Genomic DNA, 144179 nt, shown 5'->3' on the forward strand with positions numbered 1-144179 from the left:
CAATCCATGTCTCAAGGCTTAAAAATCCATCTTTAACCCCTCAATCTACACTGATTGAAGTGGATTTAACAGGTGACATCAATTATGGATCAAAGCTTTCACTTGAATTCCCTTGATCAGTCTGTCATGGAAAGAGCAGGTGTTCCTAATGTTGTGTACACTCAGTGTATATCTTATGGAATCCTTATTGGACGGAACTAAACGTGGTATACCCTTCTTAATTGATGATTCAAGTCAATTCAGAAAATGCACTTGAGGCATTTGTGAATATATCCGATTTTAATAGTTCTGTTTCAAATGATGTACTCACAAACGGTCAGTCAAAAACATCAGATTTCTCCTTCACCAGCTACTTTACAGCTTCTCATCACATACACACTAGTCAGTTTTCACCACACACAGACCAAGTAAATCCACTCATCTCCAAGTAGTGAAAGTGTGAGCATGCTCACTGTGGAGCTGTTCCAGAGGGTTCTGATTCAATGACTCAAAAGTTTAAATATCCAATTAATTTTCCAAAGAGACTAGGTAAAACAGAATGGTGAAGTTGAGTTGGTCAGATTTTCTTCATACAAAAGACTTCATGATGTGTGCTACCTCTACAGTTAGTTTCCTATACAGATAAAGTATAGAACATACAGGTGGTTTGAAGCCTCTATGACAGGTGGCAGAGGTGCTTGACCAACTAAGAGGGGAGGAGAATGCAACAACCTGGCTGGGAGCCCAAGCAGCCCTGAGAGCAGAGCGCACACAGCAGAAACAACATCCAAACATCTGTGGCCCTCGCCCGCCTGCATGCCCAGAGTTAAAACTTCAATTACACTGCAAACAAACCTGGGAATACATAATGGAATTACTTTAAAGGGGCAAATAATTAGGGAAAGAAAAGGTATTGTATGTAGTAGTGAGGCGTATATTGCTCAGTTTACACAGGCAGCCCAATTCTGATCTATTTGGCAATATTTGGTATTTTGACGAATCAGATCTTTAGCCAATAATTGGGCAAAATATCAGAATTGGGCTGCCTGTGTAAATGTAGCCTTAGATGTTGTTCCAACCCTTTCTAATAACAAATAGCACACAGGCACCCCAACACACAAATACATGCACATGGGAGAGAGAGACCGGCTCCAAGAGACAGCAGAGATTGAGTACAACAACAACAAACAAGCCCAATGGGCACATCAAGAGCAAACGACAAACTAAACACATATGTGACATGGTGTGTTCCAAAACATTTAGTGTCTCTTACTAGCTGGGACATCTCATCCCTTTAAATTAAAAAGGAGGAAGTGTTTGTGAGAGAGAAACAGTGAAGACATTGAGGGGCGGGGGGGGGGGGGGGGTTGGGCTGAGGGTTGAGTGAAGTGACAGAACAGGAACACAGCAGGTGCTTCACAGCCCCAAGATATGGGGAAACAATGTGTCTGTACTGCCACATTTTAATTTGAAGCACCAAAAGGTATGCTGACAGAGATTTAACTGCTGATTACACACACTAAATATAGGTACTAATTTGCAGAGACGCGAGGTGAGATAATCGTGAAAAGAGAAGACATCAGGGGGGAGATATGGAGAAACAGTCACAAGGAACAAGAGTCCATCGCATCACAGTCTCCAACAGCATTGGATGAAAACCCTACCAGGTGTGCCCCAGATTAGAGGCTCATGGGAGAAGGTTGGACTGAATCAGATCAGCAGAGGCTGGACTGGAGTTAGGCCATCATGCAAGGGAGATCTGATAGGGTAGTGATCTCTCATTGAAGACCGACTAGACTTGGTGGGTTATGGGAAACACATTTACATTTACATTTAAGTCATTTAGCAGACGCTCTTATCCAGAGCGACTTACAAATTGGTGCATTCACCTTATGATATCTTATTCTTTTATCTTTGATTTCACATTCACACTCAAGCACTTACTGTAGAAAATGGTTAGCAATATCTTTCACGCAGAACAAGATTGACCCACCGTGTCAGGGTCCTCCAAATACTCGTCAATTTCAGAGTAGCTAAGAATGGTGTAGCCCTTACACACTCTCCACAGCATGCGCTCAAAGGCCTCTATCTTCACCCTCTGAATCAGCCCTGATATAAACACAACCCCAACCATGTTCAAGGTGAAGAAGACAAAGGCCATTCCCAACTATTGACGTGAGTGACAGGGTTGGTCTAGAGACTTCAGACTTGAATCAGATAAGGACTTGTAGAGTGGAGGGTTAGTGCTTGACAGACAGAACGGATAGAAACCAGAGTCCCCAGGGAGGCACACAGACAGACAGAGTTGGAGATTCTACAAGGAAAGGGTCTTTCAGAAGCCTGTATGTCAGGAGGAGAAGGGGGAGGAGAGGAGAGGGTCAGGAGGGTCGGGTCCAGGAGCTCCCTCCAGTCAGGGCCAGTCTCCAGACCTCAGGTTGCACCCCCTACTTCAGCCCTGTCAGGGGTTCAGTTGTTCAGCACTGCCTCGTAGCACTGGAACACACACTGGGACACCTCTGGTGCTCTGCACTTCAGAGAGATCTGAGGAGAGAAGAGACAGAGTTAGTTACTACATGGTCTGGCTGGGCAAGGAGATGGTAGTCCTCTGTTAGCAGGTGTTAGGTGTTGAGAGCACCTGGTTAATAAGAACACTAGTTCAGATGTTCAGCCAAAGCAAAACAGTTTCAAAAGCCAGCGTGACATGCTGGAGAACAAACGTCAGGTAGAAACTATTGTTTTAGAAAGACATGGACAGCTAGGTAAGCAGTCAACAATATACAGTACATTTCTATTTACTAACTAAAATCAACAAAACAGCTGTGTCATTTCATCATCAACAACAAATATAATCTCTCATGTGGAGTAGCTGCTGCCCTCGTCTTTATCTCAGGAGTCAAGCGCTATGAGAGATAAACTATAGTTCAGTGATCTCAAACAGAATCACACTTTTCCTGGTCATCATTTGACCGAACATCATTTAGAGAGAGAGAGCCTTTTCAGGGATGAGGAAGCTGTATGTACGGGATGTAGGCTAATTCGCCAGGCCACTTTTTCATACATTCAAGAAAAACTCCTTTCGATATGCTCGTCTAGTCAGTTAGTGCAATGCAAAAGTAATGGCAAGACTCTAAGCACCGTCTGTTTAATAAGCATGGTAATTATTTCAGCAGCTTCACTGACTCATGACTGAAAAGAAGAGTGAATAGCTCCCAACCTCCTCTATTCCCACCATTTCAGCAGGCATTTTGTTACATTTTATTTGCAGGGGAGAATTTATTAGCATTATAAATGCTGCCTTTTATTCAATCTTATTAGCTTGGAGCAAAAAAAAAAATCTAATTCCTTCTCTCCTTCCCCCCTTCTGCTTGTGAAGTTGAGTCTGTTGCTGCAGGAACTAATATAGCTCTTAGAGGCAGTTTCCTTCATTAGAGCTCATGCAGGAAAAGCTCAAATTCTGTGTGTAACCGTGTTTGCAGCAGTACTACTGTAGCATGATTGTGTGGCGATTTAGACAGTTCCGGCTGGCTCGTGCTTAGCAGTTCTAATAGCAATTGTCATAAACTGGCCAGAAGCATTTGAAGTCCCATTAGACAGAGGTTCACACCAGGTCCCTCTCTGGCCCATGGGACAGGAGATCACACTGCTGTACCATGGTGACAGAGTGTCCCCCAGCACTGCATTGGTACATTCCACAGTGCTGCGCTAGACGAGTGGGAACACTACACAACTCCTCCCTCCAGGGCTGCCGCTGCTCTGTGTACTGCTGGCTCTTTACTAATGCATAATGGTGCTGGCATGATTAGTCAGAAACACACAACCTAGGCCAAGTTGGAGAAAACGCAGCCTAGCTAGCTGTCATTTGGATCAGCTTATTAAACCAGGTTGTAGAAAAGCTCTGATCAACTAGGTTACATGGTGTGTGGGCATTCTGCTTAAGGCTTTGTAAAATGCTGCTGAATAATCTGCCTGTGAGTCAATATGAGGGTGGCGTGTGGAGGAGAGAGCGAGAGAATAAAGGACAGAGGAGAAAAATAACTAGCTGTAGAGAACAGTGACTGGTAGAATCAGTGCAGGTGGGTGGTGGAAGTGTTTTAGGAGTATGGAAGAAGATGTAGGAAGACAAAGCTGCTGAGATTTCTGCACCATATAAGGGTACCGGAGATTGAGCCATGAGTGGAGGAAGAAGGAGAGATGAAAGTTGAGTAAATAGAAGGTGTGTATGGTGGCACGGTCGTGGCGCTGGCTGTACCAGAGCACCATTCTCCCACAAACCCCTGCAATTAGCCACTCTTGGAGAGGGGGGAGTGAACCAGCCCTTGCCATTGGTCACACTGTTGCCATGGGGACGGGAGGTGAGGGCCCAGTGCTCCACTTCAAAAGGTATAGCTAAGAAGCAGAGCATCATGGGATAACTGGGACCAAATAGGTGGGGTGATGGAGGAGCATTGGTGTTAGCAATGTTACGTTAGAGTAGTCCCAGTTAGTATAGAAGGTTTGGTTGTTTAGCAACCAAACCGACCTGTGCTCAACTGAGGCAAAACAGACACGGTTGGCTTAGATTGTTGACATGTAAACTACATTAGTTAGTGTACAATGTTTATTGAAAACAAATACATTTGCACAATGAGCACTTCTCTCAAATAGATTATTACAGTTGTTGGTTAGCTAGCGAATTTTGCCATATTAGCATAGACATGACATCAGTCAAGACACCTCAAAATGGTATCAAGAACAAGACAAAACTAGCTGAAACGAGCCACTTACGACTCACCACATGGCAGCTTCTTGGCATTATTGTTAGCTATCTGTCCATCCAGAATCACAACACGCAGACTTTTGCCCCACTGAATCACGCGCATCGCTTGTGACGTTGTCAGCTAGCCAATCTATAGAGTTAGGATGGCATAATTTCTTAACCGATGTCAGCTTGACTGCCTTTCTACAGAGAGCTGTGGAATCTTCCCACAGGCTGAGTACGATCCACAGTGTTCTTTTCTCATGCTAAAAATAACTGCTCAACACAAGCATGTGTCAGGTTGACTTTCACGTGTTGTACTGAGAGAGCATCAGATCCATGCAGCAGCACAGAGAGGTGAGAGTGCATGCTGCACATGTGAAAAATGTTAGCATCTTCAGTGAGGATCCAGATCTTCTGATGGTTGTCATCTGTAGGGAGGAAGAGAGCCTTAAGGGGTAGTAGGAATAGGAGAAAGCAACAGAAAGAGGGCGTATCCTGACAGTTCAGGCTGAGAGATATAAATATGAAAAGAAATCAAAAACCTAGACAAATTAAGAACAGCACAAGTGGAGACAGAAAAACAAGGACAAAAGCACATCAACTACAAAAATGACTACAGACATACTAACAGAACAAGACAAACAGTCCAGGGCTGATCAAACACCTCAGTTGAGTCATTTCACAGACTGAAAACCCTCATTTATCTCCTGAAAGAAAATACCAATAGACCAACAAATACAGAGGCTTCAACCACTGACAGATGAGTCAAGCTGAATGCACAATGAACTGTGGAGGAATTCAATTTAAAATGCTAAATTTGAGAGAGATGGACTAAAACAGATTGACTGACCGAAATGGACTCATCTGGGCTGGGGAAAGAAGACAGTAAATGCCTGTATAATGAATAAAAACATGATCCTAAAGCACATTGATTAACGAGATGGGCTGAGGAGTCATGTCAAGGTCACTGTTCTGAAAGTCATGCACAATGTCCTGGGCTACTGCTAATAACCAAGTAAGCAGACAACAGTACACTGACACACAATGCGTCACAAATTAAACAATACACACACAGACACCCCCCCCCTCAGGTGAAATATTCTTAGCCAGCAGGGTTGGTGGTGATGACTCAAACTCACCCATACGCACTCCATATCATCCATTCATCCCCACACGCCAGATCATCTCTATCTCTATTCATCCCCACTCCATCCCTACACGCCAGATCATCTCTATCTCTATTCATCCCCACTCCATCCCTACACGCCAGATGATCCCTATCTCTATTCACCCCTACTCCATATCATCCCTATCTCTATTCACCCCCACTCCATCCCTACACGCCAGATCATCCCCACTCCATCCCTACACGCCAGATCATCCCTCTCTATTCATCCCCACACGCCAGATCATCCCTCTCTATTCATCCCCACACGCCAGATCATCCCTCTCTATTCATCCCCACACGCCAGATCATCCCTCTCTATTCATCCCCACACGCCAGATCATCCCTCTCTATTCATCCCCACACGCCAGATCATCCCTCTCTATTCATCCCCACACGCCAGATCATCCCTCTCTATTCATCCCCACACGCCAGATCATCCCTCTCTATTCATCCCCACACGCCAGATCATCCCTCTCTATTCATCCCCACTCCAACCCACACGCCAGATCATCCCTATCTCTATTCATCCCTTCACGCCAGATCATCCCCATTGATCCCCACTCCATCCCTACACGCCAGATCATCCCTATTCATCCCTACACGCCAGATCATCCCCATTCATCCCCACTCCATCCCTACACGCCAGATCATCTCTATCTCTATTCATCCCCACTCCATCCCTACACGCCAGATCATCTCTATTCATCCCCACTCCATCCCTACACGCCAGATGATCCCTATCTCTATTCACCCCTACTCCATATCATCCCTATCTCTATTCATCCCCACTCCACCCCCACACGCCAGATCATCCCTCTCTAGTCACCCCCACTCCATCCCTACACGCCAGATCATCCCTCTCTATTCATCCCTACACGCCAGATCATCCCTCTCTAGTCACCCCCACTCCATCCCTACACGCCAGATCATCCCCACTCCATCCCCACACGCCAGATCATCCCTCTCTATTCATCCCCACACGCCAGATCATCCCTCTCTATTCATCCCCACACGCCAGATCATCCCTCTCTATTCATCCCCACACGCCAGATCATCCCTCTCTATTCATCCCCACACGCCAGATCATCCCTCTCTATTCATCCCCACACGCCAGATCATCCCTCTCTATTCATCCCCACACGCCAGATCATCCCTCTCTATTCATCCCCACACGCCAGATCATCCCTCTCTATTCATCCCCACACGCCAGATCATCCCTCTCTATTCATCCCCACACGCCAGATCATCCCTCTCTATTCATCCCCACTCCAACCCACACGCCAGATCATCCCTATCTCTATTCATCCCTTCACGCCAGATCATCCCCATTCATCCCCACTCCATCCCCACACGCCAGATCATCCCTATTCACCCCCACTCCATCCCCACACGCCAGATCATCCCTCTCTATTCATCCCCACACGCCAGATCATCCCTATCTCTATTCACCCCCACACGCCAGATCATCCCTCTCTCTATTCACCCCCACTCCATCCCCACACACCAGATCATCCCTATCTCTATTCACCCCCACTCCATCCCTACACTCCGCTCTGCTGTCAATGAAGTGATTCTTATCCACCCCCTTTCCTAGATGTCTCTCTCCTTTAATAAAAAGTTGTTCTCCGTCCCTCCCCTGTGCTCACCGTGTAGTTGGGGTTTCCAGCCTGCACCCTCAGTTCAGCCAGCACCCAGATGCCATTGGACAGTTTGATGGACATGTAAAGCATGTCCTGGCCCTCCACAGTGCGCTTGGCTATGGTGAAGATGTTACTGCCCTGCAGCTTGCTGCTGGCTGCATCTGTTTAGGGGGATAAGAGAATAACCCTCAAACACAATCTGTGTCACTTCTTAAACTTGAAATACACAGTTCATATTTTAAAACATATTGTCAGTGACTTCAGAAAGGTCAAACCCCTCAACTTTTTCCACATTTTGTTACTATACAGCCTTATTCTAAAATGTATTAAATATATATTTTTTGCAATCTACACAAAATACCCATAATGACAAAGAAAAAACAGGCTTAGAAATGTGTGCACATTTATTAGAAATAAAAACTGAAATACCTTATTTACATAAGTATTCAGACCCTTTGCTATGAGACTCGAAATTGAGCTTAAGGTGCATCTGTTTCCATTGATCATCCTTGAGATGTATCTACAACTTGGGAGTTCACCTGTGGTAAATTCAATTGACTGGAATTTTTTTATTTTACCTTTATTTAACCAGGTAAGCCAGTTGAGAACAAGTTCTCATTTACAACTGCGACCTGGCCAAGATACAGCAAAGCAGTGCGACACAAACAACAGAGTTACACATGGAAAAAACAAACATACAGTCAATAACACAATAGAAAAATCTATATACAGTGTGTGCAAATGTAGTAAGATTAGGGAGGTAAGGCCATAAATATTCCATAGTGGCGAAATAATTACAATTTTGCAATTAAACACTGGAGTAATAGATGTGCAGAAGATGAATGTGCAAGTAGAAATATTGGGATGCAAAGGAGAAAAAATAAAATAATATATGGGGATGAGGTAGTTGGGTGGGCTATTTACAGATGGGCTATTTACAGGTGCAATGATCGGTAAGCTGCTCTGACAGCTGATGCTTAAAGTTAGTGAGGGAGATACAAGACTCCAGCTTCAGTGATTTCTGCAATTCATTCCTGTCATTGGCAGCAGAAAACTGGAAGGAAAGGCAGCCAAAGCAGGAGTTGCATTTAGTTTGACTTGCATTTAAGAGCAGTTGGAGGCCACTGAAGGAGTGTTGTATGGCATTGAAGCTGGTCTGGAGGTTAGTTAACACAGTGTCCAAAGAAGGGCCAGATGTATACAGAACGGTTTCGTCTGCGTAGAGGTGGATCAGAGAATCACCAGCAGCAAAAACGACATCATTTATGTATACAGAGAAAAGAGTTGGCCCGGGAATTGAACCCTGTGGCACCCCCATAGAGACTGCCAGAGGTCCGGACAACAGGCCCTCCAATTTGACACACTGAACTCTGTGTGAGAAGTAGTTGGTGAACCAGGCTAGGCAATCATTTGAGAAACCAAGGCTGTTGAGTCTGCCGATAAGAATGCAGGGATTGACAGAGTCGAAAGCCTTGGCCAGGTCGATGAAGACGGCTGCACAGTACTTTTATCGATGGCGGTTATGATATCGTTTAGGACCTTGAGCAGGACTGAGGTGCACCCATGACCAGCTCGGAAACCAGATTGCATAGCGGAGAAGGTACGGTGAGATTCGAAATAGTCGGTGATCTGTTTGTAAACTTGGCTTTCGAAGACCTTAGAAAGGCAGGGTAGGATAGATATAGGTCTGTAATAGTTTGAGTCTAGAGTGTCTCCGATGACCACAGAAGCTTTCCAATCTTTAGGGATCTCAGACGATACGAAAGAGAGGTTGAACAGGCTAGTAATAGGGGTTGCAACAATTGCAGTGGATAATTTTAGAAAAAGAGGGTCCAGATTGTCTAGCCCTGCTGATTTGTAGGGGCCCAGATTTTGCAGCTCTTTCAGAGCATCAGCTATCTGGATTTGGGTGAAGGAGAAATGGGGGAGGCTTGGGCAAGTTGCTGTGGGGGGTGCAGGGCTGTTGACCGGGTTAGGGGTGGCCAGGTGGAAAGCATGGCCAGCCGTAGAAAAATGCTTATTGAAATTCTCAATTATCGTAGATTTATCGGTGGTGACAGTGTTTCCTAGCCTCAGTGCAGAAGGCAGCTGGGATGAGGTGCTCTTATTCTCCATAGACTTTAGTGTCCCAGAACATTGGAGTTTGTGCTACAGGATGCAAATTTCTGTTTGAAAAAGCTAGCCTTTGCTTTCCTAACTGCCTGTGTATATTGGTTCCAAACTCCCTGAAAAGTTGCATATCGCCGGGGCCATTCGATGCGAATGCACAGTATGTTTTTGTGCTGGTCAAGGGCAGTCCGGTCTGGAGTGAACCAAGGGCTATATCTGTTTATAGTTCTACATTTTTTTGAATGGGGCATGCTAATTTAAGATGGTGAGGAAAGCACTTTAAGAATAACCAGGCATCCTCTAATGACGGAATGAGGTCAATATCCTTCCAAGATACCCGGGCCAGGTCGATTAGAAAGGCCTGCTCGCTGAAGTGTTTTAGGGAGCGTTTGACAGTGATGAGGGTTGGTGGTTTGACCGCGGACCCATTACGGACGCAGGCAATGATCGCCGAGATCCTGATTGAAGACAGTAGAGGTGTATTTAGGGGGCAGGTTGGTCAGGATGATATCTAAGAGGGTGCCCATGGTTACGGATTTAAGGTTGTACCTGGTAGGTTCCGTGATAATTTGTGTGAGATTGAGGGCATCTAGCTTAGATTGTAGGACGGCAGGGGTGTTAAGCATATCCCAGTTTAGGTCACCTAACATTACAAACTGAAGATAAAATGGGGGGCAATTAATTCACATGTGGTGTCAAGGGCACAGCTGGGGGGGGGGGGGGGGGGGGGTCTATAACAAGCGGCAATCGTGAGAGACATATTTCTGGAAAAGTGTATTTTTAAAAGTAGAAGCTCAAACTGTTTGGGAACAGACCTGGATAGCATGACAGAACTCTACAGGCTAACCACCCTCTTTGGCAGTTCTAACTTGGCAGAAAATGTTGTAGTTGGGTGATGAAAATTTCAGAATTTTTGGTGGCCTTCCTAAGCCAGGATTCAGACTGGACATCAGGGTTGGCAGAGTGTGCTAAAGCAGTGAATAAAACAAACTTAGGGAGGAGGCTTCTGATGTTAACATGGAAAGCTTTTACGGTTACAGAAGTCAACAAAAGATAGCGCCTGGGGAATAGGAGTGGAACTGGGGGACTACAGGGCCTGGGTTAACCTCTACATCACCAGAGGAACAGAGGAGGAGTAGGATAAGGGTACGGCTAAAGGCTTTAAGAACTGGTCATCTAGTGCGTTGGGGACAGAGAATAAAAGGAACAGATTTCTGGGCGTGGTAGAATAGATTCAAGACGTAATGTACAGAGAAGGTTATGGTAGGATGTGAGTACAGCAGAGGTAAACCTAGGCGTCGAGTGACGATGAGAGACGTTTCGTCTCTGAGGCGCCAGTTAAGCCAGGTGAGGTCTCCGCATGTGTGTGGGGTGGGACAAAAGAGCTATCTAAGGCATTTTGAGCTGGACTGAGAGTTCTACAGTGAAATACAACATTAAGAACTAGCCAAGACAGCAGTAGACAAGGCATATTGACAGAGAGAGGCATAAAGCAATCACAGGTGTTGATCAGGAGAGCCAAGACAACAACGGGTAAATGGCGATGAATGGGCGGGTCAGTTAGGTACATAGAGGACCGGAGTTTGAGGCTTGGGCCGACAGGTAAACATGAGGTACCGTGTTATTGAAACAGTCCAGGGGGCATCAGCTGTGTAGCCGAGTGATCATTGGGTCAAAAGAGAAGCAATAGTTTGTAAAGGAACACACCCATCAATAAAAAAAAAAAAAGGTCCCACAGTTGACTGTACATGTCAGAGCAAAAACCAAGCCCTGAGATCGAAGGAATTGTCCGTAGAGCTCCGAGACAGGATTGTGTCAAGGCACAGATCTGGGGAAGGGTAACAAACCATTTCTGCAGCACTGAGGTTCCCCAAGAACACAGACGCATCCACCATTCTTAAATGGAAGAAGATTGGAACCACCAACACTTTTCAGAGAGCTGGCCGCCCGGCCAAACTGAGCAATCGGGGGAGAAGGGCCTTAGTCAGGGAGGTGACCAAGAACCTGATGATCACTCTGACAGAGCTCTAGAGTTCTTCTGTGTAGACGGGAGAACCTTCCAGAAATACAACCATCTCTGCAGCACTCCACCAATCAGTCATTTATGGTAGAGTGGCCAGACGGAAGCCACTCCTCAGTAAAAGGCACGACAGCCTGCTTGGAGTTTGCCAAAAGGCACCTTAAGACTCTCAGACCATGAGAAACAAGATTCTCTGGTCTGATGAAACCAAGATTGAACTCTTTGGGCTGAATGCCAAGCGTCACATCTGGAAGAAACCTGGCACCATCCCTACAGTGAAGCACAGTGGTGGTAGCATCATGCTGTGGGGATGTTTTACAGTGACTGGAAAACTAGTCAGGACCGAGGAAAAGATGAACAGAGCAAAGTACAGAGAGATACTTGATAAAAACCTGCTGCAGAGCGCTCAGGACCTGACTGGGGCGAATGTTCACCTTCCAACAGGACAATGACACTAAGCACACAGCCAAGACAACGCAGGAGTGGCTTCGGGACAAGTCTGAATGTCCTTGAGTGGCCCAGCCAGTGCCCGGAATTGAACCCGATCTAACGTCTCTGGAGAGACCTGAAAATAGCTGTGCAGCAACGCTCCCCATCCAACCTGAAAGAGCTTCAGAGGATCTGCAGAGAAGAATGTGAGAACCCCCCCCCCCCCCCAAATACAGGTGTGCCAAGCTTGTAGCGTCATACCCAAGAAGACTATGCTAAAATCGCTGCCAAAAGGTGCTTCAACAAAGTACTGAGTAAAGGGTCTGAATACTTATGTCAAATTTAAATATGAAGATTTTTTCTAAATTAGTACAATGTATAAAAAACTGTTTTTGCTTTGTCATTATGGGGTATTGGGTGTAGATTGATGAGGAAAAAGCTTACTTCTCTCAAATGTTGTGCACAAATTTGTTTACATCCCTGTTAGTGAGCATTTCTCCTTTGCCAAGATAATCCATCCACCTGACAGGTGTTGCATATCAAGAAGCTGATTAAACAGCATGATCATTAAACAGGTGAACCTTCTTCTGGGGACAGTTTTGTCACACAACACAATGCCACAGATGTCTCAAGTTGAGAGAGTGTGCAATTCGCTCCATAAGCCGCCTCTAAAATCATTTTAGAGAATTTGGCAGTACGGCCAACCGTCCTGGTAGGCCAACCACAGACCACGTGTATGGTGCCGTGTGGGAGAGTGGTTTGCTAATATCAACGGTGTGAGGGTTTCTTTATTTTCTACGTTGTAGAATAATAATGAAGACATTAAAACTATGACATATCAGATGTAGCAACCTAAAGTGTTAAACACTTATTTATATTTGAGATTCTTCAAATAGCCACCCTTTGCCTTGCACAATATTGGCATTCTCTCAACCAGCTTCACCTGGAATACTTTTCCAACTGAGAGTTCCCAGTTCCCATATGCAGAGCACTTGTTGGCTGCTTTTCATTCACTCTGCGCTCCAACTCATCCCAAACCATCTCAATTGGTTTGAGGTCAGGGATTGTGGTGCCAGGTCATCTGACGCAGCACTCCATCACTCTCCTTCTTGGTCAAATAGCCCTTACACAGCCTGGAGGTGTGTTTTGGGTCATTGTCCTGTTGAAAAACAAATGATATCCCATCTGGTTTGCACTTAGTGGGGCTGCCGTATTGCTGCAGAATGCTGTGGTAGCCATGCTGGTGAAGTGTGTCTAGAATTCTAAATAAATCACAGACAGTGTCAACAGCAAAACACAGACACCATCACACCTCCTCCATGCTTTACTGTGGGAAATACACATGCAGAGATAATCCGTTCACCCACACCGCATCTCACAAAGACACGGCAGTTGGAACCACAAATCTCAAATTTGGACTTGACCAAAATACACATTTCCACCGATCTAATGTCCATTTCTCGTGTTTCTTGGACCAAGCAAGTCTCTTCTTCTTATTGGTGTCATTTAGTAGTGGTTTCTTTGCAGCAATCCAACCATGAAGGCCTGATTCACACAGTCTCCTCAGAACAGTTGATGTGTCTGATACTTGAACTCTGAAGCATTTATTTGGGCTGCAATTTCCGAGACTGGTAACTCTAATGAACTTATCCTCTGCAGCAGAGGTAACTGGGTCTTCCATTCCTATGGCGGAGAGCCAGTTTCATCATAGCGCTTGATGGTTTTTGCGACTGCACTTGAAGAAACGTTCAAAGTTCTTGACATTTTCCTGATTGACTGATCTTCATGTCTTAAAGTAATGATGGATTGTCGTTTCTCTTTGCTTATTTGAGCTGTTCTTGCCATAATATGGACTTGGTCTTTTACCCAACAGGGCTATCTTCTGTATACCCCCCTACCTTGTCACAACACAACTGATTGGATCAAACGCATTAACGAAAGAAATTCCACAAATTTACTTTTAACAAGGCACACCTCTTAATTGAAATGCATCCCAGGTGACTACCTCATGAATCTGGTTGAGAGAATGAAAGAGTGTGCAAAGCTGTCATTAAGGCAAAGGGTGGCGATTTGAAGAAACTTAAATAAAATATATTTTGATTTGTTTAACACTTTTCTGGTTACTACATGATTCCATGCAAGTTATTTCATAGTTTTGATGGCATCACTATTATTCTATAATGTAGAAAATAGTAAAAATAAATTAAAACCTTTGAACAAGTAGGTGTTCTAAAACTTTTGACCGGTAGTGTATATGAACCAGTGTTTTCCTGGGAGAAAAATTGGAAAAAAATAAATATATACATTTTATTCAATAATTTTCTCCCAGGCAAACACTGGTTCATTGCCACATGTTCACTAAATAAAGCATTGATAAGTAGCCTCTGGGTGTTGTTAGGCTTGTGTTTCAGGTTGTCTACTATAAACTATCAAAATAAAGAAAGTTGCACACTCCATGTATAATCTCCCAGCAATGTAATGGGTATTTACCAACGTTTATGAACAAGTCTTATAAATTGAAAAAATATTTTTACAGCTTATTAGCGTACACCTAATATGTTCCCCCTGTTGATGATGCTCATTATATATTACGGTTGAACCAATATTACATGTAACAAAAATGAAATACGAGATTATTATGTGAAATACAATGAAACAATAATGTATGTTGATGCTAATGACGTACAATATTCCATTATGTTTCTATATGATAACAATAGCATAATATATTTAATATGTCATATACTATTTAACAGTTTCACTAATTAATCATTATGACACACCCCTCACTACTGTCCTTGGTTACACTAATTGCACTGTTTGTCTACATAACCTGGTTCAAGTATTCATGACATTACCCTGAGGAAGGCACAGTGATGCCAAAACGTTGGTAAATACCCATTACATTGCTGGGAGATTATACATGGAGTGTGCAACTTTCTTTATTTTGATAGTTTATTCGCTGTCAGTCAGCACCTCCACACAAACTATTATTTTAGGTGCGCACCAGCTCCTGTTTTTTGTTTTATCTACAGGTTATCTACTATAACAGAGAATCAGAATGAAGCAATATGATGGCTATCTAATAGGCATCCATGCAGAGGCCTGGACCTTCAGCTATTTTACTGTTCAACTTTAAATGTGAAGGGGTTTGGGGACAGCATTGCAATCAGGACCATAATGGAACCAGGCGGTTGTCCTTCATCATCTGCTCTGGAAAGGCAGGTAGTAGACCAAGCTCTGGGTCCTAGTGGAGCTTTCCCTTCTCAGTCCATAAACCATACTCTTTCAGTTCTTTGGCTAATATATACACACACATGACCGACTGCTCGTCAAACATTTCATCCCAAAAATCACGGGCATTAATAAGGAGTTGGTCCCCCTTTTGAGGCTATAACAGCCTCCACTCTTCTGGGAAGGCGTTCCACTAAATGTTGGAACATTCAGCCACAAGAGCATTAGTGAGGTCGGGCACTGATTTTGAGCAATTAGGCCTGGCTCGCAGTCGGCGTTCCAATTTATCCCAAAAGGTGTTCGATGGGGTTGAGGTCAGGGCTCTGTGCAGGCCAGTCAAGTTCTTCCACACCGATCTTGACAAACCATTTCTGTATTGACCTCACGTTTCTTTTCCACAGGGGCATTGTCATGCTGAAACAGGAAAGGGCCTTCCCCAAACTGTTGCCACAAAGTTGGAAGCTCAGAATAGTCTAGTATGTCATTGTATGCTGTAGCGTTAAGATCTCCCCTCACTTGAACTAAGGGGCCTAGCCCGAACCATGAAAAACTTGTTGGAAAGGTGGCATCCCTGAGCTCTTCAGTAAGGCCATTCTACTGCCAATGTTTGTCTATGGAGACTGCATGGCTGTGTGCTCGATTTTAAACGCCTGTCAGCAACGGGTGTGGCCGAAATGGCCGAATCCACTCATTTTAAGGGGTGTCCACATACTTTTGCATATATAGTGTATAACCAGCATAGCTCCATTTCTCTGAATTCTTTCTTTCTGAAACAAGTCTCTTTTCATGTCTGTGGCTTTATTCATCTGCAGAGCACTGATAAAACTCTGCCATAGTCTAACTAAGCTCTTGCTTTTTCATTCAAAAGCTAAACTAAATTTTCAATTACAGTCACTCTGTTTAAACTACCTGCATAGCAAAGATATACTCCTTAATTAACGTGCCCTTGTCTCTGTCACACTACAGGAAGGGCTAAACCATCAATTTTCACTCTAAAGGAAATTAAATCTATTCAGGAAAATATACTATAAGCTGGCATTAGTCATTTAGCTCAGACTCAACTGTTTTCATGCTTGTGTAAAATCTAATTATCACATGTAAATAAGGTCAGCAGGTTACCTGACGAAATAGTGCATTGGGGAAGTATTCAGACCCCTTGACTTTTTCTAAATGTTGTTATGTTGGAGCCTTATTCTAAAATGCATTGAATTGTTTCCCCCCCCCCCCCCCCCCCCTCACCAATCTACACACAATACCCCATAATGACAAAGTAAAAAACAGGTGTAGAAATTTTAGTAAATTTATAAAAAAATGAAATAAAAAAAATGAAATATCATATTTACATAAGTATTCAGACTCTTTACTCAGGACTTTGTTGAAGCACCTTTGGCAGCGTTTAGCCTCAGGTGTTCTTGGGTATGACGCTACAAGCTTGACACACCTGTATTTGGGGAGTTTGTCCCATTCTTCTCTGCAGATCTTCTCAAGATCTGTCAGGTTGGATGGGTAGCGTCACTGGACAGCTATTTTCAGGTCTCTCCAGAGATGTTCGATCGAGTTCAATTTCAGGTCTCTCCAGAGATGTTCGATCGAGTTCAAGTCCGGGCTCTGCCTGGGCCACTCAAGGACATTCAGAGACATGGCTTCGCTGTGTGCTTAGGGTCGTTGTCCTGTTGGAAGGTGAACCTTCGCCCCAGTCTGCGGTCCTGAGTGCTCTGGAGCAGATTCTTCAAGGATCTCTCTGTACTTTGCTCCCTTCATCTTTCCCCTCGATCCTGCAAAGTCTCACAGTCCTTGGTGCTGAAAAATATCCCCAAAGCATTATGCTGCCACCACCATGCTTCACCGTAGGGATGGTGCCAGGTTTCCTCCAGACTGAACTCTTTAGCCTGAATGCCAAGCGTCACATCTTGGTTTCATCAGACCAAAGAATCTTGTTTCTCATGATCTGAGAGTCTTTAGGTGCATTTTGGCAGGTTGAATACTGCAGAGATGGTTGTCCTTCTGGAAGGTTCTCCCATCTCCACAGAGGAACTCTGGAGCTCTGTCAGAGTGATCATTGGGTTCTTGGTCACCTACCTGATCAAGGCCCTTGCTCCGGTTGGCCGGAAGGCCAGCTCTAGAAAGAGTCTTGGTCACAAACTTCTTCCATTTAAGAATGATATATGCCACTGTGTTCTTGGGGACCTTCAAGACAATTTTTGGTACCCTTCCCCAGATCTGTGCCACGACACAATCCTGTCTCGGAGCTCTACGGACAATTCTTTCAACCTCATGGCTTGGTTTTCGCACTAACATGCACTGTCAACTGTGAGACCTTAAATAGACAGGTGTGCGCCTTCCCAAATCAAGTCCAATCAATTGAATTTACCACAGGTGGACTCCAATCAAGTTGTAGAAACATCTCAAGGATGATCAATGGAAACAGGATGCACCAGAGCTCAATTTCAAGTCTCATAGCAATGGGTCTGAATACTTATGTAAATAAGTTATTTCTGTTTTTCATTTAGAACAAATTTCCAACATTTCTAAAAACATGTTTTCGCTTTGTCATTATGGGGTATTGAGTGTAGATCAATGAGGAAATAAAACAATTTAATCAATTTTATACAAATGCTGTAACTTAACAAAATGTGGAAAAAGTCAAGGGGTCTAAATACTTTTGAAATGCACTGTATATCCATTAAATAGATAGACTGGAGCTCTGACCGGACATGATTCTGTTTCCACAGCCCAGGTTACATGTCAAGCTGTCTTAACACATAAAGCATGTAGAGGTACACATTCTCCTCCTCTCCCCTCTCCTTTTATCCCTCTAATCCCTTCTTCGTCTTAGTCTGTCTCACCTGAGTTGAGATGACAGTCTTTGATCTGGAACTGAGACTCGTTGTCATTAGGAATGTCTTTCCATGTTGCCAGGAACACCTGACGCTCTGGGGAGAGATACAAAGAAGAGTTAAGATGGTTGGAAGGAATGAGAAACAGAAATAAAGCAAAATACGAGGGAGACAGAGGACGAGAGAGCAAATGGAAATAAAAAACAAATGGAAGGTAAACAGTTTGTTGCTGTGCTGAACAGTGCGGTTCCTGCTGCGCTTTTAGGATCCGGAACATTAGCTCCCAGCAGCGTTCCTGCTGCTCCCCCATCTGCAGTCTCCACAGGGGGACAGACACCACCACATTCCCCCAGAACCAATCAACCACAGCGGGAAAAGAACAGGGAAAATTGGACCCAACGTCAGGATTGTGTGATCTGAGAGCAAATGCATGACAAGATACTTAGTGTGCACACACACAGCTTCTAGGTGATTGATGTAATGGAGCTGACCTTATCCTGGTTTGAGGCTATTGACAGGAGACCACTATATGTTCATGTTTTTAAATGCATGTCAATTGTAAAGTATTATGTCTGTAATGTATTTTTTGTTTTGTGTCGGACCCCAGTAAGACTAGCTGTCGTCATTGGCGTCAGCAAATGGGTATCCTAATAAATCAAAAAAACTCTAAAAATCAACAGTGACGCACTGATTCACTGAGTAGTTTATTCAGACACTCACCCATCTTTCCATCTTCCACAAACAGCATGCTGATGGGGTATTGGCAGCTGAAGTAGAAGACGTCAATGTTGTTCTTCACAGCCACCTGTGAGAGTGATTATACAGAGGGGAGGGGGAGAGAGAGAGAGAGGAGGGAAAGGACGGAGAGATGAAGAGGGCAATCTATGACTAATTGTTTTCAAGTGGTCTGAAAGGACAGAAACTGCAGGGCATGTGTGGGGTTATTGAACAAGAGGTTACTGTCCTGTGGAGACGACGACACTCACGATAGCATCCACTGCAGTCTGTATTCTACTACACAATGTGATCTCTCCATCCCTTTCTCTGTATTTGTGAGGCCTATTTGCTAAGGCAACATATTTTATTCCTCAACGTTTATCCATTCTGTTTTTCCTCTGACAACTGGAGAATAAAGATACCATGCTATAAAAAATTTAAAAAAATAATATTTGTCCATGGACCAGATGATGCATAAAAGGCCATTTGACTACATCTTCATTGAAGCTTGACATAGGATCCATCCCAAATGGCACCCTATTCCCTTTATAGTATACTACTTTTGACCAGGGCCCACACAATAGGGAAGAGGGAACAGTTGGGATTAAACCACAGTCTACTCTAAGAACTTTGTGGAGCCTGGAGCAGTCACCGTATTGATCAGTTTGCTCTATAGAAGAGTGATGAGGACAATGAGGTTGAGTTGAGGCTGTGGCAGGAAGGAGATGACAGGAGAAACTCTTGCATAATTCATAAGGGAGTATTGGTGCTGTGTGGACAGAGTGCCTCTGCCTGCCAGGCTGTCTATACTGCAGTGGGGCTATTCTGTATCCCTCGGTCGCCCTACGTCTCTCTCGAACCATCACACAACTGACTGGATAATAATGGAAACCCTTTAATTATCACTGCTGCTAAACTATTTGTTTTTATAGCCTACAGTACCATCATACAAGTCCTGGGCCTGTATGGATCAAATAGTTTAGCAGTGATGAGTAAAGCATTTCCATCAGCTGATATGAGAAAGTGACTGTTGGCTAAATAACTGTCAGCAGGTACAGTACAGAGGCCACAGCTTTTCCTCCTCCTGTAGGAATACAGCTGGCTGGGAGAAGCAGTGTTGGCGCCAAGGGAAACAGAGCAGAGCCGTGGTGTAGACTAATACCACAGAGTGGGGTGACCTCTAATGACTATCCCCCACCTCTCGCTCATTTCTCCTGGACCCTCTTATCTCCTCTCACCAGGTGCACAACGTTCCATCCTTCCACCCTTGTTCCAGCCTCTCGTCCCTCAAAGTCATCGGAGGACTGCTCTGATCCAAAGAGGCCCCGTCTCAGTTGTTTCTAAACTAAAAACTAGTTTGAGACTTTCTTAGGTCATATTTCATCCTTAGTTTCTGTAGCACAGGAATTTAAATAACCTGACATTATTTGAACATGATTTGAGGTGAAGCTATGACACAGCTAAGACTAGGGCTGGGCGATATGTCCAAAATATTATATCACAGCATTTAAAAAATAAAAAAAAGGATGCTAAGACTGTGTTTGATGGTATTTTTAGTTGTTGAATAAAAGTTATACATTTGCTTTAGGAGTAGAGTGATCCTAGGGTGGCAACACATACATTCTCAGTGATTTCAATGAGTCTTTCTCCATTCTGATTGTTTTATACTGTTCAATTCAACTTAAAGCAAAATACATTTCAGCACTTTTATCATTTCTGCATTTCCTGCACTCAATTGCAGTGGTGGAAAAAGTACCCAATTGTCATACTTGAGTAAAAGAAACATTAACAGAAAATTACTCACCTAAAAGTGAAAGTCACCCAGTAAAATACTACTTGAGTTAGTCTAAAAGTATTTGGTTTTAAATATACTTAAGTATCAAAAGTAATGTCACCATTATCTTTTTTTCTCCTTTATTTTTTATTTCTTAAATGGATAGCCAGGGGCACATTCCAACATAATTTACAAACAAAGCATTTGTGTTTAGTGAATCCTCCAGATCAGAGGCAGTAGATGACCAGGGATGTTCTCTTGACAAGTTCGTGAATTGGACCATTTTCCTGTCCTGCTAAGCATTCAAAATATAACGAGTACTTTTGGGTGTTAGGGAAAATGTATGGAGTAAAAAGTACAGTATTTTATTTAGGAATGTAGTGAAGTAAAAGTCATAAATCAAAATAGTAAAGTAAAGCACAGATACCAAAAAAAAAAAAAAAGTAAAAATACTTTCAAGTACTACTTAAGTACTTTACACCACTGCTCAATATGAAATTTCCACACTGCCACAAAGGGCTGCAGGATATGGGCTAATAATGTAGGACTTATATTTAACCAAATGTTGCAACTGCGATTTGACTTGCGAATAAGAGCAAAACTGTTGGAATCGTGGAAATAGAATGACTATTCTAATTTTATAGTTAGAATATAATATTGGGCACTTTGAATACAGTGTTGGTTGAGATGACAACTAATTAAAATGCCAGGGAGGAGTTATTGTGACAGGGTAGGAACTAAAGTGTTGATACGTGTTTCCTAGGCTACAGTGCATGTTCTCTTTTAGCTACTTCATGTAGCTAACATATTCTTGCTTTGCATATTCCTCTTTGATTTAGAAGATACTGTTGCACAAACATGCTGATTTAGGTCTACACCATCACTGGTATTATCAGGCTGTATTAGCTAGCTACGTTTGCTCTTACTCAGTACATTTATTAGCGGCTAACAATTAGCGTCACAAGATTTAGGGCAACTTGCCAATAAAATAAACTAGCTGTTTGCTGATGTAAGAAACAAACTAAGTGTCATTACTGAACGCTAGTGGATTTATATTAAGAAGCAAAGTGAAAACAGCATTGTTGTCGTCAACATTGACCATTCAGACTGAACACAAGTGTCTTGTGGTTGAGGAACATCAAATGCGCTCCTTGAGTGACAGGGGGCGTGGCTAGGTCTGTGTGGAAAGTGGCACCGAGAGAAAGAGATGACTCAAGTAGCGAAATAAACTATACACATTGATATTACACATGTCTTATACCATTTAACAAACTAAACATTCAAATATCGGTATAGAAGGTAAAGTAAAAACCCAAATCGGTCCGTGCATCAATACCGATATATTGTAAAATACGGTATACTGCCCAGGCCTAGCTAAGACAATGTGAAGCGAATAACATCAACTGGGGGCTGTACTGTATAATTAACAAGGCATACAGTTCCTTCAGAAAGTATTCATACACCTCGACTTATTAAACTTTTTTTTGTTGCAGCATGAATTCAAAATGGATTCAATAGATTTCTCACCCATCTACACACACACACACACACACACACACAATACCCCATAATGACAAGTAAAAACATGTTTTTAGAAATGTTTGCTAATTTATTGAAAATTAAATGCAGAAATTTTATTTACATAAGTAAAATGAGCTTTGGCAGCGATTACAGCTGTAAGTCTTTCTGGGTAAGTCTAAGAGCATTACACACCTGGATTGTACAATATTTGCACACTTTTTCAAATTCTTCAAGCTCTGTCAAGTTGGTTGTTGATCATTGCTAGACAGCCATTTAAGTCTTGCCATTGATTTTTCGAGACAATTTAAGTCCAAACAGTAACTAGGCCACTCCAGAACATTCGATGTTGTCTTGGTAAGCAACTCCTGTGTATATTTTGCCTTGTGTTTTTGGTTATTGTACTGCTGAAAGGTGAATTTGTCTCCCTGTGTCTGTTGGAAAGCAGACTGAACCAGGTTTTCTAGGATTTTGCCTGTGCTTAATGCGATTACATTTAGTTTTATCCTAAAAAAAAATACTCCCTAGTCCTTGCCGATGACAAGCAGTCCCATAACATGATGCAGCCACCACCATGCTTAAAGATATTAAGAGTGGTACTCCATCAAGTTAATTTCTTTGCCACATTTTTGCAGTTTTACTTTAGTGTCTTATTGGAAACAGGATGCATGTTTTGGGAATATTTTTATTCTGTACAGCACATATGTCAGAGTCAAGGCCCGCGGGCCACATCCGGCCCGCGAGAAGGTTTTTTACGGCCCCTGGGATGATCTTGATTTATTATTAGAACCGGCCCGCAGACCGCAGCAAGCCGGCAGCCCGCAGATCTTTTACACGCACCAATACTACATTTCCCACAATGCAACGGTGACGCACCGAGCAGTAGGCTGCTTCATTTCAATATTTATTGGCACAGCAGTCGTCAGCATCACAGTAAAATTAACTTTCAGATACCCATCAAAAATGGCAAAACGGAAGGTGGACACTGAGAACCGGGGGTTTCAAACAAGGTGGGAGTCGGAGTATATGTTCACGGAGGTAGCTGGAAAACCTGTGTGTCTTCTGTGTGGAGAAAGTGTGGCGGTACTGAAAGAGTATAATCTGAGACGACATTATGAAACGAAACACGCGGACAAAAACAAGAATATGGACATGGAACAAAGGCTACAAAAGGCAGAGGAATTAAAACGAGGCCTCAAATCTCGACAGGCTCTGTTCAAAAAAGCCAAATCACAAGGCCAGGCTGCTGTCAAGGCCAGTTTTATTTTGGCAGAAGAGATCGCTAAATCAGCCCGGCCATTTACGGAGGGGGATTTCATCAAAAACTGCATGATTAAAGTTTGTGACGAAGTTTGCCCAGAAAAAAGGCAACTCTTTTTAAATGTGAGTCTGAGCAGAAACACCATTGCCGAGAGAGTAGACCAGTTGTCCATCAATCTAAAAGAGCAGCTTGTGAAAAAGGGAAAAGATTTCATTGCATATTCCTTGGCTGTGGATGAGAGCACCGACATTTCTGACATTGCCCAGTTGTCAATTTTCATCCGCGGAGTGGACTCCAGCCTAAGCGTGACAGAGGAGTTTTTGGCTTTACGTCCTATGCATGGCACAACTACGGGGCATGATTTGTATGAAGAGGTGTCAAGATGTGTAAATGAGATGGAGCTGCCTTGGGAAAAACTCGTGGGTTTGACAACCGACGGAGCACCTGCGATGTGTGGACACAGGAGCGGACTGGTGGCGAAGATACGGGAAAAGATGCAAGAGGAAAACGCGACAGGTGAGCTGACAGCTTATCATTGTATCATACACCAGGAAGCGTTGTGCGGTAAAGCCTTGAAAATGGAGCATGTAATGAGCATCATCACGCGCACAGTTAACTTTATCAGAGCCAAAGGTTTGAATCACCGCCAGTTCAAGGCATTTCTGACGGAGTTAGAAACGGAGCATGGTGATTTGCCTTATCACACAGAGGTGCGATGGCTAAGCCAGGGAAAGGTGCTTCAAAGATGTTTCGAGCTTCGTGAGGAGATTTGTCTGTTCTTGGACAGCAAAGGGAAAGACACAACACAACTCCGAGACGAAATGTTTCTGTGTGAAATGGCTTTTCTGTGTGACATTACGAGTCATCTGAATGCAATGAACTTGCAGCTGCAGGGTCGGGATCATGTCATCTCTGATATGTACAGTACAGTGAAGGCATTTAAAACCAAACTGACTCTGTGGGAGACGCAGATGCGGAAAGAAAATTTGAGCCACTTTCCCAGCTGCCAGACCATGAAAGAGAAGCTCTCTACCAGTGCGTTCCCGAGCGCACAGTTGGCTGATAAAATAGGTATGCTTGCCGCTGACTTTCGACGCCGATTTGCTGACTTTGAAGCACAAAAAAGCAGGTTGGAACTGCTCGGTAACCCATTTGCTGTTGACGTGGAAAGCTCACCACCAAACCTCCAAATGGAGTTGATTGACCTCCAATGCAATGATGCACTGAGGGCAAAATATGCGGCAGTGGGTGCTGCGGAGTTCGCCCGTTTCCTCCCCGACACAATGCCCCAGCTGCGCATCCAGGCTGCTCAAACGTTGTCTATGTTTGGCAGCACATACCTGTGTGAACAACTGTTTTCTTTGATGAACCTGAACAAAACATCACACAGAAGTCGACTTACTGCTGAACACCTCCACTCAATTCTGAGGATTTCCTCAGCTCAGAGCCTTACCCCGAACATTGATGAACTTGTGGAAAAGATGGGACACCACCAAGTATCACCCTCAACCTCAAACAAGTGAACATTACTGTGCAATCACATATTTAGAGTTTTTACTCAGTTCAAGTTTAAAAGTTAAAGTTTAATATTTGTTTTCACTGCATGTTACTTCTCCTTAAACAAAGTGTTGTTTTTGATTAATAGATTTTTGCACTTTATTTTATTGTATTTCAATCCAATTATATTTTAAAAATATTTCAGTTGAGTGGATGATAGAAAATTGCTATTATTGTTTTTTTCTTTGAAGTAAATTTAGCCCACTTTTGCTAAAATAGAAAATATAGGCTACTGATGGTGCCTTGAATACCGGTTTCTTTCATTTAATGTTCATGTTATGGGGATTTTTATATAAAGGAAATTTGTCTTTTGTGTCTGTTGAAAATTAAAGATTACTGACAGAGCCATAAGAAAATATTGCTTTATTTATCTGATCATATTGGAATATATTTGTTAGGTTTTCAGTAGGTTCAATTAGGTTCACTAGACTATATGCGTCATTTAAAAAATTTTCAATGAACATTCGAACAGTCCGGCCCTCGGCTTGTAGCTAAATTTTTTATTTGGCCCTCCGTCCATTTGACTTTGACACCCCTGCTGTACAGGCTTTCTTCTTTTCACTCAGTCATAGGTTAGTATTGTGGAGTAACTACAATTTTGTTGATCCACCCTTAGTTCTCCTATTACAGCCATTAAACTTTATAACTGTTATAAAAAGTCACCATTGGCCTCAGTGAAATCCCTGAGCGGTTTCCTTCCTCTACAGCAACTGAGTTAAGGACGCCTGTATCTTTGTAGGGACTGAGTGTATTGATACACCATTCAAAGTGTTATTATTAACTTCACCATGCTCAAAAGGATTTAGAATGTCCTTTAAAAAAAACATGTACCAATAGGTGCCCTTCTTTGCGAGACATTCGAAAAGCTCCCTGGTCTCTATGGTTGAATTTCACTGCTCGACTGAGGGACCTTACAGATAAATGTATGTGTGGGGTACAGAGATAAGGTAGTCATTCATAAATCATGTTAAACACTATTATTGCACACAGAGTGAGTTATTAACTTATTATGTGGCTTGCCATAACAAAGGGGTTGAATTTTTATTGACTCAAGACATTTAAGCATTTCATTTAATTAATTTGTAAACATTACTAAAAACATAACTCCACTTTGACATTATGGGGTATTGCGTGTAGGCCAGTGACACAAAATCTCAATGTAACCCATTTAAATTCAGGCTGTAACAACAAAATGTGGAAAAAGTCAAGGGGTGTGAATACTTTGAAGCCACTGTATGTCAAGGCCAAAGCTGACATCACATGTGGTAACAATATGTCAAACTGACATTTAAAACAATTAACTCTTCAGCAGCCTAGTTTTCTGAAACATCCTGTACAATTAACGTTGTGGGAAGGTTACCTGCAGGTTGTTGAGAGGGTCCATCTTCATGACTGGCCCGACAGTGCTGAGGGGGAGGCTGACTTCAATTGTCTGGTTTGGGCCGAGAGGGGTAAGGACCTGGAGAGGGCCGGCAGGGGCCAGGCCAAAACTAGAGAAAGATGAGTCCAAGTCAGAACCAGAAACCACCCAAGAGGAAATCACATTCAGACCAGAGATGGATGGGTTCAATGACAATCATTCAGAATGTGAGCTCACATCAGTCACAGTATGGTCCTCTCACCTGTTCCTGTTGAACTGGATGGCGAAGTCAGTCATGATGCTCATGGCCTTGTTGGTGAGGATCAGCTCCATCTGGATGACTCCAGCACGCCGAGCGAAGGTCCCAGAAATCTCCAGACCTTTAGCCTTCATGGCCGGGAGCCACACCTGAAGACACAGGACGCCATCAGAACGCCTCTACAGCACTGCAGCAGTATCATATAGCAGCTATATCCATCTAACTGCTTGTTGCAGAGGACAAGGCCATCATATAAATACAAAACACTTATTCTATTCTGCATTCTAATCTGACACTGCAATAATATACTATCATACTAATACTGTACAGAGAGACTTACTATTTTGGGAGGAATATATGCTCCCATCGGCATGCCAACCCCACCTCCCAGGTCAAACAGGTCTCCTAGGCCACCCCCCACTGGGGCATTGAGCGAGGCTGGCATCACAGCAGGAGCCGCCCCAAAACCTGCCCCCATCTGTGGATGAGAGACGATGTTTAACATGTAAGACCTGAGCATCCAAAAACGCCACTGAAATATCAACCTTGAAAATGTGTATGTTTAAACAACCAGGCAAGTAGACTTACCGCAGGACTCCCACCAATATCTCCTCCAAGCTGAGGGGGGAGAGAGAGAGGTTCAGCTTTTAAATTACTACAATGTTACACCTTATTCCCAGCACGTTGAGAGGGAGATGCTAGAGGAAGACTGAAGGAGGGAGGGGGGGGGGGGGGGGGTGATGAGTGGTTGAGAGCAGAGACAATATAACAGTGTTCTATAACTGTGGATGAAAGGAGGGAGATTGAAGAGCGCAGAACGAGCATCATGTATTCAGGTTCATTCTGACATCCCTCTGAAACTAAACGCCAACTGTTTGCCAGCACAGCGGTCCGTTAGGTGGTTTCACAGAGAATTCAGTATTGAAATACATATTACTCCCAAACATTTCATGAAGAGAGCAGAGCAAAAGTCTAGAGTAGCATGTAAAAATCAACAAATGATAAATACAGCTATCTAGCTAAAGTAAGTAAGGGCTTTTGGAACAACAAACACAATAAGAACAGGACCTACAAGAGTTTCAGAGGCCTGAAAGAAACATGTTGAGACAAGAGGAAATAGACAGTGACACTGCTGCTAAAGACGGTGAGAGGTCACAGTGAAGCACAGGGTACCAGAGGGGGACTCTAGTCTAGATTGTTTAGCAGCCTCTACTGATGCCCCTCAACCAACCTCTGCAGGGGGGCTGTGCTCAGTAGGGCTGTGGTCAGGAGGACTGTCAGTGTGACTGTAGTCAGTGTTGGTGTAGTCAGTGTGGGTGTACACTGGCGACGGGGGCTGAGGTGACGGAGAGCGAGGAGTGTCCGTCCGCGGGGGAACGTGGGGCTGATGGCAGGATAATGTAGGGTTGTCAGATGTTTTCATTGACATGTAACAATCAGGATGCATGAAGCACAGAGAAAGAATATTGAAGAGGTGAATACAGCACACAGTATGATACGTATAGTATATATTTGTAGATACAGCAATAAAAGTGAGCTACTACATCTAACTAATGATGATATAATGTGATGTGTGACTATAGAGCTATGCCCTCTCCCTCCATGTAGTTACCGGTTCAGACTCATCCCCCATCTGCAGGTGTGGCATCAAATAAACAGAGGAAAACTCAGTCAAAAATAGAAAAGAGAAGAATTTGGGGGAAAAAGAGAGGGGGGGTATAATAACCGTAACCTCTGGCTATAATTACTGTTTGCAGAGACCATTTGACCCAGAAAGGGTTCACTGGTTGACCAGGGGTAGCAGCATAGGGGTCTACACTGTGTGAAATACCTACCAGGCTGTCCAGACCTCCACCCAGGAGGTCCATGCCCCCCATCTGCATGCCGGTGGTGGGGGGTGGGGGGCCGCTGGTGGTGGGGGGTGCCATGTCCAGGTTGAGAAGGTCCCCCAGGAGGTCTCCCTGGGAGGGGATGATAGAGGGAGCAGCCTCAGGGGCAGAGCTCCCAGCAGCAGTGCCCACGTCGGGGCTCTCCATACTCTCTCCTCTGGGGGATGGAGACACAAGGACAGAGGGAGTTAGAGAGAACTAAGATTCACACAATAAAAAAAAATGGGCATTTAAGAAGTTTTTTTTAACTTGTTTAACCTTGTTTGAATTCATAAATGCAGTGTTTTGTGCCAAAATGCATATAGGCCTAGTCCAAGCCAAGCTAAATTATCTGGAACTCTATTCAATAAACCAAACCTGCTTAAAATTGATCCTAAAGTAATTTTAGGGAACACCACCGGCACATCTTAAATCTAATGAAAATAACAATTAAAATGTCAGTAAACTTAATCTGCTCTGTGCAGTGGGCTGCACTTGATGTCTGCTTGGAACACAGCCTCATACGAGATCTATCTGACTGCTCTGGGTCACATCAAGTGGGCCCTAAGTGATCCGTGTGTATGAGACTCACGATCCAGTGCGGGCAGGGAGCCTCTTGTGCATCACACCGCGGCTGCCCTCCACGAAGGCGCTGGGGGGTTTATGGTAGACGGAAGCCAGTGTGCCGATGTGGCAGATGAGCTCCTCCAGCAGGGTGGGCTCAATCAGGTCGGTCTCCTCCGAGATCAGGGGCTTCTCGGCCAGTACCACCTCCTTGGCAGCCACGGGGTCAGTGGAGAGCAGGCGCCAGTAGATGTAGCCACGGTCTCGCAGGTCCGGATTGTCAGAGTCCTGCAGACAACAGATAGACAGGATGACTGATGTGGTGCATAATAAATACTAACTGCTGCTTCAGACTCTTCTCTCTGCTACTCAGTCTGTTCTTCTCACTCATGTCAAGTCAGATACTAAGCAAATAATCCAAGGGTCAGTTTAGGTTCGGTTCCCTGAGGGGTAGAGTTAGAATAATTTACCCAGTCTGTAAGTCAGTCAATAACAATAAGACAATCCTAGGGAACAGCATAAGAAAGTCTTAGAAGTAAGACATGAGGAACAAGGGCATAAAACTAGAACGTGGGGAAAATATTTAATATTTCTGGTCCTGGTAGCTTCCTGGCAGTGTTGAAACTAAACTCCAAAGTTAGACAGTCTGAGGAGTCTGTGGAGGGAGATTAACTACTCATAAAACACTCTGCAAAACAGAGAAACTAATAACACCCATATATAATAACTAATGTGCCCTTGTTGTCATGTTCAGTCAAGCACATCCCACAGTAACTAGACCAATGAAAGGCTACAAGTATTTAGATCACAGCCCACTTTTAAACTGGGTTGTTCCCAATGCCTTTGAGCAGAATACAATCAAACTCTTAATCCTTCTTATTTTTGACCTTCCCTTCTTCCTGTTGTGTTGCTTGGCTGATTGGCCTATTTAGGATAACACTTGGAGGTGTTCCACACTTTCTGGGAATGGGGTACCCTAGCTGTTGAAAGATTGGACTACACACGTCCCACCTCTCCAACTTAATTTGAGCAATTCTAAGACAAGACAATGATAACATGCTGGTTTCTGTTCTTCTATTGGGCGGTTGGAGTGACATCTGACACGGCCTGCAGGCCCTGGCATAAGGAGTGCTGTTGTGAGATTTGTTAATTAGATCCAAGCTGTTCACTGTCTTTGTATGTGTCCCGGGGCACTCACCTGTGTGGCCAGGCTGAGCACCTGCTGCACCAGCTCCTGGGTCTCAGTGGGTTTCTTCAGGAACAGCTTCACTATGGCTGTCAGCAGCTGCAGCTGCACCTGGGAACCCAGAGGAGACAAGACCAGGTTAAACTCACATCAACTCAGCTCATAGCTACATACAGTGGGGCAAAAAAGTATTTAGTCAGCCACCAATTGTGCAAGTTCTCCCACTTAAAAAGATGAAAGAGGCCTGTAATTTTCATCATAGGTACACTTCAACTATGACAGACAAAATGAGAAAAAAAATAATACAGTAAACCACATTGTAGGATTTTTAATTAATTTATTTGCAAATTATGGTGGAAAATAAGTATTTGGTCACCTACAAACAAGCAAGATTTCTGGCTCTCACAGACCTGTAACTTCTTCTTTAAGGGTCTCCTCTGTCTTCCACTCGTTACCTGTATTAATGGCACCTGTTTGAACTTGTTATCAGTATAAAAGACACCTGTCCACAACCTCAAACAGTCACACTCCAAACTCCACTATGGCCAAGACCAAAGAGCTGTCAAAGGACACCAGAAACAAAATTGTAGACCTGCACCAGGCTGGGAAGACTGAATCTGCAATAGGTAAGCAGCTTGGTTTGAAGAAATCAACTGAGGGAGCAATTATTAGGAAATGGAAGACACACTGATAATCTCCCTCGATCTGGGGCTCCACGCAAGACCTCACCCCGTGGGGTCAAAATGATCACAAGAACGGTGAGCAAAAATCCCAGAACCACACGGGGGGACCTAGGGAATGACCTGCAGAGAGCTGGGACCAAAGTAACAAAGCCTACCATCAGTAACACACTACGCCGCCAGGGACTCAAATCCTGCAGTGCCAGACGTGTCCCCCTGCTTAAGCCAGTACATGTCCAGGCCCATCTGAAGTTTGCTAGAGAGCATTTGGATGATCCAGAAGAAGATTGGGAGAATGTCATATGGTCAGATGAAACCAAAATAGAACTTTTTGGTAAAAACTCAACTCGTCGTGTTTGGAGGACAAAGAATGTTGAGTTGCATCCAAAGAACACCATACCTACTGTGAAGCATGGGGGTGGAAACATCATGCTTTGGGGCTGTTTTTCTGCAAAGGGACCAGGACGACTGATCCGTGTAAAGGAAAGAATGAATGGGGCCATGTATCGTGAGATTGAGTGAAAACCTCCTTCCATCAGCAAGGGCATTGAAGATGAAACGTGGCTGGGTCTTTCAGCATGACAATGATCCCAAACACACCGCCCGGGGAACGAAGGAGTGGCTTCGTAAGAAGCATTTCAAGGTCCTGGAGTGGCCTAGCCAGTCTCCAGATCTCAACCCCATAGAAAATCTTTGGATGGAGTTGAAAGTCCGTGTTGCCCAGCAACAGCCCCAAAACATCACTGCTCTAGAGGAGATCTGCATTGAGGAATGTGCCAAAATACCAGCAACAGTGTGTGAAAGACTTACAGAAAACTTTTGACCTCTGTTATATACCCTTTGTTGGCAATGACAAAGTATTGAGATAAACTTTTGTTATTGACCAAATACTTATTTTCCACCATAATTTGCAAATAAATTCATAAAAAATCTTACAATGTGATTTTATGGATTTTTTTCTCTCAGTTTGTCTGTCATGGTTGTAGTGTACCTATGATGAAAATTACAGGCCTCTCATCTTTTTAAGTGGGAGAACTTGCACAATTGGTTACTGACTAAATACTTTTTTGCCCCACTGTGCATACAGTACAAAAAAGCCCTATGTACAAAACATTTGCACACCTAACAAAGACTACTCTGTATACACAGAGCAACTGAGGAAAATATGTAAATGAATACCAACCGCTCGATACTTCAATTGTTACTGAAGTGCTCAAATTAAAGTGTTGTGTTTTTTACATCATCATCTGGACTCTGTTTAGATGATGACGTTTTTAGGAAACAACAACTAGGCATTTAAATGTCTCTCCAGAATTCTTCAGTTTTATTTTCCTCACAAACAGGTTGAATTCCTAAAGTAAATCAAATCAATGCTCTTTCACAAGCAGTGCCTTTCAGCGTTCCATAAACAGCCAGTCAGCATTTGCACAGACCTGCTGCTGTCTCTCGAGCCAAAACAGTTATCACATGAAAGAACAGAGTGGCCAGTCAAGTATAGGCCTACTCTCTGCATATCTGCGTATAGGCTGCTAAATGCAGACCCCCCCCCCCCAATCTCTTCCAGTGTACACAGAATGGTTCCATTGAATCCCTGTTTAGATAGTGAGAGGTAAATGGAATCTTGTCTGTGTCCCAAATTTCACCCTATTACCCATGTAGTGCACTACTTTTGGCATACAGGGAATAGGGTGCCCATACAGGGAATAGGGTGCCATTTGGGACAAAAGCCATGTGTGAGTGTCAGACCTGGGTGCTCTCGTCGTGGAAGCCCTCCAGAAAGCTCTCCAGCAGCTCATCAGCGTTGTCAATCCTCTCAGCATACTCTCCTACGATCCAGATCATGGCCGCCCGTGCCTCTGGCTCATCCAGAGAGTCCAGGTTCTCACACAGCGTCGCGATCACACTCTCATACCTGGGAACAGATACCACGGTCAGGAAATAACAGATAAAAAAACATTTTCAAAAGGGGACTACAAATAGTTGTAGTACTTCATTAGTCCCAAATGGGGAAATTGGTTAAATGCCAACATAGCATTTAAAACAGGATGTGCTGGAGCAGTAATGCGAGGGCAAGGAGGCGGCAGGTAGCCTAGCGCCAGTAAAAAAATAATAAAAAACATTCAAATGGCAACGCAACACAATCTGTTAGTGCTGTTGCGAAGACTAACAGAAACTTCACAGCTTCTGAACTGTCACTTCACTAAATTCTAGCATATTTGTATTGTGTGCCTGTGAATATTTACATGACTGCACATCATACAAAATATTTGTGGGCCCTCTTAACACAATTACCAAACTTTATGCTGGATGAACTGTGTTATTTTCTGAATTACATTTAGCTGACAAACTAAGAGAGGGAACGCAATGTCTTCAGAATAAATTTAAATGATTCCCTATTTAACAATTAAAAAGACGGCAAAGCAAAGAAAGACCAAATAGCATGCAATAATCCATTTCACCAGCTAATTGAGACGCGAATGAAGGTTCACTGAGTGACTCATGGCTGTAAAACCATGGTCAGGAAACAGCAGTACAGTAACTTAAGCACAGGGCAACGTGGACTGGGCTGCCTAAGGGTATACGTTTCTGACGGTCTGTTTGTCTGTGCAGCATATGGATCCAGTCTCCTGGGCCTAGATAGAGCCGGAGTCAAGCTGTGACTGCCTCAGCCTGTCCTCTTCTCTGACTGGGACTGCTTGGGAGTTATCTGGGGAAGGGTTTCAGTGCTACGCCATTCTCAAGGACCGACACCCTGCATGTGTGGGAGAGGTTAGAGGAGCGTTCACTCGCCTCAAAAGCTTATCTTCATACCTTTCACAATGAAAGTCAAGCAGAAAACCCTGTGTCATGGTAATGAGCTTTCTCCCTGCCTCTTCCAGACCAAGGAAATGTGATCTGGGGGCAGTGAGCTGGAACAGACAGTGCTCCAGGGTGTGTGGGTGCGAATATGTGTAAGTACGAATGCATTTGCTTGCGTTAACACAAACAGAGCATACTAAGTGACAACGGGAGAGCATAGGCCATTTTAACAAGCATGGCAAGCTCTGCTGATATGCAATACAGCCTCTATATGACTAATTGAATATCAATCTCCATCACAATCGTCCATGGTTGGTTTACTACAGCACTATATCCCTGATTGCCTTGAACACTACTGATATGGCTGTGAAATTTTGACAGACAATCCATTTTGATAGATGGAATGGTTTACCAGTAAACACCTCACCCACAGAAAAATAACAAGCCTATTTAGAACTGTACTGGCTTCCTGAGTAGACTCATTCACTGATTCATTAAAATTGTGATATATGCAGTGCCTCTTCCATCAAAGTCATTCACTTCTAAACCATTTGAAAATCCATTCATAGGAAAACAAAACACGAACTGGATTGCTAGGATTGCGCCTCATGTTCATCCCACAGGTTGACATTTTTGCAAATATAAAATTAAAAAAACAAATACCTTATTTACATAAGTATTCAGACCCTTTGATATGAGACTTGAAATTGAGCAACCCATTTCCATTGATCATCCTTGAGATGTTTCTACAACTTTATTTGTATTTATTAAGGATCCCCATTAGCTGCTGCCAAGACAGCTGCTACTCTTCCTGGGGTCCAGCAAAATTAAGGTAGCTATACAATTGAAAACATTAGAATACATTCACAACACATTAAGTGTGTGCCCTCAGGCCCCTACTCTACAACACAAAATGTGTACGTTTCTATGCATGTGTCTGTCCCAACAGTGGCAAGAAAAAGTATGTGAACCCTTTGAATTACCTGGATTTCTGCATAAATTGGTCCTGATCTTCATCTAGATCACAACAGTAGACAAACACAGACTGCTTAAAACTAATAACACAAACAATTATACATTTTCATGTCTTTATTGAACACACTGTGTAAACATTCACAGTGCAGGGTGGGAAAAGTATGTGAACCCTTGGATTTAATAACTGGTTGACCCTCCTTCGGCAACATTAACCTCAAACAAACGTTTTCTGTAGTTGCGGATAAGACCTTCACCACGGTCAGGAGGATTTTTGGACCATTCCTCTTAAAACCTGTTTCAGTTCAGTAATATTATTGGGATGTCTGGTGTGAACTGCTTGAGGTCATGCCACAGCATCTCAAATCGGGATGAGGTCAGGACTCTGACTGGGCCACTCCAGAAGGCGTATTTTCTTCTGTTGTTGATTTACTTTGTGTTGTTGTCCTGTTGCATCACCCAAAACTTCTGTTGAGCTTCAATTGGCGGACAGATAGCCTAACATTCTCCTGAAAAATGTCTTGATAAACTTAGGAATTCATTTTTCCGTCGATGATAGCAAGCTGTCCAGGCCCTGAGGCAGCCCCAAACCATGATGCTCCCTCCACCATACTTTACCGTTGGGATGAAGTTTTGATGTTGGTGTACTGTGCCTTTCTCCACACAGTGTTGTGTGTTCCTTTCAAACAACTCAACTTTTCCATTTGTCCACAGAATATTTGTCCAATAGCGCTATGGAACATCCAGGTGCCCTTTTGCAAACTTCAGACATGCAGCAATGTTTTATTTGTTTGGACAGCAGTGGCTTCTTCCGTGGTGTCCTCCCATGAACACCATTCTTGTTTAGTGTTTTACGTATCGTAGACTCGTCAACAGAGATGTTAGCATGTTCCAGAGATTTCTGTAAGTCTTTAGCTGACACTCTAGGATTCTTATTCACCTCATTGAGCATTATGTGCTGTGCTCTTGCAGTCATCTTTGCAGGACGGCCACTTCTAGGGAAAGTAGCAACAGTGCTGAACTTTCTCCATTGATGAACAATTTGTCTTACCGTGGACTGATGAACACCAAGGCTTTTAGAAATACTTTGGTAACCCTTTCCAGCTCTATGCAAGTCAACAACTCTTAATCTTGGGTCTCCTGAGTTCTCTTTTGTTCAAGGCATGGTTCACATCAGGCAACGCTTTGTGAATAGCAAAGTTTTTTTTAATTTTTTTTTTAATGTTTTATTTATTTTTTATATAGGGCAGGGCAGCTCTAACCATCTCCAATCTCGTCTCATTGATTGGACTCCAGGTTAGCTGACTCCAATTAGCTTTTGGAGAAGTCATTAGCCTAGGGGGATCACATACTTTCCCAAACTATGTATTCAATATAGACAAGAAAAGTACAATAATTTGTGTGTTATTAGTTTAAGCACACTGTCTATTGTTGTGACAGATGAAGATCAGATCAAATTTAATGCCCAATTTATGCAGAAACCCAGGTAATTCCAAAGGGTTCACATTATTTTTCTTCCCACTGCATGTTTGTGTTGCTTTTCAGTTGCCGCTGTTCCATAAGGTGTATTTTTTTACTTGATGTGGAATAGAGTTCCATGTAGTCATGGCTCTACAGCATGTAGTCTGTTCTGGACTTGGGGGACTGTGAAGAGACCTCTGGTGGCATGTCTTGTGGGGTGTTTATGGGTGCCCGAGTTGTGTGCCAGTAGTTCAAACAAACAGCTTGGTGCATTCAACATGTCAATACCTCTCACACATACAAGTAGTGATTAAGTTAATATGCCCTCCACTTTGGAGTCCACCTGTGGTAAATTAAATTGATTGGAAATCATTTGGAAAGGCACACACCTGTCTATAAGGTCCCACAGTTGACAGTACATGTCAGAGCAAAAACAAAGCCACGAGGTCAAAAGAATTGTCTGTAGAGCTCTGAGGCAGGATTGTGTTGAAACACAGATCTGGGGAAGGGTACCAAGAGATTTCTGCAGCATTGAAGGTCCCAAGAACACAGTGGCCTCCATCATTCTTAAATTCAAGACAGCTGGAACCAGCAAGGCTCTACCTAGAGTCCTGATGAAACCAAGATTGAACTATTTGGCCTGAATGCCAAGCGTCACATCTGGAGGAAACCTGGCACCATCATGCTGTGGGGATGTTTTTCAGCGGCAGGGACTGGGAGACTAGTCAGGATCGAGGGAAAGATGAACAGAGCAAAGTACAGAGAGATCCTTAATGAGACTGGGGCGCAGGTTCACCTTCCAACAGGACAACGACCCTAAGCACACAGCCAAGCCATGTCTCGGCATGTCCTTGAGTGGCCCAGTCAGAGCCCGGACTTGAACCCGGAGAGACCTGAAAATAGTTGTGCAGCGACGCTCCCCATCCAACCTGACAGAACTTGAGAGGATCTGCAGAAAAACTCCCCAAATACAGGTGTGCCAAGCTTGTAGCGTCATACCCAAGAAGACTCGAGGCTGTAATCACTGCCAAAGGTGCTTCAACAAAGTACTGAGTAAAGGGTCTGAATACTTCTGTAAATGTGTGACAAAAAAATATATAAAAAAATTGCAACATTCTATTACCCGTTTTTGCTTTGTCATTATGGGGTATTGTGTTTAGATTTGATGTGAAAACAACATCTAATCCAGTTTAAAATAAAGCTGTAACGTAACAAAATGTGGAAAAAGTCGGAATACTTTCCGAATGCACTGTAGTGTGCTACTTTTGACCAGAGCCCTATGCCACTGTGTTATAACCAGGCCTAGACCTGACATGGGGCCATCAACAGGTGACCTACTTGTTGGGGTACTTGCGGAAAATGTCCTTGATGACCACGATGGCCTCCTGCACCACATAGTTGACCTTGGTCTGGATTAGGTCCAGCAGGGTGCTCACACAGCGCTCTGCTGATTGCTGACAGATAGACAGAAGAGAGGCTGTCAGCCAAACACAGAGCAGTCAAGGGAGACACTACAGTAACAATTGGCATTATTCAGGCTTTTGTTACCAGATGCATGAAAAAGCCCCAACCTTTCATAGACATTTATACTACACATGCTGCAGTAAACTCATGACACAGTCATAAGGCTAGCAGTAAAAACACTACAGTTAGCTTGACAGTTTGTTGTACTCGACTTGAAACATTATACTACAGTATATGACCCGTGTACAGTATATCATGACAGCGTTCCATCATCTCCTCGCTCTCACCTCCACTTTGATGGCACAGCGGCCGATGGCTCGGACTGCCTTCCGCACAAAGTCCACATCCACCTCAGTGGCATACTCCTTCAGCTCTGCCAGCACCTATGAAACCCCCAGCATGAGGTCACTGATACTGACTTTTATGTTGTCTAGGAATCACACGTTACTGCTTGTCCATGTTACCTACCAAATGTTACTTACAATCAAACATCATGGCTTCCATTGGAAGAAATGTTCTAACTGTAATGAGATTGTGGTGTGTGTGTGGTTCACCTGGGCGATGTTGGCTTGAGACGCCAGGCGGATCATGATGTCCAGTTTCTCCAGCTTGACATAGATGGGGTCGTTGTACTTCACAAAGAACACCTTCATCTCATGCTTCAGGATCTCTGGGCTGCACAGAGAAACAGGTACAGTCGATATCAAAAGAAAAGTAACTAGCATTTTCAATAAATTAGTAGAATACAGCCAACACATTAAATACTTTGAATGTGCTGAGGAAGCACTGGTAGGGTCCCAAATGGCACCCTAATCCCTATAGAGTGCACTACTTTTGACCAGGGCCCAGGTAGCACACTATATACGGAATAGAGTGCCATTTGGACTGCACAAAATGAACAGCTGAAATTATCTGTGACTAATTTCTGTTATCCCCAGGCCTTCCTACCGTTTCTGTACGATGAGGTTGATGTTCCTCAGGGCCACATACTGCAGCTCAGGCTCTGCAGAAAGCAGGGTGACCAGAGGCGGGGCCAGCTTCTTCAGCAGGGTGCCATAGTAGTCCAGGTCCTTAGGAAGCATCTCCATGAACTTCATCAGCACCTTGACCGCCGACAGCACCACCGCAGAGTTGGCATGGGACAGACGGGGGGTCACCCGCTCACAGATACTACAGCGGGAGGGAGAAAAGGTCAGAAGTGAGACAAGGGATGAGTACAGATTATGGGGAAATTGATTTCCATTACACTTCATATACAGCAGATGATGTGGAAACTGACAGGGAGAATCAGTGCGTCATAGATAGTGTAATGAATGAGGTGGCATCCTGTGCTTTCTGACCTCTGGGACTCGCGGTCGTCACGGGGGGTGTAGTTGGCCAGGCAGTCCAGGATGAAGATCTGACCCCACTCTGTGCACTCGTTGAGGGCCGTCAGCAGCTTGTTGATGGACTGGGGGTTCAGGTCCAGCAGGTTGCTGTTGGGGTGGGACTCTGCAATCTCAGACAGGGCTGCCACGGCATTCGCTACCACCTGACAGAAGGAGAGGGTAAGTTAGACTGCAAGAACACATAACCTAGTAGGCAGCAATGAGATGACGGAAGGAATTCATTTCCAAACAGCGATACAAATCTGATACCGCAAGTACCCTTTTTTCTATACTGGGTTAAACCTCCCATTCGTGACAAATAGTACTACAGCCCTAGAGCCAGTAGTCTAGCCCAGGGGGAGGTAGTCTAGCAGTCTGGTCAGCCTGCCGTGGGAGTCTCACCATGGGGTTGGAGTCAGAGATGAGGTCCTTGAGGGTATCCAGGAAGCCCTGGTCCTCCACCAGCTGGGCGTTGATGTCATGGAGCTTGGCCACGCACACGGCTGCAGTCTTCCTCACGTAGGGGTCCTCGTCCTTCAGACACTTCCTCAGAGGCTCACACAGGTATTCAGTGATCTTGTCCACGCGGATGCAGCCCATAGTACGAACAGCCAGGGCCCGGATCAGGGGGTTAGCGTCCTCACAGTCCTGAAAGGGGAGGAGAGTCTCTCTATGTTAGTTTTACACACTGAAGAGTATTGAGATGTAGCTACCCCAGTTCTCTCACTTCACAGTGAGACAAATATTTTGTGCAATAGGTCAGTGCTGTCTGTCTGACCTGGTGTTGTGCTTTACCTTGACGAAGGTGTTGACAGCCATGATGGCCATGTCAGGCTGGCTCTTGGCATAGTTCATCAGGTACAGGTAGACCAGCTTCTTCAGCTCCAGGTTGTCAGTCTGCATGCAGTTCACCACATCTGGAAACAGGGCACTGGGGAGGACAGCAGCCACTCTAATGAAATATAGATTCCCTATGGAGGCAGCAGAGCCAGTATGGGCTAGAGGTCGACCGATTAATCGGAATGGTCGATTAATTAGGGCCGATTTCAAGTTTCAATTTTTGGACACCGATTTGGCCGTTTAAAAAAAAAAAAGTTTTTTTTTTTTTTTTTACACCTTTATTTAATCTTTATTTAACTAGGCAAGTCAGTTAATAACACATTCTTATTTTCAATGACTGCCTAGGAACGGTGGGTTAACTGCCTCGTTCAGGGGCAGAACGACAGATTTTTACCTTGTCAGCTCGGGGGATTCAATCTTGCAACCTTACAGTTAACTAGTCCAACGCTCTAACCACCTGATTACATTGCACTCCACGAGGAGCCTGCCTGTTACGCGAATGCAGTAGAAGCCAAGGTAAGTTGCTAGCTAGCATTAAACTTATCTTATAAAAAATAAATCAATCAATCATAATCACTAGTTAACTACACATGGTTGATGATATTACTAGTTTATCTAGTGTGTCCTGCGTTGCATATAATCGATGCGGTGCGTATCGTTGCTCCAATGTGTACCTAACCATAAACATCAATGCCTTTCTTAAAATTAATACACAGAAGTATATATTTTTAAACCTGAATATTTAGCTAAAAGAAATCCAGGTTAGCAGGCAATATTAAGCAGGTGAAATTGTGTCACTTCTCTTGCATTCATTGCACGCAGAGTCAGTGTATATGCCATAGTTTGGGCCACCTAATTTGCCAGGATTTTACGTAATTATGACATAACATTGAAGGTTGTGCAATGTAACAGGAATATTTAGACTTATGGATGCCACCCGTTAGATAAAATACAGACGGGTTCCGTATTTCACTGAAAGAATAAACGTCTTGTTTTCGACGTAATAGTTTCCGGATTCGACCATATTAATGACCTAAGGCTCGTATTTCTGTGTGTTATTATGTTATAACTAAGTCTATGATTTGATAGAGCAGTCTGACTGAGCGGTGGTAGGCAGCAGCAGGCTCGTAAGCATTCATTCAAACAGCACTTTCCTGCGTTTTGCCAGAAGCTCTTCGCTGTGCTTAAAGCCTGTCAACTCACGAGATTAGGCTGGTGTAACCGATGTGAAATGGCTAGCTAGTTAGCGGGGTGTGCGCTAATAGCGTTTCAAATGTCACTCGCTCTGAGACTTGGAGTAGTTATTCCCCTTGCTCTGCATGGGTAACGCTGCTTTGAGGGTGGCTGTTGTCGTTGTGTTCCTGGTTCGAGCGAGGAGAGGGAAGGAAGCTATACTGTTACACTGGCAATACTAAAGTGCCTATAAGAACATCCAATAGTCAAAGGTTAATGAAATACAAATGGTAGAGAGAGAAATAGTCCTATAATTCCTATAATAACTACAACCTAAAACTTCTTATCTGGGAATATTGAAGACTCATGTTAAAAGGAACCACCAGCTTTCATATGTTCTCATGTTCTGAGCAAGGAACTTAAACATTAGCTTTCTTACATGGCACATATTGCACTTTTACTTTCTTCTCCAACACTTAGTTTTAACATTATTTAAACCAAATTGAACATGTTTCGTTTTATATTTGAGGCTAAATTGATTTTATTGATATATTATATTAAGTTAAAATAAGTGTTAATTCAGTATTGTTGAAATTGTCATTATTACAAATACATATTTTTTTATTAATTAATTAATTTTAAAATCGGTCGTTTAATCGGTATTGGATTTTTTTGGTCCTCCAATAATCGGTATCGGTGTTGAAATATCATAATCGGTCGACCTCTAGTATGGGCCATGACTATCCATCGCATTGTCACATGTTCAGAGTTGAAACCCGAGCGCGGGTCTAACACAACTCACCTGACATCCTTCCCAACGGTCATGGAGGCAATGACCTTCTTCACAGCCTCCTTCTTCTTCTCCTTCTTATCGCTGTTAAGCTCAGCTTTCAGCTCAAAGATCTCTCCTACACAGATGGAAACAGAACATACCATTATAACAGATAGCAAAAGTGTGTGTACGTGGAGTAGTCATGCTTAATTCTTTAGATCAAGAACAGAGCGTGTATTATAAACAGTCAGTGAAGGGTGCACTGCACACACTACTGTTACTTTGATTACAATTCATGACAGGAACACGTGTATTGTTATAGAGATACGGTTGACCTAGAATTGCTTAAACACTGGACGAAGCTTGGTTAAACACTCCATAGAGGCTGGTCTATAGTGATAGGTGGGATGGACAAAGTGGTTGAGGGGTGGGATTAAAGAGCTCATGTTCAGTAATGTATTATTGCACATAAAAGTACCATGTATGTAAAATGTATGTATATGTAGCAGAAAAGCTGTAAAAACAAAAAAAAGATGTCCTCCGAAGAGGGGGGTGGTGGTGGATGGGTTAATAAAAAATGTATATTTATATATTTTTAAAGTTAAACAAACCATGTACATCTGCCGACTTGTTCTATTTGAAGGGCCTACTGTACATGTAGGCAGTGGGGTAAAGTACTTAAGTAGTACTTTAAAATATTTTTACTTAAGTCGTTTTTTGGGGGTATCTGTACTTGACTTTATATTTGACAACTTTTACTTTACTACATTACTAAAGAAAATGTACTTTTTACAAAATGTTTTGAAATGTATACTTTACTTTTGATACTTAAGTATATTTGCACCCAAATACTTTTAGACATTTACTCAAATAGTATTTTACTGGGTGACTTTTACTTGAGTAACTTTCATTAAGGTATCTATACTTTTACTCAAGTATGACAATTGGGTACTTTTTCCACCACTGCATGTGCAATAGGTGCAAAGACAAACACAGACAGAGCAGAGGCTGGACTTCAACCTCTCCGCAGTGCAGCCTGTCCTCAGGTAACACTACAGATCAGTTCAGCTTCTCTCTGGGCTTGGATAGGAGTGTTAACTCTCTAACAGCACTCTGTCTGAGGGCTTAACCTTGAGAACTTCCCCCCTGGTTCCAAGGATAGAAAACCCATTAATGAGCCTCCCTCACACCTACACACAGACAGTAGTGATGATCTGCCTGACGGACAATAAATCAAAGCGAAGGGATGCTTATACAGCACTTCTGACTCCAATGTATCATATAAGGCAAACAGACATGAAGAGACAAGTCTCCTTCATAAGAACTATATCAGTTTGAATGGTAGTGATTGGCTGGCTGTTTGGGGGCTGTTTTTGAAGAGGTGAGAGAGGATGCAGAGCGAGACAGAGAGCCAGGGAAAGCCAGAGGGACAGCAGGAGGGCTAACTTAAGGAGTGCTAAAGCCTGAGGCCCTAATCTTATTTAGAGGACAACCTCAGCTGTTCTATTCCTGCTTTCATCAGCCAAACACACATAGCCAGGCTGCTGCTGAGCCCTGTTTTCTACTCCTTTTGTTGCTCTCTCTTGGCTGCAAATACCCTGAACCTGACATGTATTTTTTGTGACAGTATGTTGTTGGGAGCAATTCATTTCTAGAACATTCTCTAAGTCAACCATTGTAACACATGGTGGCTCTTTCCATAAGTGGGGTCATGAAGCCTGTTACCATATTTTGATTAGGCCTACACACCATTTAGATTAGGACCTAAAATCAAGTCATGACTAATATGATAAGAGAAGCCTAAAAACAGCAACTCTGAATGAATTTTGATACTGTAAAAAAAATATATATATATTTAAAATTCACTTTTGAAAGTCAAAGTGGGCCAGACCTTTCTTGGTAGTGGTGAAATACTTAGAATCCGTCATCTTGGATCCAAATTGCCGGTTCTCCTGCAAGAAAGAGAGAGAGAAAGAGAGAGAGAAAGAGAGAAAGAAAGAAAGAGAGAAAGAAAGAAAGAGAGAGAGAAAGAAAGAGAGAGAGAGAGAAAGAGAGAGAGAGAGAAAGAGAGAGAGAGAAAGAAAGAGAGAGAGAGAAAGAGAGAGAGAGAAAGAGAGAGAGAAAGAGAGAGAGAGAGAAAGAAAGAGAGAGAGAGAAAGAGAGAGAGAGAGAGAAAGAAAGAGAAAGAGAAAGAGAAAGAGAAAGAGAAAGAGAGAGAGAGAGAGAGAGAGAGTGAAAGAATGAATGAAAAACAGGCACTAAGGTATATTTTTCCAAGAAGGAGAGGGATCTGCAAAGAAGACAGGAAACTGTAGAAGTGCAAGTGCAGGCAAAATAGGAGGAAGTCTTCATCACTTGGACACTTAGCTTTGATGTTTTTTTTAAATGCGATTAGACATTGTCCATTGTGTTAAAACACATTGGTCGACCACCCCTAAAAAAGTTAAAATCCTCCTAGTCAGCACATAGGCCTTCTTAATCATCCAGCCTCTGACTGGACCTGTCGTTTCTGGTCCCCGGAATCTCAGTCTGCAGCATTATCCCTTTCCTGTTGTTGAATACCACACTTGATCCACCACCTTCATGTGATGGATCTTCCCACTAAGAAACAAACTGACTGTTCTCTGCACTAAAAAAACAACACTGCAAAGTAGCAGGCCTTGAAAGTAACAAAGCTCCTGCAAAATTAAAAACATTTGTCTCTTATTTCACTGGATTAACACCCCCATTCCACACCCAACTTTAGCACTTCAGGATGAGATTGGGCAATGGGTCTCACATGTTGATATAATGCAATATAAATGATGCTGTAAGTGGTCAGGGCATTGACTCTTTACTATTTCATCCATCAACATTTACCCAATTCTAGTACTTACTTTTTTTCTGCATGAGGTAGTCTTATAGATATCAAAAGTATTAACAGTATGAAAAATCATTTAGACATACAAAACAACCAGAGTACTAGAAAAATGGCACAAATTACTACCATGTTATCACACCCTGCTCCCAAAGAGATAGTGCAGAAAGCACAATGCCTGTTGAGAGTCTGTCTGGTCGGGCATTGATAACAATGTTGCTGCCCTCCACACTGGCTGGACAAGTTTGTAAATTACAGTGTTGTGGTGGTTCATTTGACAGGACCCTCATCAAATTCCCTGGGACTAAACTCAATACTCTCTTCCCAATCTCATGCTCTCACCAGAAGAAAAAAAAAATCACAATGTTAGCCTCCTTGCTACTGGGAAGCTGTCATTGCTGACTAATTAGTCGCTAGCTTGGCTAGAACTCAGGCAAGAGCAGTGGTCAGTCAATCTGATTCAGAAGCTGGAGAAATATATTTAGGTTACACCTAAATAGTTATGCTAGTTAACATTTTATTGAATTGAGGCGCATGAATAAAACGTGTTGCCTACATCCAAAGTGTAGGTATAAACTGTAACTGTATCATGGCAAGCAGATCTGTAGCCCTTTGTGAAGAAATATCAACTAACAGTAAACCTACATTAATTTCTGTGTTATGGCAATAACTGGCAGGCAACGGCCATAATGCAAATGTAGCCTAAAACACTGACTGACTGCATTTAGCATGAAGTCAATACTTCCCCAAAGACACCATTTTCTGTAAATTAATCAATATTTTCAACAGTTACCTAGTTAGCAAATTTGTCAAGGTCTAGTAAATGAACTAAAATTGACAAACTGAGTGGTATCTCTAACAGCGAACAGAAGGCATTTGACAGCTGTCAAAAGCTATTGACAGATTGTTATTAGTTAGCAAACAGCTAGGTTACTAATAGTGTTCGCTAATTGGCTGGAAACTTAGTTACAACCGTTTCAAGTTTCAATGTCACGTGCAAGTACAGTGAAATGCATTTCTTGCAAGCTCTAGTTAAACCCAACAATGTACAGTAACGTTAGCTAACCTAGTACTAATCAATAGCAAATGCTAGTTTAACGCGGGGCCCCACTAAACTATTTGAATACCCTGTAACTTAGCTAGCTACTTAGCTATGACCTATGTGGATACGGTAGTGTTAAACCCTGGCAAACTATTGTTATCATAACTAACTAGTTACACATGTTCACACTTCCTCCTTGTCATTCCTAGCAAACAGTAATAGCCAACAACTGCTAGCTAACGTTAGTTAGCCAGAATGGTTAGCATTTCATCGGCTTTGCTCTCGTTCATCTTTAAAGCTAAAATTGTATCAAGCCAAATCGAATGGCACAAATCAGATTTAAAACGGCTCTTTCTAACTTCGACTGATTACTCACACATAATTGATTAGCCCACTCCATATTTGCTTGATGAATGAACCTGCTGCTCAACAACGACTGTTCAATTTGCTAGGTACTGTAGCTGATGCTATGCTGCTGTCTAAAGAAATTACCTTCTAAAGTAGAGGCTTAGGGAGCCTTTGCCGGGTTAGTAAAGCTCTTAATCTATCGACCTATTTTCAAATCCAACCCCACAGAATGAACGTGCCTACTGAAGTTAAAATTAGACACGACACAGAATAAAACAGAAAAGAAAATCGACAGCAGCTTACCGTTGCGAAGTGTGTGTTTAACTTGGCCTTCGTTCCCTCCCACTTGAATAGCTATCATCAATCATGGTGTTTTTTTTACTTCCGACTTCCGCAATAAGGTAATTTTAGGTGGATAATAATTATGAAAATTACTAATTTGGTGAGAAGATTATCATTAAATTGGTATCAGATCACATTTTTTTCACATCGTAAATAGACCAATCAAGCCTTTTTCTTGAATGTTCAGACAAAAATGTCAACTAGCTATATTATGCCAAAACTGAGATGGAGCTTGATCACAGTTTTATTTAAAAAGATGAAAACATTTATCTGAATACCAAAATGTCTCTCTCTCTCTGTGTCACACACAAACACGCAGACACGTGCATTAAACAAAAAAAATGTGTACGCTAAATAGAAACAATGTGCCATGTCAATAAGGTCAGCAATGTGAGATATAAGAATACTTCCGCTTCATCCTCTTCATCTTCCCTGGATTTTATGGTGCTCAGCACTGTGGAAAAGGTTTTTCATGACTTTTGGTTATAGGGCCTATAGCCCATGGACTTTCTAGTCTCATTTAAAAAGTTGCTTCAAAACCTAGTGCACAGACTAACCTCAGTCACCATTGGCATGATTAGAGGGCCTTTCACCATCATTTCACTAAAAGTTTCAACAATAAAACACAGTTGATAAGAGACAAATCAGAGGAACATATTTTATTACAAGAACAGCTTGACAGCAATTGATTTTTCAAGGAAGAGTGAGGTCTTGGTATTGCAGTATTGCTATTTAATACAGACAAATTCCACAAATGTAAAGTACTCGTCTTCAGTACATTTAATTGTCATTGTTTGATAGAAAATAACATCAGCAAAAGACGCTTCAACACAAAAATAAATTCAAATGGACATTCAAAATTGATGTGACGATCCGTTTCATTTCATTACTTTTTATTATACAATTTAGATAGAGATATCAGAGAGATAAAAGGGAGAACGAGCAAGAGAGAGAGAATTAGTTATTTTAAAAGCAGTGTTTGACAAACAAAAACCACAAGCAACGTTGCACCCTAAGGAGAAAGTTAAACTATAATTAATTTTTTGCAATTACAGTTGAATTGCCAAAGTCAATCAATAGACCATGGTTTTCAACATGTTTACTGGTAAAACCTCTGTCACTTGTTTACCCATATATTTCAAACCCATTTGATAATTGAACATTTTAATTGAAAATGTATCAAAAACAAATATATAAATTGTACTTGTTTTTAAAAGACAGCTACATGTAAAAGCAATACAATCAAATGGTATTCTTCACTGACCCTTCTCATTGGGTCAGTGAAGAGAGAAAATATATATTGGCTAATAATGCAAACAGAGCCTACTTATGCCAGTGGAGGGTAAAATAAAAATGCAACTGTATCTTTGAGCAGTTAAAAGAATAGGCAGTGTGTAGGTTGGCTCCTCCCTGTGTAGTTATCAACAAAACCTGTGACCCTCTTGGATTGGCTATATTCATTGCTGGAGTGTTCCCTTAATACAGCAAAAGCATAACAGCATCTGCTGTATTGTGACTATTTGGTTGATGTGTGGACATTAATTGGCATGATAAAACATGTTAAAAGCAAATATTTTAATAACCAAAATCCTCAAGTCAAAGACACAAAAATACATGAAAACATTCTCAGAAATAGTACAACACCACCTATGGCCTCAAGTGTCTGCAGAGAATTGATAAGGTCCCTGGAACCCTGTGCGTTACTGAACTATGGGCTCTGGCTAAAGCCATTAGGATAATGGAGAGCCACAGTTCTAACAACATTTTTTATTTTCCTTTTATGACTTATTCTGGGCCCTCACCTTCAGACTCTACATACATCATTGTTTTTCACTTCGAGCCATACCTGTAACTCGAGACCAATTCATAAATAAATAAATAAGACCAACAACATCCCTCCCTTCTTTTCATCAACAATGCTACCTACGTTCCCATTGACATCAGAACACCTGGTACATATTCCTATACAGTATGTACTCAGATTCAGATTGTTGGTGTGCACACACCACCTCTGCTTGTGCAATCCGATTACTGAAAACCCACTGCAGCAAAAGTTCCTGTCATTCCACTGTAAAACCATTCATAGTAGTTTTACAAGCTCTAAAGCCTTGTTAAAGTGTCAACCCCACAGTCAGATCCCTGGCCTGCTCTGTTATTGATAGTGCCAATAAGGCAAGAGTCCATAACAGGGGACAGACATAAGCATTACACTTTCAATTATTCATGTACATTCTCCACATAAAAGCACTCAAGAAAAACCTACACATATTCTTAAGCCATTTCAATACACCACAGAATACATCACGATGAACAATCATCTACGCCAAACCAATCCAGCAAAACATGCACATGATTCAAAACTCAATCTGTGAAGGACTTTCATCCAAATATGACACTTTGTACAACCACTAGATGTCACTGAAGACACTTTCATGAGAGATTGGTTTGTCTATGTATCTATTATACAAATAGATTATAATCCATCTCAAATAAAATGGTTCTTTTAATTTAGTGTCGTTGAACAATTCTACATTGAGAAACAAACTGATGGTGATGGCAATGACACTCACGTTGGATGGGTGTTGTTGTTGGGCACTAACATTCTCAAACCACACTCAAACACACATTTTAAGGCAAAGGTAATTGTCAAGGCATTTCCAACAGCAATATTGCATAGCTAAGGCAGCATATAACCCCATACAGCAAATATTTACACATTTCATAGTTATGTCTTGTTATATACACTATAACCACATCTGTATGCAAGTATACATATACATGTACAGTACCAGTCAAGAGTTTGGACACAGTTACTCATTCCAAGGTTTTTCTTTATTTTTACTATTTTCTACATTGTAGAATAATAGTGCTGACATCAAAACTATGAAATAACACATATGGAATCATGTAGTAACCAAAAAAGTTGGAAGCATATATTTTATATTTGAGATTCTTGAAAGTAGCCACCCTTTGCCTTGATGACAGCCATGCACACTCTTGGCATTCTCTCAACCAGCTTCATGAGGAATGTTTTCCCAACAGTCTTGAAGGAGTTCCCACATATGCTGAGCACTTGTTGGCTGCTTTTCCTTCACTCTGCAGTCCAACTCATCCCAAACCATCTCAATTGGATTGAGGTCGGGTGAATATGGAGGCCAGGTCATCTTATGCAGCACTTCATCACTCTCCTTGGTCAAATAGCCCTTACACAGACTGGAGGTGTGTTTTGGGTCATTGTCCTGTTGAAAAACAAATGATAGTTCCACTAAGCGCAAACCAGATGCGGTTGGCGTATGGCTGCAGAATGCTGTGGTAGCCATGCTGGTTAAGTGTACCTTGAATTCGAAATAAATCAACGACAGTGTCACCAGCAAAGCACCCCGACACCATCACACCTCCTCCTACATGCTTCACGGTGGGAACCACACATGCGGAGATCATCCGTTCACCTACTCTGCGTCTCACGAAGACACGGCGGCTGGAACCAAAAATCTCAAATTTGGACTCATCAGACCAAAGGACAGATTTCCACCGGTCTAATGTCCATTGCTCGTGTTTCTTGGCCCAAGCAACTATCTTCTTTTTATTGGTGTCCTTTAATAGTGGTTTCTTTGCAGCAATTCGACCATGAAGGCCTGATTCACACGGTCTTCTCTGAACAGTTGATGTTGAGATGTGTCTGTTACTTGAACTCTGAAGCATTTATTTGGGTTGCAATTTCTGAGGCTGATAACTCTACTGAACTTATCCTCTGCAGCAGAGGTAACTCTGGGTCTTCCTTTCCTGTGGCGGTTCTCATGAAAGCCAGTTTCATCATAGCACTGGATGGTTTTTGCGACTGCATTTGAAGAAACGTTCAAAGTTCTTGAAATTTCTGTATTGACTGACCTTCATGTCTTAAAGTAATGATGGACTGTTGTTTCTCTTTACTTATTTAAGCTGTTCTTGCCATAATATGGACTTGGTCTTTTACCAAATAGGGCTATCTTCTGTATACCCCCCTACCTTGTCACAACACAACGGATTGGCTCAAATGCATTTAGAAAAGAAATTCCACAAATTTACTTTTAACAAGGCACACCTCTTAAATGAAATGCATTCCAGGTGACTACCTCATGAAGCTGGTTGAGAGAAGAGTGTGCAAAGCTGTCATCAAGGCAAAAGGTGACTACTTCAAAGAATTTTCAATATAAAATATATTTTGATTTGTTCAACACTTTTTTGGTTACTACATGATTCCATATGTGTTATTTCATTGTTTTGATGTCTTCACTACTATTCTACAATGTAGAAAATAGTAAAAATAAAGACAACCCCTGGAATGAGTAAGTGTGTCCAAACTTTTAACTGGCACTGTATATACACATGTATATATATAAACACATTCATCCACTTAACGTAGTCTTTTGTACACATATTTTAGTGTTGATTTTCAAGTTGAGATAACTCTTGATCATTGGAAGTATGTTTCAGTGACAATGACATATGATCTTACTCTTGCTCCAGACTGCAGTTAACACATAGAACATAACGTGAAAAATACTACTTTGTATTTTTCCACAATGAAAGCTCAAAAACTAATCAGAAGACATCACTCAATCATGGCCATGTGGATTGGCAGTGAGAAAGTGGCATCATACATGTATGGCAATGAACAAGTCAGGATGCAGAGGGTTGGTGGGGGAAGGTGAGTAGAAGTGCACATATGGAATACGAAGTGTATATAAAGTCCAAAGGACTGTTAGATGTGAACATTGTACAGTAAATTATTGTAGAGTATTGTATTGATATATAAGTCCAATACAGATTAGATCTGTAAAGATGTCCACAGAAGGTAACTAGCAGAGGGTGAGTGGCAGCATGGAGAATGAGAGAAAGTATCACGCTCTCCACACCAGTATTGTGACAATCAAAGCAGACAGAGCTGCTGTGGCGTACACTGTCCACTAGAGGGAGTCGGTTCAGTTGACTTGATGATGATGCTAGTGATTCACTGCTCCTGCCTGGGGTACGTTCCTCCCCCTCAGCCCTGACACTTCTTCAGCGATGCATATAGCACAGGGCTTTCAAGACAGTGCCTGCTTTGTATTAGACACTTTATGATTGAACAAAGCATCACCATATAATGACAATAAAACCATTCAACTTAAACAATAGTATTCGATTCGGGATCGATCCTTTGGTAATAAATAATTCGGCTTAGAGTGCAAAGAATAGAATTGGATACTGAAACCCTGACTGTTATAGGTAGGAAAGGACCTGACTGCATGACAAAATGAGGGAGTGTGCGACATGCTCTATAAAAAAAATAGTCTGTAGCCCGGTCTCCAGTCTATTTTAGACAGTAGTCAGTTTCATTTGACAACAGACTCTTCTATATCAGCATCATCAGGATTACTTAGTTGTGTGTTACATCCAGGCCTCAGTGTCCAAGCCGCTCTCTGACTCCACAGAGTAGGAGCGGTCCCTGTTGCCCATGGCGGGGGAGCGTGACTGGGGGTGGATCAGGTCGGCAAAGGCCTGGTGCATGGCCTTTCGTGAGGGTGAATGGTCGTTGGAATGGGAGCTCTGAGGGGACTGTGGCGGGGTGGGGGTCTGGAGGGGACTATGATTGCCCCTGGCCTGAAGGTCTCTGTAGCTTACTGGGGTGGGGATACGTGACGGGCTGTTCCCTGGCCGGTTGTCTGTACGGGGTCTGATCCTGGGCCTCAGCTTGAGCTTGTAGATGGAGGGCACCCTGTCAACCTTCTTCCCTGCCCTCTTGGGCCGGAAGACTACACCCCCATCAACTGCATCCCCATTGGCCAGGGGAGGAGGTGGGGGAGAGTACTCTGAGCGTGATTCACTCAGGCTTGAGCACATGGAGGAGCTCTCACTGGAGGAGTCTTCCTGGAAGGAGCAGTCCTCCGAGGGGGGTAGGGGGATGGGTGAGGGACAAGACTCTGGGGGAGGGAGGTCATCGTTGGGGTCTCCATCCTCCAGGTCGTAGGGGAAGCTTGGTTGGTGATCCTCCAGAGGGACGTCTTCCTCAGGCCCTGAGCCCCAGCCCAGCTGACCCTGCTGGCTCTCCATCAGCACCTCTACTAGAGCACCACTGACATGCCCCCCCCCATTCATGCTCCTGCGGTGGAAAGGAAGTTGTGAGGGGGCATGGCTGAGAGATATGCCCAGCTCCGAGTCTCTCCGGCCGGGCAAGGAGGACAGGAGCTCCCCTTCCTCTATGGAACTGGAGATGGCAGGGAGCTTCCTGAGACCTCCACCTCGCCCGCCCCAGCGCTCTGGTTCTGCGTGCCCACCAATGGATAGTCCGCCACGGCTATGGCCATGCAGTGGGGCCAGGGTATCCTCCAGGCCTCCACAGGAACGTGGGTTAGTTCTTTTGGACTCCCGGAGGTCAGGCAGAACTCCTACCTTACCCCCCACGTTGATTGAGGAGTTGGAGGAGTTGGAGGAGGAGTAGGCCGAGTCAGTGACGTTAGGGTCAGCAGAGGCAGGCGTGGGCAGGGTTTGGGGCCCAACCCCCTGCTGTGGGTGTGAAGAGGCGGGAAGCTGAAAGGCCCCCCCCCCTGTGGGTCTACTAGGCCCCCCTCTGCACTGCCCTGTGTTAGCTAGGAACTCAGCCTCGAAGCTGCGGTACAGGTCCTGCTCTTTCTGGGGGTCCAGGTTGGGCAGGATCTGGAAGTTATAGCCTAGCCCCTCCTCCTCAGGTTCCTGTCGCTCAGAGCTGGCCCACCCCCTGTGGCCATGCCCATTGGAGCGAGTGCCGTGGGAGGTTCGAGGGGAGCGGGGTCCATGCTCATGGTGGTGAGGGGAGCGGGGGGAGGAGCAGTGAGGAGAGCGCCGGCCTGCCTGGGTGACTGTGGGCAGCAGCCTACTCCTCCCCACCGAGGGGGAGCGTGGAGCGGGGGGCCTGGGAGCCACTATAATCTTCTTACTGAGGCTGCTACTCTGAAGCCCTTTGATAGGTGAATTAGAGCAGGAGGACGATTGTCTCCTGGAGAAACCTCCATTGATTCTGGGGGAGGCGGGGGGCAGTTGTTTGGTCCTCAGCTCCTCTCGTCTGTCAGAGGATGGGGGCTGCGAGGACCCTTTACTTGGAGAGGGTCCAGGGCTGGCATCGCTGGTCCGACTCCGGCTGGGCATCTTCCCCTGGCTGTGGGAGCGCAGGGCCTGGAGCCTGCGAGGACTTTCGGGCCCGAGAGAGCGGCCCCTCTCCCCATGGCTGCTCCTGAGCCCGTCAGAGGGGCCCTGTGGGGGGCTGGGTTTGAGGATGGAGGCGGGGGCAGGGCGATCCCGGGAGTTGCTGCGTGTGCGGGGCATTGGGGGGCGCAGGGATGGGACCTGTCCGCCTTCTCCAGGCCTCTCGATTATATGCTTCCCCTCCTTCCTGTTAACCAGCAGCACCACCTCCTCTCCGGAGCGGCGGGTGCCCCCCAGAGAAAAGCGGCCTCCCCCTGTCCCTCCTCCTACTCCCTTAGAGGAGGCTGTAGAGGAGTCGCTGTCCCCTGATAGACGGCGGGTCACTGGCAACAATGACGAGTCCTTAGACCTGCAGAACACAGAGGAAGACAGACAAGGAGTTAATTATAGTTGCAGTATCTTTGATTTAGTTCTGGCCTGAAATTGTATCATTGAAATAAAATAAATATAACATTATATATATTTTTTTACATTCATACTAGTTTGAGAAAAACAACTTGCTCAGAGCCCATTCTCCAACCCAGCACACCATAGTGCCTATGCCTCACCCCACTCCCCTGGCTTAGAAAGGTTTATAGTAAACACCATCCACCTCCAGTTCATGATGGGATCTGTGACCCCCAGGGGTCATGAGGAACCTCCCTGCAGGCTTCTGCTGCTGCCTACCCTGACGGACACACGTAGGGCCGGGTGCTTCTCAGAACATTGGGCTGGATCAGGCTCAGGGATTACAGGGGAGATGATAGCAAGTGGGGGCAGGATTATAGGCCCTGTGGATTTACTGACCCCACACACAGCCGCAGAGAGCGCTGCCTGCCCTGCTTTCCCAGAGCTCACCACACCACTCCACTGACACGCACCGGTGGGGCCCCTCGGGACAACGTACCATCCAAGACAGGATACAACTAATGACTTACAGCAAGATAGAGCATAATCAGTAGAGCTCTGTATCAGTGGCCAAAACAACAACCTGATAGACATGTCTTTCAGAATCATGTGCTCTCTGGTAATATCCTGTAAGAAGAATTAACTATATCAGCTTTCTTTACTGACGTTCTTTATGTAACCACTTCTATAATGCTCTGTGAAACCAGAACAAACAACCAAGAAAAGATTATTGTACGTTATATAAACAGGGCAAAATAAATTAGTGACAAGGTTGAAATGTTAATCAAATATTGCCTTTTAAAATAATGACGTAGGCAAACCAATATTGACTTAGGATGACTGCACTCTGACGGCTTGACATAACGAAGCACATGGTGTTTTCTTTCCCAGGTTAGCCCACCTGTGATCTACTTCCTAGTGGTGCAACAGTTGTCAGTCAGATTAACCCTTATCTAGTCTGGTGCACTTGGAGGTGCCAACCTTGAAGGGGTTAACCTGTCCCGAGGCCTGTTGCCGTGACGCCAGGCCTGAGCCATCACTCACTCCGGATATTGAGCCCCTCATTGGCCGGGAGCCAAAGTAAACGAGGCCACAGCCCTTAATTGTGTTGAACAATGGCGTCTCCACACACTGGCGTATGAGGGAGGTATGTGAGACCAACTCAACGGGACCTTATGTGGAGAGCTGAGGGAATGCATTCTCTTTACTATCCAGATAGTAAAGAGAATGCAATAGTTTTATAGCCAATGAAATCCAGTACTCTGACTGTCATGCCACTTCAGTGAGAGACAGCAGAAAAAAGGAGAGACATGTTTTCCCTCTAGTATAGTCGACATGGAGCCTAATTCTATCCATCAGCTCTGGGCCTTGGAGAGAGAACAGAAACATCACCAACAGCAACACTGTTGGATGTTGAATCCCATCCGAATTCAGACAGTCATTAGTGTAATTAACAGAACCAAAGGAGAGGAAGGAGGACAGGGGGAAGAGGGGGAGGGGAAGGGAGAGTGAGGGGGAGGGAAGGAGGACAGGGGAAGAGAGGGAGTGAGGCGACAGCAGCAATCAAGGTGTGTGCCCAGTCTAGCCACCAGGAGGCAGAGTGGAACGGCCGGGACGGCAGGACAGTGTCAGCGCAACGTCTCATTGGAATGTCACCTGAGATTAGGAAAATCTCCCTCTTCCTTGTATAATCTGTCGCTTTCCAGTTTTGTGCGCTGTGCTGTGCGCTGTGTGTGTGTGCATGTGTGTGTGTGTGCGTGCGTGTGTGTGTGTGTGTGTGTGTGGTGAAAAGTGGATGAGTGCTGGTGATGCAGACAAAGTGTTATTAGCACGACACACACAGTCACTCACTCACCTGACAGGGTTGAAGTGGCGGGGTTCTGAGCGTTCCCGCGGTGGCCGTGGTAACAGGGGGGTGCGTCCTGCGTTTGAGTCGAGCTCTGTGGGAAGGGAGGGGTGGTGGGAGCGGCCAGGCCGGGTGGAGGAGGATGGGGTACATGATGGAGGCTCCAGGCCCTGGGTGCGTCTGTCAGGGGGCTTATATGGGGCAATGCCCTCGTTACGCCAGTGTGGGCCTGGACTGGTGGAGCGGGAGGAGTGGGCACTGGAAGACTTGCTGTGGGCACCCTGCCCGCTGGCTTTGGCCTGGTGGTACCGGTGAGCTGCAGGGAACAAGCACAGGAAACCACAATATTAGTAGAGGCATAGGTTATATACCATGGAGAATCAGAACAACTGTGCAGATGACTCTGGCATCAAACAGACAACAGTCAGTGTAGAAATAGAATAGTTCCAGGGTTGATCCAAGGATCAACATAGCAGAGCACACATTGCAACAGCCCCTCACAACTGGTGGCAGTCACAGCGCATTTGCATGTCTTATGACTGCAAGAGATGAAGCGACTGATGCAATCAGATGAATGATTGAAGGCATAATCTTGACTTTGGTGTAGGGTAGGCCTACAGCTCATAAAAACCTGGAGACCTGTAAAAACCCTTTCATATGAGTTCCTGGGTTAGAAATGCAACACCAAGCATTAATTCAGCCCCAGTCAGTTGTCCAGACACAAGGCCACTGACATCATTGGTCTGGCAGCAGTGTGGACTCATGGAGAGGGAAGAGCTCTTCTACCCACAGCACAGAGTAACACCAGCCCCAGGCCTGGCTATCACACACGAGGGTAAACATTAACTGATATGAATGGTTATGGCAGCCGTCATGTCATGTTTATGACAGCGTGATGAGGGCTTTATGAGTGAAGTGTAGTGTTGTCTGAAAGGCCATTGATGATGTTGAATGAGGTAGCACTATGGTTGCACTGTGGTAACACTATGGTAACACTATGATAGCATTATGGTAGGACTATGATAACACTGTGATAGCACTTTGGTTGCATTGTGTAAGCACTGTGGTACCACTATGGTAACACTATTATAGCATTATGGTAGCAATATGATAACACTGTGGTAGCACTGTGATAGCATTGTGGAAGCACTGTGGTGCCACTATGGTAACACTATTATAGCATTATGGTAGCAATATGATAACACTGTGGTAGCACTGTGATAGCATTGTGGAAGCACTGTGGTACCACTATGGTAACACTATTATAGCATTATGGTAGCAATATGATAACACTGTGGTAGCACTGTGATAGCACTGTGGAAGCACTTTTTTTATTTTATTTTTTCACCTATATTTTACCAGGTAGGCCAGTTGAGAACAAGTTCTCATTTACAACTGCGACCTGGCCAAGATAAAGCAAAGCAGTGCGACATAAATAACAACACAGAGTTACACATGGAAAAAACAAAACATACAGTCAATAACACAATAGAAAAAAAGTCTATATACAGTGTGTGCAAATTAGGTAAGATAAGGGAGGTATGGTGGCGAAATAATTACAATTTAGCAATTAAACACTGGAGTGATAGATGTGCAGAAGATGAATGTGCAAGTAGAGATACTGGGGTGAAAAGGAGCAAAAAATATATATATACAATAACAGTATGGGGATGAGGTAGTTGGATTGGCTATTTACAGATGGGCTATGTACAGGTGAAGTGATCTGTGAGCTGCTCTGACAGCTGGTGCTTAAAGTTAGTGAAGGAGATATGAGTCTCCAGCTTCAGTGATTTTTGCAATTCGTTCCAGTCATTGGCAGCAAAGAACTGGAAGGATAGGCGGCCAAAGGAGGAATTGGCTTTGGGGGTGACCAGTGAAATATACCTGCTGGAGCGCGTGCTATGGGTGAGTGCTGCTATGGTGACCAGTGAGCTGAGATAAGGCGGGGCTTTACCTAGCAAAGACTTATAGATGACCTGGAGCCAGTGGGTTTGGCGACGAATATGAAGCGAGGGCCAGCCAACGAGAGCATACAGGTGGCAGTGGTGGGTAGTATATGGGGCTTTGGTGACGAAACGGATGGCACTGTGATAGACTGCATCCAATTTGCTGAGTAGAGTGTCGCCGAAGGATAGTCAGTTTTACGAGGGTATGTTTGGCAGCATGAGTGAAGGATGCTTCGTTCCAAACTAGACTTAATTTTGGATTGGAGATGTTTAATGTGAGTCTGGAAGGAGAGTTTACAGTCTATCCAGACACCTAGGTATTTGTAGATGTCCACATATTCTAATTCAGAACCGTCCAGAGTAGTAATGCTGGACGGGCGGGCAGGTGCTGGCAGCAATCGGTTGAAGAGCATGCATTTAGTTTAACTTGCATTTAAGAGCAGTTGGAGGCCACGGAAGGAGAGCTGTATGGCATTGAAGCTTGTCTGGAGGTTAGTTAACAGTGTCCAAAGAAGGGCCAGAAGTATACAGAAGGGTGTCGTCTGCGTAGAGGTGGATCAGAGAATCACCACCAGCAAGAGTGCCATCATTGACGTATGCAGAGAAAAGAGTCGGCCCGAGAATTGAACACTGTGGCATCCCCATAGAGACTGCCAGAGGTCTAGACAACAGGCCCTCCGATTTGACACACTGAACTCTGTCAGAGAAGTAGTTGGTGAACCAGGCGAGGCAGTCATTTGAGAAACCAAGGCTGTTGAGTCTGCCGATAAGAATGTGGTGATTGACAGTCGAAAGCCTTGGCCAGGTCGATGAATACAGCTGCACAGTATTGTCTCTTATCGATGGAGGTTATGATATCGTTTAGGACCTTGAGCGTGACTGAGGTGCACCCATGACCAGCTCGGAAAGTAGATTGCATAGCGGAGAAGGTACGGTGGGATTCGAACTGGTCGGTGATCTGTTTGTTAACTTGGCTTCGAAGACCTTCGAAAGGCAGGGTAGGATAGATATAGGTCTGTAGCAGTTTGGGTCTAGAGTGTCTTCCCCCTTTGAACAGGAGGATGACCGCAGCAGCTTTCCCATCTTTGGGGATCTCAGACGATATGAAAGAGAGGTTGAACAGCCTAGTAATAGGAGTTGCAACAATTTCGGTGGATAATTTTAGAAAGAGAGGGTCCAGATTCTGCAGCTCTTTCAGAACATCAGCTATCTGGATTTGGGTGAAGGGGAAATGGGGGAGGCTTGGGCAAGTTGCTGTGGGGGGTGCAGGGCTGTTGACCGGGGTAGGGGTGGCCAGGTGGAAAGCATGGCCAGCCGTAGAAAAATGCTTATTGAAATTCTCTATTATCGTAGATTTATCGGTGGTGACAGTGTTTCCTAGCCTCAGTGCAGTGGTCAGCTGGGAGGAGGTGCTCTTATTCTCCATAGACTTTACAGTGTCCCAGAACATTTTGGAGTTTGTGCTGCAGGATGCAAATTTCTGTTTGAAAAAGCTAGCCTTTGCTTTCCTAACTGCCTGTGTATATTGGTTCCTAACTTCCGTGAAAAGTTGTATATCGCGAGGGCTATTCAATTCTAATGCAGATCGCCACAGAATGTTTTTGTGCTGGTCAAAGGCAGTCAGGTCTGGGGTGAACCAGGGGCTATATCTGTTCCTGGTTCAACATTTTTTGAATGGGACATGCTTATTTAAGATGGTGAGGAAAGCACTTTTAAAGAATAACCAGGCATCTTCTACTGACGGTATGAGGTCAATATCCTTCCAGGATACCCGGGCAAGGTCGATTAGAAAAGCCTGCTCGCTGAAGTGTTTTAGGGAGCATTTGACAGTGATGAGGGGCGGTCGTTTGACCTCAGACCCATTACGGACGCAAGCAATGAGGCAGTGATCGCTGAGATAGAGGTGTATTTAGAGGGCAGGTTGGTTAGGATGATATCTATGAGGGTGCCTGTGTTTACGGATTTGGGGTTGTACCTGTGGTAGCACTAGTTTGGTTACAAGCTTTGGTTACTAGCTAGCTACCTTTTGAGTTTGGATCCCGTGATGCGGTTGGCATCAGTTGCTGGGACCGCTGCTATTTGTCTAGGGTTCCTGCCGACCAAGGGTCTGGTGAGCTGCTTGGCGTAGCAGCTAGCCTAGCTGCCACTGTTAGCTGCCTTACAAGCTAGCAGGGTTTCCTTGAGGGCTTGAACGCAGCCCGTGACACAGTTAGCCTTTGTGGCTGGGACCGCGGATTGTCCCGGGGTTGTTTCTGTCTAGATCCCTGCTGTTTGTTTCTGTTTCCATCTTCCCTGCGACCTGCCCTGTCTGGAACTGCAAGGTGTAACAGCGTAGCCTACATTGCTACCATGACAAAGACCAAGGCTGGTGGGAGTACCGTTGAGGACAACAGGTGAAGGATCATTTAAATGAACAGAAATAGTTCTACAAGCAGCTGTTATGGTAGCACTATGGTAGCACTGTTGTAACACTATGGTAGCACTGTTGTAACACTATGGTAGCACTGTTGTAACACAATGTAACACTATGGTAAGACTGTGGTAGCACTGTGGTAACACTATGGTAACAGCATGGTAACTTTGTGGTAACACTATGGTACCACAGTGTGAGCTGTACAACTCCTGACCTGAGTTGTATCAGATAAGCGGTTCAAATGGATACAATTGTAAAACAATTGTGAACCGTGCAGACTGACCAGAATTAGATACAATACAGTACAATATAATACAATACAACTCAGTGACTATAAAGGGTAAAGGGCTGGTTGTTTTGGTAGAGGTGACCTCACCGAAGGCGGCACAGCGGCAGGGGTCATGCTTGTCCAGATAGTGTTCTAATGTGTCCCATCCCCCACCCACACGCACCATCACATGAGTACGAAGGACCTGAGGAGAGAGAGAGAGAGAAAGGAGACAAGGTTACAACCCTGACAAACATGGCATCAATTCACAAATTCACTCTCATAATGAAGACTAGCAGGAGGCTATATACTATGAAGCTTAGCACACACGTACAAAACCAAACCCTGCGTACACACACACACACACACAACCGCTCACGCACACAAAATGTTTAAAAAAACTAAAGTGATGTTTAAACCCAGTGACAAGGTGCGATACCACACAGACTGCAGATCAAGTCAATAGATATGTAAATCCAACAAGTGGGGCAGAATGCTGAGTGCTTGGCCTGGAGTCCCTCCCCCTTCCCCCAAAATGATGTAACACTCCCATCAGATGCACCCCTGCCAGTGCCCATGCCTCCGCCTCCTCCCACATTTCATCGCCATGCCAACACACAATTAAAAAGAGAGGGGAGAAGAATAAAGACGCACACTGCTATGAAAGACACTCCTTTTCTCCTCCTCTCAGCTGGCGTAACCATGCTTTTAGAGAGGGGGGGTGAATTAGCATGGTAACAACTCATCCTGCCCCTCCTCTCTTCTACAATTTCATCTAGAAGAGAGGAGAGGGGGTTGAGCGAGAGAAGAGAGGGGGAGAGGAGAAGAGAGGAGAGGGGGTTGTTCATTGAGGCAAACAGACCCAGAGTATGAAGCCCAGACAGAGTCTTTTTCTCTTTGTCTCTCTCTTTCCCCTGCAGGCAGATGCATTCCTCACAGCAGGGAGAGAGAGGCTGTATATTTAGCTTGATGTGAAAGTCCTGTGGATGCAACCTCGCCAGCCTGCCTCCTCTCTGGATTGTGTAGTCACTGCTGCCAGCCACATGTTTCATTCAGGGGCTGGGCCCGTGTCTCTGTGGCCAGGCCAGGCAGTGCCATGAGGGTGCTCTGGGTGAGCTGGATATTGCGGGGAGCCATACTGCACTAAATCACGTGGCCATGCAAGGCCTCCCACACTGACTCAGGACATCTACCACCTGTCCTTTGCTGCTCTTCAACATGCCCACCACACCGCCAACACAACACACTGCCTGTCTGCAAAACAGCTGTCCTCTGCCTTCCTTCTTCTTTTCTAGCTCTAGTCCTTTACTGCTGCCACTCTACTCCTGAAACTTTTGGTCTTGTTCCCATCAGAGAGGCTATGTGATGGTAAACTGTTGGCCTATTGTCTATTGTCTGGTCCACTAGTGGTGTCCCACTATGCCTGACCCAGCCTCTGTGCTGTGAGTACCATGATAAGGATGAGTTGATTCCCTGGGACCAGTGATGCCCCAGCCCTCTGCCCCAGCAGCCACTCCATCAGTGATGGGGTACCCCACACTCCACAACTCCATAGAGCCAACCCCTGTTTCTATGTCAACGGCGAACAGAGACTCCTTGTAATCACGATGGGGGTGGAGTAAACCAATTCCCTCCCAAATCAGGCTTGAAGTTTTAAGCTCATGGCCAGCTGACACTGTACTACAACCCCAAGCACTCTTCCCTTGAACATGGGCGACCTCCCTGGGGGAGTCCGCCCCAGTCACTCTCCTCCATTTATTTATCCCCCTTTATCCCCTCACTTCCTCCCTCTCTCCTACACCTCATCCTCTAACCTGCACTCTTAGTCAGACTTTGGCAGCTGAATGAGGCCTGTTGGCTTTGATGGTGGCAGCCAGCAGGCTAGCTTCCTCCCTGAAGATAAATATGGAAGCGTGTTGGCTGGGCTGCACTAGTGGCTGCTGGGGGATATGTATAATCGCTGTCCTCCTCAGTGAGTGGAGGAGAATGCGGAGACAGTGCGGGGGGGGGGGGGGGTAATCTGACAGTGAAATGACTCCTACATACAATCTCCAGACAGGCTTTACACTAAGATGTGTGACACGCTTCGAACACACTCCAACTACACACTTAAGTTTAACACTTTACCTGCTTCAAAAGCCACTACACTTTAGTTTTAACACTTTATTTGCTTCCAACAAAGCCACGGCACTAAAGTTAACACTTCTATGTTATCTGCTTCCAAAATAGCCACTACACTATAACATACTATACAAGTAAGACCCTACTAAAACTGGCACTCCACTACATACCATACAGCCAAACACACAGTCAGTCATCCAATCTTTAAGAAACTTTTAACAGAAACATCTCACTGAGGTGTAAAAGCATACCACAGATCCGAACATACACACTAACGGACCTACATTACTAGCCATTTTAAACTCGGGGAACGTTTGAGCTGCTCAAAAGAGGAGTGGACATTTTGAGAGCATTGGGAAGGCAGACATCCTGGAAATGCATACGATTTGGACTGGCATCCGTTGAGTCCATTAATTGGGCGGAGGTACATGGGAAGTAAGAAACAGAATCGATCTATCTGGCAGGGAGCCTACCTGCAGGCAGAGGTCCGGAGGGCAAGATAAAGTTGCAGTGGCGACACCAGGCAGAGCCCAGACTGAGGCACACAGCCTAGCAGAAGCAAGCAGCAGAGCAGGACAGATAATGGCCCGTACAGGAAATGACCCAAAACTCTATTTGTGTCACGCTGGGCCAGCGTGTATGGGAGTTGGGAGGTCTGGGCCAGCCATTAGGGAGGTACCAAGAGGCAGAGCAGTGGACTGGGAATAGGTCAGATCAGTTCAGATTATAAACAATATGCAGCCTGGACTGGGGAGAGTGAGATCACTGTACATACTGTAGTTCAGGGGACATTGATTATATCTACAGAATAGTTTGTTTGTTTGACCCTATTCTGGTTTTCCTTGCAGCAACAAATTTAGTTAAATATACACACTGCATGCCTCCATTGTAATACTGTGTAAGCAGTCATCACAACAGCAGCATATGAACATTTGACAATCTAATTTCTCCTGAGCATAATATTTGCATTTATCCAAAATATTAACTGTAGCCTACTATAAAACTGCAGTGCAATCTAAGTGATATTAGAGTAATCCAAAGTCACGTCCATGAGCTGTGAAAAAGACAAAGAACCAGGCCTCCCGGGTGGCGCAGTGGTCTAGGGCACTGCATCGCAGTTCTAACTGCGCCACCAGAGTCTCTGGGTTCGCGCCCAGGCTCTGTCGCAGCCGGCCGCGACCGGGAGGTCCGTGGGGCGACGCACAATTGGCATAGCGTCATCCGGGGTAGGGAGGGTTTGGCCGGTAGGGATATCCTTGTCTCATCGCGCTCCAGCGACTCCTGTGGCGGGCCGGGCGCAGTGCGAGCCAGCCAAGGGGGCCAGGTACACGGTGTTTCCTCCGACACATTGGTGCGGCTGGCTTCCGGGTTGGAGGCGCGCTGTGTTAAGAAGCAGTACGGCTGGTTGGGTTGTGCTTCGGAGGACGCATGGCTTTCGACCTTCGTCTCTCCCGAGCCCGTACGGGAGTTGTAGCGATGAGACAAGGTAGTAATTACTAGCGATTGGATACCACGAAAATTGGGGGGAAAATGGGATATAAAAAAAAAAAAAAAAAAAAAAGACAAAGAACCAATCTATGGACTCTTGGACTGTGTAAAGGTGCAATGGTTAACCTGGTTACTAATGCATCCACAGGTTTAAGACATACTCACGTATGCACGCGCACGCAGACACACACACTACACTCAAGGCTGATTGTTGCCTATTCTTATGGTCTGGTTTAGTGGATGGGGTTGATGTTGATGGTCGGTTCATACCCGTATGAAGATCAGAGCGCTGGAGTCTCCCACTTTGTATTTCCCTTCAGACACCTTGGTCATGGGGAACTGGGCAGGGCAGGAGCAGCGGCCCAGGATCTCCCGCACCTACAGAGACATAACAGAACCCTGGTTACCACCCACAGCCTACGAAACATGACACTGCACATTCACACAGCTACAGAATGGGAACAACGGGCATAAACTGTTAATTCTCTGTTCAACCTTCCGTCTTCTTCATTTCAACTCTTCCTATGACATCATGCTTACTCATATCCATGACAAAATCCCCTCTGGTCCTGAGTGTTCTCTCTCTCTCTCTCTCTCTGTGTGTGTGTGTGTGTGTGTGTGTGTGTGTGTGTGTGTGTGTGTGTGTGTGTGTGTGTGTGTGTGTGTGTGTGTGTGTGTGTGTGTGTGTGTGTGTGTGTGTGTGTGTGTGTGTGTGTGTGTGTGTGTGTGTGTGTGTGTGTGTGTGTGTGTGTGTGTGTGCGTGTCAACAGTACAGTGATTATATTACATTAGGGTGAGACGTGGCTAGCCCTGGCTGTCTGTGTGTGTCTTAGCTTCAAGCAGAGCAGAGGTCCCTCTGAGTACCTGTGTAATGGAGGGCACATCTCTCCCTGCCTCACCAATTATTGCCTCATCTGCCTGGAACGCTTAGTCCAGCTCATTGCTGCAGTGCAAAAAGTCATAAAAGACACACAAATAAACATTACAGCACGCATACGCACAAACACACATACACTGCTGTGAAGACCTACGGACTGCAACAATAAGGAGAGGCCCTAACTAAAGCCAGAGGGATGACGTTAATTTGAGTCTGTGGGTTGAGAGAGAGACACGCTCCGGTACTGTACTGTGCAGTTGGGGGTGCTTATTTAGCACATTGGAGTCAGACAGAACTCTAGGGTGGGGCGAGAGAGGCCTGTGTTGTGCGGGCTCTCTCCCTCGCCTGGGATTGGCCCGCTTTGATGATATTCTTGGCAGCTCTCTCAGACAAAGGCGTGTGCACACTTGTCGACTGAGAGAAAGAGAGACAAACAACATCACAGAGGACAAAAATAGGCGAGCTGAGCAAGGACAAAGAATTTTGCAGGGCTCTGGCAGTGCACCTCCTTGCACAAAGGCGGAGGTAGCGGTCCTGCTGCTGGGTTGTTGCCCTCCTACGGCCTCCTCCACGTCTCCTGATGTACTGGCCTGTCTCCTGGTAGCGCCTCCATGCTCTGGACACTACGCTGACAGACACAGCAAACCTTTTTGCCACAGCTCGCATTGATGTGCCATCCTGGATGAACTGCACTACCTGAGCCACTTGTGTGGGTTGTAGACTCCGTCTCATGCTACCACTAGAGTAAAAGCACTGCCAGCATTCAAAAGTGACCAAAACATCAGCCAGGAAGCATAGGAACTGAGAAGTGGTCTGTGGTCACCACCTGCAGAATCACTCCTTTTTTGGGGGTGTCTTACTAATTGCCTATAATTTCCACCTTTTGTCTATTCCATTTGCACAACAGCATGTGAAATTTATTGTCAATCAGTGTTGCTTCCTAAGTGGACAGTTTGATTTCACAGAAGTGTGATTGACTTGGAGTTACATTGTGTTGTTTAAGTGTTCCCTTTATTTTTTTGAGCAGTGTATTTAGCTGGAGGCTGTATCAATGTTGCAGGCAATGTTCCCTCTAAACAGTGTTCCCCCTAAACTGTGTTCCCTCTAAACTGTGTGCATGCGTGGGTGTGCAGTAGCCCAGAGACTGCTGCGCAGCTCCCCAGGATTGCCACGCAGAGCGCAGAAGAAATATCAGCCCATGGAAAGAAGCAAGAGATTGAACTTCACTCAACTTTCTAGAGTTTTCCCTGTTAGTTAACACTATCAACGTTTCCCTTTACTAATACAATTCAAAGCAACATACCGAAACAAAACAAACTACGCAAGAGATTTTGTTGTAGGCAGAACGCATGATATCTCTCCTGCTCCAGCCCTGTGGTCATAGCTAGGCTCACGAAAAATCATTTTGTGGGTGCTGTACAGCTCCCACCAGACTATTGTAGCTCTCTACCCTTACTGTGTATTGTGGTAGCTGTTTTATACAGTCTCCGGTTACTATTATATTAGTTCATTTGATGAATCCGTAATTAGCATAAGAAATATTTTATATTTATTTGTTTTATACATTTTCTTCACATTCTGAGCTGAGAGAACACAGCATCACCATGATGCTGGGCGTGCATTGCTGCTCCTCGTGTGAAGCTGAACTACAAGTAGAAGATGGTCATGACCTATGCCCCCCCTGCCTAGGTGTTGGCCACCTGCGTGAGGCCTTTCTGACCCCTGCATTAACTGCGCCATCCTGCCTGTGAAGGTGAGGGAAGCGCGGCGAGCCAGAGTTGAGGGCCTGGTTTTCAAATATAATTTACCAGCGTCAGACGTTATTTGCCAGGACCCACCCTGGTCCACTGAAAGAGGGAAAACCCACAAAGCCGATGGCGCCCCCCTGGTAAAAAGACAAGAGCTTCACTTGTGAAGGTCGATTCCTTATCCTCTCAGATAGAGCAGCTAAAAACGCTTTTGCGTTCCTTCAAGCCCCCTGAGTTGGGGCCCTCTAGCACTTCCTTCAGACATGGGGGACGCAACAGAGGACTCAGATAGCCGTGATGATGACCTGCTCTCCACTCAGGCAGCCAACCGGCACTTTAGTGACCAGGATGGTGACACACCCAACATGGCGAAGGAGGTACCAACCAGTGTTGTGGACCCATTCAGTCTGAACGCTAAAGATGGGTCAGAGGAGTCATTCCGAGGCTCTGATCACACAGAGTCAGAAGAAAGCTCTGCCTCATTACACACTGTCCTACGTCCGGCCTTTGCTAGGCTAGATCTTGATGACCCTCAAGCCACAGCCCCTGCAGCTAACCCGTTCTTTAAGGCGGCCCCAGCAGCTAACCCGTTCTTTAAGAAGGCCCCAGCAGCTAACCCGTTCTTTAAGGGGGCCCTAGCAGCTAACCCGTTCTTTAAGGTGGCCCCTGCAGCTTACCCGTACTTTAAGAAGCCTTTCAACTGTCAACTGTCTAAAACACACACACAAAAGTGTAAGATATTGAACCGTGCTAGGGGCCACAAGGTCACACAGGAAGCATGCGGAAATGGAACTGGAGTGATGTGTGAGAGCTAGTGGAGGAATTATGGAGATTAATTATGGAAAGAGAGAGAGAAAAAGAGAGAAAGAGAAAAAAAAGAGAGAGAAAAAGAGAGAGAGAGAGAAAGGGAGAAAACCAATGCCCTACATCTGCAGCAAGAATCAGACAGCCCCACGGTACACCCCTATACTATGAAGGAATTCTGTAATCATCTCAAGCTGGAGAATGCTCATGTATCTGGAGGGATGTTACGTAAACACAACAATCTGCTTTGTTCAGTCATGAAAAACTAGAGAAAGTGTTGTGAAATTCAGATTAATTAGTGTTCCCTGGTTTGCCTTCGAACAGGGAGTATTTGCAAGATATATTTTCCCTCCTTTGATAATTGAGTCCACACACCATATCTGTGGTTTCTGATACTCCGCCTCCAACAGAGATTGAAGTAATCGACTATTTATTGCCTTCCTTCCTGTCCTACATAGGGACGGAGGAAAGCACAAGGTAGGCCATGGAGGAGATAAGGTGAGGAGTGAGGCTCGTCCAAACCCCGGAGACACACCATTGACATACGTAATTGGGACACAGAGGAAATGGGAGTGGGGGTGAGAGAGTGATTTGTGTATGTCAAAGTTCACTCTTCAGGTGATATTTTAAACAGTTTGGAATGTAGCAGTTATTGGCATGTGAAAGGAACTTTGACAGTTAATGACTGTCTAGCTGAGTTTTGAAATAAGAGTAATTGATTGTTCCTTTAGCCACAAAGCTTTGCAGTAGTTTGGTACATTGTGAATGACCACAGACGTGCTAATCTGCTTTTGCTTGTTTTTATGTTCAATAAAGGGATGACTGTGATGACTGTGTCCCAGCCTCTACAACAATCCAACTGAGTGATGTAACACCTTACACCATAGGATTTTACGTTTCAGGCATTTTCAGGGTTTGATTTCTGTCCCAGAAAGATAAAATCCTTGTGGAAATGGAAGAGAATGAATAGATTATCTAACATTATGAGCAGCTCTCTAATAAATGACATAAAAAAGAGGAACAGGGGGGACATTGTTTTAATCTGCTTCCTGCTGGGGGTCTCTAGAAATGACTGGACACGTCCCAACACAAACCATACAATCAGATGAGTAATGGAATCTTCTTCGAGTTGAATCTAGGCCACAGGGGGTTCTTGGCAGGGAGGAGCATATTTGGAATTTCAGGGACGATTACTCTTTTAGCCTCTCACGTAACTCTGGACTAAAAACACTGGACACAGAAACCATATCTTCTTATGCAATCCACTTTCCTCAAAAGACAAACAGTTGTGGGTGCAATCAAAGTACATTTAATTGGCCTTCTCAGCCAGCCATTTTTCTCCAATTGAGGCTAATTTATGCTGGACAGGTTAAGAAAAAATGTGCTCATCTAAATAGAAAGGAATAACCAAATGTTTATGTTTACGGTGACGAAAGTGTGCTGTTGAACCAATACCCTGAGGGAAGCAGCACTGTTGGAGTGATCATGTACACCAAAAGGCTCCTCAACAGCTTCTAAACCCAAGCCATAAGACTGCTGAACAATTCATAAAATCGCCACCAGACATTTGACATTGACCCCCACTCCCTTTGTACACTGCTGCTACTCGCTGTTTGTTTGCTACCTATACATAGCCACTTCGCCCCCACCTAAACGTGCAGATTACCTCAACTAGCCTGTACCCCCGCACACTGACTCGGTACCGGTGCCCCCTGTATATAGCCTCGTTATTGTTATTCTAATTGAGTTACTTTTTATTATTACTTTTTATTTTAGTCTACTTGGTAAATATTTTCTTCTTCTTGAACTGCACGGTTGGTTAAGGGCTTGTAAGTAAGCATTTCACGGTAAAGTCTACACTTGTTGTACTCGGCGCATGTGACAAATAAAGTTTGATTTGATGTGGGTACTTGTAAGAACACTATTCCTTACTGTATGCTACACCAAGAGAGTAGACCAGCTGAGGATGGTGAGAACAGGGACTACAAATGTAAACTAAAACCAAGAACATTTCGTTTGGGACTATGGAAAGAATGGCAACGCTGTTACTTAGAAATTAAGTGTACAATTATAATTAGATTTATTTAGCTTCTTGGTTGATGCTGCAACCTTTATAAAAGCGATCACTCACAACAATAAACAGCTCTGTATTTTAGTAAGGTGAATTGTATTAGTAACGTTGCTTAAGGGGGACGGCCTACCTAGAATTTCAAGATAGGTTTCCCAAAAAAAACTATCTTTTGACCACATGCCAGCCCTTCTGCTTAGCGCTGTGTGACAAAATAAAAAACAAGTGTCTGGGGGAGGGGTTGAAACCAGCCGTGATAACAACACTGCACTGCCTCCATCTTAACACATCACATTGCCATGCAGAGGACACAGTGACACAGTCACTGTATGTAACTGGACTCTTTACAATTCAAACAGCAACATGTTTATTCCTTGTTTATTCCTTGTGCAGAAATAGGAATGTGTATCTGACTTTAGGAGAAACTGACAATTTCAGAAACAGGGTTGGAGTAATTTCCAGTTCAAAATCAAATAAAGGAGGGATGCTTGAACTGGTTAGTTGTTCTGATCACCATCGAGGAGCCAGACCACTCTAATCTCAGTCCATAGCTTACTATGGAACAGTGCTTTACTATTTTATCATCAGACTAGACTGTTGTCTGTTTTCAGCCAATGTTATACGAGTGACTGGCAATAGACAGTGATTCGTGATTCTGCCAGTCTACACCTGAGACTCCAGGCAAGGTTCAGCTGGGTGAGGTGCCTTAAAACAAGACTACTCACCCAAACAAAAACACACATGAATGTTAAGCACGTGCACAAGTACACAGTTTCAACTGTAAATGTAGCTAGACACTACAATATTGACATATAACCAACACCAATCTGTGAAGTCAGCCCTTTGGTCTGTGTCCTGTCACATGATGGAGAGCAGAAAAGACAGAGGTCTGTTCTGTATAAGAGTCAGCTGAACTAATAAATCACCATAAAATGATAAAACACTTCGGGCCCAGTCAGTCTGCACACTGATCTCATGTTGAAAACTATCCCAAGAAGTGTGTGTGTGTGTGACGCTGCAAACAGAAACAGAGACATGCTCTCCCAGCAAAGCCCATGAGCCTGACACACTGCAAGCCATGATGACCTACTTTTCCTCTCTTTCTCACCCTCCCTCTATCTTTCCCTGTGTGTAAAATTCATTAGTCGGGTGGAGCAGAGTGTACAGTAAAGACACTCCAGGCATACTATCTGTTGTTGTGTTTCTCCTTGTTTTCTGAATGCATGAACTATACCATAAGTGATCATACAGCAGCCCCCTCCCCCCGAGTGCCTGCTCCTCTTCCTGTGTCTACTCCCAGACCATCAGGGCCCATCAGACCATCTCAGTGTGAGATGACCGCCATAGATAACAGCGTTGGCATCACTGGCAGTCTCTTCCCTTCTCCTCTCCCCTGCCACCAACAAATCATACTGTTTGTTGCCTTATCGTCTCCAAGGGAAGAAGTTGGGGGATGGGGGCTGTGGGGGGCCGTTGTGCGTTTATGAAATAAACCAGAGGCCGAGTGTTTAAGCCTGAGGGTGAGGAGTAGACACAAACAATTTTGTGGAAACAACGAGAGAGGGGGGGGAAGAAGCACAAAGGCTTCCTTTTAGAACACAGGCAGAGCTCCCAGCGTCTGCCATTACTGTCCTTGAGGGTGCATGCTGGCCAGCAAAATGTATGCGTCAGTATGTGTGTGTAAAACCTGAATGTAGTAAGTGAATGTGCACCCCTAAGGTCTAAGGGCACTAAACTACTTCCATATATACTCTCATATTTTTTTTTACTGGTACCGGGCTACCTTCAGATGAGTCTTGTGGGTGTCTGAGAACAAAACAAATGACATGTAGCCTACTATCGATGGTGGCTCATATTAGTGTGTAGCCCAAACTGTTTGGACGCTGCAGACAGAAGTTGGCAGATCGGCTGTACCGACTTCAGTCTCGTGACGCTTACGGGGGTCGTAGAGCAAAACACCATCATGTTGGTGATGTTTCCATAGAGGGGTCATATTATTTTGTAGTCTAAACCGTTGGGAAGCTACCAACGTTTTCATGAGAAGACCAATTTTTAAGATGTCGCCTGGTCTGACAAACATCGATGTAGCTCTGCCACCTTCCACCGCAGATGCAGAAGGCTGACATCGGCACATGCGGTGGATTGAGGTGCAGCCCATGCCAAAAACAGATTTCTATATTCAGATTTTGACGGTCATTTTTTTATTATGCTATTTTGATTTACGCAGGGACAGTTTTAATGGCTGTGTAAGTGCATTAGCGGCCAAGTATGTTATGTATGTGTTATTGTATATGAGCCTGTATTAGAGTTCTATGTAGGCCACTAACTCCAGGGCCTGTGTGCTTTCCAAGCCCACAGCTGAGAGAACAACACACTGTAGGTAGGCCTGTGACGGTAATTGAATAACTGTGTAACTGACAGTTATGAAAATAAAATAACTGTCAAAACCGTTTAAATAGGCCTACATTCATTTTAGGATATTTATTTTATTAACTTTCTTTTCATGTAGATTAAATTTACCTATTAGTGGGACTGTTTACTAAATGATTATTACAAAATTGTTTAGCTAACTTAATCTGTCTATTAAACGTTCTACATCTCCTCTTCAAAGTGGCGGCAGCGTAGCCTAGTGGTTAGAGCGTTGGACCAGTAACCGAAAAATTGCAAAATCCCCGAGCTAACGAGGTACTAATCTGTCGTTCTGCCCCTGAACAATGCAGTTAACCCACTGTTCTTAGGCCATCATTGAAAATAAGAATTTGTTCTTAAACTGACTTGCCTAGTTAAATAAAGAAATACAAATTTAAAAGTGTTCTTTGATGCAGGTTCTAATCTGCTAGATGTGCAGGGGTGTAGAGCGCTATAGGCTATGGCACTTTCTTTTATACAAATGCACTTTTTAAATGCTTGCTAGTAAATAAATAAATAGGTATTTTAAAAAGTTTGGACTATTCATTAATTATTCAACAGCAGTCGACAGGGTTGTTATGGCTCTGAGGCCAATGTTGTGTCAAATGGACAATGCCCCAATCCTCTCCAACCTAACATGGTATAACTTGATACTGAATCTTTTCTTAATTTATAGACTAATCAACACTGATCAGGCCCTGTCCTGGTCGATATGCCACCCTAGGCAAGACAACAACAAAAAATGGCATCCTCCTATCCCTGCAAAGTAGAATGAATAGCCTAGGCTATACTGTCAGCCCACAATGCAATTTTATGAATGCCCATGTGGTAGCCTACCTTTTGAAAAACAGGCTATTTACCGTCAATCCTTCCATTTGGTTACATTAACTTCTGTTAATGCATGTATTAAAGTGGATAAATAGCCTCTACCATCCGTTCAATTGGCGAACGTGCAATCACTAGAGAATAAACTGGATGAGCTCCGTTCGAGACTATCCAATCAACGTGTGTAACGCCCATCGGAAGAAGTGGACCAAGGTGCAGCGTGGTGCGTGTTCATGATACTTTATTTACACAGAACACTCAAACAAAACAACAAAAGAATAACGAACGTCACGTTCTGAAGGCTTCTCAGAGCTAACAAAAACCAACATCCCACAACCTAAGGTGGCAAAACAGGCTGCCTAAGTATGATTCCTAATCAGACAACGATAGACAGCTGTCCCTGATTGAGAACCATACCCGACCAAAACATAAAAACACAAAACATAGAATGCCCACCCCACATCACACCCTGACCTAACCAAATAGAGAAACAAAATGTCTCTCTAAGGTCAGGGCATGACAGTGTGATCTGAAAAACTGTAACATCCTGTTTCTCAGTCGTGGCTTAAATATAACTCTGTTTTTTCTATATATCAGCAGACAGGACAAAACAGCAGCTCGGGGGGGGGGGGGGTCTCTTTGTTAACAACAGTTGGTGCGTGATCGCTAATATTAAGCAAATCTTGAGGTTCTGCTCACCTGAGTTAGAATACCTCATGATTCTATACTATTTACCAAGAGTTTTTCATCTATATTTTTCGTAGCTGTCTGTTTACCACCAGAAACCGATATTGGCAGTAAAACCGCACTCAACGTGCTGTATAGGTCCATAAGCAAACAAGAAAATGCTCACCCAGAGGCAGCGCTCATAGTGGCCAGTGACTTAATGCAGGAAAACTGAAATCCGTTTTACCTCATTTCTACCAGCATGGCACCTGTGCAACAAGAGGTGAAAACTCTAGATCACCTTTACCCCAAACACAGAGACGCCTACAAAGCTCTCCCTCACCCTCGACTTGGCAAATATGACCATAACTCCATCTTCCGGATTCCTGCTTACAAGCATAAACTCAAACAGGAAGTACGAGTGAAGCGCTCAATATGGAAGTGGTCCGATTAAGCGGTTGCTAAGCTACAGGACTATTTCGCAGACTGGACTGGAACATGTTCCGGGATTCAGCCCATGGCATTGAGGAGTTTACCACATCAGTCACCAGCTTCATTAATAAGTGCATTGACAACATTGACCATATATAAATATCCCAAACAGAAGCCATGGAAAACCAGACAACATCCGCACTGAGCTAAAGGATAGAGCTACAGCTTTCAAGAAGCGGGACTAATCCGGATGCTTATGAGAAATCCTGCTATACCCTCCGACAAACCATCAAACAGGCAAAGCTTCAATACAGGACCAAGATCAAATCCTACTACACCGGCTCTGATGCTCGTCGGATGTGGCAGGGCTTGCAAACTATCATGGATTACAATGGGAAACCCAGCACTGAGCTGTCCAGTGACGCAAGACTACCAGACGAGCTAAATACCGTCAATGTCTGCTTCGAGGCTAGCAACACTGAACCATGCATGAGAGCACCAGCTAGTCTGGACGACTGTGTGATCACACTCTCCGTAGCCGATGTGAGTAAGACCTTTAAACAGGTTAACATTCACAAGGCCGCAGGGCCAGATGGATTGCCAGGACGTGTACTGTGAGCATGCGCTGACCAGCTGGCAAGTGTCTTCACTGACATTTTCAACCTCTCCCTGACTCAGTCTGTAATACCTAAATGTTTCAAGCAGACCACCATAGTCCCTGTGCCCAAGAACGCCAACGTAACCTGTCTAAATGGACTATCGCCCTGTAACACTCACATCTGAAGCCATGAAATGCTTTGAAAGACTGGTCATGGCTCACATCATCATCATCCCAGACACCCTGGACCCACTCCAATTCGCATACCATTCCAACAGATCCACAGACGGAATATCTATTGCACTCCACACTGCCCTTTCCCACCTGGACAAAAGGAACACATACGTGAGAATGCTGTTCATTGACTACTGCTCAGCGGTCAACGCCATAGTGCCCTCCAAGCTAATCACTAAATTAAGGACCTGGGATTAAAAACCTCCATCTACAACTGGATCCTGGACTTATTGATGGGCCGTCCCCAGGTACTATGGGCTAGCCAACAACAAATCCCCCACGCTAACACAGGGGCCCCTCAGAGGTGCCTTCTTAGTCCCCTCCTGTACTCCCAGTTCACCCACGATTGCGTGGACGTGCATGACTCCAACACCATCATTATGTTTGCAGACGACACGATAGTGTTAGGCCTGATCACCAATGAGACAGTCTACACTGAGGTCAGAGACCTGGCAGTGTGGTGCCAGGACAACAACATCTCCCTCAATGTCAGCAAGACAAAGGAGCTGATAGTGGACTACAGGAAACGGAGGGCCGAGCACGCCTCCATCCATATCGACAGGGCTGTAGTGGAGCAGGTTGATAGCTTCAAGTTCCTCGGTGTCCACAACACTAAGGAATTATCATGGTCCACATCACTAAGGAATTATCATGGTCCACACACACACACACACACACCAACACAGTCGTAAAGAGGACACGACAACGCCTCTTCCCCCTTAGGAGGCTGAAAAGACTTGTCATGGGCTCTCAGATCCTCAAAAAGTTCTAAAGCTGCACCATTGAAAGCATCTTGACTAGCTGCATCACCGCTTGGTATGGCAACCGCTTGGCATCTAACTGCAAGGTGCTACAGAGTTCGTGAGGCCCAGCACATCACTGGTGCCTAGCTCCCTGCCATCCAGGACCTCTATACCAGGTGGTGTCAGAGGAAGACCCTAACAATTGTCAAAGACTCCAGCCACCCAAGTCATAGACTGTTCCCTTTGCTACCGCACGGCAAGCGGGACCGATGTACCAAGTCTGGAACCAACAGGACCCTGAACAGCTTCTATCCCCAAGCCATAAGACTGCTAAATAGATAGTTAAATAGTTAGCCTGGGTAGCTATTGGTTATCTGATTTGATCCTTTTTGCACTAACTCTTTTGACTCATCAAATGCGCTGCTGTTACTTTCAACATCTATCTTATTGCCAAGTCACTTTATCCCTATCTATATATACATACAGCATCTACTTCAATTACCTTGTACCCCTGCACATCGACTCGGTACTGGTACCCCGTGTACAGTGCCGTGAAAAGGATTTGCCCCTTTCTAATTTTCTCTATTTTTGCATATTTTGATACTGAACGTTATCAGCTCTTCAACCAAAACCTAATATTAGATAAAGGGAACCTGAGTTTACAAACAACAACAAAAATATTCTTTACTTTACATCCCTAAACCATCACATTACCACCACCATGCTTGACCGTTGGTATGAGGTTCTTACTGTGGAATGCAGTGTTTGGTTTTCACCAGACATAATGGGATCAATGTCATCCAAAAAGTTGACACAAGTTTGCCAAAAAGCACCTGGAAGCACCTGGATTATCATCAAGACTCTTAGAAGAATGTTCTATGGACAGATGAGTCCAAATTTGAACTTTTTGGATGACATAGGTCCCATTATTCCTGATGGGGACAGCTATGCTATAATACAAAGACGAAAATGACGATCATTAAAATAGAAACAAATACATGCAACATGTCCATAGCCTATTTATCAGTGACGCTGAAACAGGAAAGGGCCTTCCCCAAACTGTCTAGAATGTCATTGTATTCCGTAGCGTTAAGATCTCCCCTCACTGGAACTAAGGGGTCTAGCCCAAACCATGAAAAACAGCCCCAGACCAAACCCAGACTTGTCCTTCAGACTGCCAGATGGTGAAGCGTGATTCAACACTCACGACAACACATTTCCAATGCTCCAGAGTCCAGTGGCGGCGCTTTACACCCCTCCAGCCGACGCTTGGCATTGCACATGGTGTGGCTGAAATAGCCTGTCAGCAACGGTGTGGCTGAAATAGCCAAATCCACAAATTTGAAGGGGTCTCCACATACTTTGTATATATAGTGTATCTTTACTTTTACCTAAGTATGAAAATTGGGTACTTTTCCCACCACAAAGGAGAGGGTCAACACAAAAAATATGGGGGTGGGGGAGGGTGATGCACAACAGGGGGACGCAAGGCCACCCCCACTCACCAGAGTCATCATAATCACACTCTGACCACCAACAGAGGGAGGAAAAGAGAGACGCGTCATGGGTACATCAAATACAGCCTACAATAGGTCACAGTGCTACACAGAGTGTTGGACTTTAACAATGTTACCAGGATTAGAAGTGTCTGTTGTGTCCTCTCTCTACAATCTCCCCCTAGTAGCCTCCAGTAGCTCTTCACTTCAATCCTAATCTGTTCTTTTCCTCTACTTGATCTGTCATTACCCCTCCATTTGCCGTGAGGCTCACTATAGGTAATACTATTATTCTCATAATCATTTACATAAAGGTCATGGGACCTGGAGGAATGATTCAAAGTTATGTGACTGAAAAAATACCTTTATAGAAATCCCTCAATCATTCCAGCCCTACTTCTGGAATGTCTGAAGTGTCCTCTCTCCCCACTTCTCCACCCAGCACCTTTCTATCAGTCTTTTTCTTTATCAACTTTACCTTTACCTTTCTCTCCACCTTGCCCTTTCTTGGTGTCTTACCGTTGTCCAATGCATCTGTGGCCTCTGCCTCTCTCCTCCTCACAGCTGTTTCTCAGAGTTGGCCTCGTCCCATCTCTCTGCCTCCATCAGTCTCTGGTCCGGTCTCAGCCGGCTGTCCGTCAGCCCCACCCTATCCGGGGCCTAACCCGGATCATGAAAAACAGCCCCAGACCATTATTCCTCGTCCACCAAACTTGACAGTTGGCACTATGCATTCGGACAGGTAGCATTCTCCTGGCATTCGCCAAAACCTGATTCGTCCGTCGGACTGCAGGTGTTGAAGCCTGAATAATCACTCCAGAGAATGCTTTTCTACTGCTCCAGAGTCCAATGGCGGCGAGCTTTACACCACTCCAGCCGACGCTTGGCATTACGCATGGTGATCTTAGGCTTGTGTGTGGCTGCTTGGCAAAGGAAACTCATTTCATGAAGCTCCCGACAAACAGTTATTGTGCTGACATTGCTTCCAGAGGCACTTTTGTATATACAGCACCAGTCAAAAGTTTGGACACACCTACTCATTCAAGGGTTTTTCTTTATTTTTACTATTTTCTACATTGTAGAATAATAGTGAAGACATAAAAATTATGAAATAACACATATGGAATCATGTAGTAACAAAAAAAGTGTCAAACAAATCAAAATATATTTATATTTGAGATTCTTCAAAGTAGCCACTCTTTCCCTTGATGACAGCTTTGCAGTCTCTCAACCAGCTTCATGAGGTAGTTACATGGAATACTTTTCCAACAGTCTTGAAGGAGTTCCCACATATGCTGAGCACTTGTTGGCTGCTTTTCCTTCACTCTGCTTTTCACTCTCCTTCTTGGTCAAATAGTCGTTACACAGCTTGGACGTGTGTTTTGGGTCATTGTTCTGTTAAAAAACAAATGATAGTCCCACTAAGCGCAAACCAGGTGGGATGGCGTATCACTGCAGATTGCTGTGGTAACCATGCTGGTTGAGCATGCCTTGAATTCTAAATAAATCATAGTGTCACCAGCAAAGCACCCCCACATCATCACACCTCCATGCTTCACAGTAGGAAACACATGCGGAGATCATCCATTCACCTACTCTGCATCTCACATGGCAGTTGGAACCAAAAATCGCAAATTTGGACTCATCAGATTCCCACCGGTCTAATGTCCATTTGGTGTCCTTTAGTAGTGGTTTCTTTGCAGAAATTCGACCATGAAGGCCTGATTCACACAGTCTCTTCTGAACAGTTGATGTTGAGATGTGTCATTTACTTGAACTCTGTGAGGTGCAATCTGAGGTGTAGTTAATTGCCGATTTCTGAGGATGGTAACTCTAATTTGTATTTATTTATGTTATTTAACTAGGCAAGTCAGTTAAGAACAAATTCTTATTTACAATGACGGCCTACCCCCGGCCAAACCCGGACCACGCTGGTTCAATTGTGCGCCGCCCTATGGGACTCCCAATCACGGCCAGATGTGACACAGACTGGATTCGAACCAGGGACTGTAGTGACACCTCTTGCAAGGAGATGCAGTGCCATAGACCGCTGCGCCACTCAATGAACTTATCCTCTGCAGCAGAGGTAACTCTGGGTCTTCCTTTCCAGTGGCGGCCCTATGAGAGCCAGTTTCATCACAGCACTTGATGGTTTTTGCGACTGCACTTGGAGAAACTTTCAAAGTTCTTACAATTTTCCGGATTGACTGACCTTCATGTCTTAAAGTAATGATGGACTGTCGTTTCTCTTTGCTTATTTAAGCTGTTCTTGCCATAATATATACTTGGTCTTTTACCGAATAGGGCTATCTTCTGTATTCTACCCCTGTCACGACTTCTGCCGAAGTCGTTGCCTCTCCTTGTCCGGGCGGTGTTCGGCGGTCGACTTCACCGGTCTTCTAGCCATCATCGATCCATTTTTCATTTTCCATTGGTTTTGTCTTGTCTTCCCACACACCTGTTGTCAATCCCATTCATTACCTGTTGTGTATTTAACCCTCTGTTTCCCTTCATGTGTTTGTCAGAGATTGTTCGTTGTCAAGTGTTGTGTTGATTGTGTATAGGTGTGCGACGGGTCTTCGTACCCAGATTTGTTTTATATTTTTTCCGTGAGTGTTATGGAGCAGATTACTGGGACTTTAATTAAAGTACTCCATTCTACACTCTATTTGACTCTCCTGCGCCTGACTTCCTCTGCCACTTATACACGCCATTGTGACAACCCTTACCTTGTCACAACACAGCTGACTGGCTAAAACGCATTAAGGAAAGAAATTCCACAAGGCACACCTGTTAATTGAAATGCATTCCAGGTGACTACCTCATGAAGCTGGTTGAGAGAATGCCAAGGGTATTGAAAGCTGTCAGCAAGGCAAAGGGTGGCTACTTTGAAGAATTTTAAATATAAAACATATTTTGATTTGTTTCACACTTTTTTTGTTACTACATGATTCCATGTGTTATTTCATAGTTGTGATGTCTTCACTATTATTTTACAATGTAAAAAATAGTCTAAATAAAGAATAACCTTGGAATGAGTAGGTGTGTCCAAACTTTTGACTGGTACTGTATAGTGCATTTTTATTTTGACCCATTAATGTTGTGTCAATACGAAAATGCGACAGATCCTCTCCAATTTGGCCTTTCTTCATATGTTGATTAAGTAATAACCTGAATAATAATTAAATGCCATGATAATAAGGAAGTGTAATGGCTCGTTTCAAATACGTTTTATTAAGAAGCATATCCATGGAAACAAGTGTACAAACAGAATTGTGACGTCCGTTTTGTTTTGCTTGACTGCACTGAGCCACTGACGTCCACATCCAGGCAAGAAGGAACTACCCAGGGAATGATCATCATTTTCAGTCGAAATATTGATAAAATGAAGCCTGGATTGTTCTAAGGTAGTTAAGCCTAAGAGATAGCTAAGGTTCAGCTAAATGTCAGCATTCAGCTAACAGCCAGCACTGACCAAGATCAGCCGGAGAGCACACATTACACCACTTTTAATGTCTCTGCACTGGCTGCCTGTGAGTTTTAGAATATATTTTAAAGATTCTTCTATTGATTTTTAAAATCAACCCACGATTGTGCACCCTAAATATATGTCAAACATACTTTTAAGTTCTGTACTCAGTAGGTCCCTCAGGTCCTCTAGCATTGAGTTTTTGTATTTAAAAAAAACAAACAATTTTTCCTCCCCAATTTTGTGATTTTGTCTCATCACTGCAACTCCCCAACGGGCGAAGGTCGAGTCATGCGGCTGAGACATGACCCGCCAAACCGCACTTCTTAAAACCTGCCCGCTTAACCCGGAAGCCAGCTGCACCAATGTGTCGGAGGAAACATGGTTCAACTGACGACCGAAGTCAGCCTGCAGCCGCCCAGCCCGCCACAAGGAGTTGCTAGAGCGTGATGAGACAAGTAAAGCCCCCCCGGCCAAACCCTCCCCTAACCCAGACCTAGCTGGGCCAATTGTGAGCCGACCTATGGGACCCCCGGTCACGGCCGGTTGTGACACAGCCTGGGTTCGAACCCGGGTCTGTAGTGACGCCTCAATGCCTTAGACCGCTGCCCCACTCGGGAGGCCCAGCACTGATATTTTAACTATCCCAAAGCCTAGGACCAAGAGGCATGGAGAGGCAGCCATTTAGTTATTATGCCCCGAGCCTCTGGAATAGCCTGGGGGGGGGGGGGGGGGGGGTCGAAACTTTCTCTTAAAAGAGATCTTCAAACATACTTGTAGCTTTGCATTTCCTTAGGGTGCTTTTTAGTCATTCAGTTGTCATTCTTTTTTTCTTTCAAAAAAAAGAATCTTATGTTTGTTGTGTAGTAAATATTTCAGCTTTTATTTTCATAGTTTTTCTTGTAAAGCACAATTGCATTCCATGTCTGAAATGTGCTGTAAAAATAAAGCTTGATTTGATGTGAGAAAGATGCAGAAATGATTTGGTTTAGCTAACGTTACCTAGCAATGTAGCCAGAAATAATTTTGAGGGGATGTGAAATACCAATACCATACCAATAAAAGCTTAATCTTCTCCTTTCCCCCTTCTGATAACCAGGTGGCGAATCGCATCTCTGCATGTCTGGCAGACATATCAGTGTGGATGACGGATCACCACCTCAAGCTGAACCTCGGCAAGACGGAGCTGCTCATCCTCCCGGGGAAGGACTGCCCGTTCCATGATCTCGCCATCACGGTTGACAACTCCATTGTGTCCTCCTCCCAGAGTGCTAAGAACCTTGGCGTGATCCTGGACAACACCCTGTCGTTCTCAACTAACATCAAGGCGGTGACCCGTTCCTGTAGGTTCATGCTCTACAACATTCGCAGAGTACGACCCTGCCTCACACAGGAAGCGGCGCAGGTCCTAATCCAGGCACTTGTCATCTCCCGTCTGGATTACTGCAACTCGCTGTTGGCTGGGCTCCCTGCCTGTGCCATTAAACCCCTACAACTCATCCAGAACGACGCAGCCCGTCTGGTGTTCAACCTTCCCAAGTTCTCTCACGTCACCCCGCTCCTCCGCTCTCTCCACTGGCTTCCAGTTGAAGCTTGCATCCGCTACAAGACCATGGTGCTTGCCTACGGAGCTGTGAGGGGAACGGCACCTCCGTACCTTCAGGCTCTGATCAGGCCCTACACCCAAACAAGGGCACTGCGTTCATCCACCTCTGGCCTGCTCGCCTCCCTACCTCTGAGGAAGTATAGTTCCCGCTCAGGCCAGTCAAAACTGTTCGCTGCTCTGGCACCCCAATGGTGGAACAAACTCCCTCACGACGCCAGGTCAGCGGAGTCAATCACCACCTTCCGGAGACACCTGAAACCCCACCTCTTTAAGGAATACCTAGGATAGGATAAAGTAATCCTTCTAACCCCCCCCCCCCCCCTTAAAAGATTTAGATGCACTATTGTAAAGTGGTTGTTCCACTGGATATCATAAGGTGAATGCACCAATTTGTAAGTCGCTCTGGACAAGAGCGTCTGCTAAATGACTTAAATGTAAAATGTAAATGTTAAATGTACCATTGGAATCGTATATACGCCCAATGTTTATGTTTCCCATGCGTCATCAATGGGCCGTGCGTTGCATTCTGGGTGATTCTGGGACAAGGAGAGCGCTCTTTCAACGAGTGAATGTAAGTCAATTGGGTGCTAGCTCAAAAACCCAACATCAGCATACATTTTGTTAAGAAGTACAACATTACAAAACTTTTCAGAGTTGTGAGATAATTAACTTCTCAGTATTATCGTATAACTTTGGAATCGTGACATTATATTTTTTAAAGAAAAATAGACAGGTTTATCAACTCATATACCCGGAGTTTGAGAAGATATTGCGTGATGATTAGCTTAACAACCGCGTGACAACGCGACTGGTCGACAGTGCTGGGTGGGCGGTTATTTGTTTCTCCATCCATTGCCCAATGGGATTCCTATCATCTCCTTTCTCTAACATCTCTGGTGTCGACTAGCTATATTATAATATGAATGATACTGCATGATAACGTTACTGAACCTTTATATTCGTATGGGAGTGGTAAACGTTCATTATTGATATTGTAACGACCCTGGGTTTATAAACGCGGAAATCGACTCTGCCGCTCGAGCATGCTTTTGCGGCACAGTCGATAGCGCGCCGGACCTCGGGCTAGGAGGTCGAGGGTTCGAGACCTGCTCCCTGCTGTTTCATTACAATATGCTAACGTAACGTGATCATGAAGCATGTTGTTAGCTAGCTAGCAGGAGTTAGCTGTGTATTGTGCTGAGGTCTATAAAGCACTAAAGGTAATAGACACTAAAAAGTCTGCAGGTCCAGACAACTTGGATCCTTACCTCCTAAAGATTGCAGCTGGTATTATTACTGAACCTATGGTTCACATTTTCAACTTGAGTCTCTTGAACAATTCCATACCCAACATTTGAAAATCAGCTTATGTTCTCCCACTGCTAAAGGGTGGAGATCCCTCAGATACTAATAACTATCGTCCTATGTCCAAACCCTATCCTGGACAAAGTCTATGAATCCCTAGGGAACTCACAGTTAGAAAACGTCTTAACTGAAAATAACATACTGAGCAGGGTTCAGTCTGGCTTTAGATTGGGGCACAGCACCACAACTGCAGCTATGGCAGTGGAAGATTACATAAATGCACTTAATGAAAAGCAACATTGTGCTGCTCTGTTTGTTGATTTATCAAAGGCATTTGATTCAGTTGACCATGAATTGTTGCTAGCTAGACTCAGTAACATTGGTCTCAGTGAAGGGGCAGTAAATTGGTTTATGAACTATCTTTCTGACAGAACACAATGTGTGTATACTGACAATCACAAGTCTAGTGTTCTTAAGATTAATAGAGGTGTGCCCCAGGGTTCCATTTTAGCTCCTGTGTTGTTCTCAATGTGTATTCATGATTTGGGAAATGGGATGCAACCAGCAAAGCTGCATCTATATGCAACCAGCAAAGCTGCATCTATATGCAGATGATACAGTCATATATTCATGTGCACCTTCTCTGGTTCAGGCTGTTGAAGAGCACCAGACTGCTTTTCAGTCACTATAGGCCTCCCTTTATGGTCTCAAACTGGTATTGAATGTACAAAAAACTAAATGCATGACCTTTACCAGAGCTAGCACTCAGCAAAAGAACGTTAGCATGGTCACATCTGGCGGCTTATCCATTGAAGTGTCTTCCTACAAATACCTAGGTATATGGTTGGATGACAAGTCCTTCAAAGTTCATATGGATAATCTTGTGAGGAAGCCTAAATTGAAATTGGGGTGTTATTTTTGTAATAAGGCTTGCTTTCTGCTTATGGCTAGAAAGAAGCTGGCTGTACAGGACACTTTTCTCTTTAATTGATTATAGTGACTTGTTGTATATGCATACAGCCTCCTCCATCTTACAGAGACCGGACTCTGTTTATCATGCATCCTTGCACTTTATTACAAATGTCAAGTCACTCACCCACCATTGCACCTTGTACCAAATAATAGATTGTACCTCACTTTATATGCGCATCTAAGCTACGTTGTATGTGTCCAAACACACTAAGACAGTATGAAGAAGGCACGAGAATGCCTATTCCCCCTCTGGAGACTGAAAAGATTTGGCATGGGGCCTCTTATCCTTAACATGTTCTACAGCTGCACCATCGAGTGCATCCTGACTGGCTGCATCACTGCCTGGTATGGCAACTGCTCGGCTTCCGACCGCAAGGCACTACAGTGGGTAGTGCGTATGGCCCAGTACATCACTGGGGTCAAGCTTCCTGCCTTCCAGGACCTTTATACCAGGCGGTGTCAGAGAAAGGCCCTAAAAATTGTCCGACGCTTTTCACCCTAGTCATGGACTGTTCTCTCTGCTACCGCACAACAAGCAGTACCAGAGCGCTAAGTCTAGGTCCAAAAAGCTTCTAAACATCTTCTACCCCCAAGCCATAAGACTTCTGAACAGCTAATCAAAGGGCTACAGAGACCCCTCTTTTACACTGCTGCTACTCTCTGTTTATAATCTATGCAGTCACTAACTCTACATGTACATATTACCAAAATGAACCGGTGCCCCCGCACATTGACTCTGTACCGGTACCCCCTGTATATAGCCTTACTTATTATTTTACTGCTGCGGTTGAATTATTTGTTACATTTATTTTCTATTTTCCTGTTGTATTTGGCGCATGTGACCAATACAATTTGATTAATCTACAAAGCCCTTTTGGTTAAACTCCCTCTTTACCTCTGTATTCTGGTCTCCTTCACCACCAGCAGTTACCATACCCGGTCTGCTAGGAAATGTACAGTATTAGACAAGACTGCCTTCTCGGCTTGTGCACAAGAGGCATGGAATAGTCTACAATCCATGCTTCATCTAGTTATATAAGTGCCACTGAATGAATTTAACATATTGATGGGAGACTAACAGAGGCGTGTAAATGCTTTTTTTTAGGCTGGATCGTATTGATTTTTGCTGCCTTCTTGACCAGGTCTCCTTTGAAAAAGGTCTCAATGGGCTTTTCCTGGTTAAATCAAATTTTAAAAAATTGTCAGCTAATTTAATGTGTACGGACAAGAAAATAAACCCTTTAATTGTCTGCACATGCTGGTGAATTGTTGCATTATTCAAGAGTGTAATACATTTTAGAAGAGAAGTTGCTTGGATTGATAAACAGTTTAATGTAATGGATGACAGTAAGCACATTCTGTTATCCACAATTTGAATGGCATCATAGGAGAGATCAGGAAACTATCCCTGAGCCAGACTCCTGCTGGCACTTAAAACAGTTTAGGCCTAAGTCAGTTAACCCATAGAGCAAAGCTGATCACCAGGTTAGTGAACTCCTGTCCTTAGCCGCCTGGTGGTTAATTAATAGAGCAAGTTGAGTGTCATTGATTCATAATTGCTCATATGATAACCCTTTGAATCATTGTCATCAAGACAGACATTTTGCCAATAAAGTTAGTGTGAAGGAGGCTATCGGTTGTCATTAGTTGCCACAGTGATAATTATAGCTAAACCCATCTATTTATACAATATCTTAATACAATTGTAAACCTAACCACACCTATATCCTTATGCCTAACCTTGTTTTTCTTAATTTATCATTTTTGTTTGAATGAATTTTTACAATAGACATGTTTGACTTTGTGGCTGTGGTAACTAGTGACAACCGTTCAAAAATAGTTTTGATTATCACTGATTTGCCAAAAGACACTATTCAAACCCAGGGGCTTAGAGCTTTAAATGAAAATTCCCTTTATTCAAAGTAAAAGACTTGAGAGAGAGAGAGACATGAAAAAGAAAGCAAGAGGGCCAACCTCCTGACACACCACAAGGCCAGCACAATGCAGGAAAACAGCTGTGGCTGCATGACTGAATGCTCTGCACACTGGAAACACGGCAGATGACACAGCTGTGGACCAATGATAATATCACTAAGCCCTTCAATTTACTTTCTCTCCCTCCCCATCTAGCTCTCATGACGTTTCCAGTAATTACACAGAGATCAATCTCCTGGGAAGCATCTATATTGGAAATACAAGAGTATGGGAAGGCCGAGGCAAGTGCAATGCAGAGAATACCGGTGACTAAGGTGGTGGATGACCCATGATGCCTTGCGGGTTAGTGGATATTCAGTGGCTGGCTTTGTTGACTGTTATTAGATCAAAACCCCTCCAGTTGTACAAAAGTAGGATTTCAGTTCATTTACTGGTGCATTTAGTCTGGATATGGGTCAGCATTGACTGGCCTGCCTCAATGCCACTATGATCCAGACAAGGTCAGTTCTAAAAGAGAAATCAAATACTGTATGAGCAGATCTATAGACCAAAAGGGATTTCAAAGAGCTGCATTAACTGGAACAGGATGCTTTAGCACATTTACAGGAACACAGTGCAGTATAGTAATGCTATATTCTTGTACTATGCAGGACTGTAACTAATAATGCTGCTTTGGTGTGTTCCCCTTTCTGTGCCCTCCTGGTTTCTTACTGTGAGAGCCTCATGTAGCTGATGCAGGTAGTTTTCCTCCAGCATCCAGGCACTTTATTCAGGTAGACAGAGAGAGGCTTTCAAGGTAGCTGAAACGTATGAAGTTCACTCAGCGTGCACGGTGAGTCACACTGCCCCTTAGAAAATGGACAGGCACTTGACTTGCTGTGTCCCCTCACTATCCCTTAGTGGTGTGAGTGGCTGATGAGGCAAGACACGTCTCACCCCCTTGCCCTCGCACATTCTCATAGGAACATCAGCAGTTAACCAAGATTAAAGTTTGTAATAGTAATATCAGCGTATCCAGTTATGGTAGTGAGTGTATGTGGGCACTAGTACTAGGTCAGGGGTTGGGTGCATCGTACCTCTGTATGCCCTCAGAAGCCAGTGTTCATGGTTGTGATCAAGCAATTAGTGCTTGGCCATGTGAGAAGGACTACAGAGGGCCAAGTGGGCATGAGTATTGACTGGCTCTCCCTCTATCTACCTCCCCCTCCTATCTGTGGTGTGAAAGAGATGTCATTGTCCTCACTCTGCACCAAAATATGAACTCCTCTCCACTCGTAACCCAAGCACGCGTTCCAGCAGCTAACCCCTGTCTGCCTGCTAGTTTCTCTGTCTCTAACAATGCCTCTCTCATGCACATACACACACACACACACACACACAGTTTTCCCAGGGGGAAAACACTACACTCATCTGCATGCAAATGGAAGCATCAAGTTATAAAGGGATAATAGATTGTGTATAACACTGACAGAATGTGTCCAGCTACCATAACACTTACCATACAGCTGCACTGTTCCACATGAACAAATAAGAAGGAGCAGTAGCTCCCCTGATTGCCAACCACCTCGTAGGGGCAGGGCTGAAGTGACATTTCCCTAGAGGAATTCTTAAAATGTCACTAGCTACCTACCTACATAACCTTTTAGAGCCTGTGTGTGAGAGAATGTGTGGATTAGGAGGCAAACACACAGTAAGGCAGCATGCACTCTAAACACACACAGGAGAGCAGGAAGTCAACATATCAGGGAGAGTCGTTTTTACGAAAGGGACCTCACTTCTGGCACAGTAATGTTTTTAACTCTGGGAGAGCATCCCTATAGGTCAGGACTGCATTCAACTGTTCCATGGGTTGCTTTTGCACCATGAAACAACATTGAATGTGTTTTTCTCTTGGACAAGGGCTGGGGATGTGTTGTTTTAGGAAATTTGATACATTCTCCCATATTGACCAAAAATAATAATTTATTTAAGAACTGTCTGCATCCTCCATTTGAAATTCTAGTCATTTAGCAGACACACTTATCAAGAGTGACATAAAGGATCAATTTGGGTTAAGTGCCTTGCTCAAGGGCACATCAGATTGTTCCCCTAGTCGGCTCGGGGATTTGAACCAGCGACATTATGGAAATGTAATGTTTTAGTGCAGTATAGTATTATGTACAGTCATTTTTCCTTTCCCCAAACTCAATTTTAGGTATATCAGTGAAACAATACACCTGAGAGGTGTTACTTACCAACTCATCTAAGTTTCTCATGTCACACAGCACCCTCTGTTTCTGTTGCCAATGTTCATAGGGGGCAGGCTCGGGTTCATCCACCACACTCTCTTTCCTAACGAAAGCCCTGCTTATTGGAAGCAGGCTTGGGTTGGGCTCCCCCAGGTTTTCCTGGTCCCGGATCTCCTCCTCGATCTCCTCCTCCAGCTGGATCAGCATCGGGGCCAGCATGCCGAACTTAGCACCACGCCTCGCCACCTCCAGCAGGCATAGCACAAAGTTCTTCTCGTTGCATTTCTCCACTATGTCGTTGGTCTCGAACATGAGAACATCCTTGATCCACAGTTCCTGACGACACCAGCCGATGAAATTGGACACGTTGTCCCGAGCCAAAAACAAGCCAGGAACCACGTTTCTTGACTGAAAGACCACATCCTTGGTTGGCATCCTCAATGACTGTGCAGCCTCTGGGTACTCCAGTTGAAAGTCCAGCGCTGCGCGATTCACGTTGTTGGCATGCCGACAGAGGGCACAGCCAGTCTCCAGCCCTTCCATAAAGGTGTCCGCAGTTATATCCAGGTCATACAGCGTGTTAAACCACTCGGCCAGGTCCTCCTTCATGGCATACAGGTATTCCTCGCTGGACTTGAATGGCCGGATGCTTTTGGAAGCAGCAGACTGGATGTTACTCTGATCAGCCATATTGTCGGAATATGTATCAATGCAGGCTATTTAATAATTCCAGATTGTCTCATTCCATAAACGCAGTCCAAAACCGTATGGAGCAGAGCAAATTAACCGCGTCGACGCACCCATGACAAGCGCGCATATACGGCATCTCAATCGAGGTCCTTGAAGGAGTCCTTTGTATTGTTAAAGCATGTTGACATCATGCTAGAAAACCGTGGCGCGTGGATGCGTTTCCGGATGTCTGCGTGTTATCAGTTTCCTATAATGATAGCATCGCTATTTCTCACCGAACTCCAACTGCGGGAGAGAGAGAAACCGGTATGGTTAGCTACAGATGGATACACACCCAATGTATAAAGCTTCCCGGTGCCCTAGATCCTACCCCGTTGAATATACAATGCGTTGCGATAGTCATGTTGCTGGTTTGCCTGGATGGTCCAAATCACTTCTTCGCAGTCTCCCTCAATATAAAGACTCCACACTGATCAGTGGCAGGCTTCACAGTTCCCTTGCCGAGTAACAACGTCCCCCGCTCATTAATTGCTCGGCCCATATTGCACCGCCTCCTGCTATAAGCATGCTGACCGGCTCTAGCTTAGACACTTAGACAAGAGACAGGCAGAGCGATTCAGTGGCATATCCCATTATGAGGGATAAGCGCCGGTAGAAGGGGGAAAAAACTTAACCCTGTACCCACCGCTTGACAATAATATAGCATAGCCTAGGGTTTATACCACTGAAAAATGGTAGCCATTCTTTTTGAATGAAACACACCTATTGCGTAGGTTAAAGCCTTAAATTGCAGAGTTGACAATTGACAACCTGTCACACTGTACCATGCAGATGCGCATTAATAAGTTGGATATGATTGATGGCACATCACCTGTGGGCATTTAAGATCAAGTAGGTTGTTAGGCTACAAAGGCCTACATTAATACCTGCAGTAGCCTATAATAATGTAATATCAGCTCGTGAAGTCAGTGTACTGATAAAAGGGTGGAACGCATGTTTACATTAGGCTACAGCTATCATAACAGAAGATAAAGAACATAAGTGTTCACATGGTGAGAAAAAACATGACAACGAGAATTAACGGACCACGGGTAAGCGACCACCGTCTTTAAATACGCATCATAAGCCGTCAAAGAAAATACAATCATTATACTAGCTTGACAATAGGCTATTTCAAATGACGCAATGACCACACTGTGTGGTTAATGTACATGACCAAGATTTACTAAATTATACAACTTCATTCTCATAACGCAATGAATAGAAACATTTTCATTCTTTACATACCTTTGACATGTCTACATTTTCTGTCAAGGACGACGTTTGTCGAAAGAAACAAATCGAAACCATTCCCCAGAACAAGAGCTGTAATATTGCCTACACTTCGAACGAGTTCAAAAGTGTATCATTAATGACACCCTAGTCGTTTTAAAAGACACCCTCACCATCTGCTCTTACACTTGTTTATGTCATTGCTAAAACACCAAATCACTTTCAACACCAGGACACGGGGCAAGAAAAAAAGAGGCGAGTCTATTTCCTCCGGCTTGAAAAGGCAGACAAAAACTGCCAAGGAAACATTATTAGCATATCATCAGGCAGCCTACTCCGAAGACTGCATCAAAGTCAGGCATGCCCATTTTACCATAGGACAAATTGGTACAAATTAGTATCCAGATTACTCCAAAGGAAGCAGAAATTAATATTACCAAGTAACGAGCAAGAAAAGTCTACAGTGTAGCCTTCAAAGATTATTAACACACTAACTCCACTTTAGTTTGCTGTGCCGTAGAGATCTTTGTCGGGAGGCGAAAGCAATTCTATTTAGGCAGATTGTGTTGGGCTAATTATTTTAGCTGGGGTTCATTATGTAGAATTGAAAGCTGAATGTAAAACCGGGTGAGGAGGAGAAAGCAGTGTAAGGGAAGTCCTCTCTACCAGTGATGTAATCCGTCCCTCAGACGAGCATGTGCATTAAGCATTCTGGGGAAATCAGTGAGATATATATATATATCTATTACACACACATACATACACACACGGACACCCCTTCAAATTAGTGGATTCGGCTATTTTAAACACACCCGTTGCTGACAAGCATATAAAATCGAGCACACAGCCATGCAATCTCTAGACAAACATTGGCAGTAGAATGGCCTTACTGAAGAGCTCAGTGACTTTCAACGTGGCAGTCATAGGATGCCACCTTTCCATCAAGTCAGGTCATCAAATTTCTGCCATGCTAGAGCTCCCCCGGTCAACTGTAAGTGATTTTATTGTGAAGTGGTAACCTCTAGGAGAAACAACAGCTCAGCCTCAAAGTGGTAGGCCACATAAGTTCACAGAACGGGACCGCCGAGTGCTGAAGTGCGTAAAAATCGTCTGTCCTCGGTTGCGACACTCACTACCGAGTTCAAAACTGCCTCTGGAAGCAACATCAGCACAATAACTGTTTGTCGGGAGCATTATGAAATGGGTTTCCATGGCCAAGCAGCCGCACACAAACCTAAGATCACCATGCGCAATGCCAAGCATTGGCTGAAGTGGTGTAAAGTTCGATGTCATTGGACTCCGGAGCAGTGGAAACTCATTCTCTGGAGTGATGAATCACGATTCACCATCTCACAGTCCGACTGACTAATTTGTGTTTGGGAGATGCGAGAACACCACTACCTGCCCCAATGCATAGTGCCAACTGTAAAGTTTGGTGGAGGAGGAATAATGGTCTGGGGCTGTTTTTCATGGTTTGGTCTAGGCCCCTTAGTTCCTGTGAAGGGAAATCAACACTACAGCATCCAATGACATTCTAGATAATTCTGTGCTTCCAACTTTGTGGCAATAGTTTGACAATGCCCCTGTGCACAAAGCGAGATCCATACAGAAATGGTTTATCGAGATTGGTGTGGAAGAACTTGACTGGCCTGCACAGAGCCTTGACCTCAACCCCATCGAGCACTTTTGGGATGAATTGTAACGCCGACTGTGAACCAGGCCAAAACCAACATCAGTGCTCGACCTCGATTAATGCTTGTGGCTGAATGGAAGCAAGTTCCTGCAGCAATGTTCCAACATCTAGTGGCAAGCCTTCCCTGAAGAGTATAGGATGTTATAGCAGTAAAGTAAACTCCATATTAATGCCCATAATTTTGTAATGATTTGTTTGTCAAGCAGGTGTCCACATACTTTTGGTCATGTGTAATCCTCATGGGTCAGACAGTGTCAGAGCAGGGGAAAAAAGTGACTTCCCAAGTTACACCTCAATATAGAAGACCTATAGTATTGGTCGCTCTGTGTTAATATAAAATAAGCCTAGTAGTTACACTGAATATGAACAGGCTAGGTATCAAACTTCATTTTGGTTTCCCACTGCTATTCCAGTTCACAGGCAGGGCCAGACAAGCACTGTCAAACAGCTGCACCATTCTTGTGGCTGCTCTGTTGTGTGATGATTTGAATTTCAGTATGGAAAAAGGAGGGCCTTGTTTTGATTTAAAAAATACAGTTGTTTCTTTAAGAGAGAGGGAGGAAGAGACTGGATGGATGAGATCATTTTCTGGGTCGGGATGAATCAGCTTTTCTGTGACACAGACAACACACACACCATGCTCAGTTCCCCAGCATGAGCAACTGGCTCCCAGTCATCAGAGAGAACTCTCATCAGCTGTGACCGGACTTCACCCACACACAAACACTGGGCTTTGCTCTTTAACTGGAAATGAGACATTAGGGCTGGAGCATTTAGAGCGTTCATATTTCATTTGATAACCAGGACACAGTACAATGAATGCACCCTGTCTGTGATGTCAAAAGTGATTACAGGTATACAAACAGACTGGATTATAAAAGCAGACCCAACTGTTAAATTTAAACAAAGCTCAATTCATTCTCATTGGGAAGTGAAGAGTGATTATCAAAAGTGCTCGGAGAATGTCTGGACATATGCTGAACAGATGCATTAATAAATGTGGTGGGAGGCTGACATGTGGCTAACCTGATCTCAATTTCAAGTCCCATACCAACGTGACTGAGTACTTACGTAAATAAGGCGTTGTTTATTTGTAATACTTAACATTTTCTACAAATATTTTTTCACTTTGTCATTGTGGTATTGGTATCCTGTGTAGATAATTTTATTTAATCCATTTTAGAATAAGGCTGTAATGTCATAAAACAATGGAGAAAGGGGTCCAAATACTTTCCGAATGCACTGTATGATTACAAACGCAACATGAAGTGTCACAGACCACAGTTACATATCCTCTAACAGCCACTATATTTTTAGCAAAGTTCTTGGGAAAATGAATGCTGCTATTGTTACAAAGCTGCAGACTACATAGTGCCTCCTTGTGGACAATTCATTAAGAGAAACCTGCTGAAGGAGCAGAGCTGTCATACTGTATAATTCCTAGTTTTCCTACCACTCTAGAACAGAGTTAAATCTAAATGCAAACAGTCAACCAATCACGATGCCTCATAACAGCAATGGATCTGAACTTCTCTTAGCATCAAATAGGAGTGGAAATTTTATTTTCAAAATTCTTCATTACACAACTGTGGGAAGGAAAAGCAATTACAATTAAAAAAGAAACGTCATGTTTTACAATACACTGTCCAAAAAAATCAGTCTGTACATCTAAGAAATGCAAAAATAAACATGCACAAGTCAAAATAACTGAACCACGGGTTAACAAAACTAAAAAACGTTTAACTAGGAGTTGAATGAAACTGCAGAGTATTTCAAAAGCAGTTCTATAACCATTTATAATATGGAATCATAAATTAAAATTTATTTTAAAAATCTAATCCTGTGTCAGATGGAACATTTTAATTGCTTTCTTTTAGTAGGGTCGGTCTCTGCGTTCCTGGCGATGGTCCCTATGAGAGGAAAAAACAATACATGTTTGTTAGACACTAAAGTAAGCAAATAATATTTGAGTATGATGAAAGCAGTCCAATATATCCCTTACCTCATATCCATCTTGCCTGGGGGCCCCCCCATTCCTCCTCTCCCCATTCCTCTTCCTCTGTCCATCGGTGGTCCTCCCCTGCTACCCCCTCGGAATCCCCCTCGGTCCATTCCACCACGCCCTCTGAAGCCACCTCCCCATCCTCCACGGAAGCCGCCAGGACCACCGGGCCCTCCTGGTCCGCCACGGTCCATCCCTCTGCCCCCACGCATCCCCATGCCACCTCGGCCTCGCTCACCACCTGAACAAAACCACACAAGGCCCAGTTCAGCTTGCCACCACAGACTATTGTAGACATACATTGTATGCTACACAGTGTAGATATAATTTGGGCTGCTGGTAATGATAGTACCAGGAAATTCCAAATGTCCAAAGACTGAACTTCATATCATGGAGTACTTCACAGGGAGGGAAATATGACTAAACATAAGTGGCACTCCAAGTGAACACAGAACAAGCCCTCCAATGCCAAAGCGTTTCATTACAGTGAGCCGACTGCTGCACATGGATGATTTCATGTTTCCCCAGAGTTGACACTAATCAAGTACAACCGCTAAACATGGACCCCGAAGTCAAGGTGATTGCCAAATCAAACCGGTTTGTTTACATTTCAAGCATTAAGATATATGAAATAGGAAGGTAAATCAGCCCGTGTTGCTCAAATAACACTTATAATGATTCCCGTCCAGAGTTATGAATGAATCAGGCCCTGACAATAGCGCTGCTGTGCCGGGGAGAGCCGTACCTGAAGGTGGCCCAAAGCCCTCTGGTTTGGGAGCTTTGCACTGGTTACACTCCATCCTCCAGGAAAAGTTCTGGTTGCCACAGCCCCTGAGAAAGGCAACCACTCAGTAAGTACACTTTATACACAAAAACTGTACATTTAAAAAAGGGGAAAGGGAAAATACATTTTTCTTGAGGTACTTACTGGCTGGGGCACTCCCAGTCTCCAGCTCTCTGCTGTATGTTGCCACCTGGGCCCCCTGGCCCACCTCTGCCCATGCCACGTGGTCCTCCTCGTGGGACAAAACCTCCACGCTCCCCTCCACGGCCCATCATGCCTAACACCACACACCAGAAGTCGTTTCAGTATTTCACTTAATAGTCATGGCAACGTGGGACAATACCTTCTTGTTCAAAACTGAAAATTTAAATCCCACAAAATAAAGTCGGACATTCACCTCCAGGTCCTCCACGGCCCATCATGTCACCCCTCATGGGCATGCCCCCTCTCATCCCACCCATCATGGGCTTACGGCGAGCCATGGACACCTTCAGCCTCTTTCCCTGGTACTCTTTCCCTGTAGAGATCACGAACAGAAGGAAACAGGAATAAATAGAAATGGAGAGAGGCTTGAGTTACTTCTCATTTCTTGTATTCTAAAGTAGATTTATGCATTTATCTGGACAGTGCAAGGGTAGCGTCAGAGGCTGATGTAGGTTTAACAGGGCCAGTGAGACTAACCATCAAAGTACTCCACAGCAGCTTTGGCACAGAGGGGCTCCTCGTAGGACAGAGTGGCATCTCCCTTAGGCTTCCCTGAATCATTGTCTGTGTAGATGTTGATTGCAGGCTTGCCCAACCTCCGGTTCATCTGAACAATAACAGAGGAATGAATCACTCAAAAGTCAAACTACCACACCATTGACATCTGCAGTTGTATTTTTTATTATTACAGCATTTCTAAAACGGTTCAACCCTCCAATTAAAATGAGAACAATACAAGAGAATAGCAGTGGCCATATATAAAAGCATTCTTTGGGAAAGACTGAAGGAATGCAGTGTTTCCCCTATTTATTTATGCCGTGGTGGCAACGGTCGCGAAAGGGGCAGGGTACAACTTGAATCTGTCCGGAATTAACAGCCGAGAGAAATGTGCCTTTTCTTAGACAATTTTCTACAGTATCCATTTCTCCATGGAGCTGAGAATTCTGTAGTGTGAAACCTAATTTCCTACAATTCTATACATTTTGCATATGCTTCGTTGAATTTGTATATGCTTCATTGAATTTGTTCCGGACCTGGGGACTGTGAAAAGACCCCTGGTGGGTGGGGTAAGTTGACTATGCGAACAGTTGAGTTTTAAAAGTACATTTTTGTGGGAACAATTTAGCAGTTGCGGTACACCGATGCTAGATGAATACAGGGGAACAAATGGAATGCATGAGACCTAATACAGGTTTAAATTGAAATTTAGTTTCAGAGCATATCCTCACCCTTATAGGTCCAGGGTGTTTGAAGAAAACAGCCATCTCCTCCAGAGTTGCGCTTTCCGTGAGTCCTGTGATGTAGATGGTGCTGTTCTCAGAGTCATCCTGCTCCTCAGGGCGCCCTGAACAGACAGAACTACTGTTTAAAACAAGCCTGAACACACTGCCACTATACTGTCCTTCATGTCAGATTCATAGCACACGCCATTAGGCAAAGCCACTTCAAGATAAATGCAACACAGGCTTTCAGGTGGATGCAATACTACCAAATCAGTAAGATAAACGCTGAAAAGTTTGATGGTCAGTTGGTGTCTACTTACCCATGTCACGCTCTGCCCCGTTGTTCATGGGTCCTGTTGTCCACCAGGCAAGGTAGAGAGAAAAAGGCAAAGAAAAGTCAGTTTGTGCCACTCAAGTCCACTGCTGAAGAGAATTTGAAGTGACAACCCAGACACACTCCTCCAAAAACACAGGTGTCAGACATTTGGGAAAATTGAAAATGGTACTGTGGTAAACCATGTTTCCCTCTTAAGTGGAAGACACCCAGTAACCAGTATATTAGGAGTCCACCCCATTCACAAAAATTGTTCGCTCCTACAGACAGCGAGTCACGTGGCTGTAGCTTGCTATATAAAGCAGACAGGCAAAGAGGAATTCAGTTACTGCTCGATTAAACTTTAGAAATGGGCAAACCGAGTGACCTAAGAGACTGATCGTAGGTGTCAGGTGCACCTGTTCCGGTATCGCAGAAACGGCCGGCACATTGGGTTTTTCACGCACGAGTTTCTAGGGTTTACCGAAATTGGTATAACAAACAAAAACAAAAATGGCGGCAGTCACATGAGCGAAAACAGCTCGTTGAGGTCGAAGGAGAATGGCAAGAATCATGCAAGGTGACAGGCATGCCACAAACAGGCAAATAACGCAGTACAACAGTGGTTTGCAGAACAGCATCTTGGAACACACAACTAGTGAGTCCTTGTCACGGCTGGGCTATAGTAGCAGACAACCACACATTACCAGGTCTGACCAAACCCAGTTCCTGTTGCATCGTGCTAATGGCAGTCAGGATTGTGTAAATCAACATGAGTACATGGGACCAGCCTCTCTGCTGTCATCAGTACATGCTTGTGCCAGTTGTCGTGAATGTTTTCCTGGCCCACATTAGGTCCCTTGATACTGAGTAACATTTCCCTGACACAAAAGAATACAGGCATTTCTGGAGGCAAAGGGGGGTCCGTACTAGATGGGTGTACCTAATAAACTGGCAACTGAGTGTATATTGATAATGATGTAAAAAACAACCTCAGACCCTTCCGTATAAAAATGTGTGCCATAAGAAAAGTTCTTATGCCACCACAGATAGTCCCAAAAAATACCAGGAGTTTGCTCTATGAAATTGTAAATGCAAAACCATTTTTCCAAACCCGACACATTTCTTAGTAGCAGGCATTTGTCCTTAACTTGTCATTGTAAAATAAGTACCGTGCTTTTCAAAGTTACCTTAAGCAGTGAGTGATAAACCAAAATGAGTTAAAAGTACCCTTTTCCAAACAGATGTCTCAGATATTTTAAACTGGATCCCCCTCTATTTCCATCCATCCGAATAGCCACCTATATAGATATTTGGCTACCCCAAAAACGCTGCACACACACACACCCCAATGTAATGTAAGGGCTTAGGTAAATGCTCAGAGCGTACATGCTCTAGTAGGTAAAGGTCTGGAGTGGACTAGCCAGTGTAATACTCGTTAACTTACCACCAGGCTTATTGAAGCCACCTCTGTCTCCGGCGACGCTATGGGGGAATAAATGGAGATATGAAGGCGATTTCCCTTTTATCAGCCACTTCCATGTCTGGAGCCTCGTGGCTCGTTTGGGGAGGTTGACGGACACAGTTCTGACTAGCTCATTTAACAACCCCCCAACATGCCTATACAGTCTATGCAATCCAGTTAATTGGGAATTACGGTATTAACAGCAACTACGTGGCATGACTCCTTTACTAAATGGCTTCTTAATGACAGCATTCAATAGCAGATACTGGCTAGTTTGGAGGTAGCCAAGGGGTGCTAAATCTGTTACGTTTGGGAAATATGGGACAGAATCCCAGGTATGTGTTACAAAAGAAAACAATTTCAGATTCATTCCATATGTAGACAAAGGCTAAATGTCTAGCCTGGAGATAATACAATGCTTAGGAGAACACATATTTAACTGTAAATGTAAGTTATTTATGCATTATGTCCACTTTACAGTTGAAGCAACCAGCTAAACAAGTTTAAAAAAAACTTGTATTTATTTAAGTTGGCAAATGCAATGGATCTGAAATATTACAAACGGGTGATAGCCACCTTGGGGGAAAAAAATAAAATAAAATAATTAATCCACGTACATTTTACAAAGATGATTTGAAGTTACACAATTCTAATACAGAATTTAATTTGACCAAGTTACAATGCTAAACTGTAAAAGTAATAAATTACATTTGTATAATTATAATTTGAGTTTCCCAGCACGCTTTAGACAGCACCATCCTCATCTCTTGGATTTAAGGCAGAACCCAAATCTCTGTTGTTTAACCCCTTTGTTGTTTAAGATGCTGGCTCTTTAGTGAGTACAGGTACTTTATAGAATATAGCTGGGTTTACATGGCTCTCACTGTGTTACCTGTAGCGTAAATGTGACAAAGCATGTTAAAAACGGTGTTCATTTGATTAAACAAAACATTTGTAATCCAAAACACATTTCAAAAGTACACAAGGGGGTGGTTTTCCAGACAGATTAAGCCTAGTCCAAAGGCTAAAAAGCATTCTTTTCAGAAGACTAGGCTGACTCTGCGTCTGGGAAACCGGACCCAAAACATTTGAACAAAAAACTATCCTGCATGAACGTAAATGAATGAGTAACATATGGATGACAAACACTACATTTCTAAACTACTTTAACCGATGTCAGCTGAGAGCTAGGGTTGTGATATATACTTTCAACTTTAAAACAGGACTAATTCAATAACATTATCTAATTGAGGTAAAAAAATGTGACATATGTAATTAATTAAATATTGTGCTGTTGGCAGAGCAGTATTATTCACTTTGATTATCCTTTTAGGGCACACACACAGCCATGTACTGAATAACCTATTAATGTAATATAAGCCTAGGGCAAAACACAATTGAACACGATAGGAGTCTGGTGTGACCTAGTGAACATGTGATCTGTTTTTTTTCTTGTTACAGGAATATTACCTTGAGCTGTCTGATACTCAATGGAATCAACATCGACTCAAACTCTCGAGGTCCTATCATAATGCCGAGACAGCTTTAACTAAACATGAAAGGCTACAGGTGGCAAGTACAGTACCAACAACCTATAAGGGGGATAACTTTAGTTCTGCATGGATGTGCCCTGAAGAAATGTATTATCGGTTTTCCCAACAACAAAAAACCCTCAATGTGCATTGACCTCAACTTAATATGCAAAAAAAATCAATGCATCTTGCTTATTAAACAAAAATATATTTTTTAAAAAGACCTTCCCCGCAGGTCACGAGCCAAAAATGGTCCCTTAAATGGCCAGAAATGTTGTCCAGAAATTACCTCAGTGGACAGAAAGGGGCACACCTCCCAACACCAATGTGAAAAAAATATTGTATTTTATTGCAACGGTTTGCTAGCTTAAAGATAAGAACTTTGTGGTTTGAAGAAGCAAGTCATAGATTAATGTGAAATAATACCTTTATATAAACAATAGTCAACACAAGCCAAAACCTAAAATTATCAGTTAATTTAACTAAACTTCCATAGTGCATACTCTCAAATACTGTACCTTCTGGATCAGCTTTTTAAAAGGAAAACCAGAGGATGGATTAAATAACCCTGAAAATGATACCTTCCTAAACCATCTTAAAGTGTATTTAACATCAAAGCAATAATTTTAGAAGGTGAGGTGTGCCCACAGCAGTGACCCTGTGAAGCCTTGTGAATAGATTTACCATAATCAATGCTATGGATGATATGCTGTGGTACAGCAACAAAGGATATCCGATTGAATAGTTTACGAGGCCAGCTCTCTGTTCACACGTCAGTCCCAACTCTTTGATTCATGAAAACATATTCCCTTCTTACCTTTGGCCACTATGGCAGGGCTGAGAGTTAGTACCCATTTATGGAGGGTCCCTTAATCTAACTTTCTGTAGGCATTAGATCTTTAATTTTACACAAGTGAACAGTTGGACTTTCCCCACTAATAAATTGTTGTCTGTCATCCTTTTATAGGGTTATATCTCAGGGGCCCACTTATGTTTTAGGAAAACTTCAGACTCAGCCCTGCTCAGCCTTGACGCAGCACTTGTAAGAGTGGATGGAGGTTAAGTTAAGCAATAAGGAGAGTCACTTACCCCATGCCTCCACGGCCCATGCCCCCACGTCCCCGGCCACCGTGCATCATGCCGCCCCTGTCATAGCCATCCCTGGGAGGCCCACGGCTCTCCCCTGACCCTGGGAACCCAGCAGGCTCAGAGCCAGAGTAGCCAGAGCTGCCTCTGCCCTCCTGCCCATAGTTATCTACAGAATAGCATAACAACAAGGTTAGGGGAAAAGGAGGCAACATCACATGACTATAACAATAAATAGCAGGTAGACATACTACAATGATGGTGTGGGTGTTGAAATAGCAGGAGACTGATGCTCTTACTGTAATGGCTTGACTGGTTGTAACCACTTTGAGGTCCACTCTGTTGTCCATACTGGCTGGCTGCAGGCTGCCCATAGGAGCCCGAGGCCTGAGGGGGATAGCCTGCAGCAGGAGCCTGTTGCTGTGGTGGGGGCTGCTGCTGCTGGTATCCACTCTGCTGCTGCCCATAGCCTCCCTGCTGGGCCTGGTACCCACTCTGCGGTGCGGCATATCCCCCTGGCTGAGAGTAGCTGCTCTGGCTGTAGCCAGCGGGCTGGCTGCTGGCACTGTAACTAAAGTGATTAGGGACAGGCAGGGATTGAACGGGTCAAAGAGCGCTACATAACTATCTCTACACGGGGCCCCCCGGGTGGCGCAGTGGCCTGTGCCACCAGAGATTCTGAGTTCGAGTCCAGGCTCTGTTGCAGCCTGGCCCAGCGTCGTCCGGGTTAGGGAGGCAGGGATATCCTTGTCTCATCGCGCACTAGCTCCTGTGGCGGGCCGGGCGCATTGCACGCTGACCAGGTCGCCAGGTGTACGGTGTTTCCTCCGACACATTGGTGCGGCTGGCTTCCAGGTTGGTGGTGCGTTGAGTCAAGAAACAGTGTGGCTAGGTTGGGTTGTGTTTCAGAGGACGCATGGCTCTCGACCTTCGCCTTTCCCGAGTCCGTACAGGAGTTGCAGCAATGAGACAAGACTAACTACTACCAATTGGATACCACGAAATTGGGGAGGGAAAAAAGGGGGCAAAAAAGCTCTACACAGTAGATGGTTCTTATAGGTTGACAGCTGCAACTTGTCTTCTAATGTAAACAATCATTAACAAAATATTGTGTAACATCCACTGCACAACGACCTCCATTACACCCAGATGGGTTTACTACAAAGCAGAATCAGCTAACTTTGATAAGCAACCAGAAATAACTACTGATTTTATGATGAATTAAAATAGCCAAACTTAGATGTCTTTTAGTTTGTTCAATCAATTAGACCATGTTCATTTCAAACAACTTTAAAATAAAATAAAAAGTTATCAGAATATTTTGGCAAGTTAGATGGCTAACTCCTTGATCCTGATTTGTAGTATACCCTTGGGTCTTAATGTAACACTAGTTAGCCTACCTCTGAGGTGCAGTGGAGGCAGGCTGCTGGCTGTAGCCAGCGTAGGCAGACTGGGCTGCGTAGCCTGGCTGGGATGCATAGGTTGGCTGAGAGGCAGCGGGAGCAGCAGCAGCAGCGCTCTCATATCCACTGGCTCCATAGCCCGCGGCAGGCTGGGAGTAGCCATGGGCACTGGGCTGGGCAGCAGGGTACCCAGCTGTAGACAAAGAGGAGATGGTTTAACTAAAACCAAAACACTTTAGATGGATAATTCCAGGTACACACTGTTGGGATTTTAGACCAGAGGCTGAACTACCCAAATGAATGAAGCAATATGTTGCTTATTTGGATCACTCTATACCCAGGACTTCAAAAACAAGTGCCCGTGAGGAGAACTGATGAAGAATATTATGGCACAGAAGAATACCATTGTATGATTAAGAGTATTAGAATAAGTGTTAGATAAATAATACTATGAAGGGACTATCATCTTGTATCACTAACATGTCTGTTACAATCATGATTCAGGATGAGTACATACAATGTCAAAGAAATCTAGCATGTCCAGGGTTCATCTAGTCTACTCACAATACTATAGTCTACTACATATGATTCTAAATACAGAATATTATATGGATCACTCCATCAAAGCATTGAAGACCTAGCCTAAATGCCATGAAATGGATGGAGATGCATGAAAGGGAATCTGTGTCAAACCTGTTTTACTCCCAGCTGGAACGTGATAGCAATAGAGGAGAAAATGTTCACATTACATGAGGTCAATAGTTAGAGGCATTTGAAGGAAAATTCTCCCTCCCGTCCCCCCAAAAATACAGTTGACCAAACATTTTGGTCTCTGGAACTGACCTGATGCTGGTTGCCCATAGGAGGAACCATACTGCTGCTGTGTATAGCCACCAGCAGAGGGTGCTGCCTGTGGGTAACTGGTCTCAGCTGCAGCTGGTTGGGCATAGGACCCATATGCTTGCTGACTATAACCCTGCTGAAATACAAAAGGCCATAAGCTATTAGTCTATAGAATAACACGTCTGCTTTCCCAAGGTACACGCTTTCCTGTGCTTTAGTTCAAGCTGTATGCAAACATGTCATGAGAACTGACCATTATTCCAGTTTGAATAATTTATAAATTACTTCTAATAAAACTCACCTGGGCAGATTGTCCATAGGCCTGTGAGGGCTGAGCAGCATAGGATCCATACCTGCAGGGACACAAGAGCATTCAATCATTCAGTACCCATCTCCGATGTTGGTGTCTTAGTAAATCATAATGAATTTACCTAATTACACAAAACACCCATCCCACTGCATTGATTTGAATAGTCATATCCTGGTAGCACAATACCCATGTAGAAAGACTTACCCCTGCTGGGCACTGGCCTGGTTGTAGGAACTGTAATCTTTAAAAGAAAATAACCAAATAAATGACTAGCCTAGGCCTAACTTTCAGCAACAGTCCTAGTATCAAATTCAGTTTGGGACTCGTGAGATGGAACTGCTCGACAACAATACGGTGTAAACCTTTTGCATTGCCAACAACGGCACACAATGGAAAGTATTTCAAGTTCAACAGACCTTAAATAGACAAAAGTACAACTGCTATTCCCTCTAAGCAAGGTCGGACTAGAGGCCGTTTTCCGGCGTTGTGTAGTGGAGGACATCCCGCCGTTGCTTGCATAACTACGGTAGCTAACGTTAGCAAACTTTTATTTTATTTTAACTAGCCACACGTTTCAATTGGCAGACAAAGAGACGACGTGCGGCTAGATTAGCAAGGCCGCATGACCAACTGAATTGCATACGCACAGGCACGAATTAACAAAGCAGATAAACGTGTGTGGTGAATTTGTACCCTTCGCCCGGCATCGTGGCTAGTTAGGGCCTACTGCCATAGATTCTAGCTAAGCTAGCTACAGTAGTAAACTGGTCAATTCACCAAACTGGTCAATTGGGCTGGCTAACTACTAACGTTAGCTAGCTTAGTAGCTAGCTACCGACTACTATACAGATTTAAACGTTCGCATTAGATTTGAATGTTGGATAACAAAATTGATGTAACTATGCAGAATTACATATAACTTTCTTTCGATATGCAACAATAAGTAATGCAGTCGTGCAAAATTAGAAAATACAAGACCGTTAACGAAACCCACCAGGAGCTGACGCCATCTTCGTTTCTTCGTTTAGTCAGATAATAGCGCATGCGCTTAAAAGTAGACGAGCCTCTCTGGCAAAGATGTTCGGTAAACGCTATGACGGTACTAGGGATGTCCCTACCCTAACCTTAACAATAACCATTACCTAGCCCTAACCGTTACTTTAAAAACGCACTATGTAGTAACCGCTCCGGCATTTCCTGGATGCTAAAATTATATTAGTTCGCCCTCAACGTGATCAAGACAAAGGAGATAATCGTGGACTACATGACAATCGCTCCTGAGTGGCACTGCATCTCAGTGCAAGAGGGGTCAATGTAGTCCTTGGTTCGAATTTAGGCTGTGATTGGGTGTCGTATAGGGCGACGCACAATTGGCCCAGCGTTGGCCGGGGTAGGCCGTCATTGTAAAAAAGAATGTGTTCTTAAAACTGACTTGCCTAGTTAAATAAAGGTACATTTTATATTAAAACTTTTTTTTAAAGTTTGAATTTAAATAAGTAAAAGTAAAGTTAAGTAAAAAAAAAAAAAAAAAAAAAAAAAAAAGTAACAAATAATTAAACAGCAGCAGTAAAATAACAATAGCGAGGCTATATACAGGGGGTACAGGTACAGAGTAAATGTGCGTGGGCACCGGTTAGTCAAGGTAATTGAGGTAATATGTACATGTAGGTAGAGTTAAAGTGACTATGCACAGATAATAAACAGAGAGTAGCAGCAGCGTAAAAGAGGAGTCTGGGTAGCCCTTTGATTAGCTGTTCAGGAGTCTTATGGCTTGGGGGTAAAAGCTGTAAGAAGCCTTTTGGACCTAGACTCTGGTACCACTTGCCGTGTGGTAGCAGAGGGAACAGTCCATGACTTGGGTGACTGGAGTCTTTGGCAATTTTTAGTGCCTTCCTCTGACACCCCCTGGTATAGAGGTCCTTGATGGCAGGAAGCTTGGACCCGGTGATGTACTGGGCCGTATGCACTACCCTCTGTAGTGCCTTGCGGTCGGAGGCCGAGCAGTTGCCATACCAGGCAGTGATGCAACCAGTGACAAAGCTCCCAATGGCACAGCTGTAAAACCTTGAGGATCTGAGGACCCATGCCAAATCTTTTCAGTCTTCTGAGGGGGAATAGGCTTTGTCGTGCCATCTTCACAACTGTGTTAGTGTGTTTGGACCATGACAGTTTGTTGGTGATGTGGACACCAAGGAACTTGAAGCTCTCAACCTGCTCCACTACAGCCCCATTAATGAGAATGGGGAAATGCTTGGCCCTCCTTTTTTTAAATGGAAATTTTGTAGAATGAAACCAGAAACACCTTACCCCTCAACAATTTCAATGACTGTTTTATTGTCACCAGAGTCAAATACAGCAAAATAAACCGAATGTTTACTTACAAGCCCTTAACCTACAATGCAGTTTTAAGAAAAATAAGAGTTAAGAAAATATTTACTAAATAAACTAGTAAAACTTTAAAATACAAAAAAGTAACAAATTAAAATAACAATAATGATGCTATATACAGGGGGTAACAGTACTTAGTCAATGTGCGGGGGTACAAGTTAGGAATATAGCTAGCTTGGATTTTTTATGTTGGTGAGGTAATATGTTGGTGAGTAAAATGCAGCTGTGCTAGCTTTTTCTAGCAAGCTAGCTAATTTCAGATTTTAGGAATATGAAATTGAACATTTATCCTATTTAGAAAATGGATTTCTGTTAAGAGAACATTTATTTCATAATTCTCCAAAATATTTTTTCTGCATTAAAATGGCTCAGGGCAGTGTTCCAGTTTGACAGTAACAGGCTGTCCCAGTTTGACAGTAACTTTAGGCTATTGGCATACTGGGACAGTCTCAAAATGTCAATATTCTAAAAAGGTGAGAGTAGTAAGAAAACCACTTACAGTCATTTTGATTTACAATTACATCCCATTACAAACATGTTGTAATGATGCACTGAATATCCTTTGTTCGTTTTGTATAACCTTAACATTATTTACCTCAGTACCCTATAGAGACACGTGATGACGACACAGTAATGACGTCACACGCACTGAACCCATTTTTTATTTTCGTATACTTCCTGCAAATATTGTATACCAAACAAATTTAAGAAAGTGCACTTCAAAATCCTAAATATGATATATCCATGTAACTCTATGTTGTCCAAATGTGTGGCTATTGATGATATCTGCGTTTTCTGTTAAAAAAGAAAGTGAGAATCTGAGTCACTTGTTCCGTGAATGTAAATTTGTGTCAGAATTTGGGGAAAATCTTGCAGAATACTTATTTACCATTATGAACACTACCCATGTTTTTGACATGAAGGATATAATATGTTACTACTGCAATGATAACAAGACCATTGAAGTTATTGTGATTTTTAAAAATTCTTGTTTCCAAATAGTTTATATATAAACAAACATTTCAGAATTCTATACCAAAATTACACACATTTTTGATTGAATTTAATAATCTTGTTTAGACATTATCCCTCGTGAATAATAACAAGAATAACATCTTCCTGAATCAATATAATGATAATTTTTCAGAGTGAATACAATTGCACTAGAAATGTTTATTTTTTTGTATTTTTATAGATTAAAAAAAAAAGTTTTAGTATTTTCTTGTTATTACCTGTGTTTTGTTTTGTTTGACATGTTTGATGTAGTAATGTAAGTTGTTGATTTTTGTATTTTTATTTCACATACTTCCTTACTAACATACAGGCATTGATTGGTGGTTGTGTTATTGTACACATTCAACGAAATCCATTACAAAGCTTAAGTGTTCCTCTTAACCAATACTCACCCTACTTGTTTTATGCTATAATCTTTATCAGCAAACGTCACTTTTTGTGAATTGTGGTACGATTGTTTAGTTAAAAAAATGCGCATAAAGTCTTCATAATTCATAAATGTAATGTTAACTGACTGATATTATCTCATAAAACAAAACGTATAAGATATCCTAAGCCTCAGACCTTATTTTCGGCGTTTATGCCAAAACCCTACTTTGGAACTCAACCGATTCTTTCCCAATTAATTTTCCCCATAGGATTGACTGAACGAATCGGAGGTAACACATTTCCGGTTTTTAAGACCGACTATAAGGTTTTCCCTAGTTACCACAGTCACAAAGTCAAATTGTCTGTATCGAAAACATTTATGAAAACAAAAATGTTTTTTTGCCTTAATTTAAGGTTAGGCATACGTTTAGCGGTGTGGTTAAGGTTAGGGCTAGGTTTGAAGTCTGATTTTAATCAAATACATTGTAGAAATAAGGGGGGTATGACTTTGTGGCTGTGGTAATCCACTGAGATACGGTTCAATCTGTGTCTCTGGCATACACCATATTTCAGTGGGGACCAACACATTTACAAAAATCAGGGTGCAGAAACATTTTATGAATCAAATAATTACAGAAACACCCCAAAAATATTTTCCTTATGTAGTCAATGATAATAACTCGATTTAATATGAGGTTTTACGTCAAGGTAGTCGTGAATGAACTCGTCCAAGAACGTAAACAGGAAGTGTTGATACATTGCAAAGTGGCACATTTTCTATCGGCTAAGGAAATACTTGAGTGTTCATGATTTATGAATTTTAACACGAAAAACTGAATGTCATTGAACTAACTGACACTTATTGTACATGCTTCGACCCTTGGACAAGTGGGAGTGCTCTCGCTGCTATCATGCTCGCTTTCTGATACGTCGTGCAATCTTATTTTGAAAATTGTCAGTCAGTTAATGAAGCGAATATTGTCAGTTATAAAGCGAAGATGGCGTTTTCATATTTAGAAATATTCAAGTCAAATATGTGCCATTGTCTTTATTGGCCATAAAACATATTAGAACTTCGTAGCATGACCTGTGTTTCCTGAATATCGTTTGAATGGGGAAACTGTTTGATTAGAGAGCTTACTACAGTGCTTCTACGAAAAGCACTAGTAAGTCAGCTACAATGGTTGACCGTATTTGCTCAATATGGTTTTGGTTTGGCTCGAATCGTCCGGGATTCTTTCTTGGAACAACGTTTCTGTTAACTCTGATGGTGCTGATGTGGCTTGGTGGTATTCCAGCCAGTCTGAGTTTAGGCCCAGGTGGACAGTACCCAGGGTGCCAAGGTAGGTCATCTGCCAGACACACCTAGAGTAAAGCAGGTATGGAATTTGATTTGTTACCCCTGAATAGAAAATACAACGTAACCTTCCCTCTCTCACACACAGATCTGTCACTCTATGCCTTTAGTCATGAGGAGCTGCCCTCTCTTCTCTACAACGCAATTCTCCTGCTGTTGCTTGGACCATGCCAGGAGCGACGCTGGGGCACAGTGGCTTTCCTTGCCCTCTCACTCCTCTCCATAGCTCTCCTGCCTCCACTGTATGCCATCCTACTCTTCATCAGTGGGGATGAGGCTAGTCGTGTTTGTGGTTCCTCTGCCACCCAACTGGCTCTGTTTACAGCCCAGTGTCGTCAGGTGACCCAGAGGAATTTGCTCAGATGTGTACCAGTTTGGTTCCTGCCCTGGCTTCTCTTACTCCTCAATCTGGTGTTGCTTCCAAGCACACCGGGCATGCTCCATTTCTGTGCCATACTGATAGGACACAACTGTATCCTTCTCTGACAAAAAATACAAACAATTATTGGAAAGTGTTTTTGTCCCCATTGTCTCTGCCATATCTTTTACATTATGTGATTATGTACCTTAACTTTGTTTAAAGATCGTCCATCCTTTATTGGGGTTTTGCAGAAAATAGAGAATATTGGGATTTTCAACTTCCTCCCTGATTGGGCCTATGTTCCTTACTACTCCAGGTTAAGGCTTCCCACCTATAACACCTCACAGAGGTGAGAACAACTCATAAGTTACAGTAGCTTGTTGAAGTCTGATTTACTACCTATCCTGGGAATGGAGTTGGTGGCATGAGTGAGATTAGAGAATTTAATAGTCACATGTGCAGGGTTGTACAGTGAATGCAGGACAAAGTGAAATAAAACAATGAGACTTTGTTGTTTATTACAGATCTGGGCCATTCCCTCAGGTAGCTCCCTCTAACAGAACCCCCATGGAGGACTTTCCACCCGTGAACCCACAGCCTTGGTTAGCGTCTGTTCCTCATTGGCTGCTGGACGGGTCTGCAGCAGTGTCAGAGGCCCAGTTATTGGAGGAGCAGATGCTGAGGGCGGGGATATTGGCCTCCTTACAGGATGCTCCTGAGGAACCAGGGACCAAAGTTGAGGTGCCAAAGTCATCAGTGTCCTTTCTGAGGTCAGTCAGGTTTACTCTGACATTTACTAGTATAGAAGAGCACATTTGTGGCAGCCTATACACTGAGTGTACAAAACATTAGGAACACCTTCCTAATATTGAGTTGCTCAACCTTTTGCCCACAGAACAGCTTCAATTTACATTTAACATTTACATTTAAGTCATTTAGCAGACGCTCTTATCCAGAGCGACTTACAAGTACATACATTCATACTTTTTTTGTACTGGCCCCCCGTGGGAATCGAACCCACAACCCTGGCGTTGCAAGCGCCATGCTCTACCAACTGAGCCACACGGGGCTAATTTGTCAGGGCATGGACTCTATAAGGTGTTGAAAGCATTACACAGGGATGCTGGCCCATGTTGACTCCAATGCTTCACACAGTTGTGTCAAGTTGGCTGGATGACCATTCTTGATGCACACGGGAAACTGTTGAGCGTGAAAAACCCAGCAGTGTTACAGTTCTTGACACACTCAAACCGATTTGCCTGTCACCTACTATCATAACTATCATTTTACTATTTTCTACAGAAATAATAGTGAAGACATTAAAACTATGAAATAACTCATATGGAATCATGTAGTATCCAAAAAAGTTTAAAACATATATTTTATATTTGAGATTCTTCAAAGTAGCCACCCTTTGCCTTGATGACAGCTTTGCACACTTGGTATTCTCACAACCAGCTTCACCTGGAATGCTTTTCCAACAGTCTTGAAGGAGTTCCCACATATGCTGAGTACTTGTTGGCTGCTTTTCCTTCACTCTGCGGTGCAACTCATCCCAAACCATCTCAATTGGTTTGAGGTCGGGTGATTGTGGAGGCCAGGTCATCTGATGCTGCACTCCATCATTCTCCTTCTTGGTCAAATAGCCCTTACACAGCCTGGAGGTGTGTTTTGGGTCATTGTCCTGTTGAAAAACAAATGATAGTCCCACTAAGCGCAGACCAGATGGGATGCCGTATTGCTGTAGAATGCTGTGGTAGCCATGGTGGTTAAGTGTGCCTTGAATTCTAAATAAATCACAGACAGTGTCACCAGCAAAGCACCATCACACCTCCTCCTCCATGCTTCACAGTAGGAATCACACATGCTGAGATCATCCGTTCACCTACTCTGCGTCACACAAAGACACGGCAGTTGGAACTAAAAATCTCAAATTTGGACTCATCAGACCAAAGGACAGATTTCCACCGGTCTAATGTCCATTGCTCGTGTTTCTTTGCCCAAGCAAGTCTCTTCTTATTATTGGTGTCCTTCAGTACTGGTTTCTTTGCAGCAATTTGGCCATGAAGGCCTGATTCACAGAGTCTCCTCTGAACAGTTGATGTTGAGATGTGTCTGTAACTTGAACTCTGTGAAGCATTAGTTTGGGTTGCAATCTGAGGTGCAGTTAATTGCCGATTTCTGAGGCTGGTAACTCTAATGAACTTATCCTCTGCAGCAGAGGTAACTCTGGGTCTTCCTTTCCTGTGGCGGTCCTCATGAGAGCCAGTTTTATCATAGTGCTTGATGGTTTTTGTGACTGCACTTGAAGAAACGTTCATAGTTCTTGAAGTTTTCTGGGTTGACTGACCTTCATGTCTTAAAGTAATGATGGATTGTCGTTTACCTTTGCTTATTTGAACTGTTCTTGCCATAATATGGTCTTGGTCTTTTACCAAATAGGGCTATCTTCTGTATACCACCCCTACCTTGTCACAACACAACTGATTGGCTCAAACGCATTAAGAAGGAAAGAAATTCCACAAATAAATGTTTAACAAGGCACACCTGTTAATTGAGAGAATGCCAAGAGTGTGCAAAGCTGTCAAGGCAAAGGGTGGGTATTTTGAACAATCAAAAATATAAAATATTTGTTTAACACTTCTTTGGTAACTACATGATTCCAGATGTGTTATTTAATAGTTTTGATGGCTTCACTATTATTCTACAATGTAGGAAATAGTAAAAATAAAGAAAAACACTTGAATGAGTAGGTGTGTTAACTTTTGACTGGTACGGTATATGTATTTTTTTAACATTATTTTCCCCTCTCAGGCTTCAGCAACTGGAGAAGATGGGGTTTCCTACAGATAAAGCTGTGGTGGCACTGGCTGCAACTAGACAGCTAGATGGCGCCATCTCCCTGCTCATTGATGACAGAGTTGGGGAGGAGGCTGTGATGACATCCAAAGGGAAGATCCCCCTGCCACCAAGAAATACCTGAGGCCTGTAAGATCAGCACATGGTGGGCAACTGGACCTTGGAACAGAAGGTGTGATTTAGCATGATGATATTGGTATTTTCTTGAGTTTTGCTGAGCTGCACTTGTGTTAAAATGTACCCTGTGGGCTAAAAGGAAAAGACAGAGTACCCAAATAAATGTCATTATGAAAAAAAAGTAAATTGGCCTGTTAAAAAAGCAAAACAATTATTTATTATAAAAACCATCTAGAATATTATTTTAGCACAATAACACATTAGCAAGCAATATCAAATATGCCCCAAATGGAAAATACATATGATGTTCAGCATACAAAACAATAAGCTTCTATTTATATAGTTTTAAATAATTCACAACATTTGTATTATAAGATAATGAAACAAATTATCAAAGAAGCAGTTTTTTTTTTACTGTGACAGGGAAATCAGTCTAAGTATAAGAATGTAATAGTGGTACAAAGTTACACAAACATGTATTCAAGTTGCATCAACAGGTCCTGTACTACTGTGTGATGTGTGTGCGTAGGACTGAAGCTGCTGCAGGAGAAAGATACACCTGTCCCATGAGTGGGGGTTCTTAGAGATGTCATTGCTTTAGCTTGTGGGTTTAAAATAAGTGAACTACTGCCAGTTTATGCAGGAGCTGCAGTTTGGGGTTTGAAATAAATGCAGGAATTTGATCACATGTCAGTTTTGGTAAAGGAGATACTTAGCTATATGGGTATGAGTTTTGTATTCCAGCACTGCTGTTGAGAACAAATACTGTCTAAGAATGTAGAAACAGGTAGCACATAACTGCATTTTTTTGTGCACCAACAAATCTACAATAAAATGTGAATAAAATAATTACAATTCAATCTCTTGTTGGATTTGTTTGATTTAAAGGGGTGGTTATCAGACACCAAGACAAATACTGTGCACTGATAAGCAATGCTTTCCATAACATGGTACTACTAACTGACATCTCAATAGGAAAGGTGTGTCATGTCTTCATCTTTATAGTGCACTACATAGTAAGGAGTAACACAATATTATAGAAACAAAACAAAAGGAATATAAGAGGAAGAGTTTTTTTTGTGTACGTGTGCCTTGCAGTCTGTACATGCTCAATATATTAAAATAAGTAAACCTCAGATTGCCAACATTGTTATAGTCCAAACAAATTCTCGGAGCCAGTCTTTTCTTTTACACTTAATTCCTCCTTTAATTTACAGCAATTTATACTATCCTGCAATGACCCTTATAGTCCAGAATTGTTTTCAGATGATTGAGCACCATTTAACATATCAAGCTTTTTAATGTTTGCATGTTTTCCAGAGGCCTATAGGATATTTTCTTGAAATATTTCCTAGCTGTAGCCACAGGGATGGGACACAGGGGGAGCTATGGGTCTACGGGGAGGTGTATGTTGGGGTAAAGGTGGCTGGTACTGGTTCCCAATGAAGGTGGGCAGACTCCGGAACACCAGTGGAGCTTCCCTGAGGTGTCCCCCACCTTTCGTCTGATGGTACAGCCCACAGAGGGTATCAGATAAGGTCTGGATCAGTAGAGTGCCAGAGAGACCTAAGGGAGGGGGTAGTTAAACCCAGCCTGTGATCCTCAGATGCAGCAGGGAACAATGCTACTTCCCCTGAACCTTGGTGTCTGAGAACAGAGGAGGGGAGACGAGCCGATAGGGTTCGGCTCCTGCTCGCTTATCCCTGTAGAAACCACCTGGGGACGCAGTCCCGAATTGACCATCTCCAGACCCTAGATCAGGCTCTGTTGAAGAAACAAAGAGTTGGGGCCATGCTACCCTATACATACATATATGAGACATAAATATAAAATAGTTAGTTAATAGAGCACATTATTACATATGATAAAGCATTTAAACTCAGCAAAAAAAGAAATGTCCTATCACTGTCAACTGCGTTTATTTTCAGCAAACTTAACATGTGTAAATATTTGTATGAACATAACAAGATTCAACAACTGAGACATAAACTGAACATGTTCCACAGACATGTGACTAACAGAAATTGAATAATGTGTCCCTGAACAAAGGGGGGGTCAAAATTAAAAGTAACAGTCAGTATCTGGTGTGGCCACCATCTGCATTAAGTACTGCAGTGCATCTCCTCCTCATGGACTGCACCAGATTTGCCAGTTCTTGCTGTGATATGTTACCCCACTTCCACCAAGGCACCTGCAAGTTCCCGGACATTTCTGGGGGGAATGGCCCTAGCCCTCACCCTCCTATCCAACAGGTCCCAGACGTGCTCAATGGGATTGAGATCCAGGCTCTTCGCTGGCCATGGCAGAACACTGACATTCCTGTCTTGCAGGAAATCACGCACAGAACGAGCAGTATGGCTGGTGGCATTGTCATGCTGGAGGGTCATGTCAGGATGAGCCTGTAGGAAGGGTACCACATGAGGGAGGAGGATGTCTTCCCTGTAATGCACAGAGTTGAGAATATCTGCAAAAACAACAAGCTCAGTCCAATGATGCTGTGACACATTGCCCCAGACCATGACAGACCCTCCACCTCCAAATCGATCCCGCTCCAGAGTACAGGCCTCAGTGTAACGCTCATTCCTTCGACAATAAATGTGAATCCGACCATCACCCCTGGTGAGACAAAACCGCGACTCGTCAGTGAAGAGCACTTTTTGCCACTCCTGTCTGGTCCAGCGATGGTGGGTTTGTGCCCATAGGCGACGTTGTTGCCGGGGATGTCTGGTGAGGACCTGCCTTACAACAGGCCTACCAGCCCTCAGTCCAGCCTCTCTCAGCCTATTGCGGACAGTCTTAGCACTGATGGAGGGATTGTACGTTCCTGGTGTAACTCGGGCAGTTGTTGTTTCCATCCTGTACCTAGGTGTGATGTTCAGATGTACCGATTCTGTGCAGGTGTTGTTACATGTGGTCTGCCACTGCGAGGACGATCAGCTGTCCGTCCTGTCTCCCTGTAGTGCTGTCTTAGTATGGACATTGCAATTTATTGCCCTGGCCACATCTGCAGTCCTCATGCCTCCTTGCAGCATGCCTAAGGCACATTCACACAGATGAGCAGGGACCCTGGGCATCTTTCTTTTGGTATTTTTCCAGTCAGTAGAAAGGCCTCTTTAGTGTCCTAAGTTTTCATAACTGTGACCTTAATTGCCTACCGTCTGTAAGCTGTTAGTGTCTTAACGACCGTTCCAGAGGTGCATGTTCATTAATTGTTTATGGTTCATTGAACAAGCATGGGAAACATTGTTTATACCCTTTACAATGAAGATCTGTGAAGTTATTTGGATTTTTACGAATTATCTTTGAAGGACAGGGTCCTGAAAAAGGGACGTTTCTTTTTTTGCTGAGTTTATATGATGTTGCCATACAGTGCATTTGGAAGTATTGACACCTTGACTTTTCCCACATTTTGTTACATTACAGCCTTATTCTAAAATTGATTAAATACATTTTTTCCTCAGGCTACGCACGATACCTCATAATGACAAAGCGAAAATAGGTTTGGAAATGTATAAAACATAAAAACATAAATACCTTATTTACATACATTTTGCTATGAAATTGAGCTCAGGTGCATCCTGTTTCCATTGATTATCCTTGATGTTTCTACAACTTGATTGGAGTCCACTTGGTAAATTCAATTGATTGGACATGATTTGGAAAGGGACACAACTGTCTATATAACGTCCCACAGTTGACAGTGCAGGGCAAAAACCAAGCCATGAGGTTGAAGGAATTGTTCGTAGAGCTCTGAGACAGGATTGTGTCGAGTCACAGATCTGGGGAAGGTTACAGAAACATTTCTGCAGCATTGAAGGTCCCCAAGAACACAGTGGCCTCCATCATTCTTAAATGGAATAAGTTTAGAACCACCAAGACTCTTCCTAGAACTGGCCGCTCGGGCCAAACTGAGCAATTGAGGAGAAGGGCCTTGGTCAGGGAGGTGACCAAGAACCGATGGTCACTCTGACAGAGATCCAGAGTTCCTCTGTGGAGATGGGAGAAACTTCCAGAAGGACAACCATCTCTGCAGTACTCCACTAATCAGGCCTTTATGGTAGAGTGGCCAGACGGAAGCCACTCCTCAGTAAAAGGGTCATGACAGCCCGCTTGGAGTTTGCCAAAAGGCACCTAAAGACTCTCAGACCATGAGAAACAAGATTCTCTGGTCTGATGAAACCAAGATGGAACTCTGGCCTGAATGCCAAGCGTCATGGCTGGAGGAAACCTGGCACCAACCCGACGCTGAAGCATGGTGGTGGCAGCATCATGCTGTGGGGATGGTTTTCAGCGGCAGGGACTGGGAGACTAGTCAGGATCGAGGGAAAGATAAACGGAGCAAAGTACAGAGAGATCCTTGATGAAATCCTGCTCCAGAGCACTCAGGACCTCAGACCGGGGCGAAGGTTCACCTTCCAACAGGACAATGACCCTAAGCATGCAGCCAAGACAACACAGGAGTGGCTTCGGGACAAGTCTCTGAATGCCCTTGGGTGGCCCAGCCGGAGCTCAATCGAACATCTTTGGAGAGACCTGAAAATAGCTGTGCAGCGACGCTCCCAATCCAATCTGACAGAGCTTGAAAGGATCTGCTGAGAAGAATGGGAGAAACTCCCCAAATACAGGTATGCCAAGCTTGTAGCATAATACCCAAGACGACTCGAGAAGGTAATCACTGCCAAAGGTGCTTCAACAAAGTACTGAGAAAAGGGTCTGAATATTTATGTAAATGTAATATTTCCGTTTTTTTATTTTTAATACATTTGCAAACATTACTAAAAACCCGTTTTTGCTTTGTCATTATGAGGTATGGGTGTAGATTGATGAGGATTTGTTTTTCAATTTTAGAGTAAAGCTGTAATGTAACAACAGTTTGAAAAAGTCAAGGTGTCTGAATACTTTCAGAATGCACTGTATCCATCATTATGATGTGCCTAACTATGAAAGTGATCGAGACAAGTCTAAATCTTTGAGTTAAATCAGCTATTTAGAGAATTAATAAGATTGTACTAGTAGGTGCCTACTAATGCGAGTCCAGTTACACAAACAACTCTTAAATCAAAACAGACATAAAATATATATTTTTCATATGGTACTTGCATGCCTAATGCAGTAGATAATGTACTAGTGTGACCTGTGGGTGAGGATGGTTACCAGCGTTACCTGGCCAGATGATAGCCTCCAGCAGTGTCACCCTGCGAGCCAGAAGCTCCAGGTCTGCCTGCAAGTCTTGGAACATCTTCAAACTAATGTCCTATCGGAGAACAGTGACAAGGGGACTGGGTGAGGGGTGGGGAGTGGACACACCAGGCCTGGTCCTGGGGCTGTCTGCCTCTGGCCATACCCACTGTCCCACGGCCCAGGAGTGGAGGAGGGTGGGGTGACACCCAGCCTCGTCTGACCCCTGCCTAAAGCTGACCCTGCTGCCTCAGGCCTCCTACTCACCATGAATACCGATCATAGTCTCGAGGATTAAAACCCTCTCAGCTAAGATCTTCAGCGCTTCTCTGATCTGATGTATCCCGTCCCCCTGTGGAGATAGATATAGCCGTCAAGGTAAGGAGCACAAGCCAAACAAATTTTTCGCCAAGGTGCAAGTCATTTTCTCTCTGTCAAACTAATACAGCAGTTAGAAGGTTAAAACCAGTCCACGCACCCACCCCGCACCCTTTACAGATGTAGGATCTTAATTTGTGTAACATGTACGCTACTAATCGGGAAGCAAGTACCGGGAGTGAATTTAATAAATAAACGAACATAGAACAAAACAAGAAACACAAGTAGCGTACAGACATAACACAGGAACAGAATCAATAGCGCCTGGGGAAAGAACCCAAGGGAGTTACAGATATAGGGGAGGTAATCAGGAAGGTGATGGAGTCCAGGTGAGTCTCATGAGGCGCGCGTAAAGATGGTGGCAGATATGCGTAATAATGAATAAACTGGCGACAATGAGTGCCAGAGAGGGGGCGCGGTAGTGGACGTGACAGTACCCCCTCCCTGACGTGCGGCGCCAGACGCAGGACGCCGACCAGAGGGACGGTCACGAGGACTAGGTGCAGGAACCTGTAGAGCCGGCTGAGGCATGGGAGCCTGACGAGCCGACCGAGGCTTGAGAACCTGTCGAGCCAGCTGAGGCATCCTGGTAGCTTCGGCAATGGAAGCCTGACGAGCCGGCCGAGGCATGGGAACCTGACGAGCCGGCCGAGGCATGGGAACCTGACGAGCCGGCCGAGGCATGGGAACCTGACGAGCCGGGCCGAGGCATGGAAGCCTGACATTCCGACCGAGGCATGGGAGCCTGACAAGCTGACCGAGGCTTGAGAACCTGACGAGCTAGCTGAGGCATCCCCGGTTGCGTCAGCAGCCGCCCTTGGACCCGATGTCACCAGTAAAAAGAAGGGAAAAAATCCCTGTTGCTTCCTTTGGCGAGCCGTTATTCTCCAACGAGTACGCTAATAATCGGGAAGCAAGTACAGGGAGTGAATTTAATAAATAAACGAACATGGAACAAAACAAGAAACACGAGTAGTGTACAGACATAACACAGGAACAGAATCAATAACGCCTGGGGAAAGAACCCAATGGAGTTACAGATATAGGGGAGGTAATCAGGGAGGTGATGGAGTCCAGGTGAGTCTCATGAGGCGCAGGTGCGCGTAACGATGGTGGCAGGTGTGCGTAATAATGAGTAAACTGATGACAACGAGTGCCAGAGAGGTGGAGCAGGAGTACACGTGACAATTTGAGACAGTTTGCAACAGGAAATGTGTGAATTATTATGTGAATGACATTTTTTTGTAGTGATTGATACATTTTCCGTTAGGGCAAATCAAGTCTGACATTTTAAAGTGGAAATTACAAACTTTAGAAGCCTTTTTAAACCTTGAATACACTATAAGTTTGCATTTCCTGCGGTGCAGGAAGATTCTCAGCCACAAAATAGTGATCAAATTAAGATCCTACATCTGTACCTTATCCCTCCCCTGTATCTCTCTGTCTCCCTCATTCTCTGGCCATGCTGCCATACCAGGCCAGCCTTTGCCATGCTGTGCAAAAACAGCATGCACATCACAGGACATTCCCATGTTGTTGACATAACAGAAGTGGAGGAGACGGTCCAGGGCCTCATGTTTGACCATGCCATCTGCATTCCTTCTGGACTTGATCAAGATGAGCAGCTATTCAGCCAGAAAAGTTTCTGTTGCATTTCAGAGTGATTTTCTAAAACGGTTGAAAATAACTTTCTGAAGTCTCAGTATACTGTATCTACATAACGGTTATTAGAGCTGAGTTCACAATAGCTGCCCATCCATCACTCACTGTATTAAAATATGCTCACCAAATAAAGCCAGTAAACCTTTACTATTTTTATTGAGTCTGTTTAAAATGAGAAACAGATCAATATCTACTTGTCAAGAAAGGCCCACTGGCTTTATGAGTCAACCCCTAATAAATAAATATGAAACATTGAAAAAAAGAAACAGAAAGAAAACAGACAAAGCAATCATGTCAGTGACAGTTGATAAAGAATGCATGCACAATATGACGTTAGTATGGATGCCTGAGTATTTTTCTCTTGGGTCAAGAAATAAACTGATTAACGAGCAAAGGACAAAGCTCTACGGAACAAAAGGCAAGATTTCATTAAGCTATATCAATAAATCATATCAAAGACTAATGTCCAGTGTGTTTGTGTTTGTCCAGTTTGTACGATTCCACAATAACAAGATCCTCTGGGTCATGGTTGATTGATGAGGAGCAGATGAGAGCTGAAGGGATAACGGGGCTATTATGAGACCATTGAGGAGATAAGAAATATATTTTTGGTTTGAGATACAATTTAGAGTGACCTTGCCTGGTTCCTGTGTTATTGATGAATTGTTACACTAAGTTAAAGAGTTTACATATGAGTTTGGCAAGCAAGAGTTAAATGGCAAACAGTGCAGTAACTAAGGATGGGACCATGCAGCCATGCATTGTGGGACACTGGAGGATAGCTGTATCCACTCACATCTCCAACCCCACTCCACCCAGCACTAACCCACCACCACTGTTCCCACAATAACTCTACATGGAGTGATTTGGCATATACATTCCACACATACCAACGTTCATTTATACTATGTATAAACAGTATGTGCTATACACAAGTTGACTTGACATATGAACATGTCATCCTTGGCATCATTTATATCATTGGTAGAAGTGTTTGTAAAAGCATGGCATGACCGGATATTGATCCTCAATACAATGCTGTATTACATGCCACTCAACAGATTCTTATAGATTCTATTTTCTTTCCCTCAATGAGCAAATTACTTAGTATGCGTGATGTAGGGAACAGCAGGTGTGTGTGTGTGTGTGTATATGCCAACATCAGATGCTCAGAATGTGACTGTGAAAGGTAACCATGGAGACAGTAGCTTGCAGAGGGAGTCAGGCAGCTTTAGGGTCAGACAGGAGTAGGACAGTGTTTTCAACAAGGGGCAGCACCCCACAGCACACCCCGAGGACCAAAAAACCACAATAATCACAACATCATAACAGAGCCCACACAAACAACAAAAACCACAATCCCACATGCCGCAAACTGACATACTATGGGTAATTGAGTACTTTTTAAAACAAGTGCAGGACAATTTGCAGAACAACACTAATAACAATATAGATAAATGGAAAGTAAACTTTATAAAAAAGTAAAATCACAAACATAAATATGTAAATGTGGTGATTGGACATGGATCACAAAAATGACCAAGCGGTGACTTGGTTCATAAATCCCTTACATTTAGATTGTTCTTGTAAAATGAGATAGAGGCAAAGGAAAATAAGTGATTAGACAGACACAGAATAATTGTCTACACAGCATACAGTGGGGAAATGGGCTACTTCTCAATGTGTTTTTCTCAATTGCTGGCATCCTCTTTCCTCGCATCCTTATCAAACCCCATTGGAGGAGAAGACCCAAGGTTCCTCCCCTCAGACATTCTCCTCCTATGAGTTTTGAGAAGGACGCAATGATAGAAGACACAAGGAATCAAGGAAAGACATTGGGAAAGGGCCACTATTTCCCCTCCTGGCTCCTGGTCCTATACAGCCCAGTGAGAGTCAGTGAGGCACAGGGTGAGCTACGGCCCCATCTCTGGTGGTCTTACCGGCAGGCCTTTCTGTCCTGGCTCTCCCTTGGCTCCTGCTACTCCCTGTATAGAAACATTGAGTCAAGAGTAATGGCACACTAGTGATAACTAGTTATCACTGGCATGAAAGTACTGACTATGAGGGGTTGGGTTAAATGCGGAAGACACATTTCAGTTGAATGCATTCAGTTGTACAACTGACTAGGTATCTCCCTTTTCCTTTCTTTTGATGAAAAAGCAGCAGTAAAACCCATTCTCCGAGTTTGTGAGATCACTGGTTTGTATAGTTGACCATGGTGTAATCAGGTGCGACATGTTGGTTTTTGCCACACTCATTAGGGCCACAGCTAGACAGGAAGTAGGTGGCTTAACGGCTCTCCTCTGAAACCTCTCTCTCCTGGATAACCCAGAGGACCCTAGGAAGCCAGAGGCAAGTTAGAAGGAGTTTTGTCTCTCTATTTAGGTGATGGAAAGAATGGGGAGGAAACATTAGGTGTGGTTGGGCCCTGGCCTGTGCATGGTACTCACTCTCTCCCCACGTTCTCCTTTCGGCCCCACCGGGCCGTGTAACCCGGGGGCACCCGACTTCCCCTGTAGAGAGACAGGAGAAAAGGTTTAAACAGACACATACTCATTTGTTAAAGTGTACAGTAAGTGGATCTAATCTCACTCATATGATTATTATTTCCATTGCACCATTACACACTGCCCACTATAGTCCTAAGGCAAAATCTTACGTTCTGTCCTGCTGGGCCAGGGGGTCCCACGGGGCCTTTGGGGCCTGGAGGACCTGTATGATGGGATACATAAGGACTGTGAGCATCAACGTAATAGGTAGCCTTTAGGTCAGGTTGCCTTTATAGGCCAAGATAGGTTCTTCTCAGACACACAAGGCAAATTGAGAATGAAAAGAGAGACAAAATAAAGGAGGAAAAAATGATGAATTATGGATGAACGATAGGAAAGGGTTTCATGTTACATGTGTGTTGAGGAACAGATGCAGGGTTAAGACAATCAGATTATGCAAAGGTATTTGGACTATGACATAAACCACTATAAAAAAAAGTAAGAAAATATCCAGAAATCTCAGATGAATACTAACAACTGTGTCCACATTAAGTCTTTCTATTCCTACCCCCACCATAGGTGTGTATGGAATTACTGGCCTTGGCAAACCATTACAAATACGGACATGCTTGTTATAATGTTATAATGAAATCTTCCTTGTTTGGTCATGATAGAAGTGATGCTGGATAAGTCTTATCCAAAATCCGATCAATCATAGGAGCTGGCCCAAGCTCACTCCTCTCACAGTTCACTTTAAAAATGAGAATGGAAAAGGCTCATCTTGACACATGATTTGATGGAACACTGTTGATGCAAACTGAGGCAAGAGGGACAGGCAAACAACAAATCAATCCAACATTTGAGAGTCTGGGAGCAAATCCAACTTCCTCTAAAGAGGAAGTCAGGCATCTCCAGATGAGAGTTGAGGACAGGGGAGTTGTGTTTCAGTGAATCTGACAGAGAATGGAGACTTTTGAGTATTAACCCAAATTAATACTCAATTTAATAACTACACTTACAGTATAATGAAAGCAATATGTTACTGGCTAGTGGCTAGTGACCAGGAGAGAAAAACAGACATACTGACCAGCAGGTCCAGCAGGGCCTTGTGGGCCTTGGACAGGCATCCCTCGTGGGTCAGGGAAGGTGTTGGAGAGGAGCAGCTCCTTGCCCTGACCTGGAATACAGAGGATTGAGTGGTTAATAAAAAGGACAAAAGAAGGCTGAACCACATACCTGAAAGTACCTACAGGGGGCAATGTTCTCGCACAAATGTTCAGGCATCTTTCAGCACCATAAAGTATCAAACCTTTACACTGTCCATCTTTCATGAAGGTAAATGTAATATATATCTATATATATATATATATATATATATATGGCTGAAAATCATAATTAATTATAATTATCACATTGTTTGCACTTATTTGTATGTGTACTTCATGTCCTACAGGTACACATGGTACAGCATTTATTAAGAAAGACCTGTGTCACCTCCATTGACATTGTGCTGACAGAGCACTTCTGAGCTGACCTATATCTATCTGTAGGGAAAGAGAGAGGGAGCGGGGTAGGAAATGTCCAGTGATAGGTGGAAGTGTGTGGTTTTAAAGGGTTGTCTCAGGCTGACAGGTAGCACTGTGCTGATGGAGTACCACAGAGGGGGAGAGCAGTGAGGGGAAGGCCTGTCAACGAGACACATCCTCCAGCTGCCAGACTGACTCTGATCCCGGGTTCCCGCCCCACATAACCCTGCTAACAATAGCCCAGGAAAAGAGGTGTCCGTCTGTCTGTCTGCCTGCCTCCCTGTCTGCTTGTCTGTCCACCTGCCTGTCTGTCTCTATTAAAACATTATTTTATCTTCATCTCCAGCTCCTGTACTTCAACACCCTCTCTGATAGTGAGTCTCTGTCCATGTACTTTCCAACCCCACAGTGTTTTACAATGTAATGCATATGATCTTCTAAGATGGCTGGGTTCCTACATCCCCTTATCCTCCTCCTCTCTACCTGTGACCCTGTCCCACCTTAAAGTTGGAGGGTTCAATCCGATTCTGCTGCAGGAGATTCCAGCCTCCAGATCTAGACGGGACAGCCAATAAGCCAGGGATTTCCAAAGGAAGCCCAGCACAGAACCCCTGCATCTGCGGCTTTCACTTTGATGTGAAATAAACAGTTCACAGTCTCAGAATTCTCAATGCCAACCTTAATTTACCCACAGCTAGAATTCTTCTGTCAACCTACACATCTGTGCACTGTTCAAGATATTTCCTCCTCTCAGTCCTCATCCCTTCTCACTGCCTGGGCTCCACTGTTCAACACATTTCCTCCTCTCAGTCCTCATCCCTTCTCACTGCCTGGGATCTACTGTTCAACACATTTCCTCCTCTCAGTCCTCATCCCTTCCCACTGCCTGGGCTCCACTGTTCAACACATTTCCTTGTCTCAGTCCTAATCCCTTCTCTCTGCTTGGGATCTACTGTTCAACACATTTCCTCCTCTCAGTCCTCATCCCTTCTCACTGCCTGGGCTCCACTGTTCAACACATTTCCTCCTCTCAGTCCTCATCCCTTCTCACTGCCTGGGCTCCAACCCTTAAGTGAGGCTTTATGAACCCCCCTCAGCTGGTTCAACTCCATATCTGGAAGTGGTTGAGTGACATCAGCGGCGGACAGGTCCTTATCCCAGCATGTGACGTTTGGGTCAAGCCATTGCCACTCTCTTTCTCTCCCCAGACTCAGACCCTCTCAACCACCTTCCTCTCGGGCCTTTGGCAGATACACATGACAGGTGAGAGGGAGAGGGAGCGTCCGTTAAAAGACATTGCATACATTTGTCTCTTTCCCAATATCCTTACTTTTATTCCCTTTGCCATTCTCTCTGTTTCTCCTTCAGTCTCTCTCTCTCTCTCTCTCTCTCTCTCTCTCTCTCTCTCTCTCTCTCTCTCTCTCTCTCTCTCTCTCTCTCTCTCTCTCTCTCTCTCTCTCCCTCTCTCTCTCTCTCTCTCCCTCTCTTCTAACTCAAATAGATGTTCATCATGACTCTATGTAATATAATAGACATTGGGAACATGTTGATTTTCAGAGGAAATTAACAGTATCACCTATTTAAAGATCTAAGCAAGGTAGAATCCTCAGCCCACACCTCTCACGAAAACTACTCTCTGCAGCTCCACTCATTTTAGAATTGATTATGTGTGGACTGAGGTCACTTCCTCCAGTTTGTCCCAGAAAAAGACCACCTATTGTGAGAAGGGGAGGGGTGAGGGTGGTTGTCTGACAGGGGCCGACTATCCATCTGTTTTTTTCCTTCTGGGACATCTCCAAGTCCATAATACTGGGGTGTGAAAACTCATGAGCTGCACTAGAATGGTGTACCGTTTTCACACAAACCCACTGAATGGAAAATTGTACCCAGATGAGCATGAGCGATGGTGGTATGGAGCACTTAGGGCTGTAAGGCAAGCACATTGGCCTACCCATGGACAGTGGCTACCTGTCATTCAGGGCAGGTGGGGCATGCCTGTTTTGCATGTTATTTTGGCATTAATACATGTCACATATCAGTGTGTAAACAATATTAAAAAAGTTAATAAAGCTGCATACAAACGTAGTCTCTTTTTTGTTTTCTTGACTAAGGCAGCTCCAAAATGCAGGTGTTTCAGCCTAGCTCAGTGCTTTCTGTGGTGGTGGGGCAGCCAGCGGAAAATATGGAGTGTAGGGGTTGATAATGTTCTCTAGTTGTGCTGTTATTGGATCAGTGTTCTGTCAGTCATGGGGACAATACGTTACCACCAAATCTAAGGGCAGAGCTCGAAAATTCAAGCCCCTTGGGTGCTGCCATAGAGTTACATTGGAAGTGCCCATACAATAAGGCTCAAGGTCATTGGCCACAGATAAAATGTAAAATCATGTTATATCTACAGCAGCTTTGATTGGACTGATCATGTCGACATCATACTTTCAAAATCTTAGCTAGGAATCTAGTTGTCTTTATCATGAATCTAGTTAACAATCTGCTTGCAAATCCTTTTTAATTATTGTCATATGAAGAGAAATAATGAAGAGAAATTATAGATAAAACGTATTGGTGCTCACCGGCCATTGGACATTACACAACATGTTGAAAATCGCAAATTCAACAATGAGTGATTTTGAAGGAATCAGTGGCTAACTGCAAGCATTGCAAAGCAATCACTGGCCTGCTATTCAGTGGAATGGGTGTGTAGTCCCAAGTCTGGGTTTAAGGGTCTCTTTTACAAACTTAAAAGGATAAACATTCAACATTGGCCATGGTGTCAGTCCAGCATGACTTCTGCCATGCTCAAAACAACTGGAAACTCAGAACTAGGAAATCTGATTTGAGTGAGTTCAAGACAATTGGGAACGATCTCCTACTGGGAAAATACGTTTTGAATGGTCATCCAACTCGGAATTCCAAGTCAGGAACTTGGGCTTCTTTCTAGAGCTCCGACCTGAAGATCTCTGACGTCATCATGATTGGACCTTTTTCAGAGTTCCCAGTTGTCTTGAAAATATAATAAATCCAGAGAATGACTTTGATGACAAAGTTTGATGACAAAATTTGCCCACGAAGAACCACCACCCCACCTTCCTGTTCAAGTGAGCACAGCACAATAAGGTGAGTTCAAAAATGTATTGTATGCTGCTGCATAAATGATGTAACATGTAACAGGGAGATATGTATACTGTAGCTAAGAAAGTAATAATAAGTGTATGTTGTGTAATAAGCTGTTAGTAGCCCATGCATGAAAAAAAGTAAATAATAGTTTGCCCCACCAAGATTTGCATGCCAAAATCGCCACTGCCCATGACATCATATTTATAAACAAATTCTTTGGGTGTTCCATAACACAACTGTTAATCTGATTCATTGAGTGTGTGTGGTGATGGATATGTCTGTAGGGTATAGTGGTGCTTCTCTTACCCCGGTCTGGCTCTGGGATGCGGGCGCTGGCTGGGGCCGGGGGTCCAGGGGGTCCAGGAGGTCCAGGAAGCCCAGGTAGACCCCTCTCTCCTGGGAGACCTGATGGACCTTTGGGTCCTGGGGGAGGGGAGATACACCACACTGTTTCACTGAGGGACAGCATTGGCATGACAACAATGGAAAGGGTAGGAAAGAACTTGTTGACAAAAGCAAGAATCAGCATTCAAATCAAATCAAGCTTCAGGATAAAAAACTAAGAATACCAATAAAAACTGGAGCAAAGCTAAAACGTGTGTTTTAAGATGTCTTTTGAATATGTCCACAGTTTCGGCCCCCTCGGGTTCTCTGGCAGGCTATTCCAGAGGTTGTGGCATAATAACTACAGTGTCACGACTTCCGCCGAAGTCGGTCCCTCTCTTTGCTCGTGCGGCGTTCGGCAGTCGACGTCACCGGCCTTCTAGCCATCGCCGATCCACTTTTCATTTTCCATTTGTTTTGTCTTTGTCTTACACACCTGGTTTCAATTCCCCAATTACTTGTTCATTATTTAACCCTCTGTTCCCCCATGTTTGTTTGTGAGTAATTGTTTATTGTCTTGCGGTCTGTATTTGTGGCCTTGTATTTATACAACGTGTATTGTGATATTATTGAGTAAAATTTCTTTCATTACTCTTATCTGCTGGCCTGCGCCTGACTCATTTCACCAGCTACACACAGACGCTTTACATACAGGCTGTCTATCCATGCCTCTTGGTCCTAGGCTTTGGGATAGTTAAAGGGCCAGTGCCAGATGACCTGAGGACCCACTGGGTACATAACTTAAAAGCATGTCTGACATGTATTGGGGTGCACAATCGTGGATTGATTTAAAAATAAAATAAAATAATGTTAGAATGTATTGTAAAACTCACAGGCAGCCAGTGCAGAGACCTTAAAACCAGTGTAATGTGTGCTCTCCGTCTGGTCTTGGTCAGTGCTCGTGCTACAGAATTCTGTATGTTTTGCAGTTGACCAATGGCTTTCTTGGGTAGACCAGACCGGAGAGCATTACAGTAGTCAAGCCTGCTTGTAATAAAAGTGTCACGCCCTGACCGTAGAGAGCTTTTTATGTCTCTATTGTGGTTTGGTCAGGGTGTGATTTGGGTGGGCATTCTATGTTCCTTTTTCTATGACTTGCATTTCTGTGTGTTTGGCCGGGTGTGGTTCTCAATCAGAGGCAGCTGTCTATCGTTGTTTATGATTGAGAACCATACTTAGGTAGCTTTTTCCCACATGGTGTGGGTAGTTATTTTCTGTTTAGCTGTTTTGTTTGCCTGACAGAACTGTTCGCTTTTGTTCTCCTGTTTGTTGTTTTTGTTCGATTGGTTTTTTGGATTAAATCATGAACACATTAAACGCTGCACCTTGGTCCACCCTACCTTCAGCCCACGAGAAGCTTTAACAAAAGCATTGTTGAGCTCTCTGTATCAGCCTGAGAGAGAAATGGCCGCACCTTGGCAATTTTCCTCAGATGGTAAAAAGCCATTTTGGTCACGTGTGATTCAAAATTGAGTTCAGAATCAAAAATGACACCTAGGTTTTTTACCTGGTGTTTTATCTTTATTGCCCGTGAATTAAAATGTGCGGACAGATTTTCTCTCTGTGCTTTGGCTCCAACAATAAGTACCCCCATCATGTCTTGATTTAGCTGGAGGAGGTTGTGAGCCATCCAAGTATTTAAATCACTAATACAGTCTAATAATTTATCCGTGGAGTTAAAATTCTCTGGTGACACAGAAATGTAAAGTTTTGTATCGTCTGCATAGTAGTGAAAATCAATGCTGTATCACACCCTGATCGGTTTCACCTGTCTTTGTGCTTGTCTCCACCCACCTCCAGGTGCCGCCCATCTTCCCCATTATCCCCTGAGCATTTATACCTGTGTTCTCTGTTTGTCTCTTGCCAGTTCGTCTTGACTTGTCAGGTCTTACCAGCATGCTTTCCCGGTTTCCCATTTCTCAAGTGTTTGTTTCCTAGTTTTCCCAATTCTGACCATTTTGCCTGCCCTGACCCCGAGCCTGCCTGCTGTCTTGTACCTGCCTGACTCTGACCTGATTACGAACCTCTGCCTGTCCTCGACCTGCCTTTTCCCCGTGTTATAATAAATTATTCAGAACTGTACTATCCACATCCTTTGTCTGCATCTGGGTCATATCCTGAATCGTGATATGCTGTGCTTTCTTACAAGGCTGCCAAGTGTTAACATATATAAACTGAGCAGTACCGCACCCAAAATCGGAACCTTGTGGAACGCCACATGTGATATGCATTTTCTCTGAGTTATCTTCACCAAGGGTTACAAAAAAACTCTTGACCGGTTAAATAGGTTCTAAACCAATTTAGAGCTGGACCAGAGGCCAACCCACCTCTCCAGTCTGTCCAGAAGGACACCATGGTCAACAGTGTTGAATGCAGCACTTAAATCCAAGAGTACAAGGACAGAGAGCTGTTTGGCATCTGTGTTGGCTCTTAGATAATTTACCACTTTAACTAAGGCTGTGCTGTGGTGGGCACAAAAACCGCAAAAAACAGATTGGAGTTTAAAAAGAAGATACAGATGGCACTTAAAAAATGATTTAGCTGTATGAAAACCAATTTCTCCAGAATTTTGCTTAAGAATGGAAGGTATTTTGGCCGAAAATTGCTAAGAGCTGAAGAATCTAGATTACTTTTCCTCAGAAGTTTCTTTAGTTTTTAGTGCAGTGGGGAAAGTGCCCGGTGACCGGAGAGAAACTTTTATTCTCTTTTGGTATATCATTCGATTTTTCATTGAGTATTTTCATCATTTCAAAGGGCACCAGATAGGTGAACCTATGATGAAGAGGTTTCACCCTGTGTTGCCTTTCCTGGCATGCCGCACAATGGCAGGGGAGCGCTGGTGAACAGGGATGTATAGATGTAGAGAATGTGAAGGGAGGGAGAATGGGGGAGAGAGAGAGTGAGCGATGCATGGTGTATTAGGTTTCCGTGCTTGATGGTTAACATCAGCAGCAGGCAAGGAGAGGAGAGAGCAGGCTGAGCGACTGACTGCTGTTCAGCTTTAATTAACAGTCTCTTAATGGCTGAGCGGGAGCTCAAAGGAGGACCTGGGAAAACTCAAATAAACACTATTAAACGTTGGAGCATATTAGCGGCACTGGTGCGCAATAAAATAAATGCTGCCTGCGTCTGCATGAGCCGGAGTGTGATAGCGCTCACTGTTGTGTGTGTGTGCATTACCAGTCCCAACAAGCCAGCTCGTGAAAGTGTTTCTCTCTCCCTCCCACATCGGTTTCTCCTTTTGTTGAAAAATGGTGAGAAAGTGACTGAGATGTGACTAGTCCCTGTGGCCCAGCTGGATTGGCCTGCTCCATTCACAAACCCAAACAAAGTGCCTCACCTCACCTCCCCACCACAGCAACATCTGACCTCATTGTTTGCACTTTCCTGAGGTAATGCTGTGCTCAACATGATCCCCCCCCTCACACACACACACACACACACACACACACACACACACACACACACACACACACACACACACACACACACACACACACACACACACACACACACACCATCTCTTTGTCCTGTGAACCTGAATAATGCTCTGGAGGATGATGCAACTGACAACAGCTATCATTGATTGTATTATCAACTATGAATAACTTGTCATAGGAGAGGGTCATTTGTAATGTGTTGTTACAGCTCTAATTGGATTTGACACCTCACTGATTCATTTTCACTTTGCTTTGGTAAACATCGCAGCAAAGACTGGCTGTGTTGTGGTTCTGCACACACTCAATTCCACCTGAAGGACCATGACCCATGGTCAGCAGCACAGTGGCACAGCTGGGTAGTCAAAGTGGCTCCATCTCCAGAGTCTGTGTGTTAGCATGACGTTAGGGCAAACTAGGCTCTATTTTTCCAGAAGGATAATGGGGCCCTGGAGCAGCTGTGGGCTCCAGTGTCAAGGTGTGAGTAAAAGTGTGTGTGTGCATATGTGCGTTTGGTGTGTGTGTGTGCGTGCGTGCGTGCGTGTGTGTGTGTGTGTGTGTGTGTTTGGGTGCCTGTGTGCGTGCATGCGTGTAAAGGAATCGTAGTTCTTCTGTACAGGAAACACATGTCCTGTCTTTGCGCTGATTCAGGGAAAAACAACCCAAAATACATCAGTGCACGGCTCCACACACCCCAACCCTAACTCCAACCTCACACTGCTTCCCTCCCTGCGGAAGTCCCTGAGTGTGACAACAGTCTCCCCTTGACTCTTTATGAATCTGTCTTAACCACTTTTACACCACTGCTGAGTTCATTCATTTCCCTTCCTTCCTAAACTCTTGCTACCTAACATGCTCTCATAAGGCTCAGGGTTTCAGTAACATCAAACACATTTTTGTCAATGTTATCATTTCTAGTATGTACAATGTACAGGAAGAATTCAGCATATAGGGGAGAAAATAGTTTGTAATAGAAACCCTATGCACTCTGAGAATACACATAATATAACGGAGATAGCAAAAACCACGCAACAGTAAACACGTCCCCCACCACTGATGCAGCTTGTGACTAACACATTTCTGTGAATTACTACAGCTCCCGCCTTGGGCCAATCAGTGCAATTTTGTAAATGCCGGATCTCTATGGCAAGACACATCATTCACCCAAGTTTGGTCAAAATCAGCCCAGTGCTGTCTGAGATATCGCGTGTGACTATCGTACGAACGAATGTACGTACGGATGGAGACAGATCCACAGTTCCCTCCCCGATTTCATCGTGGGGGACAACAATACCACCGCAGACATATGGAGACATAAGGAGACAGGACTTGTACACATAGCTCATGTTCATTTCAGATTGGATTCACATGGTGTTTCTCAAAAAGTGGGTTTGTAGTTTAACTTTTGCTCTACATCTCATTTCTACCAAGCAGCAGCAGCAGTAGCAGCAGGCAGAGAGCCGGGGTCATATGTCCCTCAGAGAGGGAGGGGTACACTGTCTGCTTGTTCCATATAGAGAGGAACCAGAACCACAGCCACCAGCTCCAACATTCTACATTTACATTTGAGTAATTTAGCAGACGCTCTTATCGAGAGCAACTTACAGGAGCACATGCATGAGAAACTTATATTACTATGTATTTTATTGTCATTAAACTCATAACTGCTCAGGAATGCCTAGGGATTTCTTGTTTTCGGACTGTTATTTATTATTTGTCCATAACCATTTACCCTAGAATATAAACAACAGATTTATGCTTGTCTTTATGTTGCTGAACGAATCGACTCTGGTTAGTCAGCAGGCAGGAACAACAGCGAGTATTGCGAGCCATAGGGGAGTTTTGTGTAGTCTGAAGAGAAATATTTTTTGGCAGGCTGCTGGAAACCATGCTGAATCAGCGAACTTTGTATTTAGTAAGTCTTATGGTTGAAAAGTCTGTAAGTTATCACCATGTTGTCCGCAGAGGAACTGCTGTGTTTTTTATGGACTACACATGGCTTTGTGGAATGGCCGAGTGGTTTCACAGAAAGACAAACACTCTGATGCAGGATGTCATGATGCAATTTGTTGAGATAGATCTGAGTGACTTTTCCATGATTGTTTCAGGCCTTAAGTCAACAGGTAGTGACATACACTCCAGGTTCTTGTCTGCCCTGGCCTAGTGTGAGTACTGTCATAGTTGTCTTAGAGACAATGGGTTAAGTGGGTGGGTACGCATACAATTCCCCTGTCCCTACACTGATCTTCACCATCTTTACCACAAGCGTATTTATTGACAAACAGTGTCAATGTCTTGTAACACAAGAAGCATTTGTTTGACATCGGTGCACCCTGCTTAATCAACTGTAAATCTGGAATTATCTGTTATTCATGAAACAAACATCTACTGAGTACAGTCTGTTATTATCATATTTCAGCCAAAAGGAATGACTGTCACACAATTGGAGGCTTACACAATTTTACAGTGAAATCAGTGGTTGTTATAAATCATACACTCTGTCATTGTCTAGTTACAGAAAGTATCTTACCCACTGGTCCTGGGGTCCCAGAAGGGCCTCTCACCCCAGCATCGCCCCTGGGGCCACTGGGGCCCGGCAGTCCCCGAGACCCGAGCTTCCCTGAACAAAGACACTAGTAACCATTGAGCCATACTGATACAGCCACAAAATACAGCTTGTGTTACAAAGCAATGACTGACTTGACACCTCAAACCTACCATCTTGTCCAGGGGTACCGTCTCTGCCTCTATCGCCCTGTGGACCTGTGTGTTTGTGAAGAAATAGACAGGCGTCAGAGAGCAGACAAGGGCCCAAGGAAAGAGGGAGAGAAAGGGGTCGTCCATTGCCTTGTGTGGAAAAATGGACTAGACGTTGAGTGATTCTTGAGGTGAAGGGTTACCAGATGGAGGTGGCAGAGCAGCTGAGCCGTGCACTGGATTAGATAGACTCGCTGAAAGACTAAGCACTGAGATGTTAATTAGGGCCACAGAGGTGCCAGAGAGGAACAAACCCCTTAGCTAGTCATGGGAGACTAAAACCCAAGAGTCCCACACAGGGCAGCAGATTCTGCGAAATTTAAGCTCCTATATTGTAGTGAAACTCAAAACGTACAGTACCAGTCCAAAGTTTGGACACACCTACTCATTCAAGGGTTTTTTATTTTTTCATTCTACTTTGTAGAATAATAGTGAAGACATCAAAACTATGAAATAACACATATGGAATCATGTAGTAACCAAAAAAGCATTAAACAAATCAAAATATATTTTCTATTTGAGATTCTTCAAAGTAGCCACCCTTTGCCTTGATGACAGCTTTGCACACTCTTGGCATTCCCTCAACCAGCTACATGAGGTAGTCACCTGGAATGCGTTTCAAGGGGTGCCTTGTTAAAAGTTCATTTGTGGAATTTCTTTCCTTCTTAATGCATTTGAGGCTATCAGTTATGTTGTGACAAGGTAGGGGGGTATACAGAAGACAGACCTATCTGGTAAAAGACCAAGTCCATATTAAGGAAAGAACAACTCAAATAAGCAAAGAGAAACGACTTTGAAAGTTTCTTCAAATCAAATCAACTCAAATTTTATTGGTCACATACACATGGTTAGCAGATGTTAATGCGAATGTAGCGAAATGCTTGTGCCTCTAGTTTCGACAGTGTAAGTAATCTAACAATTTCCCAACAACTACCTAATACACTCAAATCTAAAGGGGTGAATGAGAATATGTACATATAAATATATGGATGGGAGATGGCCGAGCGGCATTGGCAAGGTGCAATAGAGTATATACATATCATATGAGTAATGTAAGATATGTAAACATTATTAAAGTGGCATTATTTAAAGTGGCATTGTTCAAAGTAACTAGTGGGATGGTAACGGTGTGAACAGGCAGTGGCTCGGGTGGTTGTTGTCCTTTATGATCTTTTTTGCCTTCCTGTGACATAGGGTGCTGTAGGTGTCCTGGAGGGCAGGTAGTTTTCCCCCGGTGACGCATTGTGCAGACCGCACCACCCTCTGGAGAGCCTTGCGGTTGAGGGCAGTGCAGTTGCCGTGCCAGGCTGTGATACAGCCCGACAGGATGCTCTCGATTGTGCATCTGTAAAAGTTTGTCAGGGTTTTGGGTGACAAGCCACATTTCTTCAGCCTCCTGAGGTTGAAGAGACACTGTTGCGCCTTCTTCACCACACTGTCTGTGTGGGTGGACCATTTCAGTTTGTCTGTGATGTGTACGCCAAAGAACTTAAAACTGTCCACCATCTCCACTGCTGTCGCTTCGATGTGGCTAGGGGGGTGCTCCCTCTGCTGTTTCCTGAAGTCCACGATCATCTCCTTTCTTTTGTTGACGTTGAGTGAGAGGTTGTTTCCCTGACACCCCACTCCGAGTGCCCTCACCTCCTCCCTGTAGGCCGTCTCGTCGTTGTTGGTAATCAAGTCCACTACTGTTGTGTCATCTGCAAACTTGATGATTGAGTTGGAGGCGTGCATGGCCACGCAGTCGTGGGTGAACAGGGAGTACAGGAGGGTGCGGAGCACGCACCCTTGTGGGGCTCCCATGTTGAGGGTCAGCGAAGTGGAGATGTTGTTTCCTACCTTCACCACCTAGGGGTGGCCAGTCAGAAAGTCCAGGACCCAATTGCACAGGGCGAGGTTGAGACCCAGGGTCTCCAGCTTGAGGATGAGCTTGGAGGGTACTATGGTGTTGAATGCTGAGCTGTAGTCAATGAACAGCATTCTTACATAGGTATTCCTCTTGTCCAGATGGGATAGGGCAGTGTGCAGTGTGATGGCGATTGCATTGTCTGTGGACATGTTGGGGCGGTATGCAAACTGAAGTGGGTCTAGGGTGGCCAGTAAGGTGGAGGTGATATGATCTTTGATTAGTCTCTCAAAGCACTTCATGATGACAGAAGGGAGTGCTACGGGGCGGTAGTCATTTAGTTCAGTTATCTTTGCCTTCTTGGGTACAGGAACAATGGTGGCCATCTTGAAGCATGTGGGGACAGCAGACTGGGATAGGGAGCGATTTAATATGTCCTTAAACCAGCAGCGTGCCGTGGGCCTGGGGCCTGGGCCTTCAGTGAGGTCCTACACAGTCCCACCCGAATTAATCCACCTCTTATTACCATCATTATGATGCCATGGCTCTAGACACTATACATTTAGACAGAAACGCAGTATAACCTGGCGTTGCGTCACCTTGAAATTGACATTTTTATTCAGAGAATTGCAGGGGAAGAGTACAATACAGTACAGTTCAACTAATAGGCAAGAACATAGTCGAGTGCAACAGAGTTATATTAATATTCTGTTTCGTATCTGGCAAAGAATGTTGTCCAGAATATTGCTGTGGAGTTGTTGATAGTATGTGCGAGGGTCTCCTTGTGCTGGGCCTCTGCGTGCGCTGGGTGAACTTGAGATGCGCGCTGTGTCATCGTAGATTTGACTGAACCTGCACCTCTCTCGCTCAATTGTGTCACAAAACTCGTTCACCTTTGTCAGGCAGAATTGTACATCCAAAGTTTGTTTCTGTAGAATGCCAAAAAGCACATCCGAATAATTAAAAATCCCATTGAATGTTTCAAGCAAAAAACAAAACTCAAAATCATCCAAACGTGCATTAAATCCATCAGCCATAAGCACAGTATCCCCGTCACGGTCATCATGATGTTCCAGTAAGTGGTTAAACAGCTCCTTTAGGGCAACTCTCTTTTCAAAGACTGCATTGACCATTCTAGATGTATATTGCCACCTCGTTGGTGCAACCTTAGGAAGACGACGCTTGCAGATGTCATCCAGCAGTTTCGTGCGCTTAGGGGATCGTGAGAAAAATGCTGCAAGGCCATTGAGGTTGGCAAAGAAGACCTTGCATTCTTTAAGCTTTGAGGCTCCTTGAGTCAGTACTAAATTTGGTCGATGTGCATAGCAGTGAATGAATAAAGCCATCGGTGCCCTCTCCTTAACTTTACCTGCACCCCATTGAGTCCAGATGCCATGACTGCTGCGCCATCAAAACACTGTGCCACAACTTTATCCAGACTACAATAATTTTCCTCCAAGAAACGGAAAATAAGAGCGGCAATGTCATCAGCTCGCTTGCCGCTTGTCACATTTTCAAATGGGATAAATCGCTCCTTGACTCCTGTGTCCGTCACATAACGCAGGACGAGTGAGAGCTGTGCTGCATTTCCCACACCTGTTGTCTCGTCCACCATAACAGCAACAAAGGGAGCTTTTTTAATCTCCATTTTGATCTCTTCTCCCATCACTTCAGCAATAGCATAAATTAGGTCATTTTGTATTTTGCCTGACGTCCCAATGAACACTTTGTTAGTGGACAGGTGGTATTGTAAATCTGTGTTGCTTTCAGAAAGAAAAGAAAGAAGCTCCACGTAGGTCCCTTTGTTTGTAGAGTCAGCACTTTCATCGTGTCCCCTAAAAGAAAGTTCCTGTTTACTCAAAAACATGACACAATCAATGAGTCTTTTCAATATTTCCCTATTTTTCTTCACCTTTTCATTGTGCAGCTCCGTTGCCCTGAGCGATTGTTCGTTGAGCTGTAGATCCACTCGGGTGTCCCCAAAAGTTTTCAAAAGCACCATTGCTTGTAAGTGCCCAGCCGTACTTTGGTGTCTCGTTGCTGCCTTGGTTAGACAACTCAAGTTTGCAAAGCCAGTGTGGCTCCAAACACCAAATCGATCACTTGCAAATAATAGGCATTCCCAGCAGTACAGTTTGCAGTGCTTCTCGGAGCCTGTGAGCCATTGATAGCGCTCGTAGTTGGAACTTTGAAAGTGGCGAACGAACCCCTTTCCCGCCTGTGAAAGGCTTTGTAGCGTCGGCGTCGGGCGACCTCTCTTTACAATGTCTAACTTTTCTTGAAAAGTTTGTCTTGAGAATGGCGTTATAATTATATCCTCGACCAAATCGATATCTTCTCCTCCTTCCGCCATTGTGGGTTGAAAAAACAGCTTAGTCGTACGCAAATTAATTTGTTTATCAAATTCAGTTTCCTAGTTCTGAGGATCCGCATAGACCTGCCCATAGGACCTGCTTCTCAATATTGGTAATCCAATCAAAAGACGTGCACGCACTACGCCTGCTAGCTGGCTCCTGTGTAAAACTGGAGCCAGCCAGCAGGCGTACAATAGCCAACTCTAAAGCTGATTGGTTGACACTAAATTTTCATTTCCATTCACTTTAAGCTACAAGCGCCCGCACTGTTGATTCTGAAGGCCTGAGGGCAGATTTTAGACCCCTGGCAACACATGATGGCTGAATATGATTGGATAAAAGATCTAACATAAAGACCAGCCCTCCAAATCTCAACCTGGGGCTGGAAGCAGTGCAACCAAGAGGAAAGCTATGAAATGAAGAGTATAATTCTTACTCTGAGGAATAATTTAATACTAATTTGTGGGAAAATATATTTAAAAAATATATATATTCTGATGATGTTTAGGCCAGCAGTGAAGGCCTTGCTGGCCCTGACGGCCCACCACTGCCTTAAACACACCAGCCAGCTGGTCTGCGCATGCTCTCAGGACACGGCTAAGGAAGTCGTCTGGGCCAGCAGCCTTGCAAGAGTTAACCTGTTGAGGACAGAGGGCGCTGTTTTCACTTTGGGGGAAAATCGTGCCCAAATTAAACGGCCTCGTACTCAATTCTTGCTCGTACAATATGCATATTATTATTACTATTGGATAGAAAACACTCTCTAGTTTCTAAAACCGTTTGAATTATATCTGTGAGTAAAACAGAACTCCTTTTGCAGCAAACTTCCTGACAGGAAGTGGAAAATCTGAAATCGATGCACTGTTCTAGAGCCTGCCTATTAAAGTCCTTGATATTTATTAGTTTAGATGCACTTCATACGTCTTCCACTAGATGTCGACAAGCAGTGAGAGAAGAAATTGAGTGTGTAACTTGATCTGGGGTTGAATAATAGCTCTTGGCATGACGTGTCACCAGTTTCCTGTTTTCTGGAGAGCGCGAGAAGGGACCTGGATTTGCCTTCTGATAAGCTGTCATTATGGACAACTAATATCTCCGGCTTTGATTTTATTTGATACATGTGACAATATCATCGTAAAGTATGTTTTTTCATTATTGTTTAATCAGATTATTGAATTTTTTTCGGGAGTTTTGCCGTGTTCCGTTCTCTGAGTTTGTTGACGATGGAGAGATTCGCGCCACTTGGCAAGTGTGCTTGCTAAATCGAGAGGGAAAAAGGCCGTTCTAAAACCAAACAACGATTGTTCTGGACAAAGGACCCCTTGTACAACATTCTGATGGAAGATCAGCAAAAGTAGGACCCATTTTATGATGTTATTTCATATATCTGTCGTACATGTGAAATAGTCGTTTGCGCCGAGATTTTGGGTACTCTCTCACTATACCTAAGCTGGATGTCGTAAAGAAGTTATTTTTAGAATTCTAACACGGCGATTGCATTAAGAACTAGTGTATCTATCATTTCCTATACAACATGTATTTTTTTGTTATGTTTATGAATAGTTATTTGGTCAAAATATGTGTGTCAGAAAAAGTTTCAGAAAAATATCCGGACGTTGTGGGAAAAAGCTGCTACGTTAGCACAATGTATAACCACTGATTTCAGCTCTAAATATGCACATTTTCGAACAAAATATAAGTGTATGTATAACCTGATGTTATAGGACTGTCATCTGATGAAGCTTATCAAGGTTAGTCAAAAATTATATATCTTTTGCTGGTTTATTCGCTATCGCTAACGTGCCTATTGCTATCGCTAACGTGCCTTGATGAATGAATGCGGTAGTGTGGTAGGCTATTGTAGTAAGCTAATATAATGCTATATTGTGTTTTCGCTGTAAAACACTTAAAAAATCGGAAATATTGGCTGGAATCACAAGATGTTTGTCTTTAATTTGCTGTACACCATCGATTTTTCAGAAATGTTTTATGATGAGTATTTAGGTATTTGACGTTGGTGTCTGTAATTACTCTGGCTGCTTCGGTCCTATTTGTGATGGTAGCTGTGATGGTAGCTGCAATGTAAAACTGATTTATACCTCAAATATGCAAATTTTTCGAACAAAACATAGATTTATTGTATAACATGTTATAAGACTGTCATCTGATGAAGTTGTTTCTTGGTTAGTTTGGTTGGTTCTTGGTTAGTTAGGTTGGCTTTGTGCATGCTACCTGTGCTGTGAAAAATGTCTGTCCTTTTTTGTATTTGGTGGTGAGCTAACATAAATATATGTGGTGTTTTCGCTGTAAAACATTTTAAAAATCGGACATGTTGACTGAATTCACAAGATGTGTATCTTTCATTTGCTGTATTGGACTTGTTAATGTGTGAAAGTTAAATATTTCCAAAAAATATCTTTTGAATTTCGCGTTCTGCCTTTTCAGTGGAATGTGGGAGGAGTTCCGCTAGCGGAATGCCAGAGCCAGACAGGTTAACATGTTTAAATGTTTTACTCACGTCAGCCACAGAGAAGGAGAAGGGGGGGTCCTTGTTAGCGGGCCGCGACGGTGGCACTGTTATCCTCAAAGTGGGCAAAGAAGGTGTTAAGTTTATCTGGAAGCGTGACATCGGTGTCCGTGACGTGGCTGGTTTTCTTTTTGTAGTCCGTGATTTCCTGTAGACCCTGCCACATACGTCTCATTTCTGAGCCGTTGAATTGCAACTCCACTTTGTACCTGTACCGGCATTTCCATTGTTTGATTGCCTTGCGGAGGGAATAACTATACTGTTTATATTCAGCCATATTCCCAGACCTCTTTCCATGGTTAAATGCGGTGGTTAGCGCTTTCAGTTTTGCGCAAATGCCACCATCCATCCACGGATTCTGGTTAGGGTAGGTTAAGTAGTCACATTGGGTACAACATCTCCAATACGTTTCTTTATAAACTCACTCACCGAGTCAGTGTATAGATCGATGTTGTTCTCTGAGTCTGACCGGAACATATCCCAGTCCGCGTGATCAAAACAATTTAGAAGCGTGGATTCCGATTGGTCAGACCAGCGTTGAATGGTTCTAGTCACTGGTACATCCTGTTTGAGTTTTTGCCTAGAAGACGGTTGGAATCTCTTGGGAGGTAATATGGCCGGCATTTGATTGTAAGGAATTCTAGGTCCGGTGAGCAGAAGGACTTGAGTTCCTGTATGTTGTTATGATTACACCATGAGTCGTTAATCATGAAGCTTATACCTCCGCCCTTCCTCTTCCCAGAAAGGTGTTTATCTCTGTCGGCGCGATGCATGGAGAAGCCCAGTGACTGAACCGATTCCGACAACATATCCTGAGAGAGCCATGTTTCCGTGAAACAGAATTTGACAATCTCTGATGTCTCTCTGGAAGGCAACCTTTGCTCAAATTTCATCTACCTTGTTGTTAAGAGACTGGACATTGGTGAGTAGTATACTCGGGAGCAGTAGGCGATGTGCACGTCTACGGAGCCTGATCAGGAGGCCGCTCCGTCTGCCCCTTCTGCGGTGCCGTTGTTTTGGGTCGGCTTCTGAGATTAGATCCATTGTCCTGGGTGGTGTTCCAAACAGAGGATCCACTTCGGGAAAGTCGTGTTCCTTGTCGTAATGTTGGTAAGTTGACGTCGCTCTTATATCCAATAGTTCCTCCCGGCTGTATGTAGTAAGATTTAAGATTTCCTGGGGTAACAATGTAAGAAATAGTACATAAAAAAACTAAATACTGCATAGTTTCCTAAGGACTCGAAGCGAGTCGACCATCTCTGTCGGCGCCATCTTGCTAAAAAAAAGGTAGCAAAATGCATCAAGCTCTATGATGAAACTGGCTCTCATGAGGACTGCCACAGGAAAGGAATACCCAGAGTTACCTCTGCTGCAGAGGATAAGTTCATTAGAAATTGCAGCCCAAATAAATGCTTTACAGAGTTCAAGTAACAGACACCATCTCAACATCAACTTTTCAGAGGAGACTGTGTGAATCAGGTCTTCATGGTCGAGTTGCTGCAAAGAAACCACTACTAAAGGACTCCCAAGTGGCGCAGTGGTCTAAGGCACTGCATCACAGTGCAAGAGGCAACACTACAGTCCCTTGGTTGAATCCAGGCCGTATCACATCCGGCCGTGATTGGGAGTCCTATAGGGCGGTGGACAAGTGGCCCAGCGTTGTCCGGATTTGGCAGGGGGAGGCCGTCATTGTAAATGAACTGGCTTGCCTAGTTAAATAAAGGTTAGATATATACCAAAAATAAAGGGCACTAAGAAGTAGAGACTTGCTTGGGTCAAGAAACACGAGAAATGGACATTAGACCGGTGGAAATCTGTCTGATGAGTCTCAATTTGAGATTTTTGGTTCCAACCGCTGTGTCTTTGTGAGACGCAGAATAGGTGAACGAATAATCTCTGCATGTGTGGTTCCCTCTGTGAAGCATAGAGGAGGATGTGTGATGGTGTGGGGGTGCTTTGCTAGTGACACTGTCAGTGATTAACTTAGATTTCAAGGCACACTTAACCAGCATGGCTACCACAGTATTCTGCAGCGAGACGCCATCCCATCTGGTTTGTGCTTAGTGGGACTGTCATTTGTTTTTCAACACGACAATGACCCAAGACATCTCCAGGCTGTGTAAGGGCTATTTGACCAAGAAGGAGAGTGATGGAGTGCTGCATCAGATGACTTGGCCTCCACAATCACCTGACCTCAACCCAATTGAGATGGTTTGGGATGAGTTTGGACCGCAGAGTGAAGGAAAAGCAGCCAACAAGTGCTCAGCATATGTGGGATTTCCTTCAAGACTGTTGGAAAAGCATTCCAGGTGAAGCTGGTTTAGAGAATGCCAAGAGTGTGCAAAGTTGTCATCAAGGTAAAGGGTGGCTACTGAAGAATCTCAAATAGAAAATATATGTTGATTTTTTAACACTATTTTGGTTACTACATGATTTCATATCTGTTATTTCATAGTTTTGATGTCTTCACTATGATTCTATAATGTAGAAATGATAAAATAAAGAAAAACCAAACTTTTGACTGCTACTGTATACACAGAACAGATCATTTCTCTCTCTCTCAAAACTACTAAGACTGACCCACAAACATTGTCTGTGTGGCAGGACAAACATAATGGTGCATTTACATTCTTCTACAGGCCTCAGAAGGCCAGTGGTGATCTTAACCTGAGAGAGCCTTTGGCTAAAACAGATTTGAATGTAATTGGGTGGAAGTTGATACACTATTGAAAAGCCTTTTGAAAGTGCACCAGCAGAACACTCTTTTTATCTTTCTAACTGCAGCCAACGCTGGGCTGAGCTCCAGGGAAGGAGAGGGCTTTCATGCCCTGAAGTGTTCACTTTCCACACAACAGAACCCTGAAAGAGAGCAGCGCAGACAACTGGAAATTAGTGTGTGTGTGTGTGTGTGTGTGTGTGTGTGTGTGTGTGTGTGTGTGTGTGTGTGCGTGTGTGCGTGCGTGCGTGCGTGCGTGCGTGCACGTCTCTCTCTTAGCGACAGAAAAAATATGATATGGGGGAGGAGAGCAGGTTGAGATGCAATGGAGAACGAAGAGAGCCGTGCAGAGTGATTTTCTAAGAAATTATCAAACATAACCTGCTTCACTCAAATCAGTAGGAATACATGGCTGTTCCTAAAACCTGCCCATACATGTGTATAGGAGACTTGTACGTACCTACGGGTCCCTGCTCGCCAGGGGCTCCTTTGGTTTGTGGAGCCCCTGTCTGTGAGGAAGACTCCGGTGCTGTTCCTTCTTCACCCTGTAGGTGGCGGTGTGAAGTGGAGGCAGGAGAGGACAGCACTTGGACCTATTGGATAAAGTAAGAAAGAGAGAAATTTGAAGAGATGTTTTAATTTCAATTTTCATTAGGATCCCCATTATCCAACACCAGTGCCGACAGCTAGTCTTACTGGGGTCCGACACATAACGAAAAAGACAGATAATACAGATAAAATACTTTACAATTTATTGTAGTGTGAATGTGTGTTTTCATCTATCAGAGAAATGCCAATGCCTTTCAAATGGACTCAAACACTGGTGTTCATGATCAGAGACTGTAGCCTCTCGCTGCAGCACAGTTTTCAGTAGAGGAGTCCATGACTGTACCTTTTCCTCCAGTGAGCTGAGTCTGTCTGTCAGTGCTGTGAATCGACTACAGTTGAGGCAATCTGGAGAACAGACAAAGAAAAAAATACTATACGTGGACAAGTATGCAAAAAGCACTTCCAAAAAATGTACTTCAGTGAATATGAGAAACATGGGGCCTGAGTGTTAAAGCAAAACATTGTAAAGGAGATAAATTGGATCCCAGGTGTTCTGAGTCTGATGATATTTAAAAGAGAAATATGGTTACAGGTGTCATAGTACTGTATGAGAGAGTGTTAGGGTCCTGGTTCTTACTGTTGGAGAGCTGTTCCCCTGTTCCTGCTTCTGTGCGGGCAGAGGCAGGAGGACGGCGAAGAGTGGACGGCTTCCTCACCGCCTCCTGAGCCACCAGCTGGTTTCCTGACTCTGCAGCGGAAGATGAAGGGGAGGATGAAGAGGAGTCAGTAGACCACACAGTGAGTTCATACAGTCGTCATTCCGTTATGATGCAGTAAGTCAGTCATTCAAATGGCCCTTATAAGCAGTGGGGCTTCCAGACAACAGTACAATCAGTCCACATCAACAAGAAAATACCAACCCTCCCACAAAGTATTTTCACTCAATTTCGGAATGCTCAGTGGTGTCAATATTCCCTTGTCAATTCAGTATTCTTTTTTTATTCCATTATTTTTATTCACATGATTTGGCATTCTGATTATGATGAAGCACAGTGGCAGGCTAGTTGGACTGCATGAGAGTTCTGCTCTGAAAGCCCTGGGCAAAAACTATCTAGTGTCCTGTGACTGCAAGGAGACAGGGCGGTTCTCTCTACCAGGTGACCTCGCCAACACCACTGTCAGGGTGGGCTAGCAGGTGAGGAACACAGTGTCACGACTCCTACCGAAGGTAGCTCCTCTTCCTGTTCGGGTGGTGCTTGGCGTTCGTCGTCACCAGCCTACTAGCTGCCACCGATCCCTTTTCCTTTTTCTGTTGTTTTTATCTGATTAGTAACACCTGTTTGCGTCTCCATCATACCACCATTCTCCATCGGATTGGGTCTGCGATGGACCAGATGATGGAGAGAATGAACCAATGGGAGAGGAGTGGTCCGGCTCCAGCGCACTTCGTCTTGCCCCCCCGAGGGAGTACGATGGAGCGGCGGCTGAATGCCAGGGGTTTCTACTCCAGCTCGAGTTGTACCTGGCCACCGTGAGGCCGACTCCCTCGGGGGAGGAG

General features: G+C 43.9%; 5 protein-coding genes across 16 annotated transcripts in view; 1 reads left to right on the forward strand and 4 right to left on the reverse strand.

Moving 5' to 3' along the window:
* Positions 1-260: 260 nt before the first annotated feature.
* On the reverse strand, positions 261-46387 carry ap1b1 (adaptor related protein complex 1 subunit beta 1). Of its 5 annotated transcripts, XM_055887065.1 has the most exons (24): positions 46022-46111; positions 43638-43698; positions 41777-41882; positions 39757-39892; positions 39364-39609; positions 38935-39125; positions 38543-38764; positions 38149-38269; positions 37882-37977; positions 37469-37584; positions 32645-32810; positions 30231-30329; positions 29061-29320; positions 28436-28646; positions 28213-28233; positions 27832-27984; positions 27189-27218; positions 26941-27078; positions 26604-26749; positions 26342-26471; positions 18875-18959; positions 18164-18250; positions 7532-7686; positions 261-2520 (listed from the first exon to the last, which is right to left on the reverse strand). In XM_055887065.1, the coding sequence occupies exons 1-24, from the start codon at positions 46043-46045 to the stop codon at positions 2446-2448; spliced, it is 3075 nt and encodes a 1024-aa protein (XP_055743040.1). In that variant the 5' UTR covers positions 46046-46111; the 3' UTR covers positions 261-2445. The 5 variants fall into 5 exon arrangements, with proteins under 5 accessions (XP_055743040.1, XP_055743038.1, XP_055743039.1 ...); XM_055887063.1 differs by lacking the exons at positions 27832-27984; positions 46022-46111 and adding an exon at positions 46297-46387; XM_055887064.1 differs by lacking the exons at positions 27832-27984; positions 46022-46111 and adding an exon at positions 46138-46248.
* Positions 46388-46979: 592 nt separating this feature from the next.
* gas2l1 (growth arrest-specific 2 like 1) lies at positions 46980-91043 on the reverse strand. Of its 2 annotated transcripts, XM_055887066.1 has the most exons (6): positions 90397-91043; positions 88426-89394; positions 64275-64382; positions 60504-60600; positions 55778-56084; positions 46980-53884 (listed from the first exon to the last, which is right to left on the reverse strand). In XM_055887066.1, exons 2-6 carry the CDS (start codon positions 89107-89109, stop codon positions 51745-51747), a joined length of 3336 nt encoding a protein of 1111 aa, XP_055743041.1. In that variant the 5' UTR covers positions 89110-89394; positions 90397-91043; the 3' UTR covers positions 46980-51744. The 2 variants fall into 2 exon arrangements, with proteins under 2 accessions (XP_055743041.1, XP_055743042.1); XM_055887067.1 differs by lacking the exon at positions 90397-91043 and having other exon boundaries at positions 88426-90352.
* A 2576-nt stretch (positions 91044-93619) lies between these two features.
* Positions 93620-104536, reverse strand: LOC129826385 (RNA-binding protein EWS-like). 4 transcript variants are annotated; one of them, XM_055887068.1, is made up of 17 exons: positions 104234-104536; positions 103444-103480; positions 103231-103282; positions 102930-103065; positions 102780-102794; positions 102084-102279; positions 100983-101254; positions 100687-100852; positions 98048-98085; positions 96608-96640; positions 96294-96409; positions 95542-95671; positions 95258-95377; positions 95005-95137; positions 94822-94907; positions 94077-94317; positions 93620-93984 (listed from the first exon to the last, which is right to left on the reverse strand). In XM_055887068.1, the coding sequence occupies exons 1-17, from the start codon at positions 104247-104249 to the stop codon at positions 93948-93950; spliced, it is 1824 nt and encodes a 607-aa protein (XP_055743043.1). In that variant the 5' UTR covers positions 104250-104536; the 3' UTR covers positions 93620-93947. The 4 variants fall into 4 exon arrangements, with proteins under 4 accessions (XP_055743043.1, XP_055743045.1, XP_055743047.1 ...); XM_055887070.1 differs by having other exon boundaries at positions 100983-101248; positions 104234-104535; XM_055887072.1 differs by lacking the exon at positions 102780-102794 and having other exon boundaries at positions 100983-101248; positions 104234-104535.
* A 3065-nt stretch (positions 104537-107601) lies between these two features.
* On the forward strand, positions 107602-112564 carry rhbdd3 (rhomboid domain containing 3). The gene is made up of 5 exons (XM_055887077.1): positions 107602-108353; positions 108456-108839; positions 108951-109077; positions 109253-109498; positions 111543-112564. The coding sequence occupies exons 1-5, from the start codon at positions 108191-108193 to the stop codon at positions 111709-111711; spliced, it is 1089 nt and encodes a 362-aa protein (XP_055743052.1). The 5' UTR covers positions 107602-108190; the 3' UTR covers positions 111712-112564.
* Positions 111899-144179, reverse strand: part of emid1 (EMI domain containing 1) — a 112253-nt gene continuing 79972 nt past the window's right edge. For 2 of the 4 annotated variants that reach the window (XM_055887074.1, XM_055887073.1), the window contains 14 exons: positions 143259-143369; positions 142965-143026; positions 142533-142665; positions 132591-132635; positions 132403-132492; positions 126358-126474; positions 122499-122588; positions 121582-121634; positions 121373-121435; positions 121216-121260; positions 120863-120907; positions 120494-120505; positions 117150-117234; positions 111899-113468 (listed from right to left, as the gene is read on the reverse strand). In XM_055887074.1, coding sequence (XP_055743049.1) covers positions 113329-113468; positions 117150-117234; positions 120494-120505; positions 120863-120907; positions 121216-121260; positions 121373-121435; positions 121582-121634; positions 122499-122588; positions 126358-126474; positions 132403-132492; positions 132591-132635; positions 142533-142665; positions 142965-143026; positions 143259-143369 — 1091 coding nt within the window. In that variant the 3' untranslated portion in view covers positions 111899-113328. Of the gene's footprint in view, positions 113469-116867; positions 116959-117149; positions 117235-120493; positions 120506-120862; positions 120908-121215; positions 121261-121372; positions 121436-121581; positions 121635-122498; positions 122589-126357; positions 126475-132402; positions 132493-132590; positions 132636-142532; positions 142666-142964; positions 143027-143258; positions 143370-144179 lie in introns of all 4 variants that reach the window. The other 2 variants (XM_055887075.1, XM_055887076.1) reach the window with 2 other exon arrangements.

Source organism: Salvelinus fontinalis, chromosome 28 (genome assembly GCF_029448725.1).
Source record: "Salvelinus fontinalis isolate EN_2023a chromosome 28, ASM2944872v1, whole genome shotgun sequence".
NCBI classification, from domain to species: Eukaryota; Metazoa; Chordata; class Actinopteri; order Salmoniformes; family Salmonidae; genus Salvelinus; species Salvelinus fontinalis.

Excerpts from the sequence above, each read along its gene's own strand:
- ap1b1 (XM_055887065.1), bottom strand. The coding sequence starts at position 46,045 with ATGGAGTGGGCTAATCAATTATGT. Across the intron at positions 28,647-29,060 it reads CTCCCTGCCCGCACTGGATC|AGGAGAGAGTATGGAGAGCC; the intron begins GTGAGTCTCATA and ends TCCATCCCCCAG. Across the intron at positions 18,960-26,341 it reads ACCCTCTCAACAACCTGCAG|GTGGCTGTGAAGAACAACAT; the intron begins GTAACCTTCCCA and ends TCACTCTCACAG.
- gas2l1 (XM_055887066.1), bottom strand. The coding sequence starts at position 89,109 with ATGGCTGATCAGAGTAACATCCAGTCTGCTGCTTCCAAAAGCATCCGG. Across the intron at positions 56,085-60,503 it reads CTGCCGCTGTGCCGCCTTCG|CTCACCGGTACCACCAGGCC; the intron begins GTGAGGTCACCT and ends TGTTCCCTGCAG. Across the intron at positions 53,885-55,777 it reads CGCCACTTCAACCCTGTCAG|GTCTAAGGACTCGTCATTGT; the intron begins GTGAGTGAGTGA and ends TGTGTTCTGCAG.
- LOC129826385 (XM_055887068.1), bottom strand. Across the intron at positions 103,066-103,230 it reads CCTATGGACAATCTGCCCAG|CAGGGTTATAGTCAGCAAGC; the intron begins GTGAGTTTTATT and ends TTTGTATTTCAG. Across the intron at positions 95,138-95,257 it reads GGGCCGTGGAGGACCTGGAG|GCATGATGGGCCGTGGAGGG; the intron begins GTGAATGTCCGA and ends GTGTGGTGTTAG.
- rhbdd3 (XM_055887077.1), top strand. The coding sequence starts at position 108,191 with ATGGTTGACCGTATTTGCTCAATATGGTTTTGGTTTGGCTCGAATCGT. Across the intron at positions 109,078-109,252 it reads ACCTATAACACCTCACAGAG|ATCTGGGCCATTCCCTCAGG; the intron begins GTGAGAACAACT and ends TGTTTATTACAG. Across the intron at positions 109,499-111,542 it reads TCATCAGTGTCCTTTCTGAG|GCTTCAGCAACTGGAGAAGA; the intron begins GTCAGTCAGGTT and ends TTCCCCTCTCAG.